The sequence below is a fragment of the Stegostoma tigrinum genome, chromosome 6 (genome assembly GCF_030684315.1).
Source record: "Stegostoma tigrinum isolate sSteTig4 chromosome 6, sSteTig4.hap1, whole genome shotgun sequence".
NCBI classification, from domain to species: Eukaryota; Metazoa; Chordata; class Chondrichthyes; order Orectolobiformes; family Stegostomatidae; genus Stegostoma; species Stegostoma tigrinum.
Window position 1 is genome coordinate 83,190,407 of NC_081359.1, and position 131,101 is coordinate 83,321,507.

Sequence of the window (131,101 nt, forward strand, 5' to 3'; positions counted from 1 at the left end):
ATATATACACACGTTAGTATCCTCACTATTGTCCTGAGCACTGCAAGGTTAAAAGCATTGACAAGATAACTTGCCACTGATGTTACCATGTGAATGAGAAATGAAAAATTGGAAAGTTAGAAACCTTTCAGTAATGAACCATTTTTTACTTTCTTGGTAATGACATCAGGAGTCAAAAATAACTTTGATCTGGGTCTACAATACATCCAAAATAGATGTCAATTTGGAATGGTGACAGGAAGAAAAATAAGTAGGGCAGCATAACAAAGAGGTCACAGCTCTAGTTTCAGCAAAACTTCTAAGCAAACTCTAAGCAGTAAAAGTATATTATGAACTTCAAAGTGATCTTCAGTGGTACTGTTTCAGGTGGAGTTTAATCAAAGCTTTGATAGTTGTATAAAGATCATTTGCTGATTTGAGGAGAAAAAGTGTCTGTTTCACTAGCAATAAGATTGTGATCAGTACTGGAATCGAGACCTGTAATTAAACTAACCATACTATCTTTGAGACAATATTGCAGAATACTTTAGTCTGTTCGATCAAAGCCAAGAATAGATGCTCAGAAATCAAAAACAGGCACAACATTGGACTTCAAAATATTCTTGAGACCAGGCAGAAAAGAAAGTTAACTTCCCTGCATCAAAATTTTATTCAGAGGGTATATATGGCATTTCTTGACAACTCCCATAATTAATTTAGAACACAATAAATTGTACACGCAACTGTAGTGTAAAATAAGTTAGCAAGATTTTGCTAGTAGTTTACCATATTAGTTATTAAAACATTTCAAGGCAATGAAATTAAAATGATTGAATTAAGAGTGCAAAGTTTTAGCTATCACAGTGGTAACATTTGGCAATGCGGGTTACAACGTATTGTTCATTTATTGTCACTGCCTGCAATGTTAAAAGGCACATCAATAACACACAAATTAAATAAAACACATGAAAACTATATGCTGACACTTCCAAAAGATACAAAAATTTAAAACTAATTACTGGCCTTACTCTCAGAGCAAGGTGATGACGTAGTCTCAAATTTTGCAAGCTCTGACTTTTTCCACAACAACACACCAGTTAGCATGATCATAATATGTTTGAATCACTTGCAGATCTTCAATGTGCTTTTCTATGAGTTCAATAAGCTCTCCTTGTTTGAAAACATGATAATATCTGAGGCAAGTACTGTTGTAATTAATCTGATCTTTTTTGCCTTTCGCCAGTACATGAGGCTCCAAAGGCCAGTTACTTGAGTCAGTAGTCACATTTCTCTGCATTTGTGGATGCATGCTGTTGATATTCTCATAAGTGGAGTCGTTTGTGGATTCATTTTCATTGGCACAGTTCAAAGACTGATTTTGGAACAAGGCCTGTGAAGTAAGATCAGGCAAGGAAACTTCAGAACAGGTACGTAAAATGCCAGAAGACTCCTGCATTTTAAATGATCCCATGCATGGGTGTTCAAAGAATGAGGTGAGTGAATCTAAACCGTTGTAATGGCTAATTGATCGTGACTTGGAAAAGACACCAAAGATATCTTCAGAACTCTGCCCACAGGAAAATACATTAGATTCAAATCTGGTCACATTGTCAGTTTTTCCTTGTTCAATGGACTTATTATTTGTTTTAAATGAAGTAATATAATCCCAAAGCATTCGTACCTCTTTAGGGGATTTTGTTCTATTATTGCTGCTAAACTGGAGTGAAGAATTCAGTGATTGAGAAAATATCCACACATTTAAAGATTTTTCAACCTTTAACGTATTCTCCGGTACCAAAGAGGATACTTGGTTTCCTTTAATGTATTTCTTACACATACTGAATTCATTGTTAGGCAACCTATTTGAATTTAAAGGTTTGTCTTTGTGAAAAAAATCATTATTAATTTGTTGGAATGATGTATTTTGTTCATTCAGAATTTTGGATCTTGATGAATTTGGTGGCGGTGGCGTAGGGTTCCATGGAATAAAAATATCTTGCTTTTCAAATTTACGTCGACTTTGCTCCATTGCCCATACGTAGATCATCATTTTCCCTCTCACTCGCAAAATCCTTGCCATTTCTTTTATTGCTTGAATACGACGTTGTTTTGTGGAAAAATGGTGTACCACTAAAATAGAAAGTAAAATTTTAAACACTTTACTACGATATGTACGGATGTATTACATGTAATTGATGTGTATACACACATACATGCATACCAAAACATGTATGTTAAATGAGTATATTTTCAAAGTCATGGTTAGCAAAACTACTTCACTATTTACATTGCAAAAATAACAATTAACACATAAAATTTAAAATCAAATTTTTTCAATAAGCATTCAAAATGGCAAAACAGCCAACGAACCGGCACAATAACAGGTCTGACTCAATCAGCACTCTCATCATAACTAAAATTACTCAAAGATAATGGGAACTGCAGATGCTGGAGAATTCCAAGATAATAAAATGTGAGGCTGGATGAACACAGCAGGCCAAGCAGCCCTGAGATGCTGCTTGGCCTGCTGTGTTCATCCAGCCTCACATTTTATTATCTTAAAATTACTCAAAGTTACTTGCATACTGTTACGAATTCTTTCATGACATTTCTTACTGGCTTTTTCCACATTGTGAGCCAAACTTCGATTATTTCTGTTCCTGAGTTACTCCATCTTCCAGATCTATATTATTGATTTTCACTGTTTAAAGCTTTTGCCCTTCAATGTCTCTTTGGATCTTTGGGTGTGTACAATCTTTTATTCCTGTTTTTTGTTTTGCTTATGCTCACTCCCAAATACTACCAGCCACGAGCCCGTACTTTCTCAAAATGTTGTTAGGGCCTGTCAATTTTTCGTGTATATTACCAGAGGTGAAGGGTGTGTTCTGGTACATCAGTAAATTAATATGTACAAGACCAAAATAAATATTCAGAGACAACAGAAAGGTAACAGGAAGAAGGGATCCAGAGACAAGACACCCACAACAATGAAAAGTATGGCAGTCTTGAAGGTAGAATGAGAAAAAAAAAATCATAGCAAGGAGGCAAAAAGATAGTTGGTGACATACAAAAAAAATAAAATTAGTAACAGGAAACAGTTCAAAGCAGACTTGCATTGGATATCAAATACTCTCTCTATATAAAATATATATGCATTAATTTTGAAGTGAACTGATTTTGTTTCAAACAAATGCAGCAACTACCATGTGCCAAAAAAGTCTCAAAACAACAGAGATGAATAATTAATTGAGTTTAGGTGATATTGATCAAGGAGGAAATATTAGCCAAGACACCTTGACAATTCCTTGCTTCTCTTCAAACAATCACATTAAATTTATAACACCCATTTGAACCACTGAAACACCTAAATCTGCGATCTCTACCAGCTAGAAAAAATTGGGCAGGAGATGCAAGGGAACAGAACCACACGCAAGCACCTCTCTAAGAAATATACATCCTCATTTGGAATATTTTCACTGTTCATTCACTCATGCTGGGTCAAAATCCGGGAACTCCCTTTCTAACAACATTCAATGTAACTACGCCACAAAGATTGCAATGGTTTAAGCAAGTTCACTACCATCTTCTCAAAGGCACTGAACAATAAATATAGCCAGTGAGATCCAGATCCCATGAAGGAATCTCAAAAAAAAGGAAAACTGTAAGTCTAACAATGCAGCTTGCCTTGACAGCGCACTGAATTATTGTCCAGTTTATACACAGAGGAAAGAGTTATAGTTAATCTTATCATTCATATAGCATACCACAAATGAGAACTAATACCTATAATACTAGGTGCTGGATCATGCAGCTCTCATCACCACATCCTATCCAGACCTCTCAACCTGAATACAGTGCCTGGTAGGTGGTGAAAACAGTTTCCATTTTGAATTAGATTTAGAGTTGAGACGTGTAGATTTGCATTGCAAAGAATGGGTATGTGCGATTATTTAGATAGCTCCCTCAAACAGCGGACAGGGCGGAATAGTCTCCTGTTCACTGTAAGATTGTTTGCTTATAAAACAACATACTTTCTGATTCATCATGAGGAACGCCACAAGAGAAATGGTTTATCCACATACTGTTATAACTAATTTTTTTTGGGGGGCGGGGGGTAGATGTGGAGGCAGTGTGCAACAATTTATTACTAGTCTCAATCCTCCACTGGTCGCAACATACATTTAACCAGGCTGGTGATCTGACCAATCATCTAACTCTCAGACTGTGTTACATTCAGTGTCAAGAACAAGTCTGTCAGGTTTTGAGAGTAAATGACAAATAACTGGTTTATTGCCAAAACAATATACTCAATCAAACCGGTAAAAATTATTGACAAAAAACATTTAGACAGTGCAAAGATAGAAATGATTTATATTCTTTAAACCCAAATATGACGAGGCCTGTATGGGTTACAGATGAGTATGAATTGAGCATCCCACATAGCACATCAAATAACAAATATTATCAGTGCTATGGATTTCTCAGTAATTCTCATCTCTACCCCCACACCCCCCAACCCCAAAAGATATTAGTGACATTGTGGGTCATCATATCTTCACAAGGGATTATAATTTTCACTTTTGACAATCTGTCCTTAAAACTTCCTCAACTACGAACTGTCTCAACGACTGCTCACGTTCTTGTTGTCCACCTTCCTTTTTTGTGTCTAATTCTTCTGGATTCTTGAAAACTGCACTCTAACTCTCAAGTCATAAGCACAACTTCACAACTCTAGTTTGTCAGTGCTGGCCCTGGAATTTTTTTCTGAACTGAAATCTTGCTCAGTTGCACAAAGCACATCCTATGGGCTTCCAATAGCACCTCCCACTCTCTGCTGCAGCAAGTTATTAACTGCACAATTCCTCTAGTGAGCCCAAATGCTTTCAGGACTTCTCTGGTTCCCTGGCCGCAACACTAAGCAGCCTACCATCTCCTAGAACTTTCTCCTGCTGCTAACAACATCAAAATATGGGTACTCAGTTACTCACAGCGTTCCTAATTGCATGGATTCTGTTTGGTTCAGTTGCCTTTTCAGGAGTACAGCTTGACAGGTCTTTTCTGCATGGTGTTTATTTCTCTCTCTCACTCACCAAGTGAACCCCAGCAAAACAGAGATATTCAACTGCTCTAAGACATCTGAGCATTTCATTTAAACAGAGCCGTGGTTCAGTTATCTAGCAGCAGCACTGCCTATCATGGAGTTTCCACTTGTCTCTTAATCCAACTGAGAACCCAGGTCTCTGGTGATGTGAGGCAACAGTGCTAACCAATGAGCCACCGTGTCACCCACATCTTCTCATCCTACATCATATCACGGAACTTGCTTTTGTCCTTTTCTTTCTCCCCCTTGCTCAAAACCTATTTCATTTCCAGCTTTTCTTATGAAAAAGTCATCAACCTGAAATGTTAACTGTCTCTGCACATGTTGCCTGACCTGACTATGTCCTGCATTTTCTGTTTTTATTTCAAATTTCCAGCCTCATCCGTAATCTGCTTTTTGAGTCACAGCACTTAGATTGATCTACTTTGCACCACCAGTGGCTGGAGTGTGGTCTTTTCAGTGGTAAACTAATGGATGCAACTGCAGTAAAATTTGTCACTGAGTTTTGTTGCCGTGTGTAATAGGTTCTTCTCAGTTAGACAGGTGTGGCACAGATCCTATAAATCATACAATTAAATTGTGTTGAAAAATGTGAATTTCAAAATAAGAACGTATGAAATAAAGGTTAATTTGTTAACTCTGAATTAAGATGACCGAGTTATCTGTTAATTATTAAGACTGAAATGCTTCCTTTGCACGGGGTTTATGAATTAATGTTTAATCAGAATACCTGAGACAGGCTTTTATTTACAGAGCTCTACTTGCGTCTAATTTACAATTAGATCACTAAGGTTCAAACATATCTGAAGATGTAACAGGAAACAAATGCTTTCCAAATTAGGATAACGAAGACATTGATTCTTAATTTTTTAAAAAATGTATTGAACATGAGTAATTTTACTTTCCAATTCTAAGCTCAGTGAATCATTAACATTGGAAGTTTATGCGTGTATGACATGTAGGAGTCACTGGCAAAGTGGCATTAGCTGTTCACCTCTACTTGCCCTTGAACTGAGAGGCTTACTCGGTCATTTGAGGAGGCAGTTCTGAATCTACCATGTTTCTGTGGGTTTGGAATATAGGCCAGGCCAGGACAGAATGGCAAGTTTTCTTTGCTAAAAGACATTAGTGAACCAAATGGAGTGTTAAGACATAGATCAACTTTTAATGAATTCATTTTATGTGTGAACAAATGCAAAACCACACTGTATATATTCAGGGATTAGTGCCATAGTGGTATTGTCACAGGACCAGCGATCCAGGAAAAGGCTCAAGGGCATGTCACCTGCTGCAATTTAAATTCAATAAATAAATCTGGAGCATTGCCTGTAACCTTGACTATGACTACAGTAACACTGATTGTAAAACCCAAGTGAACCCACTTGTTTCAGTCAGCTGCATACATGTTCACATTGCTTCTTCTCATGTTTTGTTTTCCTCTCAGTGCATCACCACTTTGCTGAGCCACGTAAGATCAATTCTTCTGTCATTCAACCCTTCTCATCATAGAATTATAGAACGCCTACAGTGCAGACTAGAGGCCATGCAGCCCTTCAGGGGGCTGTCAGCCCCTCCAAACAACATCCCACCTGGACCACCTAGCCACCTTATCGCCATAACCCTGCTAATTCCATGGATATGCCTGCACATCCCTGGAAAATCTGGCATGGTCAATCTACCTAAACTGCACATCTTTGGACAACAGAAAGAGAAATCTTCCATCCTTATCTTGTCTAGTCTATTGGAGACTGTACAACCACTGCAGCGTATTGATTCTTAGCTGCTCTCTGAAATGGTTTAGTAAGCCACTTCAATAAAGGGCACTTCGAGTCATACAGCATGGAAACAGACCTTCGGTCAAACTCATCCACGCCAATTAGAATTCCAATCTGACCTATTCCCATTTGCCAGCATTTGGCCCATATCCCTTTAAAACTTTCTATTCACACGCTCATCCAGATTCCTTGTAAATGTTAAAATTGTACCCAACTTCACCATCCCCTCTGGCAGCTTATTTCATACATGCAACACCCTCGGGTCCTGTTTTAAATCTTTCCCCTCTCACTCTAAACCTATGCCCTCTAGGTTTGCACTCCCCTATGGTGAGGGAAAAACCCTTGGCATTTCACCCTATCCATATGCCTCATGATTTAATAACCCTCTACAAGATCACCCTTCAGCCTTTGACACCCATCCTATTCAGCTTCTCTTTGTAACTCAAACCCTGGCAACATCCCTGGAAGTCTTTTCTGAACCCTCTCAAGTTTAACAATATTACTCCTGCAGAAGGGCATCCAGAATGGAGTGCAGTATTCTAAAACTGGCCTCACCAATGTCCTGTACAGCTGCAACCTGGTTTTCCAACTTCTATACTCAATATTCCGACCAATGAAGGCAACCGTGCCAAACACCACCTTCCGCACCCTGTCTACCTGTGACTCCACTTTCAAGGAACTATACACGTTAGTCTCTTTTTTATGGCAACTCTCCCCAGTAGAGATGGGCTACAAATGCTCGTCTCGTCAGTGATGCCCACATGCCACGAAAGAATGAGAGTTTGGGTATTATATGGCATTGAAGATAGAGAAAAAAATTACATTCTCACCTGCTATTGATAGAATGGCATCAAAACACTGATTCCGATATGGTAAATGCAGGCTGTCACATACCATGGTTTCATAGCTCTGCTCTCTTGCTGATTCTACTAGGGGAAGACAATAGTCACAACCTAAGTTGTAGGCCTGCTTGTTGATACAAAGGTACTTCCCATTTCCACATCCTAAGGAAAGAGTGTTGTGAAAAATGTAAGAGTACTTGTTTCATTAAAATATACCATGCAATACAAAACCAAAAATAATGAAGCCCACTTCAAGTTGAACACTACAATTATAAACTGATGGCTTATGAACTACTATTCTAACATATGGAGACATCAAGTGGAAGAAGGGTTTCAGATTGAAAAAGTTTCATGTTGAGCTACAAAATTAATTCTAGTGACCAAAAGCTTCTGGGTAGAAGTTACCCTGTGGTGTTCATGGAAGATTGGGAGAAACCTGGTTTCTCAGGCTTTGCCGCTGATCATCTTCAGAAGTTCCAGTGGAAGCAAGCTCCAAAAGGAAACAGTTTGTGCTGGCATACAATGTCACAAACAGCAATATTCCATTTCTCATCAGGTTCAGCAATTTCATCAAACTATTTGTATGCACAGCATGCTTACATTATCATTTCACACCAGTTATCAAATAATGCTCATTGGCATTGGCCCTAAATCTAAACTGGGGCCCCTGGATGTTTTGCCCTTAGATTCAATGAGACCTGATTCCACAGAAAGGAATCAAGTCCAGTACCATGTTTAGATTTTTGAGCTTTCCCACTCACTGAAATTGGCACAGCAATGTCCAAACAATACCAGGGTGTTATTGAGCACCCTGCAGAGGGGGCTTCAGGAAGGCAATGGCATAGTGGTAATGTTATTAGACTAGTGACTTAGAAACCCAGGCCAATGCTCTGGGGACATAGGTTCAAATCCCATCTTGGTAGATCAAGAGATTTGCATTCAATAAGACACTGAAAATAAAACTGGTCAAACAATGACCAAGCATTCCACTGTTAATTGCTGTAAAAATCCATCTGGTTCACTATTGTCCTTTAGGGAAGCAACTCTGTCATCCTTACCTGGTCTGGCCTACATGTGGTTGACTTTCAAAATGTCCTTTGGGTAATTAGGGATGGACAATAAATGCTGGCCTAGCCAGCAATGTCCAAATCCCATCAATTAATAAAAAAAGCCTGGTAACAATGGTCTATCCACATGGTCGCACCAGTAGGCCATTTTAATCAAAATAAGGTCCGATTACATGGAAAAAGGTGCATTGACTATTTTGGCATTCAACTGAGCAATCTCCGCACAATGTTTGATGGATTTCCAACTGTAGAAAAGTCTAAAGGGAGGAGCAAGAGTTCACTCTGTTCTTCTTAACAATGATACCAGAAAACTGCAGAGAGGAAAAATCTGAATTGTGACACTTGTACTCACTGGCACTGAGCCACATTTTGTGTGCTTTAAATAACACTTTTATACTTTGGGTTATTTAAGGCAGGGAGGTGAGGTGAACGTTTGCGGGAGGGGTGGAAGGTTCAGAGGTGGCAACAAAGAAGGGAAAAAAAACCTCCTTATTACTTATTTGGTGTTAATTGTCTGACTTTTTCTCAGGGCAGGCACTTTTCCAGAACTGGCTTCAATTGTGCAAAATGGCACCTGACTGTTTAGCCGCTCTTAAAATTTTCTAATCAACCTGTTCAGAGATATCATTACATACCCCTGGAGCAGGTGGAGCTTGAACCTAGGACTCTTGGCTCAGAGGAAGGGTCACTACCACTACACCACAATGGTCCCCGGCCATTGTTTACCTGGGACCCTAGACAGCAAATAGACATTCAAAGCTAATTTCCCCACAAGAATACTTCCCAATACCAATGACTAGATACCAAGCCAGAGGGATATTCCTCGCTGGTCCCTCCCTACTCGAGTGTAGTAACATTGAGACCAATTGGAATATTCTAACACAAAACACTGCAAAGACAGGAGTCAAACTTGAGCAATTCTGGTTTTTATTACTTCATATTACAGATCATCAGAAAAGTCCCTGAAAACCTAAAAAACCCTCTCCTTTAAAAACTCAGATCATTTTCCATTTATTTCTAATGGTTAAGTTTTGTTGCAATTATCACCATTCTCATTCTAAACTATGGCTGTGGAAGCTCACAACTCAACGTGAATGAACTTATCTTTCATGATTATCTCACATCAATATTGCTTTGGATACAAAACTACTTCAACAAAATGCTAAGAGACAATAATGACATTCTGAGACAGCAAGAAGTACAAATGTTGGAGTCAGGGATAACAGTGTAGATGAGGAACATTGATGTTTCGGGTTGGGGTTCAGAAATGGGGAGGGGGTAAGAAGTTGGACAGGTTGTGTCAGGTCAAGGATGTGGAGATGAGAGGGAGGGGTGGACATGGGATGAGGCCAGGAGTGGGGAGATTTTAAAACTGGTGAAATCCACGTTTAGGCCATCGGGCTGTAGGCTCACAAGCAAAGTATGGGTGCTGCTCCTCCGACACACCCTCTCATCCCTGCCTCCCTGAACTGACACAACCTGCCGATCTTCTCCCTCCCACCTACGTGTCCCTCCCACCTGAAGTCACCACTCCCTATCTGAACTTTCCTGTCACCATCCCACCTACCTTCCCCAGCCCCACCCCTCCTATATTTCTAAGCACCCTTCACCGCTCCCCCCACCTTTCTGAATAAGGGTCCCAACCCAAAATGTCAACTTTCCTGCTCCTCTGATGCTGCCTGGCCTGCTGTGTTCCTCCAGGTCTGCTCTGTTATCTCTTAATAATGACATTTTATTTTCTAGGCTCCCAGGTAAACAATGGCCAGGGGCCATTGCGGTGAGGTAGTAGTGACCCTTTGATTGAAAGTTTCAGGGTCGTCTTCCATGTCAATTGTCCATTGAATTCAAGGACAAGCTAAATGAATGGTACATCACAATACTGCTCGCGAGCAGCCTTCCTCCTGTATGCAATACATTTTTGCAATATCACTGCTGCATTAACAATGCAACAGAATTCTATGTTACTAATATACACACTTTTATGGCATCTTTCACATAACGAAACAGATCAAGACACTTTACTTAAGGAGTGAACAGGGTGTCAGTGATCCTGAGCAATAAGGGAATAATAAAAGAAGAGTTGGGGGAAACGGTCAAAAACGTAGTTTTTGAGAGGACTTGGAGTATTTTTTATAAGGTAGAATAAAAAGTATACAGGTGATCAAAGAGTCCCAAGTAAAAGTACATGATAGTTGAACATTGTATTTTATTAATAGCATGTGGATGTCTCTGGCTAGGCTAATGTTTATTATCCTTGCCAAATTGCTAATGAGGGTGGTGGTGATTGGTCTTCTTGATCCGCTGCAGTTGATGTAGCAGAGAGGAACCCACAGTGCTGTTAGGTAGGATGTTCTAGGATTCTGACACAGCAATAATGAAGGAACAGTGATTTACTTCCAAATTAGAATGGTATGTGGCTTGGAAAACAAATTTGCAGGCAGTGGGTCCCATGTATTTATTGGTCTTCAAGGTCATAAAAGTCATCTGTTTGGAAGGTGCTATTAAAGTAGCCTTGGTGAGCTGTTGCAGTACATCTTATAGATGGTACACACTGCTGGTTCAGTGCACAAGATAGAGGGAGTGAGTGGTGAAGTTGTCAGATGATGTACCAATCAAGTGGGCTGCTCTGTCCGACATGGTATTGAGCTTCTTGAGTGTTGTTGGACCTGCACTTATCCAGGCAAGTGCAGAGTATTCCAAAACATCTTGACTTTTGCTTCATACGTGGTGGACAGACTTTGAGAAGTCAATAATTTCTAACCCCTGAAGTGGAGATTCAACAACAGTAATGCACTGAGAACCAAGGGATAATGGTAGATTGTCTCTTGATGAGTATTATTTGCTACTTCTAAGTCCAAACCCGAATGCTGTCCAGTTCTTGCTGCATTTGGGCACAGCCTGCTTCAGCATCTGAGTCATGACTAGTGCTGAACATGATGTGAACATCCCTGCTTCTGACTTTATGATGGAGGGTAGGTCATTGATAAATCAGCAGAAAGGTTTTTGGGCCAAGGATACTTGCCTGAAGAGTTCCTGCAGAGATGTCCAGGACGTGATATGATTGACTCCCGAAACCAACTGTCTTGCTTTATGTCAGATTTTCCCCACTGATTCCTGCGGACTTCAGTTTTGCTAGGGCTCCTTGATGCTACTTTAAGTCAAACATGGTCTTGATGTCAAAGCTAGTCACTATCACCTCAACTCTCATATCCATGATTGAACCAAGCTCGTAATAAAGCCTGGAGCTGAGTGCCCTGGGCAGAACCCAAACTGAGCATGACTTAGCAGATCATTGCTAAGCAAGTGCTGATTGATAGCACAGTAGACAATACTTTTCATCATTTTACTGATGATCAAGTGTAGACTGATGATCCAGTAATTGGATTTGTCTGTACAGGACATACCTTGCAATAGCCCACGTTGTTGGGTAGATCCCAGTGCGGTAGCTGTTTTGAACTTGGGAGTGAAATAATTCATAAATAATCAACTTCAAAAAGATATCCTTCAAATAAAAATGTTGAAGGAGCACTGGAGTATTTGATTTTCCACTCATCCAGAATTACTCTGGAATTCAATATTCCTACCCTCAATACTACTGCCAACAATTCAGCAGAGAGAAACAAAATCATAATTCCATTGAAAGGGAGTCTTTTATTTCCATTTCTTTAAACTTTTATCAATGAATAAGACAAATTATTGGATGTGGGAAAATGACAAGTCGAATTATGAAAACCTCAGGAATATGCTGAATCAGAATCTGTATACTAGGGCAGATTATAAACTGCAGAGGTCAGCATGATTTATAGTTTACACAAGGTGAAGGTTGGGACCCTTGTAGGAAAAGCATTTGAGACATCAGGTGCTTTTTTGGTGGTAGGCAGTACATGGCTCGGTAGGTGGAAACATTTGGAGGGGGTCAGGGGAAGAGGTATGTAGAGCCAAGGAAGCTGACTATTAATGCGTTCTTCCTAACATAAAAGGGCCGAGCTTCTGGTGTAGGATCTACACCCGCTAGGGGCTGTGCTAAATAAATTACGTTTAATAACTCGATATATACAGGGGAATGAGCCCAAGTTGATAGACTGAAAAGTCGTAGTGAACCCTTCCAGGTGAACTGCCATTTCTAGATTTGAGTACAAATCAGTTTCCAAGGGTTTGTAGTGCTGTTACAGCCCTCAGTGACAACATTCTCAGGGCTCTCCAATATTGGGACCAGAAGATCCATCATTTGTTTTAAAAATCGAGGGGAGCTGAACAAGATAATTTCAATATTGAAGGTGTTGAGCTGAAGATGTTGCGCAATTATGTGACAACCATCCAAAAGAAGAAAATCTTTAAATCACAGCAGACAGTTTTTACATTACCGCATTATGGAAATAAGCAGAAGAGTTTGGTCATAAGATTTAAATCATTTTAGCATCTAAATCAAACAGAAGCACCCTCTGACTAAAACACCTTATCACTCAAATAGATCAGCAAGCAAACTACATACTAACCAACATCTGCAATGAGACTGCCAGGATCTTGTTCCAAGAGGAACTGTCGTACTCGGGGCCAGGCCTTGTAACGAGAGTCATTGAAATGAGGGGCAATCCTCTCATAGACATTATGAACATAGTCCTTTTCCAAACGACTTGCCTCTTTATCCATAGTGAAATCATGTATCCTGTCATGAAACTGTGTAAAGCTCTATGGTGCTTAAGGGGAAAAACAGCAAACAAGATATTAAAAAAAACAGAAAAAAAATTCAACAGTGCATTTAACATTATTGACTTGGTATTTGCACATAAAAATTCAGGATACACATTAAATGTCTGAAGTTTCTCAGAACATTAAATCGAAATAAATGTTTTTATAAGCTCTATTTGTCTTGATTCTAGATACAGCCTTTACTAACTACATGCCCACATCCAACCTAAAAGCCCAATTTCTCTCCAGCCTTATATTTACCATCGGATCTAACCTGGTGCCTGCCATCAGCAGGATATTCAGCCTTCACTTGCACCCTGATCAGAACGTGCTAATTCCAAAATGAGGCCAGCTTCAACCATCTGCTTGGCTTGCATTCTCCTCCTGTACTCAAATCGCAGCTGACATCAATAATGAAAGTACTTTCTGAAAAACTTTGGCACCAAAGTCACATGACGGCAGGACATCCAAAACACTTTTCAGCCAATGAAATACTTCTGAAATGTAGTGCCAGTTGTATTGAAGGAAACAAAGCAAATTTGTACACAGCAAGCTCCCATAAAATGCCATCAAATGAGGAATTCATAATATGATCTGAAGATGTTGTCTAAGGAATAAATATTGGCCAGGACACCAAGGATAATTTCCTCCTAAAGGGAGCCAAAGGATCTTTTACATTCACTTCAGGGGGCAGACTGGGCGTCAGCTTAATGTTTCACTTAAAAGGAAACAATAACAAAAACAGAACAGTGTTCTGATGCAGGGTCACTGGACTCGAAACATTAACTGTTTTCTCCCCACAGATGCTGCCAGACCTGCTCAGTTTAACCAATAGTTTCTGTTTTTATTTCAGATGTCCAGCATCTGCCCTTCATTTTTTTTTATTAAAGAAAATGATAATTTCTCCAGGATTTCCTTTGAATTACAGTGAGAGATTGGAAAAACCACGTGGATATCTCCAAGTTGTATTTTGGCAACAGCAATGGAATACTTTCAGAAGCTCTTTTAAGCTGAAGTACAACCTATTGCAAAGATCCTGGATTATTTAGTTTTATAAAGAAAGGTTTCTTTGAAAAGTGGAATAATCATAAGGTCACTAGAAATCATAATTAGCCTAATCATACAAGGGGCACATAACTGCTATGGTAATATGTTCAACCGAAACGATGACCTTTACAAAATGAAACTCATTTTATAAAGGTCAAATGTAAATAGTGCAAAAATAATTAAAACAGATCTAAGTGTGCCTTTGTGAAATTAAGTATAAACAGTTTTGAAGGGCAATTAGGCAAGTTTTTCCCTTATTCTTTCAAGGGATATGGGCATCGCTGTCCGAGGTAATATTTGTTGCTCAACCCCAATGACTCTTGAGAAGGTAGTGATCTATTTCAATGGCTCCAATCCATCTTGTGCAGTTATACTCACTGTACTGTTGGGAAGAGTGTTCCAGGACTTGAATTCAGCGACAATAAAGGAATGGTGACATAGTACCAAGTCAAAATGCTTTTTTCCCTTGATAGAAACGTGAAGGTGGCAGTGTTCAGTATCTGCTGCCCTTGACATTCTAGGTGGAAGAGCTCACAGGTTTGCAAGGTCCTGTCAAAAGGAGTCACGGCTAATTGCTGTAGTCATCTTGTAGACAGCACACATTATTGCATTGGCAACTTGATGGTGAAGGGAGTGAACAATGAAGGCGGTGGATAGAATGCCTATCAAGCAGATTACTTTGTGCTGGATTGAGTTTAGCTTCTTGAGGAAATTACACTCGTATCAGCAAGTAAATCCATCATACTCACAGCAATGCCTTCAGGTTGGTGGACAAGCTTTGGGGAGTCAGGTTATGTGTTATAGACCATAAATTTCCCAGTTGGCATTTTTTTTAGCCACAGTATATATATGACTAGTACAGTTAACTTCTGATAACCGTCAGGTGTTGAAAGCAACTGCAATGCCACTGAATCTCAGCATTTGAGGACAGAAAATAAGTCAATGTTTTGAGTTCAGTGACCCGTTGAAAGTTGTTCAGGTCTTGGCATAAATGGACACAAGCTGCTTCCGTATTTGATTCATCGCAGAGGATCCTGAACGCTGTGAATTCATTGTGAATATCCCAGATTTTGAGCTTATAATGGAGGGAAGGTCATTAATTAAGCAGTCAAAGATTATTCGGCCAAGGGTGATACTGTAGAAACGCAGGGCAATCAACCCTGTGAGCCTGCTTTGCTATTCAATATGATCAAGGTTGATCCTCTATCTCTATGCCTATTTCCAACTTTCTCCCCATACCTCTCTTGCCTTCAAAATCAAAAAATGTACCTCTCTCTTGAATATATTCAATGACTTGGCCTCCAAAGCCTTCTGCGGTACAGAGTTTAGTGAAGAAATATTTCCTCATCTCATTCATAAATGGCCTATCCTATCCCATATCCTGAGACAATGTCTTCTGGTTCTAGATTCCCGAGCAGAGTAAACATCCTCCCGGCACATAGGCTGTAAGAATTTCACATGTATAATATCCTCTCGCATCCTTCTAAATTCTAGTGAATACAAGCCCAATCAAATCTCTCTCTCTTTGTAGGTCAGTTCTGCTATCCCCAGTACCACCCCAGCAAACATTCACTGCACTCTTTCTACGGCAAGTATATCCTTTCTTAGGCAGGGAGACAAAAATTGCACATAATACTCCAGGCGTGGTACCACCAATTCCCAGTGTAACTGCAGTAAGACATTCCCACTTCTGAATTCAGATCCTCTTCCAATCACCAATGATAAAAGACACTCAGATTTCCTTGTACATCCACATTTCTCAATATATCACCATTTAAATAACATTCTTCCTTTCATAATGAAGTGATAACCACATTTAGCCGCATTATACTTCATCTGCCACGTGTGGGTCCACTGAGTTTGTCTAAATCACCTTGAAGCCCCTCTGTATCATTATCGCAACTGACATTCCCAACCAGTTTTGTACCAGCTGCAACTTAGAAAAGTGGTATTTTTGGTTCCCTCGGGCAGGTCGTTTACATATATCATGAAAAACTGGGGCCCAAGCACTGATTCTTACAGTAGCACACTAGTTACTGCCTGCCTTGAAAACTTTGAAAAAGACTAATTTATTTCCACTCTCTGTTTCTGCTCCATCAAACTTCTCTCAGTCCATACCAATATATTACTCCCCCTCCAATGTGCTTTAACCTACTATGAGTACCTTGTTGAAAACCTTCTGGAAATCTAAATACACTGCATCCACTGGTTCTCTCTGATCTATCCTATTAGTTATATCCTGAAAAAAACTCTACTAGATTTTTTTAGGCATCTTTTGTCTTTCATAAATCCATTCTGTCTTTGTCCAATCTCATCAACACTTTCTAACATTATATCACCACAAATAAGAACTGAAGACCTCTGCAATAATGTACTGGGCCAGATATAATTGACCTCCAATAACCATTTTCCTTCTCACCAGGTAGACTTCAAACATGCAGGAGAGTTCTCAGTCTTAGTCATTTCCTCTTCGCTCTTCCACCTCCCCACTAGCCCCATTTCTCACAACAACAGACACCCTTTCACCAACTGCACTTCGGCCAATGTTTCCTTCCTCTTCCGAACTAAATGCTCTCCTGTTTCTAGTTTCCTGTCCATTTTGTCCAATCTGAAAGTTCCAGTTTCTCTTGCCGCAGTTATGGCCCTAGTCTCAAGTCTCCCATCCCTTGTTATTGAGGACTCATCCAAGCCTCTGTCACCTTAGACTTGGCTGTTCCAATGCTCCTCTGGCTAGTCTACCATCCTCTACAAACATATCCAAGAATCTGTGCCTTATATTGTATCTCACTTGCCCACACCTCCACCAAACTTATGGGGAGTCTATGGTCTAATGGTATTATCAGTGAACTGTTAATCCAAAGATCCGGTTAGTGTTATGGGTATCAGGTTAAACTCCTGCCATGGCAGATGGGGGAAATCTGAATTTAATATCAAAACAAAAATCAGACATTAACAGTCTAACGATGACAAAAAATCCATTGCCGATTATCGAAAAAACCCATCTGGCTCACTAATGTCCTTTAGGGAAAGAAACTGTCATCTTTACCTGATCTGGCCTACATGTGATTCTGAATCCATAGGAATGTAGTTGACTCTTAACTGCCTTCTAGGTAATTAGGGATGGGCAATAAATGCTGGCCTAGCCAGTGACGCCCTCATCCCATGAATGAATTTAAAAAACTGATTTAGGTATTTTTGTTTATAATGCTTCCTATTGGCAGCCTTGGCTCTATGTTCTAAAGAAAATTGTTTTTGTCCTTTTGCTGTCCCTTCGATTTGTGTAGTAAAATTTCCAAAGAAAGATTTCACTTTTCTTCCCAACAATCCTCCTCCCTGCTCTCCTCTTCTTCAAACAAGATGGAACAATTACAATAATGAGCAACTGCTGGGTTAAGTGCTCCCATCAAGCTAGTTAATTAATTTCATGGATCATTAAAAAAATCCAAATACCATGCCTGAGTTTATTCCATTTTTTTAGTGATTGCATTGTTAGGCTTGAGCCACTGCAGTATTTTATCTTCTGTGATAGTAATTTCACATTTTGAACCTTCTGCACACAACACAAAATGACTGAATTCCAACACCACAGGGTAGCATCTGTAAACAGAATGATTGTGAAGCTGTGAAATTTTCCCAGATTTATCATGTAATAATGCAGGTGTTTGTTTCTGAAAATTAAGACTTAATGACTTTAAACTGTAATTCATCCTTTACATGAAGACTTCCATAATTTACACACAAAAACCCTCAATTCTAAGTACGACTTGAAGAGGAGTAATTTGACATGCAACTATAAACTCAAGCTAACCATGCGACACATTCAGGTCACCTTATTTGACTGTAAAATCAGATCATGTAAATTAGAATGCTGTGTAGAATGTGTTTTACTTATGCATCATCTTTCTTTTATGTAGAAATACAGATCACATCCTAACAGTGCCAACTGATAGTTCTGAAAAAGGGCTTTACTGAAACTGTGAGACTGTTATTTCTCTTTGTATATATTTACTGTGTACTCTGAACATTTTCAACATTAATAAATGATTTCAGATTTGTGTTCCTACTTGAGAAAATATGCTATTTTATAGAACTAATTTTTTTTGTTCACTCATGGGACATGGCCATTGCTGGCCATACCAGCATTTATTGTCAATCTCTGATTGTCCTGTAGGTGGCAGTGGAGAGCTGCCTTCTTGAATTGCTGCAGCTCATTTGCTCTCGATACACCCACAATGCTGTTATGAAGAGAACTCCATGATTTTGACCCAGAGACAGTGAACGAACCGGCGGCGATATATTTGCAAGTCAGGATGGATGCGACATTCTTCACAAAATTCTCCTTTCAACTGACCCCAGATAGGATTAAAAGTGTTCCATAGCAGCCATGACAATTTCACAAGGCTTAAAAAAAATTTAACTATAGACTAAGATAAGGTCTAGGCCCGCAACATCAGCTTTCCTGCTCCACTGATGCAGCTTGATCTGCTGTGTTCATTCACCTCTACACCTTGTTATTTCAGATTCTCCAGCATCTGCAATTCCTACCATCCTTTATTACAGATTAGTTTAGATCAGTAATTCAAGCAAAAACACCAGGCTGTATGTTCAGCAGTTTAGTGAAGAGATGTTAAGCCAATCACAGACCAGGAAGTTAAGAGCATGCTGGGAAATTCGGGTGTAAATTCGGGTGAGATTGTAGGTAGGGTTGGTATGTCCATCGCCTAACTGCTGCTGCCATTTTACCAGTTCCAGGGGAAGTGTTGGACAGCTCTCGCACCCTTAGATGAATTCAGGTCCTTAAGTAGCGAAACAAGGTCCATATGGGGGCTTCTTCTACCACTTTCATTATTTTATCAATAGCAGGTGGACGCCACAAAATGAGGAGATCAGTCTGGTAAGCAATGGAAAGCTTTCTTTCTACTATAGCACCACAAACAACAGAGACAATCCAAAATACTCTGTTATTGGTTATACTCTACTCCGATATACACTTAAGTTGAATTCTTCAATTTGTCAAATTCATGTTATGTCTTTAATGACATCTGACCACGTATGGCATCAAGGAGCCCTGCCAAAACTGGGAATCAGGAGGAACATTTGACTAATTGGAGTCATACTAGATAGTTGTGGTTGCTGGAGATCAGTCATCTCAGCTCCAGGGCATCTCTACTGGGGTTCCTCATAGGAGTGTCCTCAGTCCAACCATCTTCAGCTGCTTCAACAACTTGCCCTCCATCGTACAGTCAGAAGTGGAGATGTTCAATGATGGTTGCACAAAGTTCAGCACCATTCACGCCACTTAGACACCGAAGCTATCCATGTCCAAATACGGCAAGATCTGGGCAATATCCAGATTTGGACTGGCAAATAACATTCATGCCATACAAGTTCCAGACAATGACCATCTCCAATAAAAGAGACAATCTCACTGCCATCCCTTTACATACAATGGTGTTAACATCAGTAGATTCCCCACTACCAACTTCGTCGGAGGTAATATTGGCAAGAAGCTGGACTGGGGACTAGCCACTAAATATTGTGGCTACAAAAGCAGGTCAAAGGCTGAGTAACTCACCGCCTGGCTCCCCAAAACCTGACAACCATCTGCCAGGCACAATTTAGGAGCGTAATGGAATTATGCCGTATTGCCTGGATCAGCACAGCTCAAAATACTCAAAGCTAAACAACTACCAGGATAATGCAGCCAGCCTGACTGGCACCACACCCAGAAACATTCACTATCTCCACCACTGACAATGATCAGCAGCACTGTGTATATGCAAGACACACTACTGAAATTCACCAAATCTCTTCAATACCTTCCAAACCCAAGGCCTAAAAGCAGAAAATACTTGGGCACATCACAACCTCCAAGCTCCACTCCATGCCAGTTACCATCCTGACTTAGAAATATATTGTCATTCCTTCAAGATTGCTGGATCAAAATTGAAGAATTCTCTCCCTAATGGCACTGTGGGTGCATCTACAGCAAATAGATTGCAGCAATTTGAGGCAGTAGCTCCCCACCACCTTCTCAAGAGTATTGTGGGATTGACACTTAATGCTTGGCCAGCCAGCTAACCCACCTGAATTTTGAAAAAAGGCTGCTCTTGGAGGGTCTGCAGAAGGAGCAACAGCCTCTTGTAGATGTCACAAATAGGATCTCAACTCCAGTTCTGCAAATCAATTGGACAATAATAACATTTATTTATATGGTGTTTTTAATGTAAAAAAAACCCCAACACACCTCACAGGGAATTACTGAGCAAAACACACATGGTGATGTCAAGAAGGATGGCCAAAAGCCTGGCCAAAGATTTAGCCTCTAAGAAGCATCTTAAAAAGCAAGTATAAGAGAAAGAAGTGCAAAGATTTGGGTATGCAACTCCAGAACAGATGAACTAGTCAAGTTGCCATTGATGAAGTTATTAAAATTGGGAGAGCTTGGGAATACAGAATTGGAGGAGTAAAGACATGTCAGTAGGATGTGAAGGAAGAGACAGCATTGTTACTGGTTGTTCAAATTCTGTTTCAAAATAACAATTTGTTCTTTTGCCACACCACAGTATCCATATTCCAGCCCTGTAAGACCATTTACAAATGCACACTTTACATTTCAAAGACTTTGTAACTTTTTAAATGGTATACAATATTACATGTAGTTGTTCCTTCCTCAATCTTACTATTCATACTGTTGCAATACTTGGTGTAAAATGCCTTTTCCAAATTAACTAAATCCTACAGAAATGCTACAGTAGACTTGCACAACAATTACAGAATTGGGGGGAAACACTCTAGATTGGCCCTGGCCAATAAAAGAACAATAAGATTCTGGCTTCAGTATAAGTTCAGGTCATAATACAGACATTACATTATAAAATATCAGTGCAATGTCCATATTAAATATGCAGTACAACTGCACATTGCTCATGTCATAAAGATCAAATTGGTTAATGGCCTGAAAATGACTTAAGATTTGTGGCTAAACTTAATAGGAGCTTTCAACTGAATGGTCAAACTGGGTTTCAATGTCCCCGATTGTAATCTTGGCAGATGAAGCATACGGGCTGATGGTCCACTGTTTTATCAGGTCATTACCAGAACTGGCACTTCCAGGTCGACCCCACAAGAACAAGTTGCTACTGGTCTTAGGTGCAGACCTTAACTTTGTCTGTCTCGAAGATCATCACATGGGCCCACATTTCTGATAGTTAGTTTGGCTTCCAGGGAGCTTAGTTGATTTATCCATCAAAGTGACAGACACCAACCACACGGATTGGGCAGTCAACTGACTCCTATCACCAATCAGCCAATTGATAACTAAAGTCTATCCTAATAGATGACTCAAAAACATATAGCTGTTTCATATCAATGCTGAACATGTATATTGACACGTAATGGATCAGACATTTTTCGCTAGCTACTGCAGAACTATTAAACATTCTGAAGCCCACTGTTAAATAATTCTTTGTGGGAGAAGTGCAACTGCATAACCTTTGGAAGTGTCTTGCCCTGTTGCCAAAGCTTTAATGCCAATACAATCACGACAATACATAAATGTCAACAAAGCCTTTTTCAAAATAATATTAAAGGTTGCCAGATTCTACTAGCAACAATACATTTGTGGAGAATGTGGCACTCCATGCAAACAAAAAAGCTGTGTGTGATCTTATGACATTTACTATCTTCGTTGGCAGGGAGTCACTGCTCCTGCAAATGTTGGTGAACAACAAAAATATCAGCAGGATTTTATTGAAAGCATCTTTCAGGTCTAGAGACAATGGGCAGAATCTTCTACATTTCTTTTTGTGAGCCCAAAGGCAGGATATTCAAATAGGTGGGATGGTGGTGTACCAGAAGTCTGTTGCCTTCCTCCATCTAGTAGAATTAGGTCAGAGGCATGAAGGCTCCTGACACAACCTATTTGCAGTTTGGGTTTCTCCTCAATCCAGAGATCCTGGAACCTGTCATTCCAGCAGCAGCCAAAGCACAAGTGATGCTGCTGGCCTCTGTTTGGTTGGCAGGCCATGGTAGGATGGTCTTCCACCTTGGGGTGCTTATTCCCAGTGAAAATACCCAGTGCTAGGTTTGCAAGTGCCCTAGTGGCTCATAGTTTGGCTCACCATCCTGCAAAGGGGCATCACTATTTTCTGAAGAAGGATCCCGACCCGAAACATCAAGCTTTCCTGCTCCTCTGATGCTGCTTGGCCTGCTGTGTCCATCCAGCCTCACACTGTGTTATCTCACCATTCTCTTGCTGGTTTTCCAGTGAGAAGGTGAGACCCTGACTCCAATAAGATCTCACCAGCATTTTTCTTCTCTCTCTATGTAATGTATTTTTCACATTCACTCAGAAATTCAAAGAAAAAATGCGCATGTAGAAATCAAGGAGAAGGACTATGATATTATTAAAGAAATTTGCTTAGGCAGAGACGAGGTTCTGAAAGGTTTGGCTAGCTTTAAAGTAGATAAATCTCCAGGGTTGGGTTAAATTTATTTCAAGCTGTTGACAGAGGCAAGAGGAATAGCAGGGGTGCTGGCATTAATTTTCACCTCCTCTCTGGCCACAGGGGAGTTGCCTGAGGACTGGAGAACAACCAATGTGGTATCACAATTAAAGAAGAGAGCAAGGGATAAACTAGGGAGCTACAGGCCAGTTACACTAATCTCAGTAGTGGGGAAATGTTTGGAAATAATTCTGAAGAACAGAATTAATCTTCAATTGGGCAGGAAGGGATTAATCAAGCAGAGTTAGCATGGTTTTGTTAAAGAGAGGTCATGTCTGATCAACAATTGAATTTTTCAAAGAGGTGACCAGTTGTGTAGATAAGGGATGATGTATGAGAGTGCATGTGACGTAGTCTACTTAGATTTCAGCAAGGCTTTGAATAAGGTCCTTCATGGGAGGCTGACAGTGAAAATAAGAGTCCACGGGATCCAAGAAAATTTGGCAAATTGGATCCAGAATTGATCAAGTAGCAGGAACCAGAGGGTGATGGTTGAGAAATGCTTTCATGATTAGAAGCCAGTGGGGTTCTGCAAATATTAGGGCCCTTGCTGTTTGTGGTAAATATGAATATTTAGACATGAATATGGGAGGGTTGATTATTGTGTTCACAGATCATACAAAAATTGGTGGAGTGGCAAACAATGAAGAGGGTAGCCTTAAACTGCAGGAGGACATAAATGATCAGATTAGTGGCAAATGGAATTCAATCTGGAAAAGTGAGATGTGATGCACTTAGATAGGATAAACAAGGCAAAGGAAAACATCTTAAAATAGTTGCACCCTAGGAAACACTGTGGATCAGAGGGACCTTAGTGTGCATGTCCACCGATCCCTTAAGGTAGTAGGGCAGGAAGATTAAAAACGGCACATGGAATATTTGCCTTAATTATATCAGGCATAAAGTTTAAGAGTAAAAAGGTTATGCTGGAACTGTATAAAATGTGGTTAGGCCACAGCTTGAGTATTATGTACAGTCCTGGAATCCAGGATTATAGAGGGACACGTTGCACTGGAGAAGGTGCAAAGAAGATTTATCAAAATGAAGCCTGGGCTATTGATGAAAACAGATTGGACAGACTGGAGTTATTTTCCTTGGAGTAGAGGAAACTGAGGTGGGGGGTACAAGATTGAGAAAAATAAAATTATGGTAGGCATAGGTAGGGGAGACAAAAAGGGACCTTTTCCCCTTGCCAGAGGGATCAATGTCCAGGGGCACAGATTATGGTAAGGGTCAACATGTCTGTATGGAATGTGAGTAAATAATGTTTTCGCCTGCAGGGTGGAGCAGATCTGGAACTCACTGCTTGTAAGGGAGATAGAGAGAGAAGTCCTCCACACTTAACAAGTATTTAGATGTACGCTTGTGATGCAAAGTCACACAAAGCCTTCTATAAAATGTAACTTGAATAGTTAGGTGCTGATTTTGATTAGCTCAAACTTGATGTGCCAAGGGGTGTTGTTTTGGGCTACGGATCTCTAAAACTAAAAAAGACCGTGGTAACATGGTAAACCCTGGTGCAGACTCAAGTTCCTCCTGGACATGCCCCAAGGCTTCACTCTTGTTATAACAGAAGCATGCATCATTATTATCAGCAGAGTATCTATCTGTTGCTGTCTCCCATAACAACTGTAACTCTTTCCATCCAGTTTCTTGACAATTGATTTATTGGGAGTCAATGGCCCTAAAATTTGGCTCTATACTTCATTTATTCTCAGCGCTACCTGTGACAACCCGCTTCATGACAAAAATGGTACCTGTGACACATGCACAAACTACTGTTGCGGACCACACTGAACACCATTTTGCATAGATTGACATGAATATGTGCCAGAAACATGCAGGGTAGGCATGTTATGACTTTGGCCAGGTTGTAACATTAATTTCTGTGGTTGGAACTATCTTAGGCCTCAATGCTCCAGCTACTGCTCTCTTTTAACCTTGAACAGCCGAACACATTCAGCAGTACAAAGGACACCGCATTCCTGCCAGTGTGATTTAAATGAATCATGAATCATTCTCTCAGTAGTTACTAATTGACTTCTACCAGTTGCTATCAACTTCGATTTTTTGATGGTTTGTACTGTCCTTTAAGATTAGTAAAATCATTACCAGGTGCTGTGGTGCCTGGTGAAAAGTTTGATTATCATTTTTAAAAGATTCTCCTCAGACCATTTACTCCATTATAGATGCTTTTATTTCTAAACCCTGTTGGCCTACAGCACAGCAGGGAGACGAAGCAAAGGCAACAAGTGCTCAAAGACGGAGGAGGCTGGGATGAAGGACTCTCAGCTGGTGGCCATAACCACCAGCGTCCTCAGACAGCAGTTCTCTCACCTCAAACAGTGTGTTACAGGCCTGTTTCAACAGGATGTGCACATAGGTAAACTTAGAGCCTCAGAGCAGGGTGAGAATTACCACTGTGAGAATTACCACTGAGAGAGTGACTATGGCCATGATTCTCTTCCTGTTGGTTTCTCCAGGGCGGTATTTGCAGTTTTGCTCAGACTACCATCCGCTGTAGCACAAGGAAAGTGACTGACAAATTGCGTGAAAAGTAAGCACAACATGTTGCTCGAATAACAAGACCAAGAGCTGGATGAACAGAGCAGGCCAAGTAGCATCAGAGGAGCAGGAAGGCTGATGTTTCGGACCTAGACCTTTTCTGAAGAAGGGTCTAGGCCCAAAATGCCAGCCTTCCTGGTCCTCTGATGTTGCTTAGCCTGCTGTATTCATCCAGCTCTACACCTAGATATCTCAGATTCTCCAGCATCTGCAGTTCCTGCTATCTCTCTGCAACAGTTGCTTTCTCTTTTTTAAGAGAACAGAAGATGGCTGTACCAGAACATACAGCGCGCCTACTGCAGGACTCTACTGGTTGCACACTTTTCTTTGCAGGCATTGCATCTAATTTCAGAGACGGTGCACAATGGCTTCAAATTCTTTAGCATACGTTTGGTACATGACCAAACTTGGAATATCGTCCAATCAATCACAAGGATCCAGACAATAGCCATGATGCCTTTATTCCATGTCAGTCCAATGTGACAAGACCTATTTACTTGCAATGGGAGATTTAAGCACACAGACAGCTTGAAGATCATAAAACAGAGATTCTTTATTCCGCTGGCATCGGGTCTTTCCAAACATGAAGGGAAATTAAGGTTAAAATACGAAAACAGAGCATTTAAATGGAATCAAACCTGTAGTTTAAATCTGGTTGATGAAATCCTTTGATAACAAGGTGCAGAGCTGGATGAACACAGCAGGCCAAGCAGCATCAGAGAAGGAAAGCGACATTTCGGGCATAGACCACACCCCACCCCACCCCATTTCTGAGGAAAGGTCTCGGCCAGAAACATCAGCTTTCCTGCTCGGCCTGCTGTGTTCATCCAGCTCTACACCATGTTAACGATCAGTCCCCCTCCACTGACACACTCATCCGCCGAGCCGAACTCATCCTCACCTTCAACAACTTCTCTTTCAATTCCTCCCACTTCCTACAGACAAACCGGGTGGCCACAGGTACCCGCATGGGCCCAAGCTACGCCTGCCCCTTTCTAGGTTACGTGGAACAATCCCTCTTCCATACCTACAGTGGCCCCAAACCCCACCTCTTCCTCCGTTACATTGATGACTGTATCGGCACCACCTTGAGCTCCCACAATGAGCTCGAACGGTTCATCCACTTCACCAACACCTTCCAAGCTAATCTTAAGTTCACCTGGACCATCTCTGATACCTCTCTTTCCTCCTGGGCCTCTCTGTCTCCATCTCTGGCAACCACCTAGAAACCGATATCCATTTCAAGCCCACCAACTCCACAGCTACCTAGAATACACCTCCTCCCACCCAGCTTCCTGCAAAAATGCCATCCCCTATTCCCAAATCCTTCGCTTCCTCCGCATCTGCTCCCAGGATGAGGCATTCCACTCCCGTACATCTCAGATGTCCTCGTTTTTCAAGGACCGCAACTTCCCCTGCATAATGGTCAAGAATGTCCTCGACAGTGTCTCCCGCATTTCCTGCAACTCATCCCTCACACCTCCTCCCCGCAAAGCAACCAAAACTGAATCCCCCTCGTTCTCGCATACTACCCCACCAACCTCCGGATCCAATGCATCATCCTCCGACATTTCCGCCATTTGTAATCCACACCCACAAGACATTTCTCCCTCCCCAACCTTATCTGCTTTCTGGAGGGACCACTCTCTCCGTGACTCCCTTGTCCACTCCACACTCCCCTCCAGACCCACCTCACCCAGCACTTTTCCCTGCAACCACATGAAGTGCTACACCTACTTCTATACCTCCACCCTCAGTCCCAATCCAGGCCCTAAGAAGACTACACATCAAGCAGATGTTCACATGCACATCTGCCAATGTGGTATACTGCATCTGCTGCTCCTGCTGTGGCCTCCTCTACATCGGGGAAACTAAGCGGAGGCTTGGGGACCGCTTTGCAGAACACCTACGCTCAGTTCGCACTAAACAACTGCACCTCCTAGTCGCGAACCATTTCAATTTCCCCTCCCATTCCGCAGACATGTCCATCCTGGGCGTCCTGCAGTGCCACAATGATGCTTCCTGAAGGCTGCAGGAACAGCAACTCATATTCCGCTTGGGAACCCTGCAGACCAATGATATCAATGTGGACTTCACAAGCTTCAAAATCTCCCCTCCAACTGCCGCATCCCAAAACCAGCCCAGCTCGTCCCCGCCTCCCTAACCTGTCCTTCCTCTCACCTATCCCCTCCTCCCACCCCAAGCCCCACCCCCATCGCCTACCTACTAACCTCATCCCATCCCCTTGACCTGTCCATCTTCCCTGTGCTGACCTATCTCCTCCCAACCTACACTCGCCTTTACCGGCTCCATCCCCGCCTCTTTGACCGGTCTATCTCCTCTCCACCTATCTTCTCCTCTATCCACCTCCCTCCTCTCCCTATTTATTTCAGAACCCCCTACCCCTCCCCCATTTCTGAAGAAGGGTCTATGCGCGAAACATCAGCCTTCCTGCTCCTCTGATGCTGCTTGGCCTGCTGTGTTCATCTAGCTCTACACCTCTACCACCTCCTACTATCTCACACCCCTTGTTTTCTCAGATTCTCCAGCATCTGCAGTTCCTACTGTCTCTGACAAAATCCTTTGTCTGTTTATCTGTCTATCTGGTTCTCTCTCCAGGAGGCCTCGTTCTAACAACAGCACCTTTTCTTCCAGAGAAGTTCTGCTCAAGCTCAGGTATTTCCCATAACTCATCCCTCACGCACCCTCCCCACAATAACAGCCGAAACAGAATCCCCCTCGTCCTCACAAACCACCCCAACCACCTCTGGATCCAACGCATCATCCTCTGACACTTGCACCACCTACAATCCAACCCCACTACCAAAGACCCTCACACCCTTCCTGACCATTGCTGCTGCTAGAGGCCCTGTTACACATTTCCCAGTTTGAGAGCTGTTGTCCTGGCAACTAAACGCAGCCTGTCGTGACTCTTCATTAAGCAGTTAGGTGATCATCATGTTGACTACGCATGATGGCTTAAATGTTTGGGTCTGCATTAGTGGCAACATTCTCTTTTGCATCACTGATCTGGGCGATTCAGTGTTCTCAATCAAACAGCTTGTGGGTTCTATGCAAATGCAACATTTGCCCTTCTGCAGATGGTCTCCTTGCTTTGCAAAGTGTTCTTTCTAAACATTCCAAGATACAGATACCAGCTAGTTATATTTAAATTGACATTTCAGATGATACATCTCCATAACACCATGAGTCAGCATCCCAGAACCGTTACTTTCATTAAAAGAAACAAAACCAGTCAAGAGTCTTGCATCTTGCTCCTTACACCTAACCGCTGTATAAGAATATCTTTTGAAAACAACACTCCTATGGATTTCAGGTGAGACCGGGTCTACCGAGGATCCTCTTTAGCATCAAATAGTCTGCATCTGAAGCTCAAACATGAACGAAGCATCTAAACTCTTAAAACATAAGAAAACAAAGAATCGATTTGGAGGAAGAAAGAAGCCAGGAGGGAACAAATTGTTATCCCAAAGCTCAAATCCTAGCACAATGTAACTGCCTTTATGGTAGAACTTCTGAATGTTCAGCTGGACTCCAAGTGAAAAGAATTACAAAGATGTTCCGCGGACTGGAGGGTTTGAGCTATAGGGAGAAGCTGAATAGACTAGGGATATCTTCTCCCCCACCTAGCTTCAGAGGCTGAGGGGTGACCTTACAACGGTTTATAAAATCTTGAGGGGCATGGATAGAACAGACAAGGTCTTTTCCCAGGGGTTGGGGGAGTCCAAAACAAGAGGACATAGGTTTAAAGGTGAGAGGGGTAAGATTTTAAACGGACCCAATAGGCAACTTTTTCATGCAGAGGATACTGCACGTGTGGAACGAGCTGCCAGAGACAGTGGTGGAAGCTGATCTAATTACTACATTTAAAGGGGCATCTGGATGGGTACACATGAACAGGAGGGGTTTAGAGGGATATGGGCCAAATGCTGGCAAATGGGACTAGGTTTATCTAGGATATCTGGTCGACATGAACGAATTGGACCAAAGGGTCCATTTCTGTGCTTTATATCTCGATAACTTTATCGCTGGGGGCAATACCCGCCACTGATACATTTTAATTTTCTCCCACAGAAATAAAATTTCCTGTCAACTTACTATCAATAATAGTCATATGTTTGCACCACACTACATCCTTCCTGGTGAAAACCTGATAGGAGGAGAAAAACAAATGGGCAGAAGCCTCTCCAGTCGCTTTGAATGAATTCCTTGGAAAAACTGAGTTATGTGGGAATCTATAGCAATGATTTTCTGTACAGCAAGATCATACCATGTCAATTAAATAAATGACAGTTAACTTACTTTGATGTTGATTGAGTGAGAATATTATTCTCACCTAAAGTCATGGTAACTAAGAGAATCATCCCACAGACAGAGATAACAAGGTCTAGAGCTGGATGAACACAGGGATGGCCAAGCAGCATCATTGGAGCAAGAAGGCTGACGATTCCAGCCTAGACCCTTCTTCAGCCTGAAACATCAGCTTTTCTGCTCCTCCGATGCTGCTTGGTCTGCTGTGTTCATCTAGCTCCACATCTTGTTATCTCAGATTCTCCAGCATCTGCAGTTCCTACTATCTCTCACACAGAGTGTTGGTTTAACATTTCATCCAAAGGCTGAGTAGAAGGTATATTTAGGGCTAAATTCTGGGAATCCTTCACAGAGTCATACAGCATGAAACAGACCCTTTGGTCCAACTAGTCCATGCTGAAGAGAATATCAAACTAGTTCCACCAGCCTGCTCCTGGCCCATATCCCTCCAAACCTTCCCTATTCATGTACTTATCCAAGTGTCTTTTAAACATTGTAATTATGCCCACATCCACCACTTCCTCAGGAAATTCATTCCACATGCGAAGACAGGAACAGGATACTGATTGTGGATGATCAGCCACAATCATAATGAATGGTGGTGCTGGCTCACAGGGCCGAAAGGCCTACTCCTGCACCTATTGTCTGTTGTCCGTTGTCTGTTATCTGTTGTCTGTTATCCTCTGTGTAAAAAATTTGCCCATCATATCTTTTCTAAATTTCTCTCCTCTCACCTTGCAAGTGTGCCACCTAGTCTTGAAATTCCCCATCTTAGGGAAAAGACACCTAACTTTAACCTTAAAATAATTAAAATAACGCACGCACTTCTGGGCAGACGTGGAGTTAAAAGTAATGGTTTAAAAACTATTACATTAGGGAAAGTTTATGATGATTGTCAACTTTGTCTAATAAAAATCACCGATCTAACCAGAAGAGTGCCTACAATAACACTGTTTTAGCCCTGTGCACTAATTTGGTGAAAAATACTCAACATGCCAGGAAGATTGTTTTTCTGTGCATTCATGTCTAACAAACAACCACCGTTCAATATGCAACTTGGTAATCCTTCTCTTTCATTACATTTATTGTACAAGTATTTCTGCTATAACACGTGTTTCGTGAACATGAATTGGCTGTAACACGACTGTCGAATAGTGGACACTGTTTGGATAACACAAACTTTCTACCATTAGGTATAGCAGTTATCTATAGCAACTTCCCTATAACACAATTTTCCATGGTGCGAGGTTGCACAAGAACACAACTATCATGTTATAGGAGAACTACCTGCATTCTAACTTTTCATCATTCCATCTAAAAGTTTCTGTCCAATCATTACCGCAGTACTGCAAATTCCTGCAGAAGAACATTTAGTTGACAAAAGACCACTTTGCATCTACTTTGTATTTTAACATCCTGTGTTCACTTGACACAATAATAACAGGGGAATCAATCCATCAATTAGTTAATAACAGATAAGTTTAAATAACCTGTCACAGGCTTTAGTATGCCTTTCAAATCACCTCTCAGTTATCTCTCTTATCAAGACATATTTACTTCTCACAATCTGATTTATGTATCGCTCAATTGTTCTTGTTGCTCTCTTCTATTCTTTCAATTGTTGCAATGTATATTTCACATGAAAATTTCCAGAACCCCACACAGTATTTCAGGTGTGGTCACGACAATGATTTAAATGTGGCAAGTTTTACCTCCAATAAAAACAGAAATTATTGGAAAAGTTCAGCAGGTCTAGCAGCATCTGCAGAGAGAAGTCAGAGTTAACCTTTCCGGATGGGTGACCCTTCCCCAGAACTGTTTGTTTCTGATTTACAGCATCCACAGTTCTTTCGGTTTTTGTTCAAGTTTACCTCCAATTTTGGCTTGGTGACACTAACATATCCCAAAATATCACTTGTTTTACTCCCAGCCACCAAGTAGCTTCAATTTATAGTCAATGTGTTCTTATGGTGCAAGAGTGGTGTATCTACCGCTGAGCCAGTGGGCCTGGGTTCGTTCCACCTGGTCCAGAAATGTGAAGTAGCATCTCTGAGCCAGATCATTAGAAAATATCAATTTATAATCAAGCAGGAGTCTCATTTGCCATGAACATGAGCTCCTTCCCATTTAAGCTAGTAGTTGCACTCTAGTAATCGTGGCCAAGTGGTTACAGCGGCGGACTTGAAATCGATTCGGGTGTCCCTGCGCAGGTTCATATTCTGGCGACTATGGTTGAGAGCTTAAGGCAAGTAAGGGAATTTTTGGGTCAGCACGGTGGCTCAGTGGTTAGCACTGCTGCCTCACAGCACCAGGCATCCGGGGTTGATTCCATCCTTGGGGCAACTGTGCAAACTCCAATCAGACATTCTCCCAGGGTCTGCATGGGGTTCCTACCACAGTCCAAAGATGTACAGGCTAGGTGGATTGGCCATGCTAAGATGCCTGCAGTGTTCAGGGATTTGTAGATTAGATAGGGTTATAGGGGAATGTGTCTGGGTGTGACATTGAGAATTGGTGTGGACTTGTTGAGCCAAAGGGCCTGTTTCCTTACTTCTACGAAGCAATAATCCATCCTGGCTCTTTTAAGTATTTTGCATTTATCCATACTGAAAGTCATCTACCTCAATTTCCAAGTGTACTAAAATCTACCTGCATCTTATCCAGTCTGCTTTGCAGACCACCAACTGCTTTGTTTGACTTATGAATCTATTAATCAAACAGGTCCCAAGAGATTCCTCAAGAAAGCCACTAGGAACAATGCTCATGATCTCTGTATCAATCCTCTAAGTTCTAGTGTACAAATAAGCAGCAACCAAGAAAATAACGCCTACACAATAGGCAGAAAACTTTTGTATGCGCTTTACCTTAACATTTTACCAAACACAAAAAAAGTGTAATATGTAACCATATCATGACAATCAGTAAGCTTACATGTCCAATGACAATCTATGGCTGATTTCTTTTTATTTACTAATCAAAAACACAATCAGCCATTTGTGACCACTGGATGATATACTGAACAATACTCTTGATGGACGAATCAAGCTAAATGGGATAACTGGTCTTCCCGATTTATATTTATCTTGTGATAACATCATCTTACATCCTGCTCTTTCGTGTCAGACAGTGCCCTCAAAAGTGGATTTGAATGCTTTGTAGCTCAGAGTTAAAAGATTAGATGCATTTCACTTTTGCATATGTGGGTGTGGGGGCTGGAATGAGAAAATCTGTTATCAAAATGCTACAAGATGTGAATGACATGGGCTCTGGCAAGAATTGTGGCGGAATCAGATGCGAAGTTTGGTGAGGCCACTCTTGACATCAGGGCCATCTTGTTGCTTTTACACATTTGCCAAGCGCGAGGCTTGCTTGTCACTAGGCTTATAGCTTGATAAAAACCTTATTAATATTGCAACTTGCTTCATTAATATTCAGCTTCCTACTTTACCAAATGAGACAAACAAAGAATTCTCAACATGAAATTCAGAGCAAATACCATGTGGCTTTAGCAGACTAGTGCCTGCGAGGGACTTCCTACATTGCTCAGGAGGTTGATTAGAAAATACTTGCGGTCCATCAGTACCAGCTGCACATATCCCTCCTTCACAGACACTGGCAACCAACACTTGCTAACCATTCATGAACATTATCTCACTGTTCCACTTGCAGGCCGCTTAGCAAACACAGGCCTGTAACGCAGGGTGCACAGGCAACCAGCACTGAAAGAATGCCACAAGGACACACTGTGCACAGGGACAGACACCCAGCTCAGGGACTGGACAAGACTGCATCTCAGGGTTACTCACATGCTCTGCTAGCAATTACTCACTTTATGCCTACCTACATGCTCACACCAATGTTTTGCCTTACTGTGCTTATCAATATTTTAGCCAAAGCCAAAGACTATTAGTATTGTCGTACTGACATACCATTCTACACAGGCAGGTTAGCTATCAGTGGGAATCTGTATTGAGATGGGGACATTTCAGTGAACGATTGTGCCAGCTGCCTGCGCAGCAAATACACCACACATTTATTCAACCAAATGGTCTTTTGAAACAGGATGGGGAGTCATCTTCTGTCCAGTCAAGGACGGAAGGAAGGCACTGTTTGTCACAGGGCCCCAGTACCGACTGTCAGGGGCACAGTCGCACTCCAGGGGCTTGGCCACATTCAATTGTCAACTTGGCTCATGGTCAGAAAATTTGTCCAAATACAGTTCAGGGAGTGGGCAATGGTCATCCTGTAAGGTGAGTACCAGCTATCAGGAGAATCAGTTTTCATCAATCTGAAGCTATAGCTTCCATTCTCTGACTGGCCTCCTCAGACAAGCCAATGTCATTTAATCACAGCATTGTAGAAGGAAAGTCTAGAAGACAAATTTTCTCATGATTTTGACTTAATAACCAAGAGTGCAATGGGATCATTATTTTTATATTTCTGGATAACAGCATGCTTAAATTAACCTAGATATTTTGAAAAGTGCATAGCAGCATGAGATTAGCTGTGATGAAATATCAAATGGATTCAGAAGATATTTAAAAGTAGGAACATGATTTCCCAAGTGGTGACTTCATGCTCTTGACCAGGTCTTATGATTGAAGCACTGAGCTGAGATTAGGAAAACCTCTTAATATGCAGCAATAATCTCATCGGAACACTTAGCAACAATAGTTGATGCATTCAATTCACATTCTTAATTTTTAACCCTTAGATTGATTACTTTTTCCAAACAGTTTTAAAATTGACTGCCTGATTAACGTTTAATTGGGGAAAATATGGGTTTGTCAGAGGTTAGTGACAACATTTTCTCAATTTAGTCCCTGCTGAAGTGATGACAAAAAGAAAGTCAGCATATTTTGTGGAGGCTCTTTGCCAGAGCCATGTATTAACATCATACCTTTGGGTTTTCTGTCCCACCCCCCAGCCCCCCATTTGGCTGATACAGTGGAACTGCAAAAGGAAAGGAAGAATTTCAAATTGAAAAGAGACCATGACATAGGTTACAAAGGAGCAAACAGGCATGGACATTTGAGGGTGCAAAAACCATAGAAATGGAGAAACCACATGTGAATGCTCCAAAGAGATAACTTCCCCAAGGGTGGAAGAAATAAGACACACTCTCCAGCTGAGCAAACATGGATGGAAATGGCTGAGAGGTCAGTGGTGGGTTTGGCTCCTCCAAGCAGGGGAATCCTGGATCTCAGGAGAACAGAAAAGAGGAGCATAATTACATTTGCAGGTGCAAAGCCCGTAATAACTTTTTCAGCATTTTCTAAACAAAGTCAGCACAAGACACATGAGAGCTCTGCTCTTTTTTTAAAAAAAACTTCTTTCCAGACACCTCACATGCCCATTTGAGCAGACACACTCACTCACCCTTATCTTTATCCTATCGATCCTGTGGCCACGTCTCACAGAACTGTAGTAAATGTTTTCCTTCCCGCTGAATCACACAAATTATTACTAACTCTCATAACTGAGTTCATTCCTTTCAGAATACAGTGCACAACATTGAGGTGGGGCAGAGGCCCAAGACGCAAGGCATGTCCCTCCAGTGATGAGTACCTCGACACTGCCACTGGTAAAGCAAGTCCACCTGACCCACTGGGAATTTGGTCTCGATCCAGGCAGCTACAGACGTCAGCAATGACCTGCCATAAAAAGCTGAATCTCTTGAGGCACTTGTCCTCACATGCGTCAAGAGAATTGATGCTTTGCTAGCACACCATGTGTTACAGGTCTTGTCTTTTAGGGAGTTGGATCTCAGTGTCCACCTACTCTGCGCTGTGGAAAGACATTTTAATATGGAGGTTTTTTGAAGAAGGGTCTAGACCCGAAACATCAGCTTTCCTGCTCCTTTGATGCTGCTTGGCCTGCCGTGTTCATCCAGCTCTACACCTTGTTATCTCTAACTAAGGAAGTTGTTGTTGGTGCTAGAGTTGCTCTGTTAAGCTGCTGATTTTGTCTCTCCAAGATAATAAAGTGTCTTGCTTGGCCTGCTGTGTTCATCCAGCTTCACATTTTATTATCTTGGCTTCTCCAGCATCTGCAGTGCCCATTATCTCTGATACGATTTTGTCTCTCCTCTTGTTTTTCATTTAAGTACAAGTCAGAGCTGCAGAAGCTGCTCCCATGCTGAGGTGAAGGCTGGCAGCAAAGAGGTCCAATCTCAAGATGAGAAAGAACAGATGAGGCCTTTAGGGAATTTAACCACGCATATACCCAGACCCAATTTAACTCACTGGAAGGGCCCATTCAAATTTCCTGCATGCACATGCTTTCTCTTGCCAAATCACCTTACTCCTTTCTCATCCTGCTTCCATTTTACAGACCCTTCCTACCAGCCATTTCAGTACATACTCCCACCGAAAGCTGCCACCTACAGAAGAAACCAAAGGTTTGGTACACTATTCTGAGACAGCAAGAACAACAGATTTTGGAGTCAGAGATAACAAAGCGTAGTGATGGAGGAACACAGCAGGCCAAGTAGCATCAGAGGAGCAGGAAAGTTGACGTTTCGAGTCAGGACCTTTTTTATCGAATGCTGCCTGGTCTGCTGTGTTCCTCAGCTCCACATTTTGTTACCACATCATTGTTCTTGTTTCTGTGACATTAAACTGTCTTGTTCTGCAGTTCCACTTGAATTTCACCCTACTGTCTTCCCTTCATCCACTATCAACTGACATTATTATTTGGCATTGCCTTCACTTGCACTCTTTTGTTCAATCCTGATTGACCAATGGGTCCATTTCCATGCTGTATGACTATGATCGTGCTCGATAACACAAGGTATCCAGGTTTGTGAACAGGGATTGCAAGCTGCCAACCTTTTTAAAACATCATCAACATTGGATTTGTCAATATTATGCATCTAGCTAAACAATTACAGCAACATCTGGATTTTTCATACTTTTGATTTCATCTCATATTTGCTGTTTATACAAGTGTTCATCCACTTCTTTCTTTCAATGTTGCTGTACTGTTTAGCACTGTTTCTGGATGGCTATATTTAAGGAGCATGAACCGTAAACTCATCATCCTGTCTGACACTGTGGAGTGTGGTTAATTGCCACTTGAGCACAGAGATCCTTTGTAGTAGAGACTTGATCGTTAACACATTATATAAAATGGTCTACTTGCCAATAATCTGTATCCAATTTAGAAAAGTACACAGTGTGAACATGAACTTCCACTGGGAAGTCAGTGGCACAATGGTAATGGACTGGTAATCCAGAATTCCAGACTGTTTTAAGAAAGGTGGTTGAAATTAAATGAAATCTTCAATTAAAAACTGATCTCATGTGACCATGTAACCACAATGACTGTTGCAAAAACCCATCTGGTTCCCCCATGTCTTTTAGGGAAGAAAATCTGCCATCCTTAGTACGTCTGGCCTAAATGTGACTCCAGACCCATTGTAATGTGGTTTGGTCTTAATTGTTCTCTGAAATGCCCAAGCAAGCAATTCAGTTGTAGGGTAATTAAGAATGGGCAATTAACACTGATCTAACCAGAGATGCTCACTTCCCATGAAGAAATATTTTAAATTGCAATGATAAAATTCCACTTACACCTAGTATGAATTACAGAAAAAATATAAACCCTCTGTACTTGAACCCGAGTACAGAACTCCCTATGAGCTTATACTCCCACTCTACTTGTCTTTTATAAATTTAACGATCTCTCTTCCAATTTGAAGTCAATCAAATACCATACTACTCCGTTCCAATTTATGCATAGACAATAGCCAAAATGTTCCAAGAAACAGTGACACTCAATTATTACAAACTCACACCAACTCCTCCAGTTAATGTCCTAAATAAATGAGTTTGAACAATTCTACTGTAGAAAAGTACACCTGTTATAGGAAGGATATAACTAAGTTGGAGGGGATTCAAAAAAACATTTATCAGATGTTGCCAAAAATAGAGGTTTGAATTATAAAAATAGGCTGGGACATTTTTCACTGGAGCATAGGAGATTTAGGTATTACCTTATAGAAGTTTCTAAAATCATGAGGTAAGGTGAATAGCAAAGGTCTTTTCCCTAGATTGGGTGAGTCCAAAACTCGGGTACATATTTATATGGTGAGAGAGGAGAAAAATCTTAAGACATGAGAGGCAACTTTATTTTTTACAGAGCCATTAGTGTGTAGAATGAGCTGTCAGAGGAAGCGATGGATCCATGTACAGTTACAACATTTAAAATATATTTGGATACATGCATGAATAGGAAACATTTGGAGGGATATGGGCCAAACACAGGCAGATGGGACTAAATTAGTTCAGGAACCTGGTCAGCATGAACTAGTTGAACCGAAGTGTCTGTTTCCACACTATATGACTCTGTGAATTAAATTAAACTGAAAATGGGTAAAATATGTAGTTTAATGTTTCCATATTAATGTCCCATTCAAACACTAAAGCTATTCTCCATCTCCATTCCTAGCTCCCAGTGCAGGATATTGCATTTTGGAAACTTCACCACAATACCTGTAATTATATTTCTCCAGAAAAAAAAATTTCCAATTATCAGGCTATGTTCTTTCTTCTTCTGTAAAATATAGTATTAACAATAAGGTATTTAAATAGACTATGACAAGACAATATGAAAAATAAATATACAAGCTGAAGTGCATTGATATGCTTTGTGTGCAGGAAGATGCCTATAACGGAAGTAAACATTCCAAGGCAGCTCATCAATATTAAAATGCCTTCTGATCATACAGATTAGAAGGAGACTGCAGCCAGCTCTGCCATTCAATTAGACCATGGCTGATCTGATTGTAACTTCAAATCTGTAATCATACCGACACCAAATAACATGCCACACCCTTGCTTAAGAAGAATCTGCTTAACTCGAAAAATATTCAGGAAATATTTTAGAATGGTGTTCAATTCTGGTCTCCTTGCAATACATGAAAGGGTTTGGAAAAGATTTACAGGGATGTTGCCAGATTTGGAGGGTTTAATCGTATAGGGAGAGATTGAATAGGCTGGATTTGGAGGGTTTAATCGTATAGGGAGAGATTGAATAGGCTGGAGCTATTTACCTTGGAGCATCAGAGGCCGAGGGGTAATCTCAAAGGTTTATAAAATCATGAGGGGCATGGGCAGGGTAAACAGACAAGAAGAGAGTCACCACCAGTGTGGATGCAATTCTTGTACTAGCTGAGGTCATCATGAACGTTCCATCTTTCAACTTTGCACCTTGTCTGAGGCATGTCAATTTTCACGTTAAACTCATCACCAGTCACCTCTCACTAATGTAAGAGCAGCACTATAGTCACTTTTCCCTTTTGTACCTGATTCACAAGGACACCCTGTTCCCTCTGCATCTCAGAGCTATGAACTCTCAAGATTTAGATAATATGCTTTCAAAATTTTTATTCTTTCTACTATTTACAAAGTGGAAGAGATCATTGTATGAACAACCCACACCACTGTTCATTATATTGTATGGCCCTTATGTACTACTGCTCACAAAGCAATAGAGGATGGTGACAACAAATCTTTCCTAGAAAAGATCCACATGGCCTGCTTGATCTGGTGAAGGTGAAGAAAAGTCCATAGTAATGTAATTAGATGGTGCTCTGGATCATAGATAAGATATTGCTTATTACATAATAGGAACTAGGAACAATTTACATAACTGTGATAGACATTGACAACACCCATAAGAAACAGTTAGGCTTTATTTCTTCAAGATACTATGTTTTGCCCCCATCAAGTCTGTATGACATCACTATGGTGGTGTTTATGGCATGCCTCAGGATTAACCTTTTCAGAACCTTACACTGACTTTATTTGGTTGACTGACACCATATTATCCACGTCTGTTCGTTGATAACGCTACATGTTGTGATTATTTGACCACTGGCGCCAAGAACTATAACGTAAATGAACATGGTGAGGCAGAAGGGGGTGACGAAATGTAGGCTGCAAGTTATTATGGTCAGCTGTAGAATACGGTCTACCGGGTTCTGATATTTTAACGATATTGAGTGCCATTGCACTATCGGTTTTTATTTAAATTAATGCAAGCGGTTAGGATGTCCACCAGCATAAAACAGAACATAATGAGGCAAGTTCTGAACACAGGAAAACCTTGGGCCCAGAAAGTTCACAGTAAAATAAATCATCAGAGAAGTTTTTAAACTGTCACCATGAAGAAGAGAAGCACGATTAATATAGAAATTACGACAGGTTAGGAATCTCAATCATTAAAATGCCCGCTTCCCGGTTTTAGAACCCACTCTCGGTTCAATGGTCATTCCCTCATGAGCTTTCTGTTTAGCAACAAGTCGATCCCATTGTTCCATAATAGGAGTGTATTTCCAGTTTGCTTTCCCTGTGCACAAGCTGCAAATCTAAATTTTACTGGATGTTCACAATGTGAGCTTTATTTGACAAATTGCAAAAGGCATACGGGAAGTACTCAGTGCACGTACCTGCCGGAACGGGATTAGTACAACCTGAGCACCGCTGCACGGCTTAGAAGGCCGCCGCCTCCTGTCACACAAACATCATTCGACGATCAACAGGGGCTGATTGGACTGCGTGGTCACGTGTGGCCAGCCCGCTGCTCGGCAACCGCTCAAATTGCAATCACTCACGAGGAGGGCGAGACTGAGAGTGAAGTTGTCGAGTGCTACTGCTTGCGATGTTATACTGTCTTGGCACGTAGGTTGGGTTATGTGTCTGTTAATCTGGAGGATGTTGTGAATTCCTAACCACAAAGAGGGAATAACAACCTCAAACCAATGAAAGCGAAAAGTACCAAACAGAGACACGTAGGGCTATTCTATTCATCCAAGGAGGAAATAAAATTTCTGGAGCTGTGGGGATATGTGTGAACACGACAATCATTATTCGTTTAAATTAGTAATATAACACCTAACTGTGTATTGGATTACTAGAGCGTACACATAGACGTTCCAAAAGGCCTGTTTTGCTGTCTATGTCACGTTGTTTTGATATTTAAATAAAATCCTCATATTAGCTTGCCCAGACTGTAATTAGTAAAGATTGGTCAAGTTTTCATCTGTCCCCAGTTTTCTTTTCAAAATGCAAGTTTCCTTCCATCGTGGGTAAGTGCATTTTTACGTTGAAGAATCCCAGGCAAACGGGACACACCTTGAATGGAAGATAACAAAGTATGGGACTGGATGAACACAGCAGGCCAAGCAGCATCTTAGGAGCACAAAAGCTGACGTTTCGGGCCTAGACCCTTCATCAGAAAAGGGGGGTGGCGAGAGGATTCTGAAATAAATAGGGAGAGAAGGGGAGGCGGACCGAAGATGGGTAGAGGAGAAGATAGGCGCAGAGTATGGGTGGGGAGGTAGAGAGGGGTTAGGTCAGTCCGGAGAGGACGACAGGTCAAGGAGGCGGGATGAGGTTAGTAGGTAGGAAATGGAGGTGCGGCTTGAGGTGGGAGGAGGGGATGGGTGAGATGAAGAACAAGTTACGCAGGCGGAGATGAGCTGGGCTGGTTTTGGGATGCAGTGGGGGGAGGGGAGATTTTGAAGCTGGTGAAATCCACATTGATGCCATTGGGCTGCGGGGCTCTCTGAACACCTTGAATGGAACTTTACAGAAAACAAAAAATACTGGAGATCACAGCGGGTCAGGCAGCATCTATGGAGAGAAAGCAAGCTAATGTTTCGAGTCTAGAAGACTCTCATCAGAGCTGATGTGAAGTGTGGAGGGGACAGCCTGTTGATATCAACATCCTTTCTTCCCCAGTACTTCAATGTCTCAGCCCCACCATTGCATAAATGCTGCCCCCGCCACAGTTCATGGATGCTGCCTGTCCTGCTGTGATCTCCCAACATTTTTTGCTGTCAGATTCCAACATCTGCAGTAACTTGCTCCTGCACTGAATGGAACTTTGTTCAGAAAGAACTATGCCTGACAGGAAAAAAGGCAGTGTGCGCTGTTTCTATTGCTTTTCCCCATTTTCCAAATGATTTCTATTACAAATGAAAGTATGCTTTGGAAACACGTGTAATTTTGTAGTGGGGAATGATTTTCAGTTGTGTAACCTGCTGCCAACTGACATTACAGCATGTAAGACGAGGCGATAAATTCCCTTAATCACTGCTGCAGATATTAGATTGACCATCTTGAAATTGAACCCATGGAAAAGTGACTAACCCAGATAGAGCCCCAAGCTGTGCACTCAGATTCTGTGTGCACCAGCAGTCGGGAGTATTTGGTGACATCTTTAGCCTCTCATTGCTATAATCCAAAGTCCCCACCTTCTCAAAGAAGATTTCCCTCATCCCAGTACCAAAGAAAACATATGCAACATGCCTCAATGATTACCGCCCATGGACTCTGACGTCTAAATTATGAAATGCTTTGAGAGGGTAGACATGGCTCATATCAACGCTAGCCTCCCAACCTGCCTTGATGCCTTCCAATTTTCCTATCAGCACAACAGGTCCACAGCAGACACCATCCGCATAGCCCTACACTTATGCCCGGAATAATGAATACCCATGTCAGGCCTCTACTTATTGACTGCAGCTCCAGCTTCAACCAAACTGTGGTCCCAGCCAAACTAATCTCCAAACTCCAAGATCTGGGTCACTGCTCTGCCCTCTGCAACTGGAGCCTTGACTTCCTGGTCCACAGACTGCAATCAGTGAGAATGGCAACAGCACTTCATCTACGACAATACTGAACACCGGCGCCCCAAAAGGCTGCATACTTAGCCCCTTACTGTACTCCCTGTAAACTCATGTCAGTGCGGCCAAATTTCATCTGAACTCATCTACAAGTTTGCTGATGACACCACCATTGTCAACTGTATATCAAACAATGAGAAGAGAAAATACTGGAAAGAGATAGAGTGCTTGGTGGAAAGGTAATAATCCCTCCTTTAACATCAACAAAACTAAAGAGCTGCTGATTGACTTCAGGAAGCAAGGAAGAGGACACACCCTATCTATGTCAATGGAGTTAAGATGGAGTGTAGTTGTTCAGCATTGGAAGTTTGGGGACACCTATCTCCTGGATACTTCTCCCTGGTTGCCATCATCATAGATAATCATAGTGTCAAGTTCTTAGGAGTGATGATCGCTGACAATCTGACCTGGACTACCCACGTTGATGTGGCAGTCAGGAAAGCACAACAACACTTCTTCCTCAAGAGGCTAAGGAAAATCAGCATAGCCATAAGCACTCTCACCAACTTTTACAGATTCACCATAGAAAGCATTCTATCTGGATGCATCACAGCCTGGTATGGGAACTGTTCTGACCAGGACTGTTAGAAAATACAGAGTTGTGAACACAGATCAGTTCATCACACAAGCCAACCTTCCGTTCATGACTCCATCTACACTTACTCCAGCCTTGGAAAGGCAGCCAACATTATCAAAGACCTCTCCCAGCCTGGTTATAATCTCTTACAACTTCTTTTGTCAGGCAGAAAATACAAAAGCTTAAACACACGTACCAACAGGTTCAAGAGCAGATTCTTCCCTGCTTTTATTAGACTTCTGAATGGACATCTCAAATTTCAAATCTAATGTTGATCTTGCTTTTTTGTGCATCTTTTTTGCAGCCATGACTTTGTATTCCTCACTCTGTTCTGTCACCCTATGATTGTTGTATGGTAAGATCTACCTGTACTGCACACAAAACAAAACTTTTGACTGTACCTAGGTACATGTGACAATAATAAATCAAATCAAAATCAAGTGAGCATCCTGGTCAAATACGGAGGCACTGTATCCCAATCAAAATTAGCCTGCTCGTCTTGGGGAAGGAGGAATCTAGGTGTTTGTTCAATTTTAAATTTCAGTTGTAAATAATCACACGACATTAGTTTCACTTTATTGATATATATACCATTGTTATTTGTTCAGACATGCGTAGGGAGCTAAATGTATTCACACATCTTATGATGCATGTTGATGGTCACAGGACAGTTAAAGAAATGTCTTTCTCAGGGTGAGATGTGGGGACAGAATTTCTTCCTCCATGGTGTGAGGTGGACATTGGTAAGAAAATTAGGAAAGTACAGCATGAATGAAAAAAAAATCAGCATCTTGATAGTAAGAATTTTTTTTTCAATTTTCCCCTTCTTTTCCCCAACTTCAAAATCTAGCTTCTGAGATGTGATTACCTTATTTCCATTGATTTATATTTGTTTCATTATTAGCTCAACTCATCTAGTTTCTACACTACTTGCAATTCTTCTCTCCCTTCCTGAGAAACTAAATGGCACAAATTCCTTACATGCAGGTCAGAGTGAATTCCTGGCGGCTACAGCTCATCAATTGCTTGTCCTAGCCAAAATCCAACAGCGTCTTCACCACAATGCCTCTGCAGGGACACCCTTTCCCCACCCTTCACTATGCGAGTCAGCAGCAGACCACCAGCCTAGTCATTACTTCATGCCTATTCTCAGATCCAATCTCACCAGTGTAATTGTTCAGCATTGGAAGTTTGGGGACACCTATCTCTTGGATACTTCTCCCTGGTTGCCATCATCATAGATAATCATAGAATCTGTAAAGTGTGGAAACAGCCCCTTTAGCCCAACAAGTCCACACCGACCCACGAGCATCCCATCCAGACCCATCCCCCTATAACCATCTAATCTATACATCCCTGAACACGATGGGCAATTTAGCATGGCTAATCCATCTAGCCATTTCATACAACTACGTAGGATGCATCTTATGGCTTTTAGCCTGCTTCCTTAATGCTCACTAACTTTGTACTTACTTGAAGGTTGCCTGCCTCTGTGATTTGCTTTGCTTTTCAGCATGCACTGTCTTCAGTGTTAAATTACAGGGTTCCGGCTTCTCTGCCTTGCTTCTCTTGTTAAGGAAAATCCCAAAGCCTTTTATTCATATATAAAGAGCAAGACGGTAACTGAAGAAAGGATTGACCCACTTAAAGACAAAGAAGGAAAGCTATGTGCTGATTCAGAGAAAATGGGTGACTTTCTTAACAAGTACTTTGCATCGGTATTCACCAAGGAGTGGGACATGACGGATGTTGAGGTTAGGAATACATGTTTGATTACTCTAGGTCAAGTCGGCATAAGGAGGCAGGAAGTGTTGGGTATCCTAAAAGGCATTAAGGTGGACAAGTCCCCAGGTCCAGATGGGATCTATCCCAGGTTAGTTGAGGGAAGCGAGAGAGGAAATTGCCGTGGCCTTAACAGATATCTTTACAACATCCTTAAACATGGGTGAGATCCCGGAGGACTGGAGAATTGCTAATGTTGTCCCCTTGTTTAACAAGGTAGCAGGGATAATCCAGGTAATTATCGACCGGTGAGCCTGATGTCAGTGGTAGGGAAGTGGCTGGAAAAGACACTGAGGGTTAGGATCTATTCCCATTTGAAAGAAAATGGGCTTATCAGTGATAGACAACATGGTTTTGTACAGGGAAGGTCATGTCTTACCAACTTAGTAGAATTCTTTGAGGACATGACAAAGTTGATTGATGAGGGAAAGGTTGTAAATGTCATATACATGGACTTCACTAAGGCGTTTGATAAGGTTCCCCATGGCAGGCTGATGGAGAAAGTAAAGTCGCATGGGGTTCAGGGTGTGCAAGCTAGATGGATAAAAAAAACTGGCTAGGCAACAAGAGACAGAAAGTAGTAGTGGAAGGAGGTTTCTCAAATTGGAGACCTGTGACCAGTGGTGTTCCACAGGGATCTGTGCTGGGACCACTGTTGTTTGTGATATATGTAAATGATCTGGAGGAAGGTGTAGGTGGTCTGATTAGCAAGTTTGCTGATGACACTAAGATTGGTGGAGTAGCAGATAGTGAAGGGGACTGTCAGAGATTACAGAGATGGCAGAATATAGATAGATTGGAGAGTTGGGCAGATAAATGGCAGATGGAGTTCAATCCGGGCAAATGCGAGGTGATGCATTTTGGAAGATCTAATTCAAGAGCGAACTATACAATAAATGGAAAGGTACTAGGGAAAATTGATGTTCACAGAGATCTGGGTGTTCAGGTCCATTATTCCCTGGAGGTGGCAACGCAGGTCAATAGAGTGGTCAAGAGGGCATATGGCATGCTTTACTTCATCAGACGGGGTATTGAGTACAAAAGTTGGCAGGTCACGTTACAGTTGTATAGGATTTTGGTTCGACCACATTTAGAATATTGTGTACAGTTCTGGTCGCCACATTACCAAAACGATGTGGATGCTTTGGAGAGAGTACAGAGGAGGTTCACCAGGATGTTGCCTGGCATGGAAGGTGCTAGCTATGAAGAAAGGTTGAGTAGATTAGGAGTATTTTCATTAGAAAGACGGAGATTGAGGGGGGACCTGATTGAGGTCTATAAAATCATGAGGGGTATAGACAAGGTGGATAGCAAGAAGTTTTTCCCCAGAGTGGGGGACTCAATTACTAGGGGTCATGAGTTCAAAGTGAGAGGAGGAAGGTTTATGGGAGATATGCGTGGAAAGTTCTTTACGCCCAGGCTGGTGGGTGCCTGGAATACGTTGCCAGCGGAGGTGGTGGATGCAGACACGATAGTGTCTTTTAAGATGTATCTGGACAAGTACATGGATGGGCAGGGAGCAAAGGGATACAGACCGTTAGAAAATAGATGACAGGTTTAGACAGAGGATCTCGATTGGCGCAGGCCAAAGGGCTTGTTCCTGTGCTGTAATTTTCTTTGTCTTTTGTTCTTTGTTCTCTGCCTTTAGCACAGTGGAAGAGGCAGGCACCTTGTCATTGTGGAAAACAGTGAACAGTCAAGAACGCGGACATGTCATTGTATGGTAGTGGGTTATCATAGAATCATAGAATCCCTACAGTGTGGAAGCAGGCCCTTCGGCCCAACAAGTCCACCCCGAACCTCAGAGTATCCCACCCAGACCCATCCCCCACAACCCACCTAATCTACACCTCCCTGAACACTACAGGTAATTTAGCGTGGCCGATCCACCTAGCCTGCACATTTTGGACCGTGGGAGGACACCAGAGCACCCGGACGAAGCCCACACAGACACAGGGAGAATGTGCAAACTCCACACAGTCAGTTGCCCGAGGCTGGTATCAAAACTAGGTCCCTGGTGCTGTGAAGCAACAGTGCTAACCACTGTGTCACCAGTTATGTTAGTATCACATCTGCAGCTTATGCCAGCAGCTCACAAGACAAACACACCCACCACATATGCTTTAAGCAGTTGTCCATGCCTGAAAGTCAAAGGAGAGCAGCCCTGATGGGTTCAAGATGGATCACAATCAGAAAGGTGATACCAACAAAGCCAGTCAAGAGCTTGTTCAACTGGACTGTAGAAAGTTGGTCATAGTCAGTCTGCAGATCAAATGCAACAGTCCTGGGGCTACAGGTATGTAAAACAAGGTGCAATGGTGACATCAGTATGAGGACTAGGCCATGCTCAGTTGGGATTGTTTTGTAAAATCAGTCCAGAAGATATTGGCATGATGAGTTGAATGGCCTCCTCCTGTGCCACAAAAATTCTGTGATTCTGTGAGATGAGCCATTGTCATTCCTGGATATTAGCTCAATAATGGTTAGGGACATTATCAGGACCACAGCCTGTGCATTCTGGGGAAAACATGGCTGGGGTTAATTGCACTGGATCACTGAAAAAATGGTTATGGTAAAAGACTGAATGAAGAGGCTGGAAGGTTATTGGGCCACAGGGAAGGAAACACAAAAAAGAAATGTGAGGGATTGTGTCACAGATGCTAGGTGAGTTGTTCATTTTAAATATGAGATAGATTAGCCATGATCCCATTGAATGTGGATCGGTTTGAGGGGCTGAATGGATTGCTCCAGTTCCTAGTTGCAGGTTGCAACTCACTCATAAGAATGTTGGTTTTACCCTCGAAATTGTATTCTTGTGAATTGTTCCAGTGAGTTGAAGGTGAAAGCATTGACAAAATATGTCTTTTCTCAACAGTTATCGAATTTGCTGCTACTAAGTGACTGTTTAAATTATGGCTGCATTTCTAGCTTCAAAATTAATTCATCAGCATTGTCCAAGAATGGAATGCATTTAAGACTAATGGCCTTGAGCAATCATGGCTATTACATTGTATGTACTAATAGTCACCTTTCATGTTGCTAAACTAGTGTAATTTGACATTGTATTTATAAGTATAGCCTGAATGAACACTTCCACCTCCCCTGCTGTCTGATTCCATGAGAAGGGCTCTAAAGACCTCGGATATGCAATTAATTAGGTGAAGAGCATGTATGAGATCACTGTCGGTAGGGAGAATTGAAATATTGTAGGTGAATTCAAGTCCCTGAAAGGATTCTTACAGGGTGATACCCTCAAATGGACCCAGATTTGGAAAGTCACTGATTTTTTTGTATCTTGTCTGACGACACTTACCAGACACAGGATGCCAGGCCATTTCTATTTTACTTTTCCAAACCCCTGAATCGAATTCCACACCAGCACTCACTCACCGTTGCTGGGCCTGAGCCTCTATGAACCTTGCCATTCTTTTGCTCCCTTTCTTTGTTCAGCAGTTTTCATCTGCCCTCAACGGCTGACCTCAAATGCTATTGCACAAATCTGATTTGTACACGCCACCTTTAAATAAATAGGATTTAACAAGACTGTAGTGTGCTGTAGTCTTTAACTTGAGGATAGAACCTTACATAAGAAGGTGTTGTAGACTGATGAGTATTCACAGCATGCAAATTATAACAAGTAGGAACCCAACACAGGCAGGCATGAGGCATGAAACACTGTAAACATGCAGCTGACTTTTTCTCTGCTGGTCCATCCACCATCAAGAAATCATGTTTTCCCCTCCCATCCAGTCCTAGAACTTGCGAGTCATGTTTCCCATTCTGACAAGCTCCAAAAACAACCCTCTCCCACTGTCTTTAGTGCTACAACAGCCATGATGAGTGAGATGAGAGTGACTGCATTTGACATCATGGTCACATTTGATCAAATGTAGCATCAAGGAGCTCTCACAAAATTGAAGTCAATGGAAATCTGGAGGGAAAGGTGGTTGGAATTATACCTAGTGGGAAAGAAGGTTGTTGTAGTTGTTGGTTTACAAACACCTCAGCCCAAAGACATCACTGCAAGTGTTTCTCAGATTAGTATCCCAGGCCCAGTCACCTTCAACGAGTTCATCAATAACCTCTTACAATGAGAAATGGGGACATTCATTGCTGATTGCACAATGTTCAACACCATATCTGACATATTGGGTAAGTGAACCAATCACTGTCAATATGCAGAAAGATCTGGATCAGTGTTGGGCTGCCAAGTGGCAAATAACATTTGTGTCACACTTGTGCCAGGCAATAAGTAACTTCAAGAGAGAATCTAATCATTGCCTCTTGACATTCCACGGCATTATAATCCCTGAATTCCACATCACGACAGTTGCCATTGACCAGAATCATTTAGACAGACTAGCCATATATGTATTGTGGTTACAAGTGCAGATTAGAGGCTAGAATCTTGCAGCAAACAATCAATTTTCTGTCTCCCCAAAGCCAGCCCACTATCTAAAAGGCATGAGTCAGGAATGTGAAGGAGTACCTACCATTTGCCTGGATGAATGAAGTTTCAGGAACATTGAAGACGCTTGGCACCATCCAGGACAAAGCAGCCTGCTTGATTGACATTTTATTGACGACCTCATCAAGGTTTCTTAGGCAGCACTTTAAAACTTCTGAGCTGTATAATCTAGAATGTTAAGGGCAGCAAATACATGAACACCACCACCTGAACATTCCCCTCCAATCCACATACTATCCCAACTTAAATTTAAACTGCTGTTCCATTACTTTTTTTGGTCAAGATCCTGGAACATCCTTTTCAAACAGCAAAGGAAACAGCATAAGCATTTCTACACCCCAAGGACTGTATGGTTTATGAAGGCACCTCCCCATTACCTTCTCCAGGGCAATGAGGGATGGGCAATAAGTGCATGTCTTGCATCTGATGCCTGTGTTGCAAGGCGGAATAAAATGAAAGCCACTAACTTTTTGAAGAGCAGAGAGGAGGAAGAGTTCCGAAAATATATTCAGAAGAATTTTCTACATCAGTTTGTTTCCAGTTCGCTGAGCAAGGAGACATCAATAAATCTCTACCAAGAATGAGGTGAAATACATGGATTGCATGCCTCTTGGGTAGTGCTTAGAGGGCTAAAATCATAATATTTAGGCCAGCAATGGAAAAGAGCAAAGAACAATCCAGAATTAAAATTATTTGGGAAGGTTTGAGTCTAGTGTAGTTAGAATGGATCTGGCCCTGGGAAAATAAGATTCAAAAATTAATATTTAACTGTAATGGAAAATGAGCTGCATTTCGAAAAAGTGATAGTTCAGGTACTGTCAGGCTATATTTCCTGAAGAAGGAAGTGTAAAACAAACAAAACCAGAGCTGTCTCCATAACAAAAGAGATTGTGAATAAGATAAAGCAGTAAAACGGTGTGTATGCAAATCTCAGAATAATAATACAAGTGAGGACCTGGCTGAATACAGAAAGATCAGTGAAAAAGAAAAGCAAGTGAAAAAAGAGATAAGCAGCAAAGAGAAAATATGAGGAAGGACTGGCGACCAATGTGAAAGTGAATCCAAATGTCTTTCCAGGCATATAAGTAGTCAAAGGTAAAAGAATGAATGAGATCGATTAGAGACAAAAAGGTGACTTATGTATGGAAATAGAGGCCATGATTGAGGTACTATGTGACGTACTTTCTTTGTTTGATTTATACATGACATGTGGGTATTATTGACTTAGCCAGCACTTTTAACCCATCCCTTAAATGCCCTTGAGAGGTTAGTGGTGAGCTGCATTCCTAAAGGGCTGCAGGCTATGCGGTGTAAGTTCACTCATAGTAACATTAGGGAGAGAATTTGGTAATTTGATCCAAAGACACAAAAGGAATAATAGGTTAGTTTCAAAACAAGATGGTTAATAGCTTAGAGGTTTTGCTGTTCCCATGCATCTGCTTACTTTGCTTGTCTAGTGGTTGAGGTTGCAAGTTTGAAAAGTACTGTTGGGGGAGCCTTTTTGTGTTGTTAACAGTGCTGCTCACCCAGCATGTTGATGGTAGAGGGAGTGAATATAGAAGCTATGAGATGCCATTAAATTGGGTGGCATTGTGCTGGATAGTGAAGAGCCTCTTGAGAGTTGTTAGGAGTTGGACTCGTCTGAATAAGTGCAGACTATTCCATCACACCCCTAACTTGCAACGTGTGAATGGTGGACAGACTATCCAACACTTCCGCCATCTACAATCCGACATCCTCCGACACTTCCGCCATCAACAATCCGACCCCACCATCCAAGACATTTTTCCATCCCCACCCCTGTCTGCTTTCCGGAGAGACCACTCTCTCCGTGACTCCCTTGTTCGCTCCACACTGCCCTCCAACCCCACCACACCCGGCACCTTCCCCTCCAACCGCAGGAAATGCTACACTTGTCCCCACACCTCCTCCCTCACCCCCATCCCAGGCCCCAAGATGACATTCCACATTAAGCAGAGGTTCACCTGCACATCTGCCAACGTGGTATACTGCATCCACTGTACCCAGTGTGGCTTCCTCTACATTGGGGAAACCAAGCAGAGGCTTTGGGACCGCTTTGCAGAACACCTCCGCTCAGTTCGCAACAAACAACTGCACCTCCCAGTCGCAAACCATTTCCACTCCCCCTCCCATTCTCTAGGTGACATGTCCATCATGGGCCTCCTGCAGTGCCACAAAAATGCCACCCGTAGGTTGCAGGAACAGCAACTCATATTCCGCCTGGGAACCCTGCAGCCTAATGGTATCAATGTGGACTTCACCAGTTTCAAAATCTCCCCTTCCCCGACCGCATCCCGAAACGAGCCCAGTTCGACCCCTCCCCCCACTGCACCACACAACCAGCCCAGCTCTTCCCCTCCACCCACTGCATCCCAAAACTAGTCCAACCTGTCTCTGCCTCCCTAACCTGTTCTTCCTCTCACCCATCCCTTCCTCCCACCCCAAGCCACACCCCCATCTACCTACTAACCTCATCCCACCTCCTTGACCTGTCCGTCTTCCCTGGACTGACCTATCCCCTCCCTACCTCCCCACCTATACTCTCTCCACCCATCTTCTTTTCTCTCCATCTTCGGTCCGCCTCCCCCTCTCTCCCTACTTATTCCAGAACCTTCACCCCATCCCCCTCTCTGATGAAGAGTCTAGGCCCGAAACGTCAGCTTTTGTGCTCCTTGGATGCTGCTTCATCCAGCCTCACATTTTATTTTCTTGGATTCTCCAGCATCTGCAGTTCCCATTATCTCTGAGACATTACTCATTGCAGAATTCCAAGCCTCTGACATGCTATTTTAGACAAAGTATTTATACAGCTCGACCAGTTCAGTTTCTCATCATTGGTAACTGTCAGGATATTCATAGTGTGGGATTCTGCGATGGTAATACCATTAAATGTTCAGGTGTGATAGTTGGATTCTCTTTAGTTGGAGATGTTTATTAACTGACACTTGTGTTGAGCGCATGTTACTTGCTATTTATTAGCCAAGAATGCTTTTCAAGTCTTGATACATTTGATCACAGATTGCTTTAGTATTGGAGCAGTCATGAATGGTGTTGAACAAGGTGCAATTATCAGCAAACATCCATAATTCTGGGCATTGAGTTTGAGAAAAAAATGAGAAGACATAAAAGGCAACGCAAAAATTATTTGCAAGAGTTGTCCTGGGGATCAGGACTTTAGTTCTGTGGATAGAGTCTTGAAAGTGAGCTGTTCTCTTTCAAGAAAAGATAGTGAAGTGGTTATGTGGAACTATTCAAAATCATTAAGAGTTGGAAGAGAGGACAGAAGGAGAAACCTGCCCATTGGAAAAAAGTTCACAAACCAGGGGGACACCAATTTAAGGTGGTTGGCAAAAGAGCTACACATAACCGTAAAAGATGTGAGGAAATTCTTTATTATGTAGTGAGTAATTAGGATCTGAAATGAAGTACCTGCAAATGTAGGGCCAGCAGGTTCAAAAATGACTTTCAATGGAAGATTGGACAAGCAACTTAAAAAAAATGTAGGAATGGTGAAAACTCAAAGAATTGTGAATAGTTGTGTATCTCATATAAAGAACTAGCATAGACTCAACAAACTGAATAGTCTCTTTCAACAATTCTACAGAATCTTATAGGTGCCTGACTGACATGGGCTATGGCAAGATTTGTAGCAGAATCAAACGAGATATTCAGTGCGGTCAATCTCGATGTCAGAAGTGTAGCATTGTCTCTTTTATGCATTTGCTGAGCAGCTGATATTATTTCTTGATCAGCAGCAGCAAGATGCCAACGTCAGGATGTAATAGTTTGTTAAACCCCTTATAAACGCCTTAACTTGACATTATTAATATTCCTGTCTTACCAAATGTATGAAACAAGCTAGATGTCTCAAAATTGAAATTAAATCAACTTCCTGGCAACCTGGCGACTTCAATTCATTGCTGATTGTGAGGACCTTCCATGTTGATCAGTAACAAACCATGGGGGAGGTGATGGCCAAATGGCATTATCATTGGACTGTTAATCCAGAGACCCAGATAACATTCTGGGTATCTGAGTTTGAATTCCAACACAGCAGATGGTGGAGTTTGAATTCAAAAAATATCTGTAATTAAGATTCTAATGATGACCGTGATTCCATTATCGATTGTTGGAAAACTCCATCTGGGTCACTAATGCCCTTTGGGGAAGGAATCCTTACCTGGTGTGGCCTACATGTGATTCCAGACCCACAGCAATGTGGTTGACTCTTAACTGCCATCTGATTAATTAGGAATGAGCAATAAATGCTGCCTAGCTAGCGATGACCCCCATCCCATGAATGAATGAATAAAAAAACAGTATCTCAGGGCATGATCCATGGCTACCAGCCACATTCAGCCCTTATCCACAGACAATTTCCATCCTCTCAACTATAATGGTGCCTCTCTGATACACATGCAGCCCACTTAGGAAGTACACACTTGCATTGCCTGGTGGACCAGCATTAAGTTTATTACTGGTCCACAAGGCCATGCAATGACACCTTACATGCAGGCACCCAACTCATGAATTAGATCAGACTGCGACTCAACGTTGTTAATTTGCTATTTTCATGCTCACTAAATTAGCACCGACTCTCATGCTTGCAGCATCCGTGCCTTGCGTTAACATTGGCACATCAGCCAGATCTAAAGGTTATCAGTACTACTGTATTGATGTGCTATTTTTTGGAGACACTCAGATGGATGACTTGTTTCTCCAGGTGGGGTGACATCTTGCTATATGGCACACAAAGAAATCAATCTAGCACTTACAGCTCATGTATTTAATCAAATGGCCATGCCGCTAAGTGGGTGGAGTCTAGTCCTCGGTCTAGTCCAGTCGAGATGGAGGGCAATGTTGCTCAGAGCATCCCGGTAGTTAGTCAGTCTCTGCACAACCTGCACACAGTTCAGGGGCTTGGCCATGGTCTGTCAAACTAAACTCAAACTCAACCCTGTCTGGTTGTATTCCAGGGAATGGGCAAGGATCAGTCATCTTGTGACAGAGTAGGAGTCACCAAAATTGCGTGTCATCAGTTGGGGAGCTGCAAACACAGCAGTTAGGAGTTTGATAATTCATGAGTAGGAGCTGGCTGTCACAATCGGTCAGAAGTTGGATTGATTATAGTCCATCCATTAATTATTAAGGGGATGCAAAAGGCATTCGTAGAGTAGCAGAGGATCACTGCCAAAGGGATGGGTGAGTCAGTCTGAGGGGAAATGGAGGCATGAGGAAAGCAAAGGGTTTTGTACAGATAGGAACAAGAATGGTGATGTAGTAAATTCATGGTGTGTGAAGAATAATGCAGAGCTGCATTGGAAGGAATGGTAGTCCATGGGTGGGAAAGGATGGGTTATGAACAGTGACTATCACTGTAGCTTCCAGCATGGTAGCATAGAAGAGCAGGGTGGGCATCTTTACTGTGTAATGCGGTTCGTGGGGCATGGAGGATGGCTAGAGGCGAAGTTCAATGTGATATGACTCCATGGGGGTGGGTAGGCTTGGAACAGGTGGAAACAGTAAAAAGGGACATTGGGGATTCTGTATGTTTGGGTACCTGGTGACCAGGCACGGCATGACATTGATGGTGTCCACCATGAGCTGCATTTCTTCTGATCATTGCCATTTTCTGGAGACTAACTGCAATGGAAAATTATTTGTACAGGGTGTGCAGCCAGTGACAGTCTTAGGAGGAAAAGACCTGGAGGTGAGGCAATGATATCAGAGCATTTTCCAGGGCTATGTTCAGAAACTCCGGTAATCTTCTCAGGACAGAGGTCTAAATCCTACCATAGCACTCTTATACTCTTGAAGTGCAATCAATACTGTAATGCAGAAAGCAAGGCAATTAATTTGTACATAGCAAGCTCAAACAAAGATCTTAATCTGTTTCAATGATTTAAGGGAGAAATATTCATTAATGTGGACAGCAGGACGGGGGAGCCTCTTTCAAAATCACATAATGGGATCATTTATATTCACTTGAGAAGGCTTCAACTCAATGAGCAGAATCTTGTAATTATTTTCCAATTACCCTGTTCAGAGATGTTGTTATAACTCTCTGGAGTACGTGGGACCTAAACCCATGTCTACTGCTCAGAAGCAGGGATACCACAGCTGCACCACAAGCACTCGAGTGTCCTCAATCCAACCATCTTTAATGATTCATCAATGACTTCCCCTCCATCATAAGGTTAGAATTGGGAATGCTCACTAATGATTGCATCTTGTTCAGCACCATTTGTGACTCCTCATGTACTGAAGCAGCCCATGTTCAAATGCAGCAGGACCTAGACAAGTTATAGGCTTGGGCTGAAAAGTGGCAAATATCATTCACACCATACAAATGCCAAGCAATGACCATCTCCCACAAGAGGGAATCTAACCATCATCCCTTGGCATTCAATGGCATTATCATTACTGAATCCCTCACTATCAACATCCTAGGATGCTGTTGACCAGAAACTAAACTGGCTACACAAGTACATTGACTTATGAGACCAGGTCAGAGGCTAAGAATATTGCAATAGGTAAATCATCTACTGACTCTCAAAATTGGTCACCATCTACAAGACACAAGTCAGGATGGAATATTTTCCACTTGCCTGGTTGAGTGCCACTCCAATGACATTCAAGCATGTTGGCAACAATCCAGAATAAAGCAGCCTGCTTGATTGGCATCACATCCATAAACATACACCCCTTTTGCCAACAAAGCTTAGTAGAAGCACTCTGTATCATCTACAAGATGCACAGCAGAAATTCACCAAAACCCTTTACACAGCATTTTCCGAACCAATGACCACATCCATCTGAAGGACAAGGGCAGCAGATTCATGGTAATACCTCCACTTTTCCTTTCTAAGACACTCACCATCTTGACATGGAAATATGTCACCATTATTTCAGTGCTGTTGGTTCCTGTAGCACATGGACTCCATCCACTGAAGAAGGCAGCTCAATACTACCTTCTGAAGAGTGACTAGGGACAAGCAATGAATGCCACCTCAGCCTCACTATGACCTCTGCAGGTCATGTTTAACTAATTTACTGGAATTCATTAGGACGTTATGAACGCATTGGGGAACTAGTGGAAGTGGTATAAATAGATTTCCAGAAGGCATTCAACACGGCACCACACAAAAGGATAACACATAAGATAAAGGTGTGCAACATTACGGGTAATGTGTTAGCATGGATAGAAGAAAGCAAAGATTGGGGATAAATGGGTGTTTTTCTGCTTAGCAATCAGTGGCTAGTGGTGAACCTCAGTGATCAGCATTGGGACCACAATTGTTTCCAATTTGCATTGATGATTTAGATTTGAAGATCAAGTGTAGTGTATCACAGTTTGAAGATGACACTAAGATGAGTGGTAGAGCAAAGCGTGCAGAGGACACTGAAAGTCTGCAGAAGGACATAAATAGGATGAATGAGTTAGCAAGGGTCTGCTGGATGGAATAAAGTGTTGGTAAATGTAAGGTCATCCATTTTGGCAGGAATAACAGAAAAATGGACTATTATTTAAATGTGAAAAATTGCAGTATGCTGCTGTGCAAAGAGAATTGAGTGGCCTTGTGCATGAATTACATAAAATTGGTTTGCAGGTGCAACAGGTAACTAAGACGGAAAATAGAATAAAGTCCTTCATTGCTAGCAGGATGGAGTTTAAAAACAGGGAAGTTATACCTTTGCTGCATAGTGTGTTGCTGAGGCCATACCTGGAGTATCGTGTCCAGATTTGGTCTCCTTACTTGAGAAATGATGTACTGGCACAGGAGGGGGTGCAGAGGAGGTTCACTAGGTTGATTCTGGAGTTGAGATAGTTGGCTTTATGAGGAGAGATTGAGTAGATTGGGACTATGCTCATTGGAAGTTTGAAGAATAAGAGGGGGATCTTATAGAAACATATAAAATTATGAAGGGAATAGATAAGATAGAAGCAGGGAGTTGCATCCACTGATGTGTGAAACTGGAACAAGGGGGCATAGCCTCAAAATAAGGGGGAGCAGATTTAGGACTGATTTGAGGAGGAAGTGTTTCACCAAAGATTTGTGAATCTCTTCTATTCCCTGCCCAGTAAAGCAGTTGTATGTTTTTAAGTTGAAGATAAATAGATTGTTGATCATTTAAGGAATTAAGGGTTAATGGTGAGAGGGTACATAAGTGGCACTGACACCATGAAAAGATCAGCTATAATCTTATTGAATAGTAGAACAGGCTGTAAATGTAGTCCTCACCAAAGTCCATGGAGGCAGCCATCAATGTTCCTAGAAAGGGTGTTCGTGCCTCTGGTCATGGTTATTCTCGGGGTCCACAGTAGCTAGTCTGGTGGTTAAGGCTAAAGTGGCTGGGAAAATGGTCAGCTACCAGTCAAGGATCTGGTCACTTCTCTGAGGCTAACTGGTCAGATCGCTCAAGGGGCTGGGCTAAATCAGTCTATTGGCTTCATCTGCAGAAACAAATGGAGAAACGGGGCCTGTGGGAATGGGGTGGGAGGGAAGTGTGGTTGCTACAGTGGCAGGAAATTCAGCAAGTTATTCTTCAGGACTGGGAGCTGCAAGTTGCAGGGGTTGATAATTGTGATGGGGCATCAGCATCTGCAAGGAAACATACAGTAAAGCATGGATGGGAAGGTGGTCATATGGGAAGGGTGCTCACATTCTTGGTCAGCTGCACCTCACCTTCAAGGTGGTGAGGGTAGTGAATGGTGACATGATAAGCCAGAGACTGAGTTGACAAGGTGGGCAAGAGCAGATGAGTTTGATGAGGACTGGTGGAGCTGCTGAACGTTTACAGGATTGACTACCAGAATGGGGATTTTGACATTTAGGGACTCACCTAGGCATTGAGCAGAGGCAGGAAGCCACTGACTGAAGCATGCTCATTTTTACCTTCCATTGTAGTGGAATTCTAAAGTGCATAAGGGGGAGAAAATAGTTAAAAGCAAATTCAGAGTGGGCAGGTGGGAAGATGCTGCAGAATCCACTGATGTTATGACTTTTAAAGGGAGGCAACATTGCAGTAGACTTAGGGTTCAGGTTTGATCCATGCTACTGTGGAGGATGCAAAGCTGCAGGGCCCCTGTTCCCTGGTCAACCTGAAACATATCCCCCCTCTGTGTGTTACATCTCCCTGATACAGACATTGATGAACAATTCTCATACCTATAATAAGATAACAAGGTGTGAAGCTGGATGAACACAACAGGCCAGGCAGCATCAGAGGAGCAGGAAAGCTGACGTTTTGGGTCTGGACCCTTCTTCAGAAATTGGGGAGGGGAAGGGGACTCTGAAATATATAGAGAGGCAATGCTAGAAGGTAGATAGAGGAGCGGATAGGTGGAGAGGAGACAGACAGGCCAAAGAGGCGGGAATGGAGCCAGACAAGTTTAGGTAGGGAGTTGGGATGGGGGTTGGTCGGGGGGAGGGAGGGGTGGGTAGATGGGATGGAAAATGGACAGGTCAAGGAGGTGGGGATGAGGCTAGTAGGTAGGCAGTGGGGGTGGAGGTTGGTCAGTGAGGTGGGAGGAACAGATACGTGGGAGAAAAGTTGGACAGGTCAAGAAAGCAAGAATGAACTGGGCTGGTGTTGGGATGAGGTCAGGGGAGGGGAGATTTTGGAGCTTGTGAAGTCCAAGTTGAGACCATTGGGCTGCAGGGTTCCCAAGCAGAATATGAGGTGCTGTTCCTGCAACCATTGGGTGGCATCGTTCGGCGAGGGATTCACATTGAGAGCAGTCGCTCAGGAAGGCAGATAAGGGTGAGGAGGGAAAAATGTCCTTGGTAGTGGGATCAGATTGCAGGTGGCAGAAGTGGAGGAGGATGATGTGTCGAATCCGGAGGTTGATTGGGTGATACGTGAGGATGTGGGGAGTTCTGTTTTTGTTGTTATTGTGGGGAGGAGTTGTGAAGGCTGAGGTGCGGGAAACGTGAGAGATGCGGTCAAGGGTGTTTTCGACCACTGTGGAGAGGAGATTGAGGCCCATAAGAAATTAGGACATCCAGGGTGTCCAGGAGTGGACAGCTTCATCTTGGGAGCAGATGCGGCAGAAGCAAAGGAATTGGGAATAGAGGATGGCATTCTTGAAGTTAGAGGAGGCATACAATTGGTAGCCATGGGACGCTGTGGGTGGGAGGTCACCTGAGGTGATGAGATTATGTGGAACAATCCCTCTTCCTCAGCTACACTGGACCCATTCCATACCATCCACAACCTCATCACTTCAGGTGACCTCCCACCCACAACCTCCAACCTCATCGTTCCCCAACCCTGCACTGCCCCCTTCCATCTGCTTCCCAAAATCCATAACCCCAACTCTCCTGGTCGACCCATTGTCTCTGCTTGCTCCTGCCCCACCGAACTTATCTCCACTTATCTCGACTGCATTCCCCCCCCCAAGCCAACTCCCCTGGTCCAGGAATGCCCCACCTACATCTGTGAAACCACCCACAGCCTCCACCTCCTCCAAAACTTCCGATTCCCTGGCCCTCAACGCCTCATCTTCAACATTGACGTCCAGCCCCTATATATTTGCATTCCCCATGAAGATGGTCTAAAAGTTCTCTTCTTCCTCTCCCCCAGACCTGACCAGTCCCCCTCCACTGACACCGTTATCCGCTTAACCAAACTCGTCCTTATCCTTAACAACTTCCCCTTCAACTCCTCCCAATTCCTACAGACAAAGCGGGTGGCCATGGGTACTCGCAGGGGCCCAAGCTGCCCGCCTCTTTGTAGGATACGTGGAACAATCCCTCTTCCGTACCCGCACTGGCCCTAAACCCCACCTCTTCCTTCATTATATCGATGATTGTAGCAGCGCAGCTTCATACTCCCGCAAGAAGCTTAAACAGTTCATCCACTTCACTAACATCTTCCACGCCAACGTTAAGTTCACCTGGGCCATCTCTGATACGTCTCTCTCCTTTCTGGACCTCACTGTCTCCATCTCTTGTAACCACCTAGAGACTAATATCCATTTCAAGCCCACCAACTCCCACAGCTACCTAGAATACACCTCCTCCCACCCACCTTCCTGCAAGAATGCCATCTCCTATTCCCAATTCCTTCGCCTCCACCGCATCTGCTCCCAAGATGAGGCATTCCACATGTCCTTGTTTCTTAAGGGCTGCAATTTTGCCTCCACAGTGGCCGAAAATGCCCTCGACCGCATCTCTCATGTTTCCTGCACCTCAACCTTCACACCCCCGCCCTGCAATAACAACAAAGACAGAATTCCCCTTATCCTCACGTTTAATCCTACCAACCTCCGGATTCAATGCATCATCCTCCGCCACTTCCGCCACTTGCAATCTGACCGCACTACCAAAGACATTTTCCCCTCCCCACCCTTATCTGCCTTCCGGAGGGTCCACTCTCTCCATGACACCCTCGTCCAATCCACATTCCCCACGAGCCCCACCACCCCTGGCACTTTTGCCTGCAACCGCAGGGAGTGCTACGCCTGCCCCTACACCTCCCGCCCAGGGCCCAAAGAAAACCTTCCACATAAAACAGTTGTTCACCTGCACATCTGCTAATGTGTTATATTGTATCTGCTGTTCCCGATTTGGCCTCCTCTACATTGGGGAAACAAGTTGAGGCGTGGAGACTGCTTTGTGGACCACCTACGCTCAGTTTGTAAAAAAGGACAATAACTCCCAGGCGCAAACCACTTCAACTCCCCCTCCCACTCCTCAGACGATATGTCCATCCTGGCCCTCCTCCAGTGCTACAATGATGCCACCCGAAGGCTGGAGGAACAGCACCCCATATTCCGCTTGGGAACCCTGCAGCCCAATGGTCTCAATGTGGACGTCACAAGCATCAAAATCTCCCCTTCGCCTCCTTGACCTGTCCGTCGTTTCTCCTAGCTATCTGCTCCTCCCACCTCACTGACCAAACTCCACCCCCACTTCCTACCTACTAGCCTCATCCCCGCCTCCTTGACCTGCCTGTCTTCCTGCCCACCTACCTGCCTATCCCTCCCTACTGACCAACCCCACCTCAACTCCCTACCTACACTTACCTTTATTGGCTTCATCCCCGCCTCCCTGACCTGTCCGTCTGCTCTCTAACTATCTGGTCCTCTATCCACTTTACATTATCACCTCTCCCTCTCTCTATTTATTTCAGAGTCCCCTTCCCCTTCCCAATTTCTGAAGAAGGGTCCAGACCGGAAATGATAGCCTTCCTGCTCCTCTGATGCTGCCTGGCCTGCTGCGTCATCCAGTTCTACACCTTGTTATTCTCAGACTCCAGCATCGGCTGTTCCTACTATCTCTTTTACACCTACACCTTTCAAATGAGAGGCTGCAAAACGATAAGGATATTGAATGAGGAAGGTCAACATTGTTAGCAGCTTCCATAGCCTGCAAATGTCAGGTTTGTTTTGCTTCCAGATCCTGCATCTATGGAGCATCATCTGCGGCCATGAAGTTATGGTTCATACTGCAATAAGGCATTCGGAGTGGTACAGACAGACAAGCTTCCAGCTATAAAATGAAATCAGTGAAATTTATTTTAAGCAGTGCAATATCATGTACAGTGCATTGTCACTGATGCCACCAATGTGCCCACAATAAATCTGGAGTGTCCCAAGCAGAGACCTCTAATAAGGGGACTATAAATAGGTTCTCCTCTAGCTGGATGCCTCCTTGATCTACTCTGTCCCTTTGTGAGGAAGGGGCAACTGGAATATACAACACCCCCATCACCAAGCCTTCAGTCCTGAGGACCAATGGGTAGGGAGATGGTTGAGGAGGTGCTGGTGTTGGACTATGGTGGACAAAGTCAGAAGTCACACAACACCAGGTTATAGTCCAACAACTTTATTTGAAATCACAAGCTTTTGAAGCACTGCTCCTTCAACAGGTAAAGGGAGATTGAGTGTAGGTTTACGCGTCTCTCCAGCAGACACTGAGTGTGCTGAATCTGGCTCTGCATGGCGGCCACCATCTTGTCTATGTGGGTAAACAGATGGCCTCAGGATTCACTGCAATGGTGTAACTCTGGGCAATGAGAGCTAAAGTGTCCCATCTACCTGTCTGTCACTTCTACTCCTACGAATGCATTTGGACAAAATTTCTGAATGGCAAGACAAATGCTTAGTCCTGAGCATTTGTCTGGTCCCCAGCAGTTCTCTGAGTGCCAACAGTCTGGTTTGTTCAGCTGCAGAGCTCTTGCAGTGAGGTGTTCACAAGATTGTGCCCCCACACTCTCCAGAGCTAATGTTCCCACTGAAATGTCAGGATCTGAGCTAATGGGGGATGTAGGGGGTTGTAATGCTGATGCTTCATTTGAGACTTGGTATCTTGTCCTCAGAGGTCGAGGACGTGGCTGCTTATGAAACTGGGCATTTCACTTTGGATGCAGTACCTGCAAGACAAACGTGAGAGAGGACGCGTCGGAGGAAGTGGTTAGCAGTGTTATGGACTGGATAACATGGATGGCAGGGTTTATGTGAGAATTGCCGTGGAATAAGTGTGGTACTTACTCAGTTGACAAAACATGAATCTCTCAACATTCTTTCAGGAACATGTCCCGGTTATCTCTTGTGAGGGCCAAGACTCTTTGCTGGTATGGGGTGAGGGGCCTTATGTCAGACAAATAAACCCGACACATTCCGGAATTAGCCAAGAAGATATAAGATTCAGTGTAATGTCTGCTTTGAAAAAGGACAGGCACTTTCTACAGCACTATACTCCTTCTGCACTGTACTAGTGTCAGCTCAGATATTTATAGTCTAATTCCTGGAGTTTGATTGAACCTGCAATCTGTTAGCTCAAAAGCAGGAAAGCTAATTTAAAAGCTACTGCTGTTTCCTGCAACTCCTCTTGAGTTATTTTTGTTTTTCATGATAATGCACACTCAACATCATTAATTGAAATATTTTCAAAACAAAGTCTCCTGGAACATCAGTCACTCTCTAAGACTCAACTTTTTAAAAGCCTGGGCTGAACCTCTCAGTAACGTTCAGATTTTCCACTCTGTATATCAACTTTTTTCCTCCACACCCTAGGCAAAAGCTGTGATCTTGTTCGACATACTGTTAAGATACAAAACACGATAACTAAATTTATGTTATGATCTGCTGAGGCACCAGTAATTTTGTTTTGTTTAAAGTGAAGGAAATTTGTAATCGTAGGTATTTACTCAACAAGGGAATAAATTCAAAGAAGATCCAATGGGTTTGAATGAAAAATCTAAATTTTAATGCACAAAATTAGAAAGCAATTCAGTCTATAATATATGTAGACTATACATTCAAGATTTCAACTTAATGAAAATATAAATTAACAACAAACTGTTGTCAAATGCCCCACAAACTGCACTTTAAATGTTTGATACAACTGAGGCAGATCCCATCCAGACATTAATGACACCCTGGGTCACCAATTCTCATTAAAACCTGGTTTGCTTCGCAAGAGAGACAAAATTTTTGCTTTCAAATTACTGAGTGATTTCACCTCAGCACATCTGTTTTACTATGGAAACATCCTCAAAACTGACTCAAATGCTCTCAATGACTGCTCACATTTTAATAGTTCAACCTCTTCTCCCAAGACCAAGTTCCCCAGGATTCCTGATTCTACTCCAAAGCATCTAATTGCTAACACAATTTCAGCTTTTATAAATTAGCAAGCTTCACCAATTTGAACTAAATTGCTTCAAGTTTGAATCTTTCTTATCTGCATCATGCAAATATTGCTTATAGAGTTGCTTTACTTCAAACTCAATTGCATTGAACTATGAATGGCTTCCAGGAACTTCTCCTTCATAACTGCCTGTAGTTTGCTAATAACAACACTCATGCTGACTGAGATAATGGGAACTGCAGATGCTGGAGAATTCCAAGATAATAAAATGTGAGGCTGGATGAACACAGCAGGCCAAGCAGCATCTCAGGAGCACAAAAGCTGACGTTTCGGGCTCTCTGATGAAGGGTCTAGGCCCGAAACGTCAGCTTTTGTGCTCCTGAGATGCTGCTTGGCCTGCTGTGTTCATCCAGCCTCACATTTTATACTCATGCTGACTGAATCCATTTTGCTTCAGCACTCTCCCAGCTTCAAGCTGCAACCAACATCTCCCAGTACATGCATACCCTGATAAATTGAAAAGAGAAAAACATCTTCAGCTTCACCCATCTTCATGACAACATAGCCTGCTGTAACCTAAACATTAACATTTACTGGTTGCTCAATAGCTGATTTAGCTGTAACTGCCTTTGGATTGCTATGACTGTCAGCTTTGCTGACACAATATCTCCAGCTGGTCAAGCACCTGCTTCTTGTATATTTCCATCTCCTCAAATCTAATTATATCCAATAAATATCAGCAACTTTATGAACTTAGATTTGTATTACAAGTTCTGGCAATCGCATTTGCACAATATTTTAATTACATTACTTTCTTAGCTGTTAATCTCTTAAAGTAACATGACCCCAATTGACTTAATTGCATTTTCTATTGTTAAACGTTTATTCCTAACACTGGAAGTTATAGACTAAAACACATGAACCATGAAGTAGATATTCGCAACAATATTCTATAGATAAATTTATGACAAACTCATATGTCACTGCATTTCAGCTTAAATCCTCATTTTAAGGACTAATTTCTAGTCAGTTGTTGAGTCATAAGTTATGAAGTTGTGTCTCTGCTTTGGTATTTTCCAAATCAAGTCTCATTAAAGAGAAATTTTACTGTTAGCATAAATCACACAAAGAAAATCCATTGTAACCATTTCTTTCTGAAAGTACTAAACGAGTTAGATTTTTTTCAACATTTCTGAGATGAATCCTAATGAAAACAATGTTTTACATGTTCATAAATGAAGATGACTTACTGATTTCACATCTGACATCATTCAAGAAGTTTTCACTCATGACAATTTGTTAGAAGCATTACTTTGAAATTAAATTCAGGAGAATCATGAAAACAAATTTCCAACTCCCATCTTCTCAACCACAGAAACTACAACATTATTTGAATAAATTCTAATGGGGTTGAAAGCCACGGTACAAACCTGATAATCTCACTCAAATTGATAGGATTGTATGTGCAAAAATTAAAATTACCGGATTGATTCAGGTGAGGCAGACTGTTGTTAGGTGAAGGCAAAATCACACTGACGTTCGTCTGAAAAAGGATGAAGAAATCCAGATACAGGTTTCACAATGGCCTATTAGGAGGACAAAGAAAATAAATCTTGAAAATGAATGAACATCCTATTGTTTTCTCCAACTGCTTTGGCTAGATGCCAACAAGATTTATTAAGAGACTTCATCTCAGCCCATCTGTGTTGCTATGGAAAATAGACATGCCGTGAGCTGCTCTTAAAAACAATCTACATCAAACTGCTGGATAAATGTATTCAAATGCTGCACATGGACAATTCATTATGTCTCTTTCAGTGCTGCAAACTAGAAATCATAACCTAACAACTGTTTCCATAAGCAATTCATATCTCTAGTGAAATGAAACACATGCTTATTTTTGACTTGAATAAAATAGTATGCCATAGACAGTTACCTTTCTAGCACAATGCAATAGTCCCTACATATCTCAGTGTATACACCTGATGACCCCCAAAAATGATAAATCACACTATTAGACCATTCTGGTTCAGGCTAAAACTAATAGATGTAGTATCAAGAGATAACAAGGTGTAGGGCTGGATGAACACAGCAGGCCAAGCAGCATCAGAGGAGCTGGAAAGCTGACGTTTCGGGCCTAGAACATTCTTCAGAAAATTTTTCTGAAGAAGGATCTCGGCCTGAAACGTCAGCTTTCCAGCTCCTCTGATGCTGCTTGGCCTGCTGTGTTCATCCAGCACTGCACCTTGTTATCTCAGATTCTGCAGCTTCTGCAGTTCCTACTATCTCTGAAACAGATTTATGATCAAAGTTAGATAATCATTTGGAATCAGAAAAGTTCACTTGTAGAAGTCATGTATATGACCTGCACAATATAGAAACAGCTTCAAAAATTACCAATCTGAAATATTATTTTTTTTCAGCAATTCTGAATTGAATTGAGGACATATGATTGTTTAGAGTGAAATATGTAGGACCTAGAGGAAATCAAAGCACAGAATCTTCATTCAGAGAGTGAAAAGCCTGGGTGATGGATGTAAGAAGTCTTTTCACTAAAGAAGCAATATTCTTCTTCTGCACTTTTTCCAAGGCTGTAATGAATCCTTTTTTGTAAGCAATTCCTTTTGTACTGTAAAACCCAGCCTTGTGACAATATAACATTCAAGGCAAACTCAGTTCCCAGGGGATGTTTCGTTATATTGTTCCAAGCTTTATTAACCACATGCAATTCTGCCTTGAAATGCTAGAAACATTGGTGGGGCAAGCTGAAATGTTTAGGAAAGGAAAGCATTCTAGAAACCCAATGCAATTTAAGAGTCAATGAGGACAAGTTTAAATGTTACAGGTAGTAGGGAAGTTAGTGGATATGTGAGAGGGAGCAAGAGAGAGGTAGAGACCATGTTAGGCAGCACTACATTTAGCCCTACTGCTGACAAGACAGCAAAAGTGCACAGGTTCTGTTTGGGGCCTCAGTAAGAAATCAAGAGCTATTAGATATCTCTGTTCCCGGCCTTGGATGCAAGTCACCCAGAAGAAAATTAGAGGGAATTCTGGACCTGACCATCATATTTATTGGTGGACTAACTCCTAGAACTTCTTCCTTAGTTCTAACTAAGGAAGAACTAAGAAGACGTTAAAACTAAGGAAGAAGTTCTAGGAGTTAGTCGACCAATAAATATGATGGTCAGGGCCAGTATTCCCTCTAATTTTTGTCTGGGTGACTTGTCTCCAAGGCCTGTGCATAAAAGCAGCTTCTGAAACAAAAAGTTAATACCACAGTCAATGTACTAACACTGATTGCCATGCATGGAACATTAGAATGGCTGCATGTCCAAGGAACATTTGTCAGAACACCAGCATCGTCCTGGGAACTGTTGTTGTTCAGAAGAAGCATTACACCACTGATAGTTTAGTGCAGCTGTGGGAATGAGAGTTAGATGTTCCACAAACAGCATTTGTGTTATGAAGCTGAGCAAAATTAGCGCTTTCAGAAATGTACAGGAAATACTAGGTTGATGAAACTATCAGTCTGCAGACTGTTTGATGATGTTCATGTTTACTGATAATTTATGGGCTTGCATTATGGAGCACTGTGGAAAAACTAATTATTTCAGGTTTTTTGCATGAAAAGCTCAGTGCCAGAGACTTGGGAGAGATAAACGGGACTTGTAGTGTCTTAGAGATTTACATCACAGAAAAAGATCCTTCAGCCCATCTCATCCATGCCTATAAAAAACAACCACCTAACAATTCTAATCCCATTTTCCAGCACTTAGCCCATAGCCTTGTATGCCTTGGCACCTAAATACTTCTTAAATATTATGTGGGGTTCAGCTTCAATCATCCTCACAGGCAGTGAGTTCCAGATTCCTACCACCATCTCTGGTTTCCTCACATCTCCCCTAAACCTTTTGCCCCTTATCTTGAATCCATGCCACCTGGTCACTGAACTCTTCATCAAGGGTTTTTCCTGTGTAGCTTATCTATGTTCCCATCATGTTATATATCTCAATCATGTCCCCTCTTCATCTCCTTTACTGTAAGGAAACCAATCTGTTCAATCTCTCTTCCAAACTGAAGCTTTCTAGCTTTGGCAACATGCTGGTGGATTTCCTCTGCAAGGTCTCCAGTGCTACCATATTCCTCCTATAATGTGGATTCCAGAACTGCACAGGTTGTCCAGGTATTCACCCCAGAAGTAGGATGCTGATTAATACAGGGTCTAACTCAGAGATTAGCCAGTATAACTAAGCTGAACACCGTCACTCACTCATCTCACCTGACCAAATAAATACCCAATACAATCTGATTATTCACCCAATATGACTGATCCTGAGCGGACCATCTGCCTGACCCAACTGTATCTTCCACAACTTTCCAAACCCCCTGACGTGATCAGACCCAACCACTTTAGCTGACCAACTATCCAAACCTACTACCAACCTTCTTAACCAACCTAAACCTAAATTGACTGTTCACACCATGCTTTAATGAGTCATTCCAGAACCAGTCTGAAACCTGATCCAAATTGACCACTGTCTCTCCTCAAGAACAACTCTGGACATGACTACTAGCCTTGAACCAAGTATTATGTTAAGCCAACATCCTCCCTGACACTAATCCATTTTCCCACTCACCTATTCCTTAATAGACTGTCACAATTACACCCACCCACTCATCTACTCACCCGCACAATTACCAGCTATTGTCCCGTTCACTCATTCAGCCACGCACTCACATACCCACTCACATACTTTCCCACCCACTCATTTTCTCAATTACTTATATACTTATTCAGTCACCTAATCATTCACTTACTCACCCACTCTCCCATCTATCTATTCTTCTCCCCTCTCATTCATCCATGCTCAGGCACTCACCAACCTGCCCACTCATTAATCCACTCACTCACCCATTCATCTATCCACTGAGCCTCCTCTAAGGCAAGTATCTATTTTCCTAAGTGAAGAGACTAAAACCACATGCAATACTCTAGGTGAGTCCCATACAAGGCCCTATAGAACTGCAGCAAGACATTTTTTCCCCTATATTCAAATCCTTTTGGGATACTAGGCAATGAAGGCCAATCCTATTCCCTGCTACATTCAGTGACTGGCACAGAGGGATATTTGTCCCTTTCTGCATCAACATCTTATAGTCTTCCACCATTAAAATAATACTCTATGATGTTTTTCATATTTAAATATATGACTTCACACTTTTCCATGTTATACAGCATGTACTTGCCCATTCATTTGACCTGAAGTCTCTTTACTTCCTCTTCATATCTTACAACTCCTCCTAGTTTTCTGTTTTCAGCAAACTTGGAAATATCATGTTTAATTCTAGAGATTACGAGCAGCTGGGAGCTATATTATAAAAGCAGAATCACAAGTGTCTGGGTTAGTACCTGTGCCACATGCAAGTTGGCATAGGATAAACAAAATTAAAGAGGTAAATGGATAAAAATTGTTTTGGGAGAAATAAATTCCATTTCATGAAGAACTGGCAGCAGTGCTGGGGAGCCAGAGAGCTCCATTGGAGCTTCATTTGATCCACGCTGGGACCAGTGTTCATGCAAATCATATAATTACGGTTATAGAAGGGGCTTTAAATTTTAGTGAGGGAGAGAGTTTAATTGAAGGAAGTTTAAAAAATCAAAATGAAATAAGAGAGCAAAGGTCCTGGGCAATGAAAAGGCAGAGAATAATCAAAGTGTGACTGTAAGCAGAAGAATGTTGAAGAAATTCACACCAGAATAATAATCAAGGTTAAAAAAAAATCAATGCTTGAACTTCTTTATTTGAATGCATGTAGCATTTGTAGCTGGACTGGGAACTCAATATTCAAGTGTTTTGATACCTCAGAGCATAGGTAGAAATGCAAAGAGAATAGTGTAGCTTTATTAATAAAGAGAAGCATCTGTTCTATGTTGTGATTATAAGTCTAGTTGATTATGGTATCAGTGGAAATAGGGAATACCATCATGGGATCCCTACAGTGTGGAAACAGCCCTTTGGCCCAATAAGTCCACACTGACCCTCAGAGCATCCCACCTAGACCCATCCCCCTGAACACTACAGGCAATTTAGCATAGCCAATCCACCTAGTCTGCACATTTTGGACTGTGGGAGGAAACCCATGCAGACATGGGGAGAATGTGCAAACTCCACACAGATAGTTGCCCAGGGGTGGAATTGAACCCAGGTCCTTGGCACTGCGAGACAGCACTGCTAATCACTAAACCACCATGCCACCCGAAGGGAATAAAGTCACAGATGGAAGTTGGCTATATGGCCCTGAAGAGTTGCCTTACCATCGGACAAAGCATGATTCCAGAAATTATGGAAGTGTGTAAAAAGGGCACTACAATTGTCATTGGTAATTTTAATCCGCATATTGACTGTACAAATCAGATTGGCAATGGTAGCATGGAAAATAAATTTGTATAGTGCATCAGGGATTGTTTCCTAGAGCAGTACATTGCAGAAACTATCCGGAACAAACTATTTTACATTTAGTAATATGTGACGAAATAGGAATAAGAAGCAACCTTGTGAATGAGGATCCTCGAGCAGTAGTGACCACAGCTATGGTAGAATTGAAATCCCACCATGGTAAAATTTCAAGTTCAGTTTTAGGGAGAGTGATCTGCGTCCCAAACCAGTTTCCTCAATGTAAACAAGGACAATGACAGAGGTGTTGCCTAAATCAGGCTAGGGAAATAGATGAAATGGATATCAGTTATTGAGCACTGGCCAACATTTAAGCAACTAATTTCATAGAGCTCAGCAAAAATTTATGCCATTCAAAAAGAGGAACTTTTGGTTAAAAAAAAGGATGATTAACAAAGTTGGTAAGGAGAGTAACCACTCAAAAGTAAAGGCACATGAAATGGCAAAAATTAGTGAGAAGCCAGAGGATCAGGAATATTTTAGGAACCAGCAATGGATAACTAAAAAGGTAATTAAAGAGGGAGAAAAATGGCCATGAAAGTAAATAGGCAAGAAATATAAAAGCAAACAGTGAGAGTTTTACAGATATATAAAAAAGAGAGTAGCTAAAGTAAGTGTGGAACCATTGGAAGATATGCATGTGGAATGAATGAATGGCAAATGAAAGATAATTTAAATCGATATTTTGCATGGGTCTTCATGGTAGAGAGTGCTGTAAATATCCCACACAAAACAAATAAGCAAGGTTATAGTGGGAGGAATGCTCTTATAACAGTCTCTATCATGAGGACAAAGTATTTAACTGACTAGTAGGCATAAAGGAAGACAAGTCATCAGGACTTGATGGCCAGCAGCAAAGGTTTTAAAGAGAAGAGCTACACAGATAGTGCAGCCATTGCTCAAAATATTCCAGAACTCACTGGATTCAGGGAGGATTGCAGTAAATTTGAAAATTCTGTCTTGACTTGGAGGGAGGCAGAAAGCAGAAAACTACAGTGAAATAAAACAAAGGACTGCAGATGTAGTGCTGAATTGCAGGATAGACTGTGGTACATGCAGCATGCATTAATTTGCTTGTGGAACAATACAGTACACCAGAGGACTGGCTTAGTTTTTTAAAAGACTACATTGCAGACTTTTACTGTCAAAAGTGCAGAATTTCCAGAAAAGATTTTTAACGTTTCTGAGTCTTTTAACAAAGTCTTCTTGCAAATGGGAAATTCAAAGACAAATCTAAACTTGCTGTTTAGATCAACTCAAAATTCATTTTAGATTGTGAAGTATAAATAGAAAAAAAACTGAATATATTTATTAGGGTTATGAGAAATAGGTATTTGCAGAATTTGATTAACGGAAATGCTGTAGGCTTATTAGACAAAATATAATTACTTTTAACAGAAGACTTGGAATTGCAAATAATTTTTACATCTAAATGCAAATACTTTTTCAGACTTTCATTTTAGCTTTATATTGAAGTCACAAAATAAAAATTCCATGAAGCATAGGGAATTTTATTGTTCAGTTAATGTTTTATTTACATTGTCCTTTACTGATAATTTTTTATCTGTGTAAAGTGTATCGCTGAGTAGAAATTGAAATAACTGACATACATGATCTTGGTTTTCAATATTTTAATCGGTTACAACCTTTTCAGATGTGACATGATCCAAAGTGCCATCTACCCTTTCAAGCTGAGGCAAATGATCTCATCTATTAATTGAAATAGGGCAGAGTAACTTTCCTCATGTCCTTGTTGACATTTATTCCCCAACCAAGATCTAGAACTGGTGATTTGGTCACTTACTGAATTGTTTTTGTAAAACCTTATTGTGCACTAATCAGCTGTCATGTTTCCTACTTTAAAACAGTGACTGCATTTCAGATATATTATTTTGACTTTGAAGTGCTTTGGGATTACCTTGAGATAATGAAATAGAATCATAGAATCACACTGTACAGAAGTGGCCATTTTGCCTTTCCAATCTGCACTACAAAACCTGCTCTAAAATTACATTAGTCCCACTTCCCAGCACTTGCCCCACAGCCTTGAATGTTATGACACTTCAAGATCTTATCCATCCAGTTTTTTTAGAGTTGTGAACTTGCCCACCTTTATTACACTCCCAGATAGTGCATTCCAGGTCCCACCATCGTCTGGGTGAAAAGTATTTTCTTCAACTCCCTGCTAAATCTCCTGCTTTTCATGTTAAAATGTGCCCTTTTATTATTAACCATCAATTAAAGAGAACAGCTGCTTTCTATCTACCCTGTGTGCATCCCTCATAACTGGAATGAATAACTGGACCTCACCACAGGAATGTTTAAATTGTGATATGGAGAAAGTGAAATGGTGACTTTTAAAGATTGTAATTATCTCTTAAAAGTCTTGAATACTGAAAGATAATAAAAACAATGAAGTAGAGGGTAGTTTTGAAAAAAGACAAAACTATCCATAAACAAATTGATTAAGAAGGTGCTGAGCATGCTTGCTTTCATTGCTCAGACAATTGAGTATTGGAGTTGGCCCAACATGTTGAGGTTGTACAAGACGTTGGTGAGTCTACTTTTGGAGTACTATATACAGTTCTGATCACCCTGCTATAGGGAGGATATTATTAAATTGGAGAGGGTTCAGTAAGATTTACCAGGATGTTGCGGGGACAGGAGAGTTTGAAATATAAGGATAAGCTGAATAGGCTGGGACTTTTTTCATTGGCACGCAAGAGGCAGAGGCACACCTTATAGAGGTTTATAAATCATGAAGGGCATAAATAAGGTGAATAGCAAAGGTCTTTTCTCTAGGGTAGGTGAATTGGGTTTGAAACTAGGGGGCATTGGTTTCTGCCACCGAAAAGGAGGGGAGAAGAGGTATGGCAGGAACCCAGTATGAAAGCGAAGGATCGTTTGAGAAAACGGAAAGAACTGCGGATTCTGTAAATCAGAAACAAAAACAGAAGTTGCTGGAAAAGCTCAGCAGGTCTGGCAGCATCTGTGAAGAAAAAAATCAAAGTTAGCATTTTGGGTCTGGTCACCAGTTTGTTCTGAGGAAGGGTCACCAGATCCAAAACATTAACTCTGATTCTTTCGTCAGGGAGTGTGATGGTAGGATGTTAAGCCATAGGGATGGCTGAAGAGAAGGCTTTTGAGAAGACTTTTGAAAATAAGGCATTATGAGGAAAAATGGGGAGGACAGGAAAGATAAAAGGCTAAAATTAATGGTTGAAAAATGGCTGCAACTAATTAGGGCAAGGAAGAAGGAACTCCAATGTAGAAAGTTCCAATGATTTCCACAACAGCGTCTTGCTTGGTGTGGCTGAAGGCCCTTTAGGCCCTGGCCTAAAGAATACCACTGGAAAAAGGAATTTAAGATGGAGACTCAGTGTATCTGAATCCTAGTGTAGTTTCTGTTCAATTTACCAGAGACTGCTGGGTTCCACATGGAAAACCAAGTAAATTTAGCTTCATGCAGTACAGTATAGAAAGACAAATTAGTTAGCAAATTCTGATCAAGGTTACATAATGTTGATCAAATATACAAGGGTATCATTTAAAAGCTACTCGGTCCAATGTACGTGAATTTAAAGTAGTCCAAAATAGTTAAACAAATGCTTCATTGTGAAATATCACTGTACCCAAAGAAGAATACATGGAATAATTTCTCATCAAGAGTTTACTTGATTTTTCATGTGTCCTCAGCTGATTAAATTTTAATATATATGAGATGAGTATTGACAAGCTGACTGATAATTTCTCTTTCATTGCAGCAAGAAACTTGGAAAAATGCCTAATTCAAGCTTGGAGAAGATAGGGTGTGATTGATATAGATGCTACAGCACCTCAACAGTACAATGCAAAGTACATGCCAATGACAATACTTAAGTCATGACAAATAGAGCAGAATGGCTCATAAGATTTACATTTTGGAAACTACAAGAACTTAACATTTCCTTAGTACGTGTGATGTTTAAAAAAAATCACAAGACATTTCGCAAAGCAGAAAGCTGGAAATTGGGTAACATTCTGTAGCGGAAGCAATAGTCTTGAAAATAAATAGATCTAACAAAACGCAAGAATATGGTTTAATGTGAGGGGGAGCTTGGAAAAGGGATGGAGTTGACAATAAGGACAGAATTTCTGACAGAAGCAAAATAAGGTGGATTCAATATAATACCTTAATATTTTAATATCAAAGAATTTTGAACAAGATGGTGATTGCAAGATGAGGCTGGTGACCTGTAGGTAGAGTTGGATGTCACCTGTGTTTTATGGGAATTAATTCTAAGCTTGTGGAAAAAAATCATCAGGGCAAGATATAAATGAAACGAAGGGAAGAATAACATTATGCCAAAAGATTTAAGGCATCCATAGTTTTCCAAAATGTACACTGAATAAAACTGATGTCTGAATTTCTTAGCAAGGTACCTATATATTTATCACATGTAACATTATTTTACAGCAGTAATGCAAGTGTGGTAACAGTAGGGTATTCTAATGATGGCCATTTTGATCATATCATTTCCTTCACGAGTCAGTGTGTCTCATGTTAAATGCCCTTGCTTCAGTACTTATTCATTCCCTTCCCATTTTCAGACACCAACAGATTTTCTGGAGATGAACAGAAAACCCATGAGTGCTGAAAATTTGAATTAAATACCAGAAAATGCCAAATGGAATGGGAAATATCTGGTTGCATTCAAAATGCTAACCTGTCATTTATAACATCAATGTCTTTATTTAAAATTCACAAACCAGGTGTGTATTTTCACAGATTGTAGGAACTGCAGATGCTGGAGAATCTGAGATAACAAGGTGTAGAGCTGGATGAACACAGCAGGCCAAGCAGCATCAGAAGAACAGGAAGGCTGATGTTTCGGGCCTAGACCCTTATTCAGAAAAAAAGAAACAGCTTCCTTGCCCCTTTTTCTATGCCATGACTAATGAAGGCCAACATCCCATATGGCTTCTTCAGCATCCTATCTACCTGTGCTGACACGTTAAGGGACTTGATCACCAAGGCCCCTTTGTTTCCCAGTACATCCTCAGGACATTCATGGTGTATGTCTGTGCCTTACTAGACCTCCCAAAATGCATCGCATCACACTTGTCAGGATTATATTCCATTTGCCACTGCTCTGCCCAATTTACCAGCAGATGAATATCAGACTGCAGCGTGAGACCATCTTCCTCACTACCAATAGCACTGCCAATTTTCATGTCATCCGCAAAGTTTTCAAATATACCTTCTACCTTCACATCTAAGTGCTACATAACAAACAGCAACGGGCCCAGCACTGATCCCTGTAGTACACCACTGGTCACATGCTTCGAATCACAAGTCACCCTCCACCATCACCCTTTACCTCCTATTTGCAAGCCAATTTTGGATCTAGTTTGCCTTGGATCCATGGGCTCTTACATTTTGGACCAGCCTTCCATGTGGGACCTTGCGCTATGGCCTTACTGAAGTCCATGTAAACCATATCAACTGCACCAGCCTCATCAATATATTTAATTACCTTTTCAAAAGACTCAATTACATTAGTTAAACAGGACCTTCTTGCAACAAATCTGTACTGTCTATCCGTGATCAATCCCTGTCTTTCCAAATGTTGATTAATCCTGTCCCTCAACCTTTTTTCAATAATTTCCCTACCACTTTCATCAGACTAACTGGTCTGTAATTATCTGGCCCATTACTGCTGTCCTTCTAGAACAAAGGAACCACATTAGCTTTCCTCCAGTCATCTGGCATGCTACCTGTGGCCAGTAAACAATTAAATATCTCTGCTTGGGCTCCAGTAAAATCCTCCGTTTTCTCTATAGTAACGTGGAATATATCTCATCCGGCCCTTGGGATTTATGCACCTTTATGCCTACTAAAACATCTTTAACTTCTCCTTATTAATCATTACATGCTCTCGAACCTCACCATCCCAGCTGAATCTCCAGCTACAAAGCCTTCTCCTCTGTGAATATAGATGAGACATATTCATTTCTGATCTCACCCGCATGCTGTTGTTCCAAGTACAGATTGCTCCTTTGGTCTCTAATAAACCCTATTCTTTCCCTGGTAATTCTGCTACTCTCAATATAATTATAAAATGCCTTGGATTTTATGGGATGCTATCTGCCAAAGATACTTGGTGGCCCCTCTTTGCCTTCCTAATCTCCTTTTTAAGTACCCCACTACACTCTGCATACTCCCGAAGGGAGACCGCTGTTTTTAATACTTTGTACCTAACATATATTTCCTTCTTTACCTTTATCCAACTTTCAATATTCCTTGACATTCACGGTTCCCTGAATTTGCTGACCTTGCCCTTCACTCTTAGTTGAAAACATTGGCACTGAACTCTCACTGTGCTACTTTTAAATGATTTCCACTTTCCAAAATGTAGTTTCAGGTAGCTGCTGCCAATTTACATTTGCCAGATATTGTCTAATGATATTGAAATTGACCTTCCCCAAATTAAACACTGAACTTCTGCCCAATATGTGTCCCTTTCTATAATGACCTTGAAACTTACAGAGTTATAGCCACTATCCACAAAATGCTGACCCTCTAATACTTCAACCACTTAACTGGTTTCATTTCCTAGGATTAGGTCTGGCAATCTCCCATCTTTAATGGGCCTTTTTGCATACTGGCATAAAAATGTCTCCTTGATGCATTTTACAAGTTGCACCGTGTTTAATCCTTTCACACTTAGGAGACCCCTGTAATTTAGGCAAAGTTGAAATCCCCTTCCACTGTAACCCTATTCCTCTCACACATTTCTGTGATTCGCTGACACATTCACTCCTATATCTCCCTCTGATTATTGAAAGGCCTGCAATATGATCCCAGCAAAGTGATTGCCCTGTTTGCATTTCTTAGCTCTACCAGAAGGCCTGATTTGAAGAACCTTCTAAGATATCCTCCCTCATTACTGCAGTGATGGTTTCCCTTATCAATACTGCAATGCCCTCACCTCTCTTACATGCACCTGCTCCCCCCTACCATCATGTCAGAAATCTCTAAACCTCAAAATGTTGAGCTGTCAGTCCTTCAGCCATGCCTCAGTGATTGCAACAATATCATATTCCCACATGCTATGAATACTCTACTTTCATCTGCCTTACCAGTCAGGCTCCTTGCACTAATGTAGATACAATTAAGCTTTCCAGAACTCCCATGCACCATATCATGTCCATATCTTATTTGCTAGCTAGATTGTCACAGTATTCTGTCTATATCTGATGAACTTTGTTCCCTTCTTTACAAGTACTATCCAGTAATTTAGAAACTGACCTGTCTCTGTCAATGGTAAGGCATTCAGGTTGTTGTGAGCGAGTGATCTGTGCTGACTAACTGGTGTTCATTCACAGGATATTTATACATTATGTGGGGCATTTTTTTAGAGAAATTTGAATCTGATTCTGTGGTGTATTACATTTCTGTTCATTGTATTAGAGTAACATTTACAAAACTGAAAAATCCAACTAAACAATCAAGGTAATGCTGAACCGTGTAGTGACATTGTGAAGTATGATTTGGATTTTAATCCATCACTGTTTCCTGAGCTAACAACAGAGTCCAGAAGCTTCTCTGCAGGGAAGAAGGAGGAAGAAAACAACAGAAGCAGCGTTGTCCTTGGAATGTGGAAGATGGAACCATTTTTCTTTGTGGAGCTTCCAACAGACATTTTCTGGAATCATTTGCATGAATGCAGACCATCTGTACATCCTATTGCTGGAGAGACCAGGGAATAGGAAAATAGTATATCCTCTGAATCTAACTTGAAATACAGAGAACAAAGTTTAAATAGGGTCAGAAATCACATGACACCAGGTTATAGTCCAATAGGTTTATTTAAGAACATAAGTTTTCATGCAAATGATAAGATGCATAGGAGGCCTGGTTTCTGACCTTGTCCGCCCCAGTCCAACACTGGCACCTCCAAATCGATGCTTGAGTAATTCTAGATATTGTACTTTTTCTGTAAAGCTAAGGTATTTTCCATGTATTCAAAATATAGAGAAAAACCTTAGGAATTTTTAGTATACATGCATTAAATGATGTTTTCACCTTAGCTGTTTTCAATTTTACTGCTTATGAATTACCCAACTACAACCAAAGAGAATGAAATTTAAGGAGGTAACTTGAATCCGTTTAAACAATGACAATTCTCATTTTATTTTTTTTTCCAATGCTACAATATCCAACACCGAGTTGAATACTATTGTTTTTGATTTACCTCCATTGTGGTAATATTTGTAGTTTGCAAATTTCAGCTGTACAGGCTGCAAGTGGGTGGACGAGTGCAGGCATGCCTTGTGCACAGAATGCATTCAGAATGGCCAAGTTAAGTCTTGCTCAGCATCTAGTGAATATTTTATGCATGATCTGCCATTTTGAACAATGCAGAACGCACTAATGTTCTTATTTTAAAAAAACCCAAGAAGGATCAGAGCTGATGGAGTGTTCAGCTGCAGTCTTTTATGCTGTTTTGAGAGGTCAATATGGGCCACCAGGCAAGGTGCTTTGACTTTCCTTTGGTGCTGCAGAGTGAGTGGAAAATCTCTGTTTCATGTTGTTGAATGAGTTCTACATTGTTGTGGATGTGAATAGGGAGTGATGCTTGACTTTACCAAAGAGTTTGATGGCTTTTGAAGTTCTTTCAGAAGAAAGCCTGCTATGCCTTGAGGACTTTTTGAGCTATAACAGGCAGCAGAAAGGTAAAACAGTAACCAATGAGAGGAGAAACAGTGTTCTTAATACAAGGCTGCACTTATCAAAGGTAAATCAAAGAGCTCTTCTCCTATTTTTGCCTCAGCCACAAGCAGCATCTGAAGCAACTACAGTTTACCAAGTACTGTCCACTAACTTAGAAAGTGACCAGTCTCTGTCAATGGTGAGCCATTCAGGGGGTGTGAGTGGGTGGTCGGAGCTGACTGAGTGTTCATTCTAAGGAAATTTATACATTATGTGGAGCACTTTTTAGAGAAATATGAATCTGATTCTGTGGTGTATTACATTTCTGTTCATTGTATTAGAGTAACATTTACAAAACTGTAAAATCCAACCAATCAAGGTAATGCTGAACCTTGTAATGACATTGCGAAGTATGATTTGGATTTTAATCCATCGCTGTTTCCTGAGCTAACAGCAGAGTCCAGAAGGTTCTTTGCAGGGAGGAAGGAGGAAGAAAAAACAGAAGCAGTACTCATTGAACTGTGTCACCTCCTCCAGTAGACAAGAGGTTGCAGGCAGGGTCAGGACACTGCTGCCAGGGATGTTCAAGATTACTATGAGTCTCACTTTCTATACCAGAGGATAATTCTCGGCTGAAACTAGGGTTTTGATTAGAAAAGACACTTCACTATGTTGTCAGAAATAGATAACACCCTTTATATGGAGACTCCATAGTCTTCCCTTCAACTAGATAGAAGTAACAGGAGTGAACATCTGGCCATGTCAGAGTAATGAAATCTGAAATTTGACTCAAGAGTGTCAAATTTCAATGGGAAGATATATTGCAACAACAAGGGGTGCTACATCTTTAAAGAACAGTTGATGTATGACATATAAGAACATCATGTCAGTGAATGTCCATTACCTGAGCCACCATGAGTGTTATGGGTCAAATGTTATGCATTCTAAAATAATAGTTCCTGTACTTGGTCTGTTTGCATGGAGCACAATAATCTCTGCATGTCTCCAAAATCTTTATGATCTGCTAAGTTCCAAATAACTAGCTCCCACGTGGGTGCAACTCTTTATCACCAAGTTTTTCATGAAGACTTCAGGAAAAGTATGCAGAGATTAAGAAGAAGAAGAAGAGGCACAATGGGCCTCTATGCTCTGTACAGGTTGTCTGCAAGCTGCTAATAAAACTTGAATCCACACAAAGTGTAAGATCACATGGGGCTAGGAGTAATATTTTAGCTTGGATAGAGGATTGGCTAACCAACTGAAAGCGCAGAATCAGGACAATCTTTTTCTGGTTGGCAAGCTGGAACTAGTGGGGTGTCAGAGAGTTTCGGTCCTCTGGCCTACACTATTTCCAATCTATATGAATGACTTGATTGCAGGGATAGAATGTGCTAAAGCTGAATAAACAGGTCGAGTTGTAACAGGTAGATAAGATGTAATAAAGAACAAGTAAAATTAAATGTGGATATGGATAGGTGAGGCAAATGGGCCAAAAATTTGGCAGATGGAGTTTAATGTGGAAAAGTGTGAGGTGATCCATTTTGGTCAGAAGTATAAAAAGGCAATTTATTGTCTAAATGGAGAGAAACTTCAAAATGCTTTGGTGCAAAGAGACCTAGGTGTCTGCATGCATGAATTACAGAAAGCTAGTATGTAACTACACTAGGTAATTAGGATGACGATTGGAAATTTGGCATTTATATTTAAAGGAATTGAGTATAAAAGCAGAGTTGCTGCAATTGTACAAGACATTTGTGAGACCACATCTGGAGCAATGCATACAGTTTCGGTCCTTTACATGAAGAACATGCATTCCGCTGGAGGCAGTTCAGAGAAGATTCACTGGATTAATTCCAGAGATGGAAAGCTCGATTTTTGAGCAAGGGTTGTAGAGTTTTGGCCTATAATCATTAGTTTAAAAGAATAAAAGGAAATTTAATTGAGCTACATAAGATACTAAAGGAGATTGATAAAGTAGATAGAGTGGATGTTACCCTTTGTGGGGCAATCTAGAATGTGAGGTCATAATCTTAGAGTAAGACGTAAAAGATTTAAAACAGAGATTAGGAGGAATTACTTCTCTCAAAAGGGCATGAATCTATAGAATTCACTACTCCAGAGTTCAGTGAATGTCTAGACACTGAATAAATTTAAGGAGATAGGTAGTTTTTAAAATTAGGAATGGGTTAAATGGTTGTGAGCAGTGGGCGGGTAAGTGGAGATGGAGTCAAAATGCAATCAGTCATGATCCTATGAAGCGGCAGCAACAGGCTCAAGAGCCTATTGCCTAACGCCACTCTAAGTTTAGTTTTTCTTGAGTTGGAAAATAATCCCCACATTGCTGCTGCTCCATAATTCCCATCTTTCCAATCCGTTGCGCTGTATGATAATATCTAAAGACCCAAAATCCAAAACTAAAATAAACACCAAAAAGTTAGTTTTATCAGAACACTATCTAACAACATTATTAATAATGCTAAACAAATGCATGCTTAAGCTTTTCACCCTTGTGCGTTCAATTAGCACCTGTCTATCAGTTAAGTGTGTGTGGAACAGTCCCTTGAAATAAGTATGATGCTTGGCCATGGCAAGAACACATGGAGTCTTTTAATATGGCAAGGCTACAACTATCACATGGTCCTGGCTGACCAGTCAACTATTCTGCTCTTATGCCTGCCATAAGTATACAGGAAGAATTTACAGATTGATAATCAATCTCAGTGGCCATGTTATGACACACCATTACATCTGAGGGGAAAATTGAACCTGATGCATCTATGGAAAACATTACATAGGACAACTGGAAGAAAACTGACAATAATGACACACAAACACCAACTAGCCACCAAAAGGCATGGCCAATTCTCATTGATCTCAATATACACCGACAAAAAGGGTCACAAGTTCGACTGTGACAACACATCCAGAATAACGTGGGCCAAACAGAGACATGTCAGGGAATTCCTGGAGGAGTGTCATTCCAACCGGAATTCCATTAACAAAAACATTGAACTGGACACAATATAAAAACCACTGAAAAAAAAACCAGCCACCCCAGCAAACTGAGGCATATAAACAACAGAGATAGTAGGAACTGGAGATGCTGGGGAATCTGAGATAACAAGGTGTAGAGCTGGATGAACACAGCAGGCCAAGCAACATCACAGGATCAGGAAGGCTGATGTTTCTGGCCTAGACCCTTCTCCAGAAATTCTTCCAGCTTTACACCTTGTTATCTCAGATTTTCCAGCATCTACAGTTCCTACTATCTCTGAAACAATTTTAACCCCCCCGTGAAGCCCATTTCTGAAGAGGGGTTTAGGCCCGAAATGTCTGCCTTCCTGCTCCTCTGATGCTGCTTGGCCTGCTGTGTTCATCCAGCTCTATACCATATAATTAACAAGCAGGACAGAACTCCAACACTTCACCAGGGGTGCACTAATGATTTTACCTTGCAGGGGAACAGGACATCTGCAACCAAACACACCGGCTCAGCGAACAAATGTACAACCTCATCTACAACCCGAGGTAAAAATCTTCTCAAGGACTTTAAAGGCCTTGCTCATCTTTAAGGGGCCCTGTTCTCCCTCTAGTTACCATTTCGTTCTTAATGTTTTTGGATTCTCATTAAACCTATTTGCCAAAGCTATCTCATGTCCCCTTTTTGGCTATCCTGATTTCCCTCATTGACGTTAACTTCAAAGCATTGGAACCCTGAGCCTTAGTTCATTAACTGGCATTTTAATCTCTATCCTGAAAGATAAATTTCAGAAATATAAATTTTAGTATGCTGGTAAGCGCATTTTCAATTTCAACAGTGTTCAATGGTCCCAGAGAGGACAAATGTTTTATGCATTTGTAAGGCTGAGCAGTCAATCAGTAATGAGGTACATGCATATTGCTGTTTGATTGCAGCAACCAGCTCTCTGGGATTGAACGTTAACTGCACCTGCATATGTTAAATAAATAGATTGATTTGTTGACAGATGCCTCATAGTATTGTGCATGTATAATTTAGTTTATGTAATAAGAAAAGAATAATTTGGACATTTATTACTTGCTTTAAATTGACAGAAAAAGTAAATGCCCAAAAATTAGAAAAGTGGCTGAATTTTAGCTTACTGGTAGTCTAGCATTATGCAGCCAAAATGTTCTGCAAGAAGATTTAAATCACAAATATATTTTAGTGGTTGACATACAGTCAGAATGGAGTGCTAAGAATTTAGTCATGCACTACCTACCTATGCAGTTAATTTTAGAATCAAATTATAATTTCATTTTTTAACAATATTAAAATTTTCTTTCTGTATCCAACAAGCCAGTTACTATGATTTTACACATTAAGTAAGATTCCATATCTAATCATGCTAAATATTTGAATACTTCTACAAAAATATTTATTTCTGCATTCTGCTGAAGAAACTGTCAGGGACCTCTTTTAGAATATCACCTCCCGCATGATGTCATATTCTGTATTCCTACTTTCCTTAATCTACATTTTGCCCCGGTATAGCTGTAAACCTGTATGTTATTTTGACGTTAAAAAAAACTGACAAGATACTAGTATTAAAATGAATAACCACCTGACTGTGTCATTAAAGCAAAAATCCAATCAAGAAACTTCATTCTCAATGAATAAAATTGTCAGGAACACTCAACTGAATTGCTGCCTTACAGCTCATTGCCATCCATCTATTCTTCAAAGTATTCATCATTATGTTAATGGACCATTAATTGTATAGCCTGTAATGCTTCCATCAGCTTCCACCTCCGCAGAGCAAGAATGTCAAAGAAAACATAATAGTAGAAAAACATAACTGAGATTATTTTGCACATTCATGCAGTTCAGCAGTGACTACGCTTCCAAAGCACTTCATTGATTCTGAAGAGCTTTGTAGTGTCCTGAGTTCATGAAGTGAACATCTTAAGTGCAAGTCTTCCTTCTTTTTTTTCAGTTTTTAGCTGTTTAAGGCTAAATATGAAATTGAATTTCAGATTTATTTTTGAGACTTTGCATAGATGTAAGCCAATTATTCAGGTAATTTTCATCCTCTTTCAAGTAGCATTCATGAGAAGTACTTTAGTACATTTGGGTAGAACAGTTGAATATATTTAGCAAACTAATGTGGCATGCTGCTTCATATGGCACAGTGCAGCTTACCTATCTTTGAGCCAGGGTGGGAAGTAACTTTTCTGAACAGGCAGATTAGTTAAAAAAAATTACTGCTCCATAAGGTCATAGAGGAGAAAAGGCAACCAACTGAGGAAAGATTGGAAGTTTTGAGGGGTAGAGATTAAACAAGATGTTTGAGAAGACTTTTGCAGGTGAAGAGATCAACATGTGAAATGCATTCAAAAAAATAATTTCAGAAAACAGAAGCATGATACCTGAAGATTCTGTGACTAATGGCATAGTGCAGGAAAAGAGGAGCACAAGTGTAATCCTCGGAGAATAAGATTGGGATACAGGGTTGAATCAGGTTTGAAGCTGGTCAGTAGAATAAAACAATGATGAAATTTGCAAATCAATAAATATTTTGACATCAGTTGGCAGACAGGAATGGAGGTCATTAGGCAGCACTGAACATTCATGATATGACATGTATAGAAAAGATCTGGATAATTTGAAACAAAAACAGAAATTGCTGGAGGAACTTAGCAGGTCTGGCAGCATTTGTGGAGGGAAAGCAGAGTTAATGTTTCAAGTCCAATGACTCTTCTTCAGAACAGGATAATTTGATGTCTGCGTTGGACTATTCTCGAGAGACTAGAGAGCATTTGATTATAAACATTGAGAAAAAAACTATGATAGGGAAAGTAACTTGTCCAATGTTTAAATTGCACTCTCATAAATAGTACCTCCATCTTTTCTACCACTTCTAAATTAAACAGCCTGCCCATGCTGATCATATTATAGCATTGGCAGAGCAATATTGGGGTCAATTCAGCCTTAAACAAGCTCAAACGACTGTTAATTATTCACTTAAATATGGTTTGTAGGCTGCTGATTTTGGTGTCTACCCAGTCTCTGTAAAATGGAATTATGCTCAGGGACGGGTGGAAAGTGGTGGCCTGGGCACTTACTCTGTTCTAAAACCAATCTCCAGCTGAAAACACACCTGTTAAAGGAAGATAACATCCAACCCATTGAAAATGCCCACAATAAGGTTTTAATAGAAATGCTTTTGGTGTGAACCAAATATAATCTCTTTGGTTTTGTTAACTCAATCATGATAATCTAATAAAACTAATCTCATCAAGATGCATTGTGTAATTTAAATACGTTGATAAAAATTATGGCTCAGGAGGTGGCCAGAAGGACAAGTAAATTGTTTTTGCTCATATTGTGCAATTTGCCTGTCAATAAAGTGTATTATTCTGATTTATTAATCAGTTTATGAATAGATATGCAGGCATGTTTCAGGTCCCAATTCTTTTCTGTAAGTTGTAAGACTTATGACTGGATAAGATTTGAGATCAGTTGTCTTATTCATCTGCTCAGTGAGGCAAATGGAATTTGCTGTAAAGAAAACTGAAGAGGGAAGAAAAGATATTTTAGAAATAGGAAGGATTTAAACTGATTTTACCGGCAAGTTATTTGCTGGAGACAAATTGGGTTCAAACAACTTTTTTGATTAAATAATATAGATTATTGCCTGAATTATCCAAAAAATTATATAGTAGGCAACTAAATACAACCACAAAAACATCAAAATTTTGTATCAACATTGGGAACAATACCCATCTTCTTCAATTAAACATAATAGAATGCCCGCTTTATACTAAAAATACAGTAGATATAGAATTCAAAATGTATAATTGGATAGGCAAACATCTACCCCTGTAATATCATAAAGTTTTTCTGATATCATTATACATAAGATTCAGTAATTCTGCAAGCAATTCTTCTAAAAGTTATTGTTATAGCAAGACGTAAGAGTTAAACTTGTACAAAAATGTGTGACTCCACATTATGGTCCATAGTTGCTCCCAAACCAACTTAATTGTGAACTATTTGTCATCTTGTTCCAGAACGATCAATGACAGTTTTACACCCAAATGGTGAAAATAAAGGCTAGGAAACATATTTCCTATGTAATTGCTAAAGCTGTATTCTAAGACCTTTTTTTATGTTTTATTCTATGCTCAAATACTTTCAGTCTTTGTGAGATATTTTAATCCTTATATAGATTGAAAAAAATCAAATAGACAAATTGATACATTTCTGGACTGTATTTGGGGCATATTCATGAAACAATTTATATTAGACCTGGTATAAAGCCTGAGAAGGTGTCCAGTTTGAGTTATAGATGATTTTGCAGACATGGTCACTGAGCTGATGGGTTTGGTTGCAAACATTTTATCATTCTGCTGGGTAACATCATCAGTGAGCTTCCAGTGAAGCGTCGGTGTTCTGTCCCTCTTGTTTTTTGTAAGCCTCAGTTTTTTGGGGCATCTGTTTACATGCTTTGATTCTGTTGGCCAAACAGAGACACACCAGGGAATTCCTGGAGGCCTGGTATTCTAACTAGAATTAACATTGAATTAGACCCTGTGTACAAACCACTGAGAAACAGAACTGGAAGTGGTACCAAACACCCCAACAAACTGAGATATATAAATAACAAGCAGGACAGAACACCAACACTTCGGTGGAGGTGCACTGACAATGTTACCTAGCAGGGTGACAAAATGTTTGCAACCAAACCCATCGGTTCAACTTGCGTGTCTACAACCAAGACCTTCTATTGCATAATATGACAGGATTAATGATCTCACAGCAAACAGCCTTTATGGTTAGGGCAATAACAGAACAGAGTTTTACATTTACATTTGTGGGCTAGGAATCCGATTCTGAAACTGGCATCTTAAATTTGAACAAAGGCACTGACAAGGATATGTAGATAGCTTTGGCTAAAGTGGATTAGGAAAATAGGTTGAGAGATTAAATGCTGGAGAAGCAGTGTCAGATATTAAAGAGACATTTAATAACCCTCAAAAAGAATATTCATAAAAAAGAAAGATTTCACTTGCTACATGGTATCGAGTGATCTGCATCCTAAGGTCTTGAAAGAAGTGACTGTAGCAATAATGGATGCATTGGTTATAATCTTACAAAATTCCCTGATTCTGGAAACCTTCCAGAAGAGTTGACAACTCCAATGTAACACTACAAATATAACACTGCTGCTCAAGAAAAAAAGCTAGACTGAAAGCTTGAAAAGAGCAAAAAATCATATGACACCAGGTTATAATCCAACAGGTTTATTTGAAACACATTCTTTTGGAGATCAGTCCCTTCCTCAGGTGTAATGTGAGAGAGGGTATACGTGCAAAATTTATAAGCAGAAAGGTAAAAACCTTGAAACTGGCTGGCTTTTGTTGAATCTTTAACCAGTTAGGAAGGAATCTCCTGATTAAAATGCAAAATCCAGAAACTTTTCAAGTCATTGTCCTGAGATAAAGGTATTGTCAATGTATACAAGAAGTGACATCTCAGGTCAGACAATGCATTTTAGGTGTGAGGCCTTGCTTAGAATCAGAGATAATGGGGACTGCAGTGGCTGGAGAACCCGAGGTAACAAAGTGTGGAGCTGGATGAACACAGCAGGCCAAGCAGCATCTTAAAAGCACAAAAGCTGATATTTCAGGCCTATCGGTCTGCGTTTTAAACTGGAGGCAGAATTTGTTTTGAGCAAATCAGAATGTATCTGCAACTACACAAAAATCTTGGATGAAATAATTTAAGTGTGTGTCAGTGTCTGTGTATGCATGTGACTGCTGTAGCAACAATGCCAGTGTCATGGGGGATGCTGGCATAGTGTCGAACTGTCCATTGTGATGAGGAACTTTTCTGGTCTGACTGGGGTTCGGTGGGTGCTGGGTTTCTGTAGGAAATCTGCGGTGTCGCAACAGAAGCTGGGGTTTTTTTGTACAATGAGTTTCAAGATTCCCTCAACATAGCCAGACGGGTTTTTACTCAAGGTCCAATTGCCTGATACCATGTGACGTCCAGGTGTGTTGGCTTTGTGAATCTTTGGAAGACATTCAGCCTCCAATCTTCCAAGCATCCTCCAACGTGGATGATGAGATACATAACAATGCAAAATTGCTAAGCAGAGTATTATAGCCAAGTTCCATACTCATGAAGACGGCCTCAATTATGGTCCTGTGTTCATGTCACCCTACAGGTGACCCCACCACAGTATATACTCCTAAACTCACACACATACACTCGCACACTTACAGACCCTCTCTCAAACAAACACACTCTCTCTCACACATATACTCACATACAGTCTCCTTTCACACACATACAAGCACAGACACACACACATAAATTATTTCATCCAAGGTTTTTGTGTAGTTGCAGATACATTCAGATTTGCTCAAAACAATAAAATCTGACCCCAGTTTAAAACATAGACAAATTCTAAGCAAGATCTCACATCTAAAATGCATCGTCTGACCTGAGATGTCACTTCTTGTATATTTTGATAAACCATTAACTATCTCGGGAAAATGACCTGAAAGGAATCTGGATTTTGCATTTTAATCAGGAGTCTCTTTCCCAAATGATTAAAGATTCAAGAACAGGTGGCCAGTTTCAGAACTCTTACATTTCTGCTGATAAATTCTGTGTCTTGCACCCTCCAACTCACACTACACATGAGGAAGGGGCTAAACTCTGAAAGCTTGAATAAACCAAATGGACTATAGCCTGGTGTCGTGTGATTTCTGACCTTGTCTACCCTGTTTCGACACCACCATCTCCACATGAAAGCAGGAAACTACGAGCTATTTTCCCATTTTTTGCAAGTATTATTTCAAGTGATATTAATGACGCTACTATGTTATGACCCATGACAACTTTTCTCATGCAATCTTTTGTACTCAAGGGGAGGCAATAGACGAGTGGTATTATCACTGGATTGTTAATGCAGAGATCCAGATAAAGCCGTGGGGGCCCAGGTTCAAACCGCGCCATGGCAAATGGTGGAATTTGAATTCAATAAATATCTGGAATTAAGGTTCTAATGATGACCGTAAATCCATTATCGATTGTTGGGAAAACCCAACTGGTTCACAAATGTCCTTTAGGGGAAAAAAACTGCCATCCTTACCTGGTCTGGCCTACATGTGAATCCAGATCCATAGCAATGTGGTTGACACGTAACTGCCCTCTGGTCAATTAGGGATGGGCAATAAATGCTGCTCAGTCAGAGATGCCCTCTTCCCACAAATGAATAAAAGAAAAAGAAACTTAATCTCATTAATTATGAAAATGTTTTGGCAGCAGTATCATGGAATCATGTGGCAGGAGAAGCAAGAGTACTCTTCATTGATGGGACTTTGCAACATTTAAGCTTCTAACACCCATATTTAAAGCTGGCCATGCAACACTTGAGATGTTGCAAGCCAGGAGCTACCCTTCACACTGTGGTCTTACATCATAATCTCCAAGGAAATAGCCCAGTAAGGCAAGTCAGCCCCTAACTTCACCAACAGGGATTTGGAAGCACAAGTGAATGGGGTAGTGGAAAGGTAGAAAGTGCTGTTACATTCTGACTGACAAAGGAGGCTGTGCTAGCAAACCCAGCCAGCCTAGACCAAAATAGTAGTTCGGATCAGCACAGTGTCCCTAGTAAAAGAAAGAAAGTTGATGACCTTCTGCAGATCAGAAGCATCTGGATATCCGTTTTAAATCATAAACAGGTTAGCATGCAAGTATTTAGGAAAACAAATAGATTGTTAGCCTTCATTGCCAGTGGTTTGAAATACACAATTAAGGAAGTCTTAATATACTTCGCAGGGCATTGATGAGACTGCAGCTGGAATAGAAGGAACAGTTTTGGCCTTCTTAATTAAGGAGGGTTAAATCTGCATTGAAAGTAGTTCACCGAAGGTTCGCTGGAATTTAGACAAATGAGAAATTGTGTCATTGAAAGATATAAGATTTTCAGGAGCTCAACAGAGTAGATCCTGAGTGGTATTTCTTGGGAAATCTAGAACTTGGGGGCATTGTTTAAAAATAAGGGATATCCTATTTATGCTGTTGACAAGGAGGAGTTTCTTCCCGTCAGAAGGTCATTAGAGTTTGGAATTCTCCACTGCAGAAAGCATTGGAATATATTCACAGCTGAGTTGGGCAGATTTTTGATCATCAAGGGAAGAAAGGCAGGGAAGTGGAGTCAAAGTCACATTCAGATTAGTCCTGGTCATATTGGATAGCTTCCCGCTGCTACCATTTTTTCTGATCTTATATTTAAGAAAAATAAACCATTAGCACTGACAGTACTGGTAACCATACACATGATTTGCGAGAAGCCAGAAATAGCACAAAAATGTTCAGCTGAAACTGTTTCTCTTTATGTTTAGAGAAATTAATCATTTTAACTGATGTCTCTATCAGGGCTGAATACAGGTGGCTGAAATATCTTGACTAACAGAAAAATCACCTCCTATAACTTGAAAGAGACATATGGTTAAAAATAACTATGATGTAATTCAGTGGCAAAGTTGCTAGCAGATGAAAATGTATGCACATACTACCCTTGTAGAGCATTTCTATAAGCTGTCCCATGAATAACTTTTACTATTTACTCTTATGTCTGCAAGTTTCATTTGATGTGAATAGCATGCTCTATAACTCTTCTTAAAATAGTCGGTTTTGTAATTAAATGTCATCTGGCAGGAAACGGCAAATGATATGTATGTTTGATTTTTTTAGAGAAATTGTTGGGTTTTAGGTCCATCTATTCACTTGCTTTCTTAAAACCTGGTGTCAAAAACATCAGTTTAAAAACAAGGTTGACTTGCACTCCAAGACAACTCAAAACCAAGAACTCTGTGCTGTTCACTTTCCACCTATGAACTAAAAACAATACAATATTGCTGCTAAAATAGTATCAGAGATAATGGGAACTGCAGATGCTGGAGATTCCAAGATAATAAAATGTGAGGCTGGATGAACACAGCAGGCCAAGCAGCATCTCAGGAGCACAAAAGCTGACGTTTCGGGCCGAGACCCTTCATCAGAGAGGGGGATGGGGGGAGGGAACTGGAATAAATAGGGAGAGAGGGGGAGGCGGACCGAAGATGGAGAGTAAAGAAGATAGGTGGAGAGGGTGTAGGTGGGGAGGTAGGGAGGGGATAGGTCAGTCCGGGGAAGACGGACAGGTCAAGGAGGTGGGATGAGGTTAGTAGGTAGCTGGGGGTGCGGCTTGGGGTGGGAGGAAGGGATGGGTGAGAGGAAGAACCGGTTAGGGAGGCAGAGACAGGTTGGACTGGTTTTGGGATGCAGTGGGTGGGGGGGAAGAGCTGGGCTGGTTGTGTGGTGCAGTGGGGGGAGGGGATGAACTGGGCTGGTTTAGGGATGCAGTGGGGGAAGGGGAGATTTTGAAACTGGTGAAGTCCACATTGATACCATATGGCTGCAGGGTTCCCAGGCGGAATATGAGTTGCTGTTCCTGCAACCTTCGGGTGGCATCATTGTGGCAGTGCAGGAGGCCCATGATGGACATGTCATCAAGAGAATGGGAGGGGGAGTGGAAATGGTTTGCGACTGGGAGGTGCAGTTGTTTGTTGCGAACTGAGCGGAGGTGTTCTGCAAAGCGGTCCCCAAGCCTCCGCTTGGTTTCCCCAATGTAGAAAAAGCCGCACCGGGTACAGTGGATGCAGTATACCACATTGGCAGATGTGCAGGTGAACCTCTGCTTAATGTGGAATGTCATCTTGGGGCCTGGGATGGGGGTGAGGGAGGAGGTGTGGGGACAAGTGTAGCATTTCCTGCGGTTGCAGGGGAAGGTGCCGGGTGTGGTGGGGTTGGAGGGCAGTGTGGAACGAACAAGGGAGTCACGGAGAGAGTGGTCTCTCCGGAAAGCAGACAGGGGTGGGGATGGAAAAATGTCTTGGGTGGTGGGGTCGGATTGTAAATGGCGGAAGTGTCGGAGGATAATGCGTTGTATCCGGAGGTTGGTAGGGTGGTGTGTGAGAACGAGGGGGATCCTCTTGGGGCGGTTGTGGCGGGGGCGGGGTGTGAGGGATGTGTCGTGGGAAATGCGGGAGACGCGGTCAAGGGCGTTCTCAATCACCGTGGGGGGGAAGTTGCGGTCCTTAAAGAACTTGGACATCTGGGATGTGTGGGAGTGGAATGTCTTATCGTGGGAGCAGATGCGGCGGAGGCGGAGGAATTGGGAATAGGGGATGGAATTTTTGCAGGAGGGTGGGTGGGAGGAGGTGTATTCTAGGCCCCCTCTCTGATGAAGGGTCTAGGCCCGAAACGTCAGCTTTTGTGCTCCTGAAATGCTGCTTGGCCTGCTGTGTTCATCCAGCCTCACATTTTACAATATTGCTGCTCATGGTTCTTTCACAATGGAAAACAGCAGATGCAAATGGTGATTGGGTGCAAGACTGATTTTATTAAGCTAACACCTTATCTGTTGCTTGGATTAATTATTTATCTACTTCACAGCCCTGGGCATAAAGCAATGACAGAGCATGTATAACTTCTGGTGCTAACTACACTATGTGCCATTTTGGTAAGGATATTAACAAATGTGCCAGAAGTATGCAGATGGTGACATTAATCAATGTATAATGCTGAATAAATACCAATAATACCATTTTACAGTACCATGTCTCCAGTTAATGGCCTCACTTAGCTTCATACAGCGAAACATGCAGTCAGCAGTCACCCATAAGTGCTATTGTATACAAAACTATGATGATACCAACCTGAGCTCACGTGACAGCAAGCTCAGCTTTTATGACTTCAGACTGATCCTCTACTTCAGCACTGAGCAGTCAAGTAACTTTTTCCTCTGTCACACTGGAACCAGAGACATTGCACCATGGAAGGGCCCACTGTGATCTCATGATATCAGTTGCTACTTCTGTACTTGGGATAATGGGCTCCTCACTCTGCGTAAAGCCCTCTGCAAAGTTAATGTCAAGCTCATTTCTGCTCCATGACTACAAGCCTAGCAACAAGCAATGCTAGTACACCAAGCAGCAAGACTCATGTGTGAGATAACAAAGTGTGGAGCTGGATGAACACAGCAGGACAAGCAGCATCTTAGGAGCACAAAAGCTGATGTTTCAGGCATAGACCGTTCATCAGAAAAGGGGGATGGGGAGACGATTCTGAAATAAATAGGGAGACGGGGGAGGCGGACGAAGATGGACAGAGGAAAAGATAGGTGGAGAGGCAAGTATAGGTGGGGAGGTAGGAAGGGGATAGGCCAGTCTGGGGAGGACAGACAGGTCAAGGGGGTGAGATGAGGTTGGTAGGGAGGAAATGGAGGTGCGGCTTGAGGTGGGAAGAGGAGATAGATGAGAGGAAGAACAGGTTAGGGAGGTGGGGATGAGTTGGGCTGGTTTTGGGATGCAGTGGGGGAAGGGGAGATTTTGAAACTTGTGAAATCTACATTGATACCATTGGGCTGCAGGGTTCCCAAGTGGAATATGAGTTGCTGGTCCTGCAACCTTCCGGTGGCATCATTGTGGCACTGCAGGAGGCCCAGGATGGACATGTCATCTAAGGAATGGGAGAGGGGGCTAAAATGGTTCACAACTGGGAGGAGCGTTTGTTTATTGTGAACCAAGCGTAGGTGTTCTGCAAAGTGGTCCCCAAGCCTGCACTTGGTTTTCCCAATGTAGAGGGAGCCACAACAGGTACAGCGGATGCAGTATACCATATTGGCAGATGTGCTGGTGAACATCTGCTTGATGTGGAAAGTCATCTTGAGGCCTGGGATGGGGGTGAGGGAGGAGGTGTGGCAGGGGAAGGTGCCGGGTGTGGCGGGGTTGGAGGGGAGTGTGGAGTGGACAAGGGAGCCGCGGAGAGAGTGGTCTCTGCGGAAAGCAGACAAGGGTGGGGATGGTGGGGTGGGGCCCCCACCACTAAAGACATTTTTCCATCCCCAACCTTGTCTGCCTTCAAAGCGTGAGGATATTAGCATTTTTGATGTTTTCATCCACTGCCCACAACTTCAGTGACAGACACTCACAGTGGTGGTAAAGATGCACAGTCATACTTGGCTCCAGACTAGTTAGGTTTTCTGCCTCTGATTTTATGACAGTCATAGCGAGTTTTGAGAAGATTTGTAGCTCAGGTTGAGGTTCTGGATGTGAGATTGCTCGCTGAGCTGGAAGGTTCATTTTCAGACGTTTCGTCACCATTCTAGGTAACATCATCAGTGAGCCTCCGACGAAGCGAAGTGTTGATTGGGACAACACATCCATCCTAGGACAAGCCAAACAGAGACACGCACGAGAATTCCTAGAAGCATGGCATTCCAACCGGAACTCCATCAACAAACACATTGGCTCCAAATCAATCTACCATCCCCTGAGAAAAAGAACAGGAAATGACATCACCAATGCCGGAAATGACATCATCAACCCAAGGAAACCTAACTAGATAAATAGAAAGCGGGACATAACACCAGCACTTTGTCGGAGGCTCACTGTTGATGTTATCTAGAATGGTGACAAAACATCTGGGAGCAAACCTTCCAGCTCAGTGAACCAGCTTACGTCTGGAACAAAATAAAGACCCACTCTTTTGTGGACCGAGAAGAGGAGAGCGTGACTGTGTCGGAGGTGGAAGGAAGATGTCAGGTTGGCTGTGCACCCTTGCTGGCTTAATGCTGGCTTTGGCCTAACGCTGGTTCAGGGGAGCAGCCAACCTGCAACAATGGCTGCGGCAAGTGCTCATGCCCCAGGACAGGGACACCATCCGTGTTTCCGTAAAGAAGGTGGATGAAGGTGCACCTGTGGACCGCACCTTCTTTGTGAAGAGGGTCCTGTTGGACTGTTGCGGGTTCATTGCTGTGGACATTTACTGCCTGCAGGATTTCCCCGGAGGAGGTTTTTACGATGTAACCTTCAGGAGTGCCAAGCTTTGCGAGCGCTTCCTGGAGGTTTTCAAGGAGAAAGGAGGTGAGGGCCCCCTCTCTGTATTGACCGCTGTCCTGCTGTTTGTGATGCCAGCGCAGAGGAGCCGTATGGTGACTGTACACATGTACAACCTGCATGTGCCAGCAGTTGATGTCCTGACCTTCCTTGGAAGGCACGTGAAGGTGGAAGGGGACCTAACTGACATCATGGACCCCTTCGGGATCTGGACCAGTAAGAGGCAGGTCAAGGTGACGCTGAGGATGGGCGCGGACGGGAACATTGTACACCCACCGTCCAGCTTCGCGATCGGCAGGTGCAAGGGCTACCTGACCTATGCAGGGCAACCTAAAGTCTGCCATGCCTGTGGTAGGTCAGGTCACGTGGCGGCCGACTGCAAAGCCACCATTTGCGGGAACTGCAGGGAGGAGGGACACCTTGCAAAGGATTGCCCACAAGAAAAAAGCTGCAACCTTTGCGGGGAAGCAGGCCACCTCTATAGGGCATGCCTGCAGCGGGGGACCACCTACGCCCAGGTCGCTGGCAGGGGCAATGCGGGGCAACACCCCCCGGAGGAGAGGAAGGCACCAGGGCCCTGAAAGGATCCCACTAATGTGCAGGAGGGCCCAGCCCCGTGGGATGGGCCCGAGACCAGCAAAGCGTCCCTGCAGGCTCCGCTCCCCACCGCCAACAACCTGGAGGCGGCGACAGGTGACCCAGGGGAGTGGACGACGGTCCGGAAAGCGAGGAGGAAGGCGCATCGGTGGGCCCAGGAACCGCAACCATCAGGCGGGAAGAGGCAGCTACAGGAGGATTATAAGAGCCCCTCTGACGAGGGAGATTCGGAGAGGGCCCGCCCGAAGCAGAAGCTAAAGATCTTAAGGGAGAAGGAAAGCAGCACCCCACTTCCAGATGATGGGAGGTGTCCTGAGGCTCCCTCCGACACCCAGTCACGTGCCGCTGGGGCCCTGGAGGGCCCCCCAGAACTTCCAGGCGGGAAGGAGGAAACAGCGCGTCCCCAGCCTGAACCAGAGCCGGACTCTCCTGCCTCCGTACCCCCGATGGGGGGATGCCACCCGGAAGGCAGCACGGACGGTTTCCTGAGCCCGGAGAGCGTCCAGCAGTTAGCCCGGGCAATGGGCATGAAGGGACAGATGGAGGGGCTGGACCTTGGACTTGAGGCGGGTATTGCGGTCACTGCCCACAATGGGGGTACGAATTGCGAGCATTAATGTGCGCAACGTCAAGTCCACCGCAAGATGTGTGTCCGCGTTGGCCTACCTGACCACCGTCAAGGCGGACCTCCTTTTTCTGCAGGAGTGCGGGATACCACACCTCGGCAGGTACGGGAAATGGTCTGGCGACTGGACCTGTGGGCCTTCAATCTGGTCGGGGGAGGTAACGACTGTCGCTCCTCGGGCCTGGCTATTCTGCTGCGGGGGCGCAACTTCACCATCTCTCAAGTTCAGGAGGTGGTGGGGGGTCGCCTCCTAGTAGCTGACGTCACCTACAGGAGCGCTCCCCTGAGGCTGATCAACGTGTACGCCCCAGCGGTACAGAGTGAGCGGTTGGCCATCCTGCAGTGGCTTCCACCCCTGCTGGCTACGTCCAGGCCGGTCATCCTAGGCGGACACTTCAACTGCATCATCGATGCAGATGGAAGATCCGGCGTGGGGACAGCGGGTGGGGGGAGTCAACTGGACGTCTCGTCCAGATTCCTGATGGGCACGGTGAAGGACGCCAAGCTGCTCGACGTCTTCAGCACCCCTGCAGATGGAGCGCAGCGGAGGTACACCTGGTCGCGGCCAGACAGGTCTATCCGCTCAAGGATAGACTTCCTGTTTGTGTCACGGGCGTTCTCGGTCAGGTCCACCGGCGTCGAGCCGGTGTTCTTCTCTGACCACTGCCTCCTGCTGGCTGACTGTCACTTACAGGACAACCAGCCGGCCAGCAAGGGGACGTGGAAGCTCAACACGACTCTGTTGACCCCAGAGAACGTCGAGGAGCTTAAGAGGGAGTACGCCGGTTGGAGAACCGTGAAACCCCTCTTTGAGTCTCTGGGCGACTGGTGGGAGACGGTGAAGGAGAACATCAAGAGGTTCTTTGTCCTCAAGGGTGTTTGGAAGGTGAGAGAGAGGCGGGGAAAGCTGTCGCAACTCCAGAAAAGGGTGCAGAACCTGCTCCTTCTGCAGTCGATGGGGGTCGATGTCACGGAGGACCTTCGCGAGGTGAGGGGCCAGCAAGCCTCGCTCTTTGCCGCGGAGGCCTCCAGGATAATCTTCCGGTCCAGGGTCCGCTCTGTGGAGCAGGACGAGACTTGCTCGCGTTTCTTCTTTCAGAAGGTGCACAAAGAGAGCTCTGTGCTTAGCCGGCTGAAGGAGGACGACAGCTCGGTGACGTCGTCTCGGCCGGACATTTTGAGGATCAGCAGATCCTTCTATGCCGGACTGTACGACACGAAGCCCATGGACAGCATGGCCTCCGAGTCGTTCCTGTCGTCTATCAGGGAGGTCTTAGACGATGGCACGAGGGAGTGGCTGGACCTGCCGATATCCCTGGACGAGCTGACCAGAGCCCTCAAGTCCTTGGAGAGGAGTAGGACTCCCGGGAGCGAATGCTTACCGGTTGAGCTGTATTCCGCTCTGTGGGACCTGGTCGGCCAGGACCTGCTGGAGGTGTACGATAGTGCGCTTCGGGCAGGGGAAATGTGCAAGTCCATGAGGAAGGGCATCATCACCCTCATTTACAAGAGGAAGGGGGAGAGGGAAGAAATTAAGAATTGGCGTCCCATTTCACTATTGAACGTGGACTACAAAATCCTGGCCAAGGTCATAGCCAACTGGGTCAGGTCTGTCCTGGAGTCGGTGATTCACCCTGACCAAACCTGTGCTGTGCCGGGCAGGAAGATCGATGAGAGCCTCGTGGTCATCAGGGATACGATCGCCTACGTACAGGACAGGTGGGTGGACACCCGCCTCGTCAGCCTGGACCAGGAGAAGGCCTTCGACAGGGTCTCTCATGCTTACATGAGGGACGTCCTCTCCAAATTGGGGTTCAGGGAGGGTATCCACAATTGGATCCGGCTGCTCTACACTAACATCGTTAGCGCAGTCTTGATCAACGGGTGAGAATCAGACAGTTTTCCTGTCAGATCTGGAGTCAGGCAGGGCTGCCCGCTCTCTCCTGCCTTGTTTGTGTGCTGTGTGGAGCCCTTCGCCGCATCCATCAGGAAGGACGTGAGCCTGAAGGGCGTGACTATCCCAGGCAGCGGAGGCCTTCAGGTCAAGACCTCCCTGTACATGGATGATGTCACCGTCTTCTGCACCGATCGTCGGTTGGTGAGTAGGCTGTTGGACATCTGCAGCCAGTTTGAACTGGCCTTGGGTGCCAAAGTCAATAAGGGTAAGAGCGAGGTCATGTTCTTCGGGAACTGGGACGACCGCTCTTTCATCTTCTTCACCGTCAGGACAGACTACCTGAAGGTGCTGGGTGTTTGATTCGGTGGAGCTGGGGCGTGCACTAAGACTTGGGAGGAGCGTATCACCAAACTGAAGCAGAAGCTGGGCAGGTGGACGCTCCGGTCCTTCTCCATCATGGGTAAGAACCTGGTTGTCAGGTGCGAGGGGCTTTCGGTACTGTTGTATGTGGCGCAGGCCTGGCCTATTCCCTGGACTTGCGATGCTGCGGTCACCCGGGCCATCTTCCACTTCATTTGGGGGTCGAGGATGGACCAGGTCTGCAGGGACACCATGTACAAAGACCTGGAAAATGGGGGAAAGGGCGTATCGAGCGCCACCCTCGCCCTGATGGCTACCTTTGTGTGCGGCCGCATCAAGCTGTGCGTAGATCCTCAGTACGCAAACACCAAGTGTCACTACTTACTGAGGTTCTACCTGTCCCCGGTGTTGCGAAGGATGGGCCTGGCCTCGTTGCCGCGGAACGCTCCGAGTAGTTGGACCATCCCGTACCACCTGTCCTTCGTGGAGAAATTTTTGAAAGGAAACACCTTTGACCACAAGGCCGTCAGGCAGTTGTCAGCATGTAGTATCCTCGAGACCCTTCGGGAAAAGGAGAGGGTGGATCCCGTCGTGTGGTTCCACACGCAGACTGCCAAAGTCATTTGGCAGAATGCCTCATCGCCAGAACTTTCAAACAAGCACAAGGACATTGCTTGGCTGGCGGTGAGAGGGGCTCTGCCACTGAGATCCTTTATGCATGCCCGGAATCTCTGCGCCACCGCACGCTGCCCTCGAGGTGGCTGCGGGGGGGGACGAGACTGTTGATCACCTCCTTCTGGAGTGTGCCTATGCGCAGGAGGTCTGGAGGGGGATGCAGTGGTATTTGTCGAGGTTCGTCCCGAGCAGCTCCGTGACGTGGGACTCCGTGCTCTACGGGCTGTTTCCCGGGACGAACACCGAGACCAACATCAACTGCGCCTGGAGGACCATCAATGCAGTGAAAGGCGCTCTTTGGTTTGCCTGCAACTTGCTGGTCTGCCAGCTGAAAAAACTGACCCCGACCGAATATTGCAGACTGGTGCACTCCAAGGTCCAGGACTACGTGCTGAGGCATGCGCTAAACATTGGGGCAGCCGCCGCCAAGGCGCAGTGGGGAAAGACCCCGGTATGAAACCCCTCGTCCAGAATAGAAAAAAGGGCCCTAACTGGTAACTGGGCCTAGCTGGCGCCTTCCCCAACTGGTCAGGGGGCCAACGGGGACTGTGCGGGGTGATGACTGCCAGGGTATTTTCTTTGCTTTGTTTTTTTTCTTCTTTGTTTGTTTTTTTTCCTTTAGTTGGTGTACATACCCCCTGGGTAACCTGGAGTGGCTTGCATGATTGGGTAGGTGTATAAATATGTTTTACTTTTTGTACATCTTATGAATAAAGTATCGTTTTTCAAATAAACAAAAGGTGACGAAACGTCTGAAAATGAACCTTCCAGCTCAGTGAGCAATCTTATGACAGTCATAGCGTCAGCAATGTTTGTCATTCCTCAATGCTGGCAAACACTTTCTCAATGATCTTCTGATTGTGCTCAGATACATTAGATTGTCACTTAGCTGATATGATTGAAGACCATTGCTTAATCAATGCTGCCTGCAGATCAGATAGATAATGGCTCCAAAACATTAACTATTTAAAGTTAACAGAAGTAATACCAACACTAGATTAAAATTACCAGACACTTTGCACTTCTGATAAACATTTCTCCACTACTTTGTTGGCCGCAAAGCATTTTAAGATTTCCAGTGGACATAAAAACAAGTTATATATATTCAAGTCTTTCTTATTTTTGTTCTGGTGGGATGATATTTAAATTCAACTAGATGTATCTTATTTGAAATAATGGGAATCCTGAATCAAAACAGAGGAAGTGAATGGCACTTGATACTGGTTCTGTGCCATTGGAGAGTCACTACAATGCAAAAGACAGGGGTGACCATGATGTAAAGGAGAATCAGTTTTAAGCACAACAGACATATAGTACAGGTCACTTATTTTATTTTAATCCTGAGATATATTTCATTTATGCATGTTTTATTGTGGATAACGGCTGACTAGTTGCTCTCATTGAAATTCAATGTGCGATTATGAGTCACTCTGTTCCTTTCCAGAAACTCTGCCTAATTAAAAGCAGCACAGAGTGTGAAAGGAAGAACACTGCCATCAGAAGAAAACAGTTAAACGGAGACCTGAGAGAGACTGTTAGATTATGAGAGACTTCAGAATGAAATGAAAAATAAAATACTTTGACTGTCAATGACTCAACACCTAAAATGAATACATTTATGACCTTCAATAAAAGAAATAAAATCAAAAATGAAAGAATAAGTTGTGTTTTGATTTTATGCAAAGGTTTGTTAGGGCATGGAAGGGCTTCATGGGCAATATGATCTGAATATGCATTAAGATTCTAGGGCAGACAAACACAAGGCTGGGCATGACAACTGGATTAACCAGAAGAAATACAAATGTAGAACAGGTTAGTAGTTGTGTAAAGGATAGAGAGGGATGATAGTTTCAAGAGCATGATCAGGAGCAGTAGTACACTTGCAGTGCAGCCAATCCCATCTGAGTTACCAACATCCTAGGTGTTACTATTGACCAGAAACAGAACAGGGCAAGCCATAAAATACTACAGGATGTTTTACCTTTGAGACAAAATTTATTTTCTGAATTTTGCATGTTTATGGGATGTTACTATACTGCAACAGTTAATTAATAATAGTTAATGTTTCTATTATTTTGTTAAAATTTTCAATAGAGTTGTTATTGTAAACACTTCTTTCTTTACTTCTAACTTAAATATAGTGTTTGAATAAATGCAGTTTTGGTTACTGTTGAGTAGTTTGACCAGTTGAATTGCATCTGGAACACAACACATTGCATTTTCCATTAAAATAAAAAAAGGTTAAAGTCTAGGTTACCTTCTAAAAATAATTTGACAGGGTCTGGTCTGGTCTGTCACAATCTGGACATAAAGCTGACAAAATTATAGCACCTGATGAGATGCAGCCAAAGTTACGGAGTGAGATGAGAATAGTAATTGTTGGGGCTTTGGACAGGTTTTTCAATCTTCTTTAGTTAGACTTGGTGAGACAGGGGTGAGATAATATTACAGGCAAATAGCACACCCTTGTTTGAAAAAACAGTATAAAGGTTAGCCCGGTAACTATGAACAATTCAATTTGGCTTCATTGGTGGGAATGCTTCCAGAAACAATAATCCAGGCTAAACTTAAATAAATTGGGCACATGCAGCTTGACTAAGAAAAGTAAGCACAGATCTGTTGAGGACAAATTGTGTTTATTTAAATTGCTTGAGATTTATTATGATGTAACTGAGATGGTTGATGAGATAATGTTGTCATGTGGTGTACATGAACTTCCAAAAGGTTGTATATGCTCCAGAAGTGCGTTTTAACATCTCTGAACAGAAGTTGACAGAGTTTTGAATTATCAAGGAACTGAGGGCTATAATGAGCTGGCACAGAACAAGAGTTGAGATCTGGGCAGATCAGTCATGATCTTATAGAATGGCAAGATAGGCTTGAGGGGATTAATAGCCTACTCATGCTCCTGTGTTTTAGGTTCAAATGATGACAAGAAACAGAGAGAAATGATGAATTCTATCAGAGATGGTAGGAACTGCAGATGCTGGAGAATCTGAGATAACACAGTGTAGAGCTGGATGAACACAGCAGGCCAAGCAACATCAGAGGAGCAGGAAGTCTGATGTTTTGGGCCTAGACCCTTCTTCAGAATTTCAGAAATTTTGGGACATCACATGGTTCACAGTTCAAATCAAAATAATTTCACTAAATTAAAACAAAGAAAATATGTCTTAATAAGTTTACTCAAAAATGTTATTACTTATGTAAAAATTGTCAGTTATATTACTGATAGTAAAACAAGTGGAACAGTTACTTTTGGTCTACAGCAAACTTCTTAACTCAAGTCTCCTTTAACACCTATATGATTTATACTCCCAACAAATTCACATCAAATACTTATTAGAAATTAGAAAATTAACCATGTGCTCTGCTTCAAAGATTGTATAAGATCTTAGATTTCTTAGGCCTTCTGCTTACTTTTGGTTGTCCACAAAGGCAGGTAGACAATTGCGTGCTTGGGCTAGTTGTGTTCCTATAACATAGCTCCAATCCTTCAGATTCACGGCAATGAGGGTAATTGAGTCCCACATATACCTGTCTGTCTCTTCTGTTCCTCCTGGCGTATGTGGGCGAAGCCTCTGACTACCATAACCACAAAGTCCTCTCCTGCCTAGGGCAGTCCTCCGAGTCCAAAAGCTGAGGACATTTCTTCCTTGGCTAGCTGCAGAGCTGCCTCACTGGTGGAAGAATTAAGAACAAGAAGCCAAACATAAGTAGGAAAAGGTGGTGGGGTATCTCTGATAAGCAAGGATGTCATGAATGTTGTATTGTGAAATGACCTGAGCTCAAAGAGAAAGGTGTAACATCAATTTGGATGGAACTATGAAATAAGAAAGACAACATTTCTCTTGAATGAATAGTTCATATGCCACCTAACACTAATTCACTGTATGGCAGAGTAAACAAGAAGAGATAAAGGGGGCATGTAAGGATTATGCCACAATAATAATGAGTAGCTCTAACTTTAATCTCCACGATTTGGGCAAATCAGATTGGCAAAGGTGACCTGGAAAATTAGTTCACGGAATGTATTTGAGACGGTTTCTTAGACCCACATATTCCAGAGCCAACCATTCAGCTATTCTAGATTGTAGACCTGATTAATTAGCAATGTGCCATGATTAATTAATAACCTCATGGTAAAGGAGCCACTAGGTGTAGTAATCACAACGTGGTAGAATTTCACACTGATTTAAAGATAAAAGTGTGGGCCAAAGAGTAGGATTCTAAACCTGAATAAAGTTATTTAAAGGGTATGAAGGCAGAGCCGGCTAAAGTGCACTAGGAAACAAGTTTTAAAGATAGGAGAGTGGAAAGCAGTGGCAGACAAAGAGACATTTAATAACTCTCAGCAAAGATTTATCTCAGTCAGAGAACCTGAAAAGGATGATTCATGTACGGCTGAACACAAAGATTAATGATAGTATCAAATTGAAGGAAACACCGTACCAATCTGCAAAGATTGGGAATAAGTCAGAAGGCTGCTTAGATTTTAAGAAACAGCACATAATGATTAAAACAAATGAAGTGAAAGAAAATAGAATATGGAAAATAGAATATGATAGAAAACTAGTTAGTAACATAAAATCTCATAGAAAGAGTTTTTAGTATTTAACTAGACATTTAAATAGGAAAAGGATCAGTAAAGTTAGTACTAATCCTCTAAAGAGTGAGTTTCAGAAATGATAATGGAAAATAAGGAAATTGTAGAGGTGTTGAAGGGGCATTGTGTTTGTTTTCAATGTAGAAGATGCCCCTAAGCTACTCGAAAGGTGAACGAAAGGAACAAATTTAAAATAATCACCATGAACAGACCAGATGAATTGCATCCTAGAGTCCAAAAAGTGGCAGACAGAGATAATGGACACACTGGTTATAATTTTCCAAAATTCCTTAGGTTTGGAAGGGTCACTGTAAATGGGAAAATAGCTACTATAATAATTTAACTCAAGAAAGGAGGGAGATGTAAAGCGAGAAACTGTGGTCTAGTTAGTATCACGTGTAAAAGGGAGATTGCTGGAATTGACGAGTGAGGAGGTGGGATACTTAGAAACTCATGACATGATCAGGCACGGTCAGCATGGCTATTTGAAAGGGACATTATGTTTAACTGGAGTTTCTTGAGGAAATGAAAGTAACAGAATGAAATTAAGGACATGAAATGAGCTCCTATAGTTGTCGTGCGCTTGGATTTCCAAAAGCCATTTGTTCAGATGCCGCAAAGGTTACAACACAGATAAGAGGATATGGTGTAAGGGATAACATATTAATGTGATGTCGTGATTGATTGGCTAGCAGAAAGCAGAGCGTAAGGACAGATGGGTCTTTTTCAGGTTGGCAAGCATAAATGGTGGAGTGCCACAGGATCAACACTGGGCCTTCAAATATTTCAATCTATACTAATGATCTGGATGAAGACCTGAAATGTGTGATAGTTAAATTTGCCAATGGCACTAAGATAGGTAGAAAAGTAAGTCGTTAACAATCTAAAACTGGGTAATGACAGTGAAGTGAGAGGGCAATAATTGGTAAAAACAGTATAATGTGAGAAAATATGGCATGCCCACTTAGGCAATTAGAATGGAAAAGCAGTATACTATTTAAAAGACTTGAGATTACAGAGCTTGTAGATGTAGAAGGATCTGTTTGTCCTGGTACATGAAACACAAGAAATTAGGATGCATTGATTAGAAGGCAAATGGAAAACTGGGGTTTATTTCAAGAAGAGAGATAAAAGTTGAAATGCTTTATGGTTCTGAGGAAGAGTCAGAGCAGCCTCAAAATGTTAACACTCTTTCTGTCTCCACAGATGCTGCCAGACATGTTGAGTATCTCCATCATTCTCTGTGTTTGCTTAAGTTTTTCTGTGGCTGCACAGGTTGTTGGTGAGGCCTTATCTGAAACACTGTCTACAGGCTTGGTGTTTTTTTGTTTGTAAAATGATATAACTGCATTAGAAACAGTTCAGAGAAACTTCATTAGACTCATCCTTGAATCAAGGTGCTTTACTTATGAATAAAAACTGAATAGGTTGGACATGTAATAACTGGAGTTTAGAAAAATGAAAAATGATCTTATTGAAATATATGAGTTTCTAAAGAGACTCGATAGGATGGATATTGATGGATATTTTCTCTTGTGTGGGAGACTAAAATGGGGGACGCAGCTTAAGAATAATTAGTCTCCCTTTTAAAACCTTTGAGGTTTAAATGAGGAGAATATCTTCCTCAGCAGTCATTAGAATATGGAATTATTTTCCCGAGAAATCAATGGAGGCCGGGTTATGAGCTGAATCTTATGATATTTTGGCTAAGTGCAAGTTGTGTTGATATTTTTAGAAGGATTTTTGCTACAAGTTCCAGCAGAATTACTTGCAGAATCTTATCAAACACACTTCATTAACTAACCTTATGACATCCCTCACATCTGATTCTATCTCCATTTTACCACTCTAATCCTCGAACAACTCACCACTCTGCCAAAAGATTGGCATCCTATATGCCCATGTGACCTTAGAAATGCTGTTGTGCACTGTCAAGCATTGTCAATCCAGTGTTGCCCCTCACAGCAATATTATGGCACAGTAATTGCAAAGATATGCTACTGCTTCTGAGCTTGCTGTCAGCCCTGGTACTCATGTACTTGCCTCCTCCTTCTGAGGAAGAGAGAAGCATAACCAATATTTCACAGTGGCAGGATGTAGGACTCTTGATATAAATGATCTACACTGGGAACATAAATGAAAGACAGATCTCAGAAGAATGAATGGTGACATACCCTGCAGATGAGAACTGCATACATTCCTCCATACAGTGAGGCATACAGTGTCCCACATGCAGTGCTGGGACCGCAATTATTTACTAATTATTTACTAATTATTTATTAATGACTTGGAGAAAGGAAGTGAATGTACTATAGCCATATTTGCAGGAAACACAAAAATAAGTGAAAAGTCTCCTTGTGACAGGAATACAATCTGTTTACAGAGAGATATTCATACATTATGTAAGTGGGTAAAAAGTTGGCAAATGGAGTATAGCTTGGGAAAATGTGACGTTCAGCTTGGAAGGGAGAACAAAAGAACAGAATATTATTTAAATGGGAAAAAACTGCAGAAAGCTGCAAAACAAAGGGATTTGGGGTACTTTGCATGAAACACCAAAAGCTAGCACACAGGTACAGCAGGAAGGTGGATGGAATATTAGTCCTCATTTCAAGGGAATTGAAGTATAAGAGTGGAGGGTTCTTACTGCAACTGTACAAGGTGCTGGTGAAATGACATCTGGAGTACTGTAAGCAGTGTTTGTCTCCTTGTTTGAGGAAAGGTGTTATTTCATCAGAGGCAGTTTAGAGAGGGTTTAATTGATGATCCCAGGTATGGAGGGATTGTCTTATGAGCAAAGGCTAAACAGGTTAGGACTATAGTCACAGAAGTTTAAAAAAATGAGAGGTGGCCTGATCGAAACAAATAGGATTTTTAAGGGACTTGACAGGGTAAATGCTAAGAGGATGTTTCCCCTTATAGGAGAGTCTAGGACTAGACGGCATAGTCTCAGAATTGGGTGGAAATTTAGATCTGAGATGAGGAGGAATTTCTTCTCTCAGAGGCTGTGGGTCTTTGCAACTCCTTGCCACAGAGAGCTATGGGGTGGAGTTCTTGTGTATATATAAGGTTGAGATGGATAGATTCTTGATCAGTAGGGGAATCAAAACTTACGGGGACAGGACAGAAAAGTGAGCATAAAGACTGTCAGATCAGCCATAATCCTTTTGAATAGTGGAATAGGCTTGACAAGCTGAATAGCCTACTCCTGTTGCCATCTCTTTGGTCTTATGGTCCCAATTATGAGGCCATGGCTTTATCATTTGTTTAGGTTCAGACTCAGCATGACCACCAATTTTGTGAAGGCGTCATGCTTGACTTTCTGTCTGATTCACCTGCAAATCTCACCATATCCCATTTTTCTCAGGCCCCTATACAATTTCCTCCATTAATTCTACTTAAGGGTGCATTAGATAGATTTTTGATCAACAAGGGAGAGGTAATGGGATGCAGATAGACAAGTAGAGTTGAGACCACAACCAGATCAGCTATGATCATATAGAATGACAGAGTAAGTTTGAACAGCCAAACGGACCACTCCTGTCAACATCATTCACTTTTCTGAAACGATGGCAGCAAGAGGAATACTTTTGCACATAGCAAGCAATTAGCATTTGGAACACACTGCCTGAATTTGGTGTGAACAGATTTAATGGAGGCACTCAAGAGAGAATTGGGCTATTATTTAGAAAAATAGAATGTGCAGGGATACAGGGAGAAGGCAAGGAGTGGCATTCAGTAAATTGCTCTTCAGAGATGTAGCACAGAAACAACAGGCTGCTTGTGCCGTAATCATGCTGTGATTTTGTGAAGACTGGGATAAGCAAGAACAAAGACTTGCCAATAGACTCATTGAGTAAGCTTAGGACATGGAAAATAGCACACTGTAATATTCCCTGGAGAGGTACTCGAATTTTCTAGCAGCAACGTTGCCATGGTTCCCCATTCACATTGCAGCTGCAATGTAAGTGACAGCATAAAACATTCATGGTGCATCAGTACTCTTTAAATAGTGACCATTATTGTGTCATTTTACACTGTCCCTATGATTTTTTTTGATTCTCCTTATCTCCAGTGTGTTACTGTGTGTCTATTTCTTCAATACCTGTTCTTTTCCCGTTGCTTCAGTAGAACTACTGGAGCAATATATACACGTCTGGAGACTGAGAACTGTGTCATCCATTTTATCTGTTCTAGTCCTATTGCATATTCTAAAAGTCATTCTGACCTTGAGCTATCAAAGAACTAGCTTTGTACAGTAAGAGCTCTGCCTTAACTATCACCAATTGCAGTTATTCATACAATTTGATTCCACATAAATGCATTGTTGATTAGATGTAAGGTATTAATGTACCTGACAAAATTTAATTTCGTTTCACAGTACAGGGCTACAGATCCAAACATGAAAGTAAAATACAAACATAAAAATAAAACAAAGAACAGAGGTTGCTGGAAATCCGAAACAAAAGCAAAAATTGCTGAAGAAACTCAGTGGTTCTGACAGCATGTGTGGAAAGAAAGCAGAGCTAATGCTTCAAATCTGAAGAGTGGGCGCTGAGCTCAAAGCCTTAACTCTGCTTTCTCTCCACAGATACAGCCAGATCTGCTGATTTTCACCAGCAATTTCTGTTTTTCTTTGCAACTCCCATCAAACTCTTGATTCGGATGTACATGTAGGCCTGAAAATGATGATTTTTTTAGGCTAAGTGCAAGTTGTGTCAGTCTTTTTATCAGGTGTTTCACCATGGGGTCTAGTAGCAAGTATTCTCATCCAATCTTACCAAACTCACCTCATTAACTATATCCTGAGCCCTGGGGTGTCGCTCATGTCTGATTCTAGTCCCCCTTACCATGAACCATTCCCAGAGTAACTTGCTGCTCAGTTGATAGCTTGAACCTATGCCATCTTTAATAGGCCGGTATGCATCCAGATGAGACTGGCATTCTGAAGCTGCCCTTTACCAGGATGTTGCCTGGTATGGAGGGAAGGTCTTACGAGGAAAGGCTGACGGGCTTTTCGTTAGAGAGAAGAAGGTTAAGAGGTGACGTAATAGAGACATACAAGATGATCAGAGATTAGGTAGGGTCGACAGTGAAAGCCTTTTTCCTCAGGTGGTGATGATTAGCCCGAAGGGACATAGCTTTAAATTGAGGGGTGGTAGATATAGGACAGACGTCAAAGGTAGTTTCTTTACTCAGAGATTAGTAAGGGTGTGGAATGCCCTGCCTGCAACAGTAGTAGACTCACCAACTTTAAGGGCATTTAAATAGTCATTGGATAAACATATGGATGATAATGGAATAGTGTAGATTAGATGGGCTTCAGTTTGGTTTCACAGGTCGGCGCAACATCGAGGGCCAAAGGGCCTATATTGCGCTGTAGTGTTCTATGTTCTTGATCATAGACATTTGCAGAAGATGCCTGAGAAGGGGAAAGTAATACCACAAGTCTACGAAAGGGACATGGAGGTGTGGTCATCAGGGTGACTAAAAGAGTGCAGCCTTCTTCCGAGAGGACTGGCAGAGAAGGACATACCATCAGGCTCTGGAAACTTGATCCAAAGTCTCCATCTAGGTCATTGTCATCTCCACAGTTCGGAGAAGCAGTCAACAGTGCCATAAAAATGTCAATAATTTACTGTACCATTCCTGGGTACTGCCATGCTCTTCTCTCTGCTTCCTTATACTGACTCTATTTCTGCCACTGCACCTCCAACCTAGACTCATGCTCTGTTACTCTCACTATAGACCACAATATCTTTCATCACCCACTCTCAACCTCCTACAGTCTCACACAGCACTAATCCTGCATGGCCTCCTCACTCCCTTGGAATATCTCACCGTCTTTCCTTACCTCCACAAGGAGTATCAGCTATGCCACCCACTTTCAGCTCACTTAATTTTTCACTTTCTATCAGTACTGGAGAAGTCAGCCTACTACAGGGTAGAGGGAACCTGTATGGTTGGAGGGTGCCCAATATTCATCTCCTCACACCTGAACAAGGAAAGAATTCTGCCTCTTGCAGAAGACTGGGGACACTACTGTAAGGATGCCAATATATCACTGTCCACCAACTGAGTAAGTACTATTCTTCATTCCACTCACACAGTAACCCCACTGTCATTCTTAGTCACTACACACTGCTTCTAACAACCTCCTGTGTTGTGCAGGGTACAGCTGGCATCTCCACCATGTCAATAGAGAAATGCCTGGTTTCAGCAGGAGCATCCAGGATAATCTTCCTTGGCCTGAAATTGAAAGTAGAAAGGCCTTGGAAGAAGTATCAATAAGACTGCCTCCTGTGTCCCTTCCCAGTCCAGATACTACACCTTAGTGGGAACAGAGAATATAATCTGGTGAGTACATCATTGCCACAGCTCTGCAGCTGGCTATGGAAGAAATGCTTAAGGCCACTGGCACTTGGAGGTTTACTGGAGACTGGGCAACTGCTTGGCCCCAAACAGAGGAGGACTCTGGGTGTCAGCCATCAGGGACTTTATATGCATGCACGGGAAGGAACAGGAGCTGCCAACTGGTATATAGAATGCAATGGGCCGCATTCCTCAATCCTCCTGCCAACACCCTACGTCATCTCTTTTTTATTACGGGCCCCTGTGGCCAAAGATTTTGGTGTGAATGAGTTGGCCAGCAAATGCTTGAGGCAGGAATGGGCACAGAAAATGGGGAAGCAATGCATCAGGATGGTCATGATTCACAGACCCCACAGACCTATGTCCTGTCCAGTAGACAATGTTCTTTTCCTTTAAAAGCGCTGACAGTGGCCTTGAAACCCCTTCCCTCACAGGTTGAGACAGTTTTCTCACACACTGTGTTTGGTCACAGCCATTTTCTTCCCCTTTGAGTACTTTTGATCTCCAGCACAACTGAAGGCGATCGTCAGTGTTCTTCAGCGAATGCTTCCAGACTTTACGACTATGTGTCGATGAGACCCCATATATCCAAATCCCCTTTCTGGCAGCACTTTTCGTAAACCCTTAAGCCTCTCACTTCTTCTCAGTTCCCCACCTAACCCATCCACATGAGGTATTACCAGCCCATGTTTTGCCCACAGACCCTTGCATATGAGGTGACTATATCAAGTATAATCACACATTGTCACAAATTTGAAGTCAGAGTACTCCTAGTCATGGATGAACCCATCTTCTACAAGACCCATTTCCTATCCCCAGTTTACTGTACATCCTCCCCTTGCAGATACCATTGACCTCTTACACAATTTAAATCACCTTTGTCCCCCAGCGAGCAGATCTCCATCCTGAAGAATAATTTTCCCAGTCTCTTTCTCATAGCCATGTTGTTCTCCCCTTCCCCACCTCCTCGGATAACTTGACCAGCAACAGAAAAAGAGTGGCCAGAGCCCTGACTAAAGGCCATATATCTACCTGACTACCTTACCCCTAAGCCCTGGACTGGCAACTGAGGGCCCACAGGATTGAACATGGTCCACTTCCCGGAGCTATGACCCCCAAACTGAGATCACTGGCTAGATGCCCAGCGGTGGACAGTCCCATAAAATGGTATTGGGGCTGCCCTTAAGTTAATGTGCTGGGACTCCCTGACTGACAGATATTCCATGGGCTTCAGTAAGGACTATGTACCTAAAACTTTGAGACATAGCTGTTTGCTTGCTGCATATAGTGTGTTTGCATTTAAGGTGCTGTAAGATTGGTGTAGCATACTGCTGGAGAGTCCTTTAACTGAGGACGGCTAAGCCCAAGGCAAGCCGCCTGGGTGGAAGAGACTTCATCAATTGGCAAGGCATGGGTGGTGTGAGCAGTCAGCACTAAGTAAGCAAGCAATAATAGAGAAGTGAGCGTCCCTGAGATGCAACCTAATCCATTCTGTGAAATGGATCACTGTTCTTGTGTCCTCAGAACAAAAATACAATTGAGCAGCTTGCTAGGCCATTTCAGAGTGCAGTTAACAGTCTGATCTGTAACAATTCTGAATCTCTGAAACATTATGTACATTGCATTGTGAGCATGTCATTGTCACTATTGCCCCATACTGCAACTGAAAGATATTCCAGTTCCTTAACACCAACTGGTGTTTGTGTGCACATAGACACCGATCATGCATATTAATACCTGGAATCCTGGTAGTGCTTATGATGATGCCTTCATTCTGTGGAAACCTGTAATGCTTGCTGTAGTTTAGTCACCCCAACAAAGTGGAGAGATGTTCTCAGGTGACAAGCTCTATCCAATGATCCCGTGACTGTCAGATTTTCCAATATTTAATTGGGGAATTTTCTGCTTATCCAGTACCAGCTGTCAAATAGCAGTATGATAACTTAACAATAGTGGAGGAATTGAGAAAGATCATTGTGAGATAAAGCTAGTGTCACCAGCATACGTGTGGAATGAAAACTGTGATTTTTTGATGATAACAGTATGTACATGAGATATAAGGGGAAACAGGTAGAATAAGGGGGATAGCAAAAGCAATGGTATAGGCACAGGAGAAGAAGGCATTGAAGTGAAGCTGAGATAATGGGAACTGCAGATGCTGGAGAATTCCAAGATAATAAAATGTGAGGCTGGATGAACACAGCAGGCCAAGCAGCATCTCAGGAGCACAAAAGCTGACGTTTCGGGCCTAGACCCTTCATCAGAGAGGGGGATGGGGAGAGGGAACTGGAATAAATAGGGAGAGAGGGGGAGGCGGACCGAAGATGGAGAGTAAAGAAGATAGGTGGAGAGAGTATAGGTGGGGAGGTAGGGAGGGGATAGGTCAGTCCAGGGAAGACGGACAGGTCAAAGAGGTGGGATGAGGTTAGTAGGTAGCTGGGGGTGCGGCTTGGGGTGGGAGGAAGGGATGGGTGAGAGGAAGAACCGGTTAGGGAGGCAGAGACAGGTTGGACTGGTTTTGGGATGCAGTGGGTGGGGGGGGGGGGGGGGGGAAGAGCTGGCCTGGTTGTGTGGTGCAGTGGGGGGAGGGGACGAACTGGGCTCTGCTCCCACGATAAGACATTCCACTCCCGCACATCCCAGATGTCCAAGTTCTTTAAGGACCGCAACTTTCCCCCCACAGTGATCGAGAACGCCCTTGACCGCGTCTCCCGTATTTCCCGCAACACATCCCTCACACCCCGCCCCCGCCACAACCGCCCTAAGAGGATCCCCCTCGTTCTCACACACCACCCTACCAACCTCCGGATACAACGCATCATCCTCTGACACTTCCGCCATTTACAATCCGACCCCACCACCCAAGACATTTTTCCATCCCCTCCCCTGTCTGCTTTCCGGAGAGACCACTCTCTCCGTGACTCCCTTGTTCGCTCCACACTGCCCTCCAACCCCACCACACCCGGCACCTTCCCCTGCAACCGCAGGAAATGCTACACTTGTCCCCACACCTCCTCCCTCAACCCTATCCCAGGCCCCAAGATGACATTCCACATTAAGCAGAGGTTCACCTGCACATCTGCCAATGTGGTATACTGCATCCACTGTACCCGGTGCGGCTTCCTCTACATTGGGGAAACCAAGCGGAGGCTTGGGGACCGCTTTGCAGAACACCTCCGCTCAGTTCGCAACAAACAACTGCACCTCCCAGTCGCAAACCATTTCCACTCCCCCTCCCATTCTCTAGATGACATGTCCATCATGGGTCTCCTGCACTGCCACAATGATGCCACCCGAAGGTTGCAGGAACAGCAACTCATATTCCGCCTGGGAACCCTGCAGCCATATGGTATCAATGTGGACTTCACCAGTTTCAAAATCTCCCCTTCCCCTACTGCATCCCTAAACCAGCCTAGTTCGTCCCCTCGCCCCACTGCACCACACAACCAGCCCAGCTCTTCCCCCCCACCCACTGCATCCCAAAACCAGTCCAACCTGTCTCTGCCTCCCTAACCGGTTCTTCCTCTCACCCATCCCTTCCTCCCACCCCAAGCCGCACCCCCAGCTACCTACTAACCTCATCCCACCTCCTTGACCTGTCCGTCTTCCCTGAACTGACCTATCCCCTCCCTACCTCCCCACCTATACTCTCTCCACTTATCTTCTTTACTCTCCATCTTCGGTCCGCCTCCCCCTCTCTCCCTATTTATTCCAGTTCCCTCTCCCCATCCCCCTCTCTGATGAAGGGTCTAGGCCCGAAACGTCAGCTTTTGTGCTCCTGAGATGCTGCTTGGCCTGCTGTGTTCATCCAGCCTCACATTTTATTATCTTGGAATTCTCCAGCATCTGCAGTTCCCATTATCTCAGCAAATGGACACAAACCGTTAGAAAATAGATGACAGGTTAAACAGAGGATATTGATCGGCACAGGGTTGGAGGGTCGAAGGGCCTGTTCCTGTGCTGTAGGTTTCTTTGTTTCTTTGTTTGTTTATTACTGGAATATTGTCAGGACACATAGGCTTTACAATATTCAGTGCTTTCAATTGTTTTTTGATATCACATTGAGTAAATAAAACTGGCTGAAGACTTGTATTTGTGCTGCTGGAGAAGACTGAGATGGATCATCTACCCAGCAAGTCTGGCTGAAGATTGTTGTAAATACCACAACCTTAACTTTTGAGGATAGAAATATTTGTGGATCCTCCTCCTCCAGTGAGTTGTTTAATTGACCCTGTATGACATATCTGAACTTTAGAGCTTGGACCTCATCTGTTGGTTGTGAAATAATTTGGCTTTGCCTAACACTTGGTGCTTTTGGCGTTTGGCACACAGTAGTCCAGTTTTATGGATTTACTTGGCTGACACCTCATATTTAGAATGCCTTTTGACTAATTGACATTTTCTTATCCTGCATCTCCACTGTTGTCTAATTATATGAGTTTACTCTCATCTTGTTCCATTGTTATCTATCTAATCAGATAGCTTCACTTCAATATGGCGCCTGGGATAGGGGTGAGGGAGGAGGTGTGGGGACAAGTGTAGCATTTCCTGCGGTTGCAGGGGAAGGTGCCGGGTGTGGTTGGGTTGGAGGGCAGTGTGGAGCGAACAAGGGAGTCACGGAGAGAGTGGTCTCTCCGGAAAGCAGACAGGGGAGGGGATGGAAAAATGTCTTGGGTGGTGGGGTCGGATTGTAAATGGCGGAAGTGTCGGAGGATGATGCGTTGTATCCGGAGGTTGGTAGGGTGGTGTGTGAGAACGAGGGTGATCCTCTTAGGGCGGTTGTGACGGGGGCGGGGTGTGAGGGATGTGTTGCGGGTAATACGGGAGACGCGGTCAAGGGCGTTCTCGATCACTGTGGGGGGAAAGTTGCGGTCCTTAAAGAACTTGGACATCTGGGATGTGCGGGAGTGGAATGTCTTATTGTGGGAGCAGATGCGGCGGAGGCGGAGGAATTGGGAATGGGGATGGAATTTTTGCAGGAGGGTGGGTGGGAGGAGGTGTATTCTAGGTAGCTGTGGGAGTCGGTGGGCTTGAAATGGACATCAGTTACAAGCTGGTTGCCTGAGATGGAGACTGAGAGGTCCAGGAAGGTGAGGGATGTGCTGGAGATGGCCCAGGTGAACTGAAGGTTGGGGTGGAAGGTGTTGGTGAAGTGGATGAACTGTTCGAGCTCCTCTGGGGAGCAAGAGGCGGCGCCGATACAGTCATCAATGTACCGGAGGAAGAGGTGCAGTTTGGGGCCTGTGTAGGTGCGGAAGAGGGACTGTTCCACGTAACCTACAAAGAGGCAGGCATAGCTGGGGCCCATGCGGGTGCCCATGGCCACCCCCTTAGTCTGTAGGAAGTGGGAGGAGTCAAAAGAGAAGTTGTTGAGTGTGAGGACGAGTTCAGCTAGGCGGATGAGAGTGTCGGTGGAGGGGGACTGGTCGGGCCTGCGGGACAGGAAGAAGCGGAGGGCCTTGAGGCCATCTCCATGCGGAATGCAGGTGTACAGGGACTGGACGTCCATGGTGAATATGAGGTGTTGGGGGCCAGGGACTCCGCTCCCTGCCCATCCATGTACCTGTCCAAATATATCTTAAAAGATGCTAACGTGTCTGCGTCTACCACCTCCGCTGGCAACCCGTTCCAGGTGCCCACCACCCTCTGTGTAAAGAACTTTCCACACATATCTCCCTTAAACTTTCCTCCTCTCACTTTGAACTCATGACCCCAAGTAATTGAGTTCCCCACTCTGGGAAAAACCTTTTTGCTATCCACCCTGTCCATACCCCTCATGATTTTGTAGACCTCAATCAGGTCCCCCCTCAATCTCCGTCTTTCTAATGAAAATAATCCTAGTCTATTCAACCTCTCTTCATAGCTAGCACTCTCCACACCAGGCAACATTCTGGTGAACCTCCTCCTTTTGGTAATGTGGCGAACAGAACTGTACATAGTACTCCAAATGTGGCCGAACTAAAGTCCTATACAACTGCAACATGACCTGCCAACTCTTGTACTCAATACCCCGCCCAATGAAGGAAAGCATGGCATATGCCTTCTTGACCACCCTATTGACCTGCGTCGTCACCTTCAGGGAACAATGGACCTGAACACCCAGATCTCTCTGTTTTTTTTTTCTTTTTATTTTAAAAAAAATTTACACATGCTATAAAATCTACACTCAATGTATCCCACCCCCTGCATACACCACACCCTTTATATATTCTGCACCCACATATAGCTCATCCTGTATGTGCCCCACCGTGTACACATTACTATCTGTTTATTCCGCACCAACACCATAGGCTATAAAATGCACCCTTTTCATCCTACACCCAGTATCAATTATCACACCTTCTAAAATCCACACCCTACATACCCTATGCATAATGCACATCTTATATACCCTACACCACATATAATCCACACCCTACATACTGCATACTCTGTAATATCTGCATTTATTAACACCACAGCCTGAAAAATCTGTACGCTATATGTTCTGCACCCTGTATACCGTACACTCTGTACAATCTGCATAATATATATACACAATACTCTATATAATTCACTCCTATACATAAAATCTACACCCAATGTATTCCAACTCTGTATATTCAGCACCCTATATGCCCCTCAGCCTATATATCCCAATCTGTGTGTACAACGCAACCTGTGTATCCTGCACTGTATACACCAGTCTGTATAACCCACACTTTATTTAGATCATGCCTGTTATATCCCACATCCTGTGTATCCTGCACCCTATACACCCTACACCTTGTATAACCTACACCTGTTATTTTGCACATCCCATATATCATCACCCAACCTATATATGCTACATATATCCATCACCTTGTATAATCTATGCTTTTTACGCCCTACACTGCATATAATACAAACCTTATATACCCCACAGACCGTATAAAGCTTTATATACATCACACATCTGCACGCAAAATAGCCCACATTGTGTAAAATCCACACCCTATATAGCCTAAACCTTGTCTACTCAGTATCTTATGCACTGCATATCCTACAGCCTATATGTCCCACAACCTATGTACACTACACACTGCATTAATAACCCTGAAGACTTAAGTTTCAACACATGACATGCTTCTCGTCAAGCTGTTTCAATACAGCTAAAGACTGGCTTCTATGAAAAATTGTCTTGGTGTGTCTTGTCTACAAAAAGCAGAACATATCCAACCTGGCTAATTACAGCTCTTTCAGTCTACTCTCGATCATCAGTAAAGTGGTGAAAGAGATTATCAACAGTGCTGTCAAGTAGCAATAATCTGTTCACTGACACTCAGTTTGGGTTCTGCCTGCACCACTTAGCTCCTGCCCTAATTGTAGATGATTCTAACATGGACAAAAGAACTGAACTAAGAGATGAGCTGAGAATATCATTAATATCACGGCTGAATTTGATCAAGGATATTATCAAGAATGGATAGCAGAACTAGAGACAAAGGGAATTGGGTTATAGATCTCTACTGATTGGTGTAAAATCAAGCATTAAGGAAGATATGGTTGTTGGAGGTCAGTCATCCCAGCTCCAAGAATTATCACAGGAGTTTTTCAGGGTAGTGTTCCAGGCTCAACCATCTTCATATGTTTTATCAATTATCTTCTGACCATCATAAAGCCAAAAGTAAGGATGTTTGCTGATAATTACACAGTTTTCAGCGCTATTTGTGACTGCCCGATGTCCAAGTATAGTAAGACCTGGACAATATACAGACTTTGGTTGATAAGCGGTAAAATAATTCTACAGAAGCCTGTATCCCATCACCAAGTCACCCTTTATTTACACATGGAGAGCCTTTGACAATGATCCAGCTTCCTCAGAGCCAGCTCTCAGAGTGAACAGAACATCTGACACTCCTGTTTATGTCTGTTAGCCAGATCTTCCTGATTCAACCAAATTAACAGCCCCAATCAGGGAACTCATTCTGTGAGGCTCACCTAGCTGCCCTCATAACAATCACTATAAGTGGCACGTGTCATGCAATGGCATTCTCAAACAAGACCAACCATGAATTTGACCGTTGCCCCTTGACATTCAGTGGCATTCCCATCATTGAAGCCTCCATTATCATCGTCCTGATGGTTACCATTGTCAAAGATGGTCAATGTTTTACCAAACCCAACCAGCCGTAAGAATACTGTGGCAAGAAGAACAGGTCAGAGTCTAGGAATCCTGCACTGAGTAACACACCTCCTGACTCATGCTTCTCCAGCACCCATGAGGTACAAGTCAAGAGGGCTTTGGAATATATATCACTTGCCTGGATAAGTGTAGTTTAAATGACTTCAAGAGCTTTAACACCAATACAGGACAAAGCAAGCCATCTGACAGGCACCACTTTTGAAAACATTCACTCCATCTACCATGATGCTTCGTAACAGCAGTTTGTAACATCTTCACCAAGGCTCCATAGACAAACACCTTTGAAATGCACAACCTCTAACACCACGAAGGACAAGCAGATACATGGGCCAGAATACAAAAGCAGAAATGTAAAACTGAGGCTGTATAAGGCTCCGGACAAACCACATTTGGAATATTGCGAGCAGTTTTGGGCCCCATATCTAATGAAGAATATTCCAGCATTGGATGGTGGTTAAAAGTGCTTTTCATATGAATAGCAATTGGGTCTACACTTGGAGTTTAGACAGATGAGGGAGGAATCTCATTGAAATGTACAGAATACTGAAAGGCCTGGACAGAGTGGGCACAGAGAAGATGTTTCCACTCATATGAGAGACCAGGACCCAAGGGCACAGCCTCAGAGTGAAGGGATAACCCTTTAGAACTGAGATGAGGAGGAATTTCTTCAGTCAGAGAGTGGTTAATCCTTGGAACACATTTCTGCAGGGGGCTTTGGAGACAAATCATTGTGTGTATTTAAGACAGAGATATATAGGTTCTTGATTTGTAAGGGGATCAAAGATTATGGAAAGAAGCCCGGAGAATGGGGTTGAGAAACATATCAACCATGAACAAATGGCACAGAAAACCTGATGGGCTGAAGAGCTTAATTCTGCTTCTATGTCTTATGGTTGAATGGGAACAGCACTATTGGCAGGCTCCCCTTCAAGTCATTCGCCATTCTGACTTGGAAATATATCACTGTTCCTTCATAGTCACTGGGTCATAATCCCAGCACTCTATTCCCTAATGGCACTATGGGTCTACCTACCCATACAAAATGGAATGCAGCAGTTTAGGTAGGCGTCTTAGCACCACTTCCTCCAGAGTAATTAAAAATTAACACTAAAGGCTGGCACAACCTGCAAAGTTCAAACCCACTGAATGAATTGAATAAGGATACTTTGGACACAGTTATTTTCCCTGCGATCAGTGGACATGACTTCCATAGGACATATGGGGCAAGAGACACATATGAATTGCCCCTTCCTCAGTGAAATTACCTGTTTAACAGAATACTGGAAAGGTCGATTTCTCTTCCTCTTTAATTCCAAAGTATTGCTGTTCAGACTATTACTCCTGCTTTATCTCAAACCCTTGTTATTTGCTGAGCATGATGAATTCACATGGAAAAGCCAGTCTACAACGTTTATTTCAAGTTAATTGCTAAAAGCCTTTTGTAGTACATCCTGAATTATACTCAGTAAATACATCATTACTGAGGTAAGTTCTAAACTGATGATCTTTATTATGGCAATTAGTATATCGGTTTTTTACATAAGCACATTAGGTAATCTGATTGCAATACCATTAAATGTTCAAAAGTTGTTAAAATTAGAGCTCTTAAAGTTCAGCTAGTTTTTAAACTGTCTGCCAGCTGTTTGTTATTGCATACTAACTACGAATGCTAATTTTTCATTCAGGAAGGGATTAGTTGGATTCCGTGGATTTAGTCAGCATACTGTCGATAGACGTTGTGTTACATAAATACACTACAGTGCAGAAAGAGGCCATTTGGCTCACTGACTCTGCACCAGCCCTCCAAACAGCATCCCACCCACACCGGTCCCCTATCCTATCCTCGTAACTTTATATTTGCCAACACTAATCCGCTTAGCCTGCACACCTTTGGACTGGGGGAATAAACCAGAGCACCTGGCAGAAACCCACACAGACATGGGAGAATATGCAAACTCTACACAGGCAGTCATCCAAGGCCAGGAATCAAATCCAGGTCCCTGGTGCTGTGAAGCTGCAGTCTGACCACTGGGCCACCATGCCACCTATGGTGCTTAATGTTGCTACAAGAACAGTAACATTAAATTGTACAAATAAAGTGAATAAGGACCTGGTGCAAAGATGGTGTGGATTTTCTGAAGGATTTACACTAATTCAAATGATTTAAAAGAGCCTTTGAATGGTGCAAAAGCAAGAAGCTAAAAACACTGATATTTAGGCCAGATGATGTATTCTTAGCTCTTTTGCACAGCTATGGGCGTGGTTAGAAGGTGATTGTCATTGCTTTGCCTCCAATAAAATCAGTGATGACTGCAATTCTCCCGCATTTAAAGAGTATTCACAGTACAGTCACTTAAACTTAAGAAGAATGGTTCAATTGACACAATGATGTGACTCATTGTTTTACAATCTGACTTAAGTTCAGCTATGAAAAAAATTGGAAACTTTGAGCATCCATATAGCTTGAAACTTGAAATCTTAACATTGAAATGCCTTTCAATTCATGAAACTGATTTGAGAATTTAAAACATCCATGCTTTGATTTCTAACAGTTCTTCACCTCAATTGCAACATTTGCCAATTTAGAAATATTTGAAGATGCCAGAACAAAGCTGTTAAAAAAAGGGAATAAGAGAATAAAATGTGAGGCTGGGTGAACACAGCAGGCCCAGCAGCATCTCAGGAGCACAAAAGCTGACGTTTCGGGCCTAGACCCTTCATCAGAGAGGGGGATGGGGAGAGGGAACTGGAATAAATAGGGAGAGAGGGGGAGGCGGACCGAAGATGGAGAGAAAAGAAGATAGGTAGAGAGGAGAGTATAGGTGGGGAGGTAGGGAGGGGAGAGGTCAGTCCAGGGAAGATGGACAGGTCAAGGAGGTGGGATGAGGTTAGTAGGTAGGAGATGGAGGTGCGGCTTGGGGTGGGAGGAAGGGAAGGGTGAGAGGAAGAACAGGTTAGGGAGGCAGACACAGGTTGGACTGGTTTTGGGATGCAGTGATCTCGAACAGTTCATCCACTTCACCAACACCTTCCACCCCAACCTTCAGTTCACCTGGGCCATCTCCAGCACATCCCTCACCTTCCTGGACCTCTCAGTCTCCATCTCAGGGTACCAGCTTGTAATTGTTGTCCATTTCAAGCCCACCGACTCCCACAGCTACCTAGAATACACCTTCTCCCAACCACCCTCCTGCAAAAATTCCATCCCCTATTCCCAATTCCTCCGCCTCCGCCGCATCTGCTCCCACGATGAGGCATTCCACTCCCGCACATCCCAGATGTCCAAGTTCTTCAAGGACCGCAACATTCCCCCCACAGTGGTTGAGAATGTCCTTGACCGCGTCTCCCGCATTACCCGCAACACATCCCTCACACCCCGCCCCCGCCACAACCACCCAAAGAGGATCCCCCTCGTTCTCACACACCACCCTACCAAACTCCAGATACAACGCATCATCCTCTGACACTTCCGCCATCTACAATCCGACCCCACCACCCAAGACATTTTTCCATCCCCACCCTTGTCTGCTTTCCGGAGAGACCACTCTCTCCGTGACTCCCTTGTTCGCTCCACACTGCCCTCCAACCCCACCACACCCGGCACCTTCCCCTGCAACTGCAGGAAATGCTACACTTGCCCCCACACCTCCTCCCTCACCACTATCCCAGGCCCCAAGATGACTTTCCACATTAAGCAGAGGTTCACCTGCACATCTGCCAATGTGGTCTACTGTCTCCATTGTACCCGGTGTGGCTTCCTCTACATTGGGGAAACCAAGCAGAGGCTTTGGGACCGCTTTGCAGAACACCACCGTTTGGTTCGCAATAAACTACTGCGCCTCCTAGTTGCGAACCATTTCCACTCTCCCTCCCATTCTTTCGATGACATGTCCATCATGGGCCTCCTGCGGTGCCACAATGATGCCACCCGAAGGTTGCAGGAAGAGCAACTCATATTCCGCTTGGGAACCCTGCAGCCCAATGGTATCAATGTGGACTTCACCAGCTTCAAAATCTCCCCTTCCCCCACCGCATCCCAAAACCAGTCCAGTTCATCCCCTCCCCCCACTGCACCACACAACCAGCCCAGCTCTTCCCCTCCACCCACTGCATCCCAAAACCAGCCCAACCTGTCTCTGCCTCCCTAACCTGTTCTTCCTCTCACCCATCCCTTCCTCCCACCCCAAGCCGCACCTCCATCTCCTACCTACTAACCCCATCCCACCTCCTTGACCTGTCCGTCTTCCCTGGACTGACCTGTCCCCTCCCTACCTCCCCATCTATACTCTCCTCTCCACCTATCTTCTTTTCTCTCCATCTTCGGTCTGCCTCCCCCCTCTTCCTATTTATTCCAGAACCCTGACCCCATCCCCCTCTCTGATGACGGTTCTAGGCCCGAAACGTCAGCTTTTGTGCTCCTGAGATGCTGCTGAGCCTGCTGTGTTCATCCAGCCTCACATTTAATTATCTTGGATTCTCCAGCATCTGCAGTTCCCATTATCTCTGTTAAAAAAAGGGATCCTTGATTTTATTAGTACAGGCAGAAGTAATAATTTTAAGCACCCTCATCCCCCCCATAAAAGAATGGTGGGTTTGACATGTTACAACATGGAGTTAGATATCTGAACTCAATCAACTTTTCTACCTCTGTACTTGCAACTTAGTAAAATTAAGGCCCTCAATAGTTACTGTAATGGTTCCTAACCAGAATGTTGAATAACCAAACCCAGACTTTGTGAATATTTAGTTTCAGACATCAATTTTGTTTCTTAATCAGAAGACTTAACAATTTATTAAATGTACAATACCTTTAGCAGAGAAAAAATTAAACAATAAGATAATTTAATCAATACCTATACTTTAAACATGTAACATTTGTTTTCAGCCCCCATTCACACAAAACACAGACAGACAAATAAACGCAGTTAAGGGATAAATAAAAGAAACTATCAGAACTGACCGGATGACTTAGGTGGTTTCAGTGATGCACTATTTCACAGCATAGATGTGGGTTCCTTGGTTGTTTGTCTAAACTGCTAATAAGGAGCACCTTCCCAGTTCACTCAACTAATGGTGGTATTATTTGTAGCGCAGCTTTCTATCCTTTGAACTTCCAAAAGCTGGTTAAGGTGGTCAAGCAGGGAGATTTCAAATCTTCATGCTGGATCATCAGCAGCCCAACTCCTCTCCCCAAAACACATAGTTTTAAACAAAAACAACTCCAACTATAGTTCCATTCCAATAGACTAATCGTCTTCTCCCTACACCTCAATTGCCATTCAGCACAGGCACTATGCTCTACTTGAACATAGAATCTCTTACAGAATTGGTGGAACAAATACTCAAGTACTAACTTCATTAATTGCCAACTTCTGCTATCCGCTAAAACATGCTCTTTCCAGGATAACAAAGTGTAGAGCTGGATGAGCACAGCAGGCCAAGCAGTTTCATCGGAGCACAAACGCTGACGTTTTGGGCCTAGACCCTTCAGAAAAGGTCTAGGCCTGAAACGTCAAATTTTATGCTCCTAAGATGCTGCTTGGCCTGCTGTGTTCATCCAGCTCTACACTTTGTTATCTCGGATTCTCCAGCATCTGCAGTTCCTATTATCTCTTTCCAGGATTACTATGTCTGTAGGAATGTTTTTAATCAAGAACAACCTTCAATTAACCCCCAGCCCTGGCCTCATAAACAAATACAAGCTTGTTTGTATCCGAGATAATGGGAACTGCAGATGCTGGAGAATTCCAAGATAATAAAATGTGAGGCTGGATGAACACAGCAGGCCAAGCAGCTTTTGTGCTCCTGAGATGCTGCTTGGCCTGCTGTGTTCATCCAGCCTCACATTTTATTATCAAGCTTGTTTGTACTTCCTTTTCCTTTTACTATAAGCTGTTTTCCAAAGTCCAAAGTTTATCTCCAGCCCACAATTCCTAGTTCATGGTTCCAAACGAAAATTGATAAAAGAATACAGATAAAAATAACGAAAAATCAGCCAGGGTTCTAACAGAGTTGAGTGAGTAGTTAAAATAAAAAGAAATGTAAACCTGATCCTAATCCATCTCAATCTTACCCATTTCTGTATTTCATGGAAGTGGGGTGTTGCAGGGTAAAATAAGGATGAGTGATCAATTTGTTGTCAGGAAAAAGGCTGATCATTATATCTTGCAGAGGGTCAGGACTGCAGATGCTGGAAGCTTGGATCATTAAATATGGAGCTGGAAAAGTACAGCTAGTCAGGCAACATCCAAAGAGCAGGAAAGTCAACGCATCAGGACTGGGGAGGGGGAGGCAAGCCTAAATATAAGTAGATGGAGGGAAATGGGGCTGGGGGGAACTGGCCGAGAAATGGAGATAGGTGAATGCAGGTAGGGAGTTATTGTGATTAGTCAGTGGGAAGGGTGGAGCGGATAGGTGAGTAAGAAGGTGGGCAGTTTGAGGATGAAGAGATTATGAAGCTGGTGATGCAGGTGTTATTGTGGTTGGTCAGTGGGAAGGATGAAGCAGATTGATGAGTTGGATGATGGACAGGTTGTGGGAGGAGAGAGTTCGAAGCTGGTGAAGTCAATATTCAGGCCATTGGCCCACAAGTTCCCAAGGTGAAGTATGAGATGTTGTTCTGCCAGTTTACGCTTGGCCTCACTCTGACAGAGGAGTGATCATTGTCTCTGTTTAACATGCCTTCCATTTTGCTTGATTTTAGACTGTATCTTTAGAAATCTGGCAGATATAAGGAATGAAGTGAAAGGTCAGAAAAGTGTATTTATAGCACTGCCCTTGGACAGACAGGAGCAGGACCTGGCCCACATCTTAACTACTTTTAGCTCCTTGAACATAGACTCTCCAAACTCTGTCCACAATCGTTCCCCTGTCATGATCTTCTGATGGATCATAATATTCCTCCCAGCAAACTCATGCTCCCTCACAAACCCTTCCCACCCAAATAGGATTCTAGCATTTCCCCAACTGTCTTCCAACTATGAATTTACCCCCAGCAAATGTTACATACAAATATGATCTTCCACCTGTCCTCCAACAATTTCGCATCCGTCCACACTCATAGTATGCTCAAACTCCCATGTGCGATATGGCTCTGCCACCCATGGCCACTTGCCTGACAATGATCTGTCTCTCATGTTCTTTCCCTTTAATCATGATTTGACCCTCATAATCACTGAGCCGTGGCCTGGTCTGTCCTTTATCATGACCTGATCTCTTCCTCTCTAATCGTAAGATGCCTCCTCCATGACTGTAATCTCTCCCATCCTAGTAGCCAATCAGATTGCCTGTCATGTTGGAAGCCTGCAGGTAAAAATTTGTAAATGGAGACTGCAAAGCTGCATGGGCTTGGGCACATCTCAAAATTGGCAAGGGCTCAATTCAGACATTGCTGTACTCAAACCTGTTTTAAAACGATACATTAAAAATAAGCTATACAGCTACAATGAAAGATTTATGACTGCCATAAATTTACACGTTGTCCAGCCCCAGTTATTAAACTCACAATGAGGGAATGTCACTAATGTGTTTGCCCTCAACAGTCATCATTACCAACAACATAAATTTATACCATATGGTATATCAATGTAAACATATTAAACTCTCCTTTGTTCCATGGAAGCAAATGGCAGACATATATTAAGGCTGCAATACATAATTCCCTGGAGCTTGAAAACAAACAGCTTCCAAAAGGTAATTTTAACCCTATGTGTTCTGTGATACAAGCAAAACAGATAAACACATTCAATATAGACAAAAAGCCAAAGGTTTTCTGACAAAAGGGAAAGAAGCTTAAAACATGTTGCTGTTTAATTATTAAAACTCACAGGCAAAAAACACTAAGTCCATAATTTTACAGAAAGGATGCACAATTAGTGTTGAACTTCTATTCATTATTGCAGTTATTTGTCAGAATAATTACCTTATTTTAAGTTTGAGCTCAGCCCTGAGAGGCAGTGAAATATTTGGGGGTTTAGGGTAGTGTTTGAAATAGCTGGTATGTAGAAGAAGTGGCTTTCAGACCTGCATGTACTTTGGTATGCAACCTAATCCCTGCAGAAACTGAAGAACATCATAGCCTGTGTGTGATTATTGCTCCAACATAGACAAGATTCATAGATTCATAAGGTGCAGAGAAAGTCCTTCAGCCCATTGAGTCTACACTGACATATCTATCATTAAAAGTGTGTTCATCCCAATTTCCCAAATTTGTCACATATCTTTGAATGTTATGATATTTGAAATATTCATCCAAATATTTTTTGAAGGTTGTAAGGTTTCCGGCCTCCACTACATTCCCAGGTAGTACATTCCAGGTTCCCACCAACCACTGTATGAAATCGTTTTTCCCAAATGCTGTCTGAACTTCCTTCCCTTTACCCTAAAAGTATGCCCTCTTGTGATTGACTCCTTAACCAATGGGAGCAGCTGCTCTCTATTCACCGAGTCCATACCCCCCACAATTTTATGTACTTCAATCATGTCCACCCTCAGTCTTCTCTTCTCCAAAGAAAACAATCCAAGCCTAACTAGTCTCTCCTTATCACTCAATGCCTCCAATGCCTCCATCATTTCCTATGTCCAGCTGTGCAACATCCTCAAGAACCTCCTCTCTGTCCCCTCTACTACTATGACATCCTTCCTGTAGTGAGATGGCCAGAATGTACACAGTTCTCTAGTTGTGGCCTGACCAACAATCTGTACAACTCCAACATTACCTCCTTGATCTTATACTCTACGCCACGACTGATGAAAGCAAATGTCTATGTGCCTTTTTAACCATCCTATTCACATGCTCTGCTAACTTCAAGAGTCTGTGAATCATTTCCCCAAGACCTCTCTGTTCCTCTAAACTACCCAGTGTCCTGCCATCCATTAAATACTCCCTCATTTTGTTTCCTCTTCCAAAGTACATCACCTTGCACTTAACAGAGTTAAATACCATTTGCCACTAGTCTGCCCGTCTGACCAATCCATCTATATCTTCTTGTAACCCACAATCATCTTCTTCATTATTTGCCTAGTTACAAATTCTGGTATTACCTGCAAAGTTGCTTAACATTCCCCCACATTTATATCTATATCATTTATGTACATAATAAACAACAAGGATCTCAGTATTGATCCTTGTGGTATATCACTGGACACCGGCCTCCAGTCACATAAACAGCCTACTACCACTATCCTTTGTGACCTATTACTACGCAAGTTTCTGATCCATCTCACCAGGTTTCCCTCAATTCCATGTACTTTAACCTTCTCAATTAGTCTCTATGTGGGACCTTGTCTTAAGCTTTGCTAAAATCCATATAAACTACACCAACTGAATTCCATCATCCATACACTTGATCACATTTTCAAAAAATTCTAACAAATTTGTGAGGCGTGACCTCTCTTTGACAAAGCCATGCTCACAAATCCTTATTAACCCTTGCTTTTCCAACTGGATATTAATTTGCTCCTTCAGAATTTTCTGCAATAGTTTCCCTACCACGTTGTGACTCTCAACAATCTGTAATTTCCTGGTTCAACTCTTACCACCCTTCTTAAACCGTGGAGACACATCAGCTGTCCTCCAGCACGCTGGCACTTCCCTTGTGGCCAGAGAGGAATTAAAAACCTGAGCCAGAGTTCCTGCAATTTCCTGCCTCACCTCCCGCAGCAGCCTGAGGTGCAAATCATCCAAGCCAGTGAATTTGCCTATTTTTAAGCCTGACAGAGCCTCCAATATCTTTCCATTTCCTGTGTCAAACTGCAAATTCCTGACAGTCCCCTTTCCATACCTACGTTATCCTTTTCCAGAGTGAAGACCAAAGAAAGTGTTCATTTAATACTTTTGCAATAACCCATGGCTTCACGCACAGGTTTCCCCTTAAGCCCCCTAATGGACCCAACTCTTCCCCTTAACCTCTTCCTTTTGTAAAATATCTTGTGACCCACACTAAACTTGTTCACAAGCCCTTTTTCATGCCTCCCTTTGCTCTCTAAGTGTTTTCTTAAATTGCCTTCTGCACTTCCTGCAGCTGAGTTGCTCCCTTTTACTTGCTAAAAGCCTGGCTCTTCTTCTTTATCAGGACTGAATTATCCTAGGCATCCAGGGTTCTCTGAACTTATTGATCCTAAATTTCCCTTTAATGGGTACATGTTGGATCTGTATTCTCCCCAATTCCTTTTTGAATGCAGCACCCCCCTCCCAACCCTCTCATTGCTTTGCTATAGACTTACCCACATGGAGATGTTCCCAGTCTAGTGTGGCCAGATCCTGCTTTATTTTAATAACATCTGCCTTTCCACTATCTAAAGCCGTCTTTTACAAGCCATCATTTTCCTTATCCAGAATAAATTTGAATGTGTTGTGATCGCTGTCACCTAAGTGATCCCCCACTGCCACATCAAACACTATCTACCTTCTTTCCCTAGGATGAGATCCAACATTGGGTTGTCCATTGTTTGGCCTTCTACATATTGACAAAAATAAACTTCCCTGGATTCATTTCAAGAAAGTTGCCCTCTCTAAACCCTTAACAAAATGATTGTTCCAATTTATGTTGGGAAAGTTGAAATTCCTTAGTATAATTACCCAACCATTACTCTTACACACCTCTGTGAACGGTCTACATATTTGCTCCTCTATTTCCCGCTGACTCTCTGAGGGCCTATAATATACTCCCAGTAAAGTAGCTGTCACCTTGACTTTCTAAGTTCTAACCACAAAGCCTTACTTGAGGACCCTTCTAAGATATCATCTCTCCATATTGCAAAATTGGCTCCTTAATTAATGGTGCTATATCACCACGCTTTTTACACCCAACTTTGTCTTGCTGAAAGATCCGATATCCTGGAATATTGAATTGCCGGTCCAGCCCTTCCCTCAACCAGGTTTTATGATGGCAACATTAGGTGGGGGAAGGGGAGATTTTGAAGCTGGGGAAGGGGAGATTTTGATGCTGGTGAAGTCCACAGTGATACCATTAGGCTGCAGGGTTCCCAAGTGGAATATGAGTTGCTCCTGCAGTGCCACAATGATGCCACCCGAAGGTTGCAGGAACAGCAACTCATATTCCGCTTGGGAACCCTGCAGCCTAATGGTATCAATGTGGACTTCACCAGCTTCAAAATCTCCCCTTCCCCCACCGCATCCCTAAACCAGCCCAGTTCGTCCCCTCTCCCCACTGCACCACACAACCAGCCCAGCTCTTCCCCTCCACCCACTGCATCCCAAAACCAGTCCAACCTGTCTCTGCCTCCCTAACCTGTTCTTCCTCTCACCCATCCCTTCCTCCCACCCCAAGCCGCACCCCCATCTCCTACCTACTAACCTCATCCCACCTCCTTGACCTGTCCGTCTTCCCTGAACTGACCTATCCCCTCCCTACCTCCCCACCTATACTCTCTCCACCTATCTTCTTTTCTCTCCATCTTCGGTCCGCCTCCCCCTCTCTCCCTATTTATTCCAGAACCCTCACTCCATCCCCCTCTCTGATGAAGGGTCTAGGCCCAAAACGTCAGCTTTTGTGCTCCTGAGATGCTGCTTGGCCTGCTGTGTTCATCCAGCCTCACATTTTATTATCTTGAAAAGTCTAGCTTGATGTTTTCAGCTGCATACTGTAGGAACACTACATTGTTGAGGGCACCTTCTCAAGGAATGTGAAACAGGGGCATTAGATTTGAAAAAGGAATATAGCCAAAAAAATACATGTTTAGGGGGAGAAGAAAATTGCTGGGATTAACTGATAAATTTTAAAAGTATAATGATGTGGCTGACAGCTCATACTGGAAGAGGAGGAAGAGTGCAGAGGAGAAAAGGGATGAATGAGACATGAGAAAACAGGAGGGAAGGTGATGGGAGAGGAAAGAACAAAGGAATGAAAGGGTAGGAAACAATGAGGTATTTTGCATTTAGGAGTTAGACAGCATGGTTGGGATTATTAGTTGATTGCAATCGAGAAAGTGGAGTTAACATTGCACAAGATAAAGGCATTAGAAGTTTGCTGATACAGTGATAGACCCATTAACACAAGCTGCTCTAGAATGTATGTTATTTCAGCTGTAATTTAATCCTTGTCTTGTGGATAACAAACTAATTTCCTTCCATTGGATCAACACTAACTACTTAATTTTTAAAAAAAACTAACAAATAGAGCAGGGAGAAGAATGTTATTTGTAATTCTTATAAACTGCTTTTTCAAGGAAGGCTGTTTGTGGAGACCTGTCTTTAGCAATTAAATCCAGATAATGAAACGAAGAGAGGGTGACATTTGTTCTATTTGTTTTGCTTTATAGCAAAATAATTGAGTGTGGCTGACCCCTATTTTTGACTTTGCTTCTTCTAAAACACTAGAGATTCTGAAGATCACAGGTGAAGCAAATGGCAGTAGCTAAAGCGTTATCACTGCTATTATGACCCAAGGGAATTTTTTTTGCTCATTCTTGGATTCCCAGGATTTGAAATGTCATCTGATTCATCTGATGTATTTGTGACATTGCTGAAAGGTAGAGTTTTGTGTAAAGTTTAAAGTACCATGACAGAGAATTGGCAGCATCCTGATTCTTCCTGACATACGGATGCACCGCAGTGCCAACTTGTTTATCTTCTCTCTCTCAGTATGTGGGAGGCTCTGTAAGTGGAAGTGCTAAAATGTGCAGCAATACAAGTGCAAAACCATCTCTTCCACACCCATGTATGAAT

General features: G+C 42.6%; 1 protein-coding gene across 5 annotated transcripts; it reads right to left on the reverse strand.

Annotated features, from left to right (window-relative positions):
- Positions 1 to 599: 599 nt before the first annotated feature.
- On the reverse strand, positions 600 to 65,551 carry trmt9b (tRNA methyltransferase 9B). Of its 5 annotated transcripts, none has more exons than XM_048532110.1 (5): positions 65,529 to 65,551; positions 20,587 to 20,676; positions 13,261 to 13,461; positions 7,686 to 7,859; positions 600 to 2,109 (listed from the first exon to the last, which is right to left on the reverse strand). In XM_048532110.1, exons 3-5 carry the CDS (start codon positions 13,412 to 13,414, stop codon positions 1,034 to 1,036), a joined length of 1,404 nt encoding a protein of 467 aa, XP_048388067.1. In that variant the 5' UTR covers positions 13,415 to 13,461; positions 20,587 to 20,676; positions 65,529 to 65,551; the 3' UTR covers positions 600 to 1,033. The 5 variants fall into 5 exon arrangements, with proteins under 5 accessions (XP_048388067.1, XP_048388066.1, XP_048388068.1 ...); XM_048532109.1 differs by lacking the exon at positions 65,529 to 65,551 and adding an exon at positions 40,358 to 40,431; XM_048532111.1 differs by lacking the exons at positions 20,587 to 20,676; positions 65,529 to 65,551 and adding an exon at positions 40,358 to 40,446.
- Between the last annotated feature and the right edge of the window lie 65,550 nt (positions 65,552 to 131,101).

What these genes read in the sequence shown, in the direction of transcription:
- trmt9b (XM_048532110.1), bottom strand. Translation starts at nt 13,414, where the DNA reads ATGGATAAAGAGGCAAGTCGTTTGGAAAAGGACTATGTTCATAATGTC. An exon ending in CAGTCTCATTGCAGATGTTG is followed by an intron (nt 7,860 to 13,260) that starts GTTAGTATGTAG and finishes CTCTTTCCTTAG; the next exon opens with GATGTGGAAATGGGAAGTAC. An exon ending in TGCCATTCTATCAATAGCAG is followed by an intron (nt 2,110 to 7,685) that starts GTGAGAATGTAA and finishes TTTCTATTTTAG; the next exon opens with TGGTACACCATTTTTCCACA.